Source organism: Macaca mulatta, chromosome 6 (genome assembly GCF_049350105.2).
Source record: "Macaca mulatta isolate MMU2019108-1 chromosome 6, T2T-MMU8v2.0, whole genome shotgun sequence".
NCBI lineage: Eukaryota > Metazoa > Chordata > Mammalia > Primates > Cercopithecidae > Macaca > Macaca mulatta.
In genome coordinates, this window is record NC_133411.1 from 45599498 (window position 1) to 45743676 (window position 144179).

The 144179-nt window shown below is 35.7% G+C and overlaps 1 protein-coding gene across 1 annotated transcript; it reads right to left on the reverse strand.

Annotated features, from left to right (window-relative positions):
* Nucleotides 1-16430: 16430 nt before the first annotated feature.
* Nucleotides 16431-101315, reverse strand: FGF10 (fibroblast growth factor 10). The gene is given in 4 exon segments (NM_001193950.2): nt 16431-18077; nt 22902-23005; nt 99968-100665; nt 100757-101315. Coding segments are annotated over 3 exon segments (627 nt in total). The 5' UTR covers nt 100293-100665; nt 100757-101315; the 3' UTR covers nt 16431-17879.
* Nucleotides 101316-144179: the final 42864 nt, after the last annotated feature.

Here is a 144179-nt window from a genome sequence, read left to right on the forward strand (position 1 = left end):
GACCATCAATGCAACTAACAAATGACCAAACCAAGATTTGAATGTAGGTATGTCTGATCCCAGTGTTTATATTCTCTCTACCACAGTGAGATTGTTTATTGAAATAAATTATGAAAAAATGTATTATATTATTTAACTTGGAGGTGAGGGCAATAATTAAAAGAGGTTAGAACTAATAATGATTTTCATTATTGTAGTTTATACTCTTATATTACTGGAAGGAATGGAGGACAGCCCTTTTGCTCAAACTCAGCCACAAAGTTTGGTTTGGTTTATAAAATATTTTCTACATGTGTTTATTTTTGATTTTCCTGAATGTTTGAAAACTATCATGTGCGTAGATACACCATCATGTATATTTATTCTTGAATCTGAAATTCCATCTAGGTGGCAACAAATCTGTTGCGTATTTTATGCTCAATTAAAAAGAAATCTTACGAGATTTTTATGTATTATGGAAAGATCACCATCTGTCCCCTATTTAATTAGGTCCATCCTGATTATGTTACATGTGTTCTGGCTCCCTGTAAGAAAATTTTCTACATATACATGAAGGAGAAATTTGCTAAAAATGAATTGTCAGCAAGAAACAGGAGAGATTTAAACAAAGAAACTCCAAGAAAACCTTAACAAAGAGAAATATCTCAAACATGAATCCTTAGATTCAGTAAAATAATAACCCTTCCCTTTCACCTCTCATGACTTCTATACCAAAATGCAAATGCAACTTGAAACCAATCATTTTAGAAGCCTCAGGAGTTAACTTTTCTTTCCTGTTACTTTTCATTTTGGAACACCTTTATGCCTTTGGAACACTTTTAGCCAGGAGGGGAAATGCCAAAATATGATAAGGAAGTCTTGTTCTTGGGTAATTTAGACTAGATTGGAGGAAGAAAAATGTTGCTATAAATTTTATGTTTAAAAAATAACTCTGCCTGTGAAATTTCCAGTGGGTTTAACAGATGCAAGAATTTCAGATAATAATAAAAAAACAGATTATCATGCAAAAGTAGGGAATTGTTAGAGGTTTCAAGGGGATAAAGGATAATGTATTGAGCTCTGGGTTCTGAGACTTGGGTTTTCTCCTTTGCTTTGCCATTAATTCTCTGATGTTTTCAAACATTTACTCTGAATTTTCCTACCTTAAAAATATGTAGCAATAAAATCTCACCATGCCCAGTCACTAGAAATATGTAAGCATTGTAAGGATGTGAAAATTCCCTTTTTCATTCATTTAGTAATTTGTTTGCCAACTACACTTCAGGAATCTAAGTTCTGGAGATGTAACAATACATAAAAAGTATCTGCTCTTATCGATCTTAAATTCATTCACTTATTCATTTGTTTGCCAACTACACTCCAGGAGTCAAAGCTCTGGAGATATAACAATAAATAAAAAGTATCTGCTCTTATGGATCTTAAATTCCAGGAGTAAATAAACAAATAAATATGTAGTATGTTAGAATTTATTAAGTAACATGCAGAGAAATGAATCCATGTAAGAAATATGTTAGAAATATTTTTATAGAATGTTTAGGAAAAGTTTTTCTGAAACGTGTCACTGAAGCAGGTACCTGATGAGTGAATGAACCATACAGATATCCTGGGGAAGAGTTCCCTAAATTAGGATCAGCATGTATGAAAGTTCTGAGGTGCCCCGCACATGTGGATTTTGAGAGCAATCAGTGTACTGGAAAGAAGCGAGCATGGTAAAGTGAATGGGAGAAGACCTATTCAGAGTATTAGCAAGAAACAAACACAATTCCTAAGTCTAGAGTACTTGTTTATCTGTGAAATAAATGGTAAACAGCAAATTCACTAAAAAGTTGCTATTCTATCACAACACAGGAGCATAGCTGAAAGGGCTTTGATACTTTAGAGTTGCAGAATTTACGCCACACCAAATTGGTCAAGGCAATTGTTAGGAATATAATTAAAAAGGAGGAAACATGACCAGGCAACTGGCAAAACCTTCCCCTAATTACACTATGCATTTTGAATAATTCAATCATAATTCCAAAATGGCGCTTCTTATTCCTTTTCTCTTTCTTTTTCAAGCCTTGTATTGCCTCCCCTTCCTTTCCATTCTCTTTTCTTGCCTTTCCTTCCTACCCCTCCTCTTGCTTTTCTTTGTGTCCCCTTGCTTCCCTTATCAAAAGGTAGCATACTCTATGATTTCATTTATATAACATTCTTGACATGACAAAATTATAGAAATGGAGAACAGATTAGTGGTTGCAGGTGTTAAGGAGAGGGAGGGAGTGAGCAAGAAACAAGTGCTATAAAAGGGCAAAGTGAAAGATTCTATAGCAATGAAAATGTTCCCATACCTTTATTAATTTTAATACCCTTTTCCTGATGTCATACTGTAGTTTTTCAAGATGTTACCACTGGGGAGAATTAGATAAATTCTTTATTATTTCTCTTGTGAATCTACAAATATCTTAGAATAATAGTTTAATTTTAAATAGAGCATCATGATACTAGAAGACATTTTGAGGCAACTGAACTCCCTCACTCACAACATAACTTCCCCTATCATCTTCTGCTAATGCTGCCTTGGCACCAAATATTTTCTGATATGTTTATCCCTAGTGTAGTAAAAGATCATTACCAATAATTTAAATTCATCTACTCTCCTAAGCAAGCAAGCTGTGAACTGTGATGGATGAGCTTTATATGTTGAGGCTTATGAGTATACCCAGTTGAGAGCAGAAAAAACACTTGGATGAACAAAAATGGTTTTAAAGGAACATGATAAGCTGATACAAAGCTCATATAGGATAGAAAAGGGTCAGGAAACATTTGAAACATTTTGATGCAGAAGAAGAAATTAAGTTGACTGTCCTCCTCCTTGTCACTTTCTATCAAGACAATGGTGGTGCATGAGTTTTTCCTCTTCACCAAATCTTCTCCAATACTTGATGTTATTAGAATTTCTATTTTTTTTCTAAATTGATGAGTATGAAATGGTCTCTTATGTTGTTTTATTTTCTAGGAATTTGTAGGACTTCTTGGTATATTCTGAATACTAATCTTTCTCAATAAAATATGCTGCCAATATCATTTCCCATTCTAAAATATATATGAGTTCCTATACTAAATGGTTTTATCTTTCTTAGAAAATGTTTTGCTAAAACTTAACTGCAACTATTAAAACCTTTAGTCACTCAAAACTGTGTGCCCGGCAGTAGACGTAGACAAAAGTTTTAATAGAAGAGGTTAAAATTTCAAAAAGTAGACATATACATATATGAATCTGGTTTATAAATGGCTATATAGCCTAGCTCTCTGGTGATACTTCCCATTTATGCCAATGTCCCCATTCAATTTCAAAAACTTTTCAGTTTGGATGACAGAATATATATGGTCATTCTATTTTTTTTTTTTTTTTTTTTTTTAGATGGAGTCTTGCTCTGTCACCAGGCTGGAGTGCAGTGGTGCGATCTCAGATCACTGCAACCTCCGCCTCCAGGAATGAAGTGATTCCCCTGCCTTAACCTGCCAAGTAGCTGGGGCTACAGGTGTGTGCCACCATGCCAAACTAATTTTTTGTATTTTACTAGGGACGGGCTTTTACCATGTTGGCCAGGATGATCTCGATCTCCTGACCTTGTGATCCATCCTTTTGGCTTCCCAAAGTCCTGGGATTATAGGTATAAGCCACTGCGCCCAGCCATATGGTCATTCTATGTATGACAGGAGTAGACATTAAAATAAATAGGGGTACCATTCGCTATCCTTATCAAAAAGAAAAAAGTTTTATCCATAGCTTAACCTATAACAAAAATAAATTGGACATGAATTGAAAATATAAATGTGAAAATATATCTTCAAACTTTCAGAAAGAATTACGAGATAACATTTACAATTTTAAGATGGGGAAGAATATTTTTAATGATAGGAAAACACAAATCATGTTAAAATTTAACATTTAAATCTTCCCTTTTGGAGACACTTTGGAGAGCAACATGACAACCTGTGTACAAACTCAAAGATACTCAAACCCTTGAGTCCACCTTTTGTTACACACTGAAGAGATTTTTTGCCCTTGTATACAAAGGGACTTGTACAAGACAATTTACTGCATCAATGTTTATAAATATTTAGAAATGACCTATGTATCAGTTTGAAGAAAGACAAATACATTATGGTATCTCATAAAATGGAATGCATTGCATCAGTTAAAACAAAAGAACCAAAAGAAAAATTTTTACAAAATCGTAGGGAGACAGATCTTGACCTTTTCTCTCAAAATTGACTGGGTCACCTGTTTGCTGTGTTCTGCATACAGAGAGTGCTGAAGACAACTGTACATTTCATCCAAGACTATTTCTGTAAAAGTGGGGGAAAAAGGGACAGTAGGTATTTTTTATAGCTTAAGATGTCTTAGCAAACAGAATTTTTTTTAAAGCTTGTCTATGGAATATTGTGTGTTAGCCGCCAAGTGGTGTCTTAGATGTAATAAGAAGTGTGATCTTACAAAAAAGTTCAATGATACATTTTAGAACTTAAAACACTCCAAAATTGCTATCCTATCCTATATTAAACTCATAAATATCTCATGTTAGTTCATATGAAACTTTGGAGCTCCCAGAAAAAAATACACATGGAAGATAAGTTAAATATATATTATTTTCACTTTTCTTGGTTCAATCTGTTATTTACACTATATGATTACCTCTAACACTTGTTTTAATCTAAGATTATTTTTACTTTAAAAGATTTTTAAATTTCTATCTATATTTCTGATTTTTGACTGTTGAAATGTTTTCTCTAATCCATTAAACTAATATTTGCCCCTTGCCTCATGGAGGTTTGGTTATCTCCATTGGGCTTGAAGAGTATTTCTGTTTTCCATCTTTGGTTTCACTACTGACCATCACTTTCATGGTGTTAAAACTGCATATCAAGAAGCAATAGAGATGTAAGTCCTTAAAAAGTAATCTGCTCTCTGAGATTGGCAATTTGGCATTGACGATGAGGAACCCCACCACGAACTAAGACTCTGATCTGTGTCATAAATAATATTAAAGCTGCGGGGTGGTGGTGGTGGAGTTCAGTTTTAATTTTGCTTCTTCATCTTTAAGCTGAAAATCCCTCATATTTCATTTCTAAAAAACCTCGTCAGATGTCTCACAGATGACAAAGTAGATAATGTGAATGTTTGGGGCAGGAACGATGACAAGGAAGTTTTAGTAGAATAATCAAAAACCTATTTTTCTCTACTTGGTGTTTTGATTAGAAGTTGGGTTGTGTTGTTGATAATATGAATTGCCCTATTTGGGAACTATTAAAATATACTTTAAAAATATATTTCATAAAATACCCATACTTTGCATTTTATTCTGTGTTTCTTCAGAGACATCCAGCGTGTGCTCATCAGAACATAAACTGGCAAATACCAACATGCTTAATGACAATGTGGCACGCCATTTGACTTGTGAGAAGTGTTGTATTTCATTTCTTTGACTGACTTTGGCGGTTTGGTAATTGTTAGGGAAACATCTGCTTACTGTCACATACTTTAGCATCCGATCTCATTGCATGACATTTTGTTCTGTGATATTTGGTTCCCACTTGGGACTAGGAATTGGAAACCTAAAATTAAGTTCCATTTCCAACATAATAATAGGGAATTATCCTGAATAATGAAGTTCGAGTTTCCCGGTAATGAAATTTCAACACAGCACTTTGGAAACATCGGGGGAAAAAATAGCAAATCGTTATCAGTAATTTTCTTTACAAAAATACAAATACATAATTAGGCCTCAAACTGTTTCAAAAGGCTGCTCTGGAAATTTTCTTAGTTTCAAAAATATTACTGTTTGGTTTTTGCACTCAAGACAAATTCTGATGAACTCTCTTACAATGAAGTCATACACCTACATACCTTTCATTTTCCCTTTCAATAACTTTTTATTTTGTGTAAAAAAAATTTAGAAATGTTCCTCTTGGAATTTCTCAGTATATTTCTTTAACCTTTAAGTTTTCTGCACCATAACTTGTATATTCATAGGTTCTCTTCACTGGTTCTCCAATAAAATAAAGTAGGAAATAACTTAGATAATTACCATTTTGCCTCTGCCTGAACTTGGCACATAGCTCAGTACTCATGAGACTGTAATTTATATTCTGGAACCAGATTGGTAAATGCACTCTTACCATTCAATACTGTTGCATCTCTCCAAACTAGTCCTAAAACTTGCTGCTTTCCTCATCTATTTGCTCCTAGAAAGTGTTGTGTGATTTCAGGTTTCTCAGGAGACTTATTAAACTCACATGCTATTAAGCTAAAACTGAACTCATTCAGAGAAAGTGATAAGCTATTTGTTACAGTTTTCTCAAATAACTCCTTTCCTAAAACAAAATGCATATATAGAATATCTTAGAACTAATTCTAGAGGATGTCGATTTTGTGGAGATTTTCATGTAGGAAGTTTATTGGGGAGTGCTCTTGGGAGCATCTGAGAGGGAGTGAAGAAATAGGATTGAGAAAAGGAAAGAGCTGATATGAGACCAAGACACAACAAATGTCTCAGCTCATTTCTCAGGGGATGACCCTATAGAATAATCCGCAGTTGTGCAAGGGGGCACGATTTATGAGTCTTCACTGAATGTCACTGCCCTGCTGGGGCCACACAACTTGCATTTAGCCATTGGGGAATAATGCCTTGTGTCTAGGATCTGGGCAGTGCTCCACGCGTGTACCACCCAGGATTCTAAAATCTGAATTGTTTTCTTAGAAATAGAGATGATAGGCATGTTTGTCCTCATTTCCCAATTTATTTATGCAATGATTAAGAATTTAACAGAACAGGTGGTTATACAGGACAGAATATTCAAGATAGATTTGTCCATTTTCTTGTGCCCCCTAATCCCTGTGGATTAGAGAATTGTCACTTTCACTTTCTATAAAAGTGATAGTTTGTATTGGTTGGGGTAAAAAACTAAATTTTTGTTAACCCATTGTTTTACTAATACATGTAACTTTTCTAGAAGCCCTCATGCTAGTAGGGCTGACCCTTCCTTTCAAAAGAACATCATGAAATATCAGTTTCTTTTGGTCTTTAAACCAGTCATCTAACAGACATTTCACCTCCTTACCACCTCCTGTGGTAAGAAAGCCCTGTCCCTGCTTTGGTTCTTTTCACATTATCTTCGCCTCTTGTATTCTGATGTTTAGAAAGCCCACCTTCCCAAGAGGAAAAATTGTGGTTCAGGAACAAACTACTGCCTCATGAGCTGGCCCCATGCCCAGGAATCCACAGTGCTGAGAGAGGCATAACTTTAATATAAAATGATGATCTAGTCAATAGTCAGAAAAAGATTTTCTGGAAAAGAAAGAAATACTACACAAATCAAACTTGAAATCTGTGTAATGAAATAATCCCTTGAGCACATGTGGAGAGTTTGAGGGTGACCCAGTCATTACTTTAGCACATAAGGAAACTTTTAATAAATGTTCACAATTGACCAGAAAGGCAGGAAACCAACACGTGCTGAGCACTTAATTCTGGCCAGCAGTTATAGAAAACAGTTAACAAATATGATAACATTCAATCCTAATGACTGTCCCAAGTGTTAGGAATTATTGTCCAAGATTTTTGTTCATTCTTTTTTACCTTAAATGAGGTAACTTTTCTAAGTTTACTTCTAGAACTTGGCAGAGTTGGGATTAGAAGTTACGTTTCTCTGATTCAAAAGTACATGCTGTTCCTCCCAAAAAGTATCCACAATGTGAGATGTGTCATTAATGTGAAACACCTTCATTATCATTAGAATTGCATTCCTGAAAAATTGAACATTGAGCTATAAAGAATATCATTCTGATTTGTTTTATTTTTTGGAAAGTAATATATACACATATAATGGAAAGAAGAGTGATTTTAGTCAGGATACCAGCTTCATTATCTAGCAGTAAGCTCTGGGAAGTAAAATGAACTTCAATTTTCCCATTTATAAGATTAAGATATTAAAGTAGAAGGATAGGCCAGGCTCAGTGGCTCACGCCTGTAATCCCAGCACTTTGCGAGGCCAAGGCAGATAGATCACAAGGTCAGGAGTTCGAGACCAGCCTGGCCAACATGGTGAAACCGTGTCTTTACTGAAAATATAAAAATTAGACATGCATGGTGGCATATGCCAGTAATCCCAGCTACTCGGGAGTCTGAGGCAGGAGAATTGCTTGAACCTAGGAGGAGGAGGCTGCGGTGAGCCGAGTTGTGCCACTGCACTCCAGCCTTGGAGACAGAGCAAGACTCAGCCTCCAAAATAAAATAAAATAAAATAAAATAAAGTAGAAGGATAGAGATAAACATTTCAACTAATTTGCTGCATTTGATATAGCACCCAAATTTTAAACAAGTTTTCTGGTAATAGGGCTGTGTTGTGTCTTAAAGTCCATTTATGGTATTTTGAATGCTGAGTGCTCCTATAATCACCTAGCACTGGGTTATCCCACCATAATTGTATTTCCTTTGCAGAGGTCTATTTTGTTGAAGGTCTGTTAGCTCCTTGCTTGTTTAACTAACAGCACAATGGAGACAGAATTTCACATGGTGAAGACAGGAGGATAAGATACAAAGCACTGTCAACATTTTAGATATGATTGGCTTCACCAGCAAATTACCATCGAAGGATGGATTTTCCCCCAAATACCCACTAGACAATACATCTTCCCATGTGAACTTAAAATTAGATAAACTCACGGTTAGTCTAAATATGTAATGAACAGAGATCACAACCAAAATGGAAAAGATTATTAAATACTTAGCAATAAACCTAATGAGAAATGTGCAGACCATATAACAAGGCTTGAGGAAAAGAAAAATTAAGTACGTGGTTGGAGAAAACTCAATATTATAAAAATGTTTATTTACCCCCAATTAACGACATTTTTGGCTGTCACAACTGGTAGAGCATTACTGGCATCTGGTTAGTAGAGGCCAGGGATGCTGCTAAGTATCCCTGCTACAAGGTACAGGGCAGTCCAGTGTAAAACATCAATAGCACAGAGGTTGTGAAATATTTGCCTTCAACTGTCTTTAACAGAGAAAATCATTAATATAGATGCTCTTATGAGTCAAGTATAATTTGAAAACAAAGGTTCTTGACCCAGTAGTTGAAATTTTTAGTCAAGATCTTAAATTTGCTTTTACTTTCCTCTAACATTAAAGGACAGCTTGGGATTTTTGTGTTTATCAAAGAGGAATGACAGATTAGAAAGTCTGTGAAACATCAGGTGGTGATTAAAGAATTATGGTGCTTAAACCTGGGTAGATGTTAATGGTTCAAAAACATTTTAAAGAAATAAGATAATTAGGAGAGAAGGTTTGGCAAATGGGACTGTATTTACAAAAGATCCTTGTAACTTTTGGCTACATAACACAAAAATTCCTTTATTTTATTCATTGCTTGTTCCAGATGGATTCACTAAATTGTTCAGAGAAGGGAATCCTTATTATTTACCTATCTTATAGTTGCACACAGTAGGAACATAGGAAGGAACCAATTTAGTAATGCATTTGGACTCAAAAGTTAATTCTGCAATTCTATTAGGAAAAGGAAGACTAAAAAAGACAGAAGCTAGGGCTGTAAATGGTTGTGGGACCATGTACCTATCCCTGGGTATAAACTTCCATGGATAGGATGCAAAGTCACTGGGATCAAACACATGCATTGGCAGGGCATAAGAGTTGCTTAAGAGAGCATCTGATTTCTAAGATGAAGACTAGTAATATAAATAGTCTTCCAATGTTCTAATCTGAAGTGAGAAATATTATTTGAATATATAAATTTTGAAATGTTGGCCAATTCAATTACTTTATAGTTATGTCTCCTTGATCGTGTAATTTCAAACATTTTTGTGTAAAAAATCATTAAGAGAGGTGTTACTCCATAAAAACTGTTATAAATTATCAGAAGCTAGTAGAGGCTGCCATGAATAGAATTATATTGTATGTAATGGTCTGATTACATTTTTTATTATTTCTCTAGTAAACAGAGAAAGTCAAGAAAAAGGATGAGTTTGTGTCCTTTGTAGGGACATGGATGCAGCTGGAAACCATCATTCTTAGCAAACTATCACAAGAACAGAAAACCAAACACCGCATGTTCTCACTCATAGGTGGGAACTGAACAATGAGATCACTTGGACTCGGGAAGGGGAACATCACACACCGGGGCCTATCATGGGGAGGGGGGAGGGGGGAGGGATTGCATTGAGAGTTATACCTGATGTAAATGACGAGTTGATGGGTGCTGACGAGTTGATGGGTGCAGCACAGCAACATGGCACAAGTATACATATGTAACAAACCTGCACGTTATGCACATGTACCCTAGAACTTTAAGTATAATAATAATAAAAAATAAATTTTTAAAAAAATCACAACCCTCAATAGCATGTCTATTCCACACTAAATTTTCTGGCCTACACCAAACTCACCTAATTTGCATATTGAGATATAGATCAAATGTAGTTATTCGAACCTATTATGTGTAGGGCCATTCAGACAACCATACAAAGACTTTAAGGGAAAAGTGTACCATAGTCACACGGCATCCCCATGACTATGGGAATATCAAAAAAAAAAAAATCAATGGGTTGATTAAGCAAAGATTTACTGAGCAAAACTGTACATGCATGCCTTAGGAGCTTGTTAAGGATTTTTTTGTTAATATGAAGGTTGGAGCAAACAATTCTTGTATTGACTTATGATTCCAGGTGTGTAAGACCACTTCCCAACTATAAGTTCTGTGGTCTTAAGTTACATGCCCTATATTAGTTTCCCAGGATTTCCATAACAAAGTATCACAGACTGGATGAATTGAACAACAGAAATGTATTATCTCACAGTTTTGAGGGCTAGAAGTCTGAAATCAAGGTGTTGGCAGAACTGGTTCTTCCTGAGGGAGAATCCGTGCCCCACCTCTCTCCCAATTTCTGGTGGTTTACTGGCAAGCTTTGGTGTTCCTGGGCTTGAAGACTCACCACCCCTAATCTCTGCCTTCATGTTCACCTGGTGTTCTTGCTACAGACTGAATGTTTGTCTCCCCAAAATTTCTATGTTGAAACCGAATCCCCAATGCAATGGTAGTAAGAGGTGGAGGGGGCCTTTGGGAGGTGATTAGGTGATGAGACGAGAGCCCTCTTAAATTAGATTAGTGCCTTTATAAAGGAGATCCTGGAAGCCTCCTCTTCCCTTCTGTCATGTGAGGATACAGTGAGAAGGGAATCATCTATGAACCAGGAAGCGGGTTCTTACCAGAATTCAGTCAAGCTGGCACCCTGGTCTCAGACTTCCAGAATTGTAAGAAATAAATTTCTATTGTTTATAAAAGCCACTCTATAATAATATTGTTATAGCAGCTTGAATGGACTAAGACAGCTCTACCTGTGTGCAAGCAAGTGTCTAAATTTCCCCTTTTCATAAAGACATCAGTCAAATTAGAGGTCCACCCAATTCTAGCCTGACCTCATATTAACTAATTGCATCTACATTGACCCTGTTTCTAAATAAAGCCTCATTGGAAGGTACTGGGAATTAGGACTTCAACCCATAGTAGCCCGTATGTTTAGTTTCTTCCAATACTAAGTTTAATTAATTTAAATGATTAGGGATAATTTTATTATGAGAGAATACTTATATGTGTGGAAAGAAAGAGAAATGTTTTAAAATGGGGAGAATGTAACAATAATTCCAGGTTCTCAATACTAATTGCCTCCAACAATCTCTACAAACATTACTATGGAGTCTTTACTCACTTGAAGCAGCTGAAGTAGATGATTGGTCTAAATAAAGTCTATAATTTTCTTGTGAGTCTAATAAGGGAATACGTATCACATAGCTATTTAATATAACCCGGCATTGAAAATGAGGAGAAAGAGAAAGATAAGCTAATTGTTGCAGTTGAAATATACTGATTTGACCATTTCTTAGGAGACCTTGGAGGATGAAATGCAGAACTTTATAAGATGAGGAGAAATGATTGCTGACACTGACTTGAAAATCGCATTTAGTTTCATGTTTTGCTACATGAGAATAAACACAAATTGTAAAATGCAGTATCTGATTTGCCAGGAAAGCAAATAAGGTATTGTTTGTATCTTTACTTACATTCATACCATATTTCAGTGTTTCTCTCTTGTTTTCCTCAGTGGGAAAACCCCCTAAAACGTATATTTTTCTTGTAACATTTTATAGGTATTGACTTAAACACCATTGATATCTAAACATATTATGTCACTGAAAAAAATGACTATCAAGACATTTAGTGTTTATATACCTGATGTTAAAATCTTTTTAATGCTGAGTTGATTCGATTAGTGACCCCAACCCTAATACTTCTTGTAACCATAAAAAGCAGTCTTTTAAAAATTGTAATACCTCATGAAACACTGGTTTTAATTTACTTCTCCTTGAAAGACCTCGCTGGGAATATTTGCATTGTCAGCAGCTTAAATTGACCACAGAGATAATAACTAATTTAGAAAACTGTAAGATGATTTAGGCATTTAAGATGTGTATAAGGTAATTAAAACCAAACGTTAGGAGAGCTAAGGCCTCACTGTAGTTGGTTATTCTATAGCTGGGGTCACTGCCTAAGTTCTATGAAGGCATATGTTCAATTTATGGTTGTAATGAGGAACATGGGGTATTTTGATTCTTCATTTGCTGTGCTCATCTCTAGAGGATGCAATTGCCTGTATTAAACAATGAACATGGACTCTTTTGTGGCGGATAATAAAAATGTGTAAGATAATACATGCCACATGCATGTATGTTTGGCATATGGCTTTTCTCTGTGTATGAAATTGTTGTCCTTTGTTGCTATCATGGAACAGGCTCATGGAAATGTTCATTATTAGCCACTTAGGAACAAGACCAATTCCTTTGACCTCATTAGTTTGATCATGATTATTCCATTTTAACTAATACATGGTATTTATGAAGGTGTTTTCCACAGATTATTCACTTGCAAGGGCATTTTGTGTTGTATTTTTTACTATTCTGCAAAAATAAAGATAAATAGATAAAGTTTAGGTAATAAAGTTTTCTTTTGTCACATGTTGAATGTAGTTGAATGTAGTAAAAGAAAAATCAGGTTTTTTCTTTTTTCTTTTTTTATTTTACACTTAAAAATGAATGACATCAGGGTTTCAGAATTTTTCTATATTTTGATATATTTGAAAATACTAGCACATACTCTTGGGATAAACTGAAAGAAACATTTATAACATCATGTTGTGATACAGGTTGAAGTAGAAGGACCAGCTTTTTATTCAGTGAAAACTTGCATTCATGCCAATATAAAGTCTGCAAAACCACAGTGAGCCTAGCTATATCCAGGACCTTACTCTTGGCTTAAAACAAAACAATGCAAATATAATCTTTCGATGGTAAAGAACATATGAAAGAGAAGGATCTTGAAACCTTTCTGATTTGGACAAACAGGTGAAGAATAACTGGAATTGGTGGGAAATATAGGAATAGAAAATGTGTTTACATCATAGTCTCATTTAATAAGATGTAGCAAACAACCATTTGGTGTTTGCACATGCAGCACTGCTGTCTCCTTGGTGTACTCTTCTTCACTAGTTGCAGTTGTGTGGGCTGCCAAAATCTTCACTTTGCCTCTCTGTGGTCATATCACTGAAGATTGGTCAATCGCAATGCCCAAATCTCTTATACTGATTGGTCTAGAGGTTGGTATGTGATCCAAACCTGGCCAATAAGGGTTACATCTAGGATGTTTACCTTTTTGGATCTTGCAGGAAGGGAGTTTGGGGTTTTTGGTTTTGTAGTAGGAGAGAAGTAGACTCTAAGCAATCTAGCCTAACCAAATAAAACCAATAAAAGGTAAGAGAAAATGAATGTCTGAGAGGAAGCAGATCTTCGTTGCTTCATTTCTAAGTACTATAGAACTCAGAGTTCCTTTTTCTCCTGAGCATCCTTCAAAGATATTCCTCTTCCTTTTTATTTTTTATTTTTTTCAGTTTAAGTTGGAAAAGTCCTACTTCATGAAATAAACAAGAACTCTTAATCAATATGGTATATGTTTGCATGTATATGTCCTACTTCTAATGTACTAGACATCTTCTCTTAAATATTTTAAGATATACACATACATATATATATATGTGTGTGTGTATATATATATATATGTAACTTTATTTAGACAAAATTTGAACCAGCTAACCCTTCACTAATATGAAAAAGGTAAATTTTACTTCACTGAATAATCATAAACCTTGAATTGGCAGCATCCAAATTATTAGAACTGTGCAGCATTAATGCTGATCTATGTAAACTGGGTTCATAAACTTGCTTGGGCCCTGGAAGCAACTTGCATTATTATGTATTTTTTCTCTCTAATTTTCAAATCAAATTCATTTGTCATTCATCCCCTTGAAATCAGATTCTGCAGCCACCTGGCTTTCCTCCAAAAGTCTTCCATTGTTTCACAAGCCATCCTCGTTTCCAATTCATTTTTCTTTATCCACTCTGTAAATTAGGTGGACCTGAATACTTAGGAAAGATTGAAAGCATTTGGTTGTTATTAAAGTAAGGATAGCTAACTCACACATGTGAAACATTAAAGAAACCTTACAAATGTTTGAGTAATTTATTTTTTTCTGTTGTTGTTTGGGGCTGTTGGGCATTTAACCACATCCTGCCATGCACATACTTGAGCTTCTCTCTTTATTACCAGGTAGAGTTTCTGACTAATAAAACAAACAAGGACAATATTTTAATTTTCTTTTCCCAACATTTTTATTGTTTTTATTTAAATGTAACATGCTATAACTGTTCGGCCTTTTGGGAGTTAGGAGGAGGGAGTGATTCTATACCTTTATGAGGAGTATTTTCAGAAGCAAAACTCAAATAGACACATATTTGTGGCTGATGCACTTTAACTTTGTGGGCCTAGGGCCATACTCCTACAGAGGCAGAGCTCTCAAAATCTCCAATTTTTTTTTTCAAACCTACAACATTCAGGGCTGAAACTGATTTTTTTTTTTTTTCAGTAGTTGCAAAAGGGACCAGAATTCTATTTCCATTTGAAGCAAATATGCCACTTTTAAATGCAAAAGAATGTCATTACTACTTACCAAACAATCTTCCTTCCTTCCTCCCTCCCTCCCTTCCTTCCTTCCTTCCTTCCTTCCTTCCTTCCTTCCTTCCTTCCTTCCTTCCTTCCTTCCTTCCTTCCTTCCTGTCTTTCTGTCTTTTCTCTCTTTCCTTTCTTTCTGGCTCTTGTTCACCCAGGCTGGAGTGCAGTGGCAAGATTATAGCTCACTGTAGCCTCAAACTCCTGGACCCAAGAGATCCTTCTGCTTCAGCCTCCTGAGTAATTGGGACCACAGGTACATGCCACCACGCATGGCTACATTTGTTTTGTTTTGTTTTGTTTTGTTTTGTTTTGTTTAAGAGAAGGATGTCTCCCTAGGTTTCTCAGGCCTGTCCAGAACTCTTGGACTCAAGCCATCCCATCTTCCCACCTCAGCCTCCCAAACTGCTGGGATTACAGGTGTAAGCTACTGCATCAGGCAGGATTTTTGTCTTACTGTGAGGGGAGTGTGGGAGAGACAGGGAGATGTTTTCTATTTTTGGTGTCTGCAAACTGTAATACATTTTGCTAGAAGCTGTTTTAGTGTCTTGAGTACTATAATGATTACTGTTTACACATAGCCTCTTTGGTAATCTAAATGGCTATGTGAAATAAGAATCCAGTTTGTGCCCTATTTGCTGTTACTGTGGTCATCCAATGTGTATTTGTCTCACCAAACATTTAATTTTGGTTGTGGGTGGTCTATGTTTATGTGTCAGGTGCAATTATTATTTTAAAATAAAGGAAAAAAAGATACCTAGTTTTGATAGGAACACATTACATTATAGCTCACAGACTGAATTACCAATTGAATTTTAACATCCATATTCCAACCACAACAATTAAACATTTTTATAATCTCGTTTGCCAAAAAACAAGTTGGAAGTAAAGTATGATGAAATGGAATTTAAGCTATAAGCCAAAAGACAGTGCCTCAAATGTGTTTCTTCTGAAATACAATTTTTTTGAAGAATATGACCTTTTATAGGATTATTTTATGCAAAAAAATTCTTCATAAAGCAATTTTAAAAAATAACAGATTAAATGGAAGTGCTGGTTAAGTACTGACACCTATAAGTTTATAAGAGAATCACAGAACACCAGCCTTTCAAGAGGTTAAACTTTAGTAAGACACATTTAGTGAGTCTTTTTTTTGTACCAAAATACTGTGTCCAAACAATAAAACACTTTTTCAAAACAAGAAATATGAAGCTAAAATTGCAGCATCAATATACTTTTATAGGTATTGATTAAAATTATTTAGAACAAATAGTATTTTTCTACATTTTTAAAATCACCACAGACACTGCAAATAAGGCTTATGTATTTATTTAGTGGAATACAATGTGATGATGATTGGTAAACTGTTATGTACTGTTTTCTATACCTGCTCTAACAAAATGAATTTTGATATGGTTACATTATGGAACCTTGTAAAGCTCTTTAAATTTACAGAAAACAAGTTTTATTTGGTTTTGTAAAGATGAGGTCATACAGCTTGAACAGGTTTTTGTATATGGTTACACATATACCAGTATACATTTGATTTGCTCAGTTTAAGTCCCTGGGAGAGTTGCACTTAATATCAAATGCTTTGATAGTTCCTTTGGGAAAGATGCATTATGTGGAATTTACAGAGGGTTTTTAGAGATGTGGACAGTCTCTTTACCTCCATGACATATGGCAAAAAATCACGAGTAAATAATGAGGCGAGGCTACTTAAATTTATTTAGCAATTAATTTTCCTTTTTTAGTATATTCTTGGAGGTAAATTGATGTATTGAAAGAGAGGAATTTGGCCTTCTGATCTATTTATTGAGAGAGGAAGCCTCGAGAGTAATGTATGGTTTCAAGTGATAGCAGACATCTCTCACTCAAGACATGGCACAGCATTGCCATATTTACTGTTGATGGTTATTACTGCAGAAATACAAATTAAGTCAACTGATAGCACATGGGCACTAATACTGCTTCCCTAATCCCAACTCCTATTTTTGAAGTGTTTGCCAAGTTTTAAAAACACTTTGTCGTGAACATGCATGTGGTGTGCTGAAGAAAAAGAAAAGATAAAGACAGCTGCTGAGGATACTCTTTAAAACCCCAAAAGATATTTAACATCCTATTAAATAAATAACTTAGAAAGCAATAGAAAGGGATGAAGGCAGAATGCACAAGCATACCATACTATTTGTATTGTTAGAACAGTTTCACACTAACATGTTTATATTTTTAAATTCTATTCAATTCTTCCATGAGACCACATCCAGAACTCCTTTGGTTGTGCATATGATATGACCCAAGTGCTTTCCAGTAAATGCTTGCGTGTATTACTGCTCATTGATTCATTAGGCTTGAATGAGCAATGAAGTCTTTGATATGAGTTCGTATTCCATAAATAACTTTCCCGAAGATCATTCATTCAACAGATTGTTCTATGTCCTTTAAGTTCTATCTCAGAAGTTTCAAAACAAAAACCTAACAACAACAACAACAAAAACCCGGCCACAATGTTTTTCACTTGGGAATAACTTCTATCCCATTTGATCTGCCTATATCTTGATTATAAGACATGATACAGAACTAATTAAAAAAACATCATATGTCAGCAGTGAATACAAAAACCTTCAAAGTCTGGCTTTCTTTTAAGCAAGCAGACATCTGCAACATGTCTTTGCCTTTCAAGCTACTGTCTTCATGAAGAATACCCACTATTCTTGGCAAAAGAGCCATGGTTCTGCTGCATCCACAAACATTGCCTTTCTCTATGAGTGTACCACCATTGGAAGAAAGTGAGCAGAGGTGTTTTTCCTTCGTGTTTTCTGTCCTCTCCTTGGAGCTCCTTTTCCATTCAATGCCACATACATTTGCCTCCCATTATGCTGCCAGTTAAAGGATGCATAGGTATTGTATCCATTTTCTTCTATCCTCTCCTTCAGCTTACAGTCATTGTTAAATTCTTTCTGCAAAGGAAAAACAACAGACTCTTTTATTCCTATGGTGATTGTACTTGATTTCATTTGATACAAATGATCCAGAGAACTCCAGTCCAAGGATTCTGTTTGTAGTTGCCATCTGTACCTAAGGTGTGTGCTTAATACATAATGTCAACAATAGAAAAGTAAATCTCAGAGCCACAAAACACATTCTGTTTGAAAGCACATGATACATTTTAATTGATCATCATAGTCATTTTTTGAAAGCCATTTTAAAAAGCTGATGCGCTTTGAATATTACATGGTTTAAGGGCCTAGAATAATTGTCAAGAAGTAGACATCCCACTAACAATATTTGTGATGAGTCAGTAATAAATAATAGTCTTATAAGGCTTCTTTTACAGTAATAACCAGGGGCCCAATGGGAAAAAATAGAACTAAAGGAAAGATATGGGCTTGTCAAGTTTGCAAACATTACCTACAAATCCACAATAAATACACACACATATTCATAAGAAAGCAGATCTTATAGCAAAACCACAATAGTTCTACATAACCAAAAAGGGGGATATCTTCCTTCCAAATATCAAATTTCTCAATTTAATGAAATTATTTGCAATATTCTATAGCTTGTAATTTTGACAGATTTTGCTCATGAACTCCAGGGATTGAAACCTAGGACATGGAATTCCTCATTTTGTGAACTACTGTGTTGAAGAAATTGTGAGCATGGTGAATAGCAATGCCTATATTGTATAAGCCTAAGGACTTTGATCCTGGGAAGTTCCATCCTATAGCCATAGAGCTTTGGTTTTGTTCAGGAGGCCAGCTGGATTTAAGGAGACATACCTGGACAAGGCTTTGCTCTCACTCACTCCACAAATCCAGGATCTTACTCTGGAGTTAAGAGGAGGTACCTCAATGATCTCAAGACTCTGGCTTTAGAAGTAAGCTCTTTTCTTATACTCAAACTAAAGTAGTTAAGAAGCTAAGGAATTGGAGCACTTGCCCTCTGGTTCTAACTTCTTCATCCAGAGCAAGGGCCCCGTAGGCATAGTTCAGTTGAGGACTCTACTTGGCAGTTTCTCTCACCTTGAGACATTTTGAAATTTCTACAAAATTCCAAATTCCTGAAAATGTATATGTTTATATACCTAGGTGTCTACAGGATATATCACAATTTTGAACATCATCAGAACCATAAGAAGCAGATATATTTTATGTTAATGTTACCAGCTCAAGTTACCTGTCCTGAAATATTTTAGTCTTAAGTACTTCTCTTCTATAAAGTAATATTTAAACATAACATTCAAATGATGATTTAACTGGCTGAAAGTAAGAAGGAAAGGTAAATTATTTAAGGTAAGGATTTGGATAAAACAAAAATAATTCTGTATTTCAAAGGAATATAAATCCTTAGTATAGATTTACTTTTATTCTCTTTATCTCAGTCTGTCTAAAACGACCTACTTTTCAAAGCAGAGTGAATTTTTAAAATATGGATAATTATGTTCATTTCAGTAAATGGGGTACATTTAGAGGCTAATGAAGGACAGAGATTATTTGAGGTGATTTCGTATTTCAGATGAAGCTATGTAGAGAAAAGTGGGAATGTATGCTTCATTAATTTTCCTCCCAAAAATTAATTTATAGAGTAATGTTTCTGAAATTGAAGTGCACATGTATCAGCCTTTTCTTTCAGATGTTTTAAATATTTGGGCCATAGATCAAAGGTACGAAAATCTCTGGAGAAGGGGCCTCGAATATATTGTTGACAGGATCTAAGAAAATCATAAGCAGTAATGTATAAAAAGAAAATTCAGGCTATGGCAAGGTCTCAAAAGCAGGGTTCGGGGAGTTTCTTAAAAAGAAGTTTGGATTTTTTCCAGCTACCTGAAAAATTTCTTTGGTCTTTAAATCATGCTCTATGAAGGCCTATTCTATTTAATTCCGTTTTATAATTTATTTACTGAATCCCATCTGTCAGGAGAAAACTCACAATACAATAGATACATTGCTTTGATAACGAATAATGAAAATATAAGAAAGGTATATAGTTTCCAAAAAGAAATAGAGGAAGATCATTCAAGAGAATAGATATAAAACTGGTTTAATCAGTCAATCTGAATCTTTGCCCAAATTCGATTTTTAGGAGGGCTTATGGAATCGATGGATACTGTATGAAACAAAAAAATGAAGGTAGAAATTACAAGAGTAGTCACCTAATATACAGAATTATATTAGATATGCATTCATAAATTTTGATGTTAGTCCTATTCCATTCTGAGCAGAACATTCAACTTGAATAAATTTTTTGTTTAATTTTAACAAGCCATAATTTTTCATTATTCCTAGTAGAAATGTAAAGTCACAGAAAAAAGAATTAATATTCTTCATTGTCTAATATGGTTAGACAATGAGTTTCTTTCTGAGACAGGCTGGAAGTGTAAATCATGTTCTGTAATTGACTGAGCTTCCAGGAGAGGTTAGGTTTATGCAATGTATAACTGTGCTCTGTACAGTTCTAAGTGCTGAACAAATAGCGGGGGACAAGACTGACCTCGCTGTCTCCAAGGTCACAATCTACTGGGAGAAGACACTGAACAAAAAACACATTAATAAGAGAAATCTCAGCTAAGTGCCACTGAAGATAATAGAAAGCCACTGGACTGTACTTTAGGTAAAGAATTTGAATGAAATAATTCACAGAGCTTAGAGCTCAAGATGAAGCATAAGCACAATCCATGAGCTGTGTTGGGGCAGAAGAAAAAAGGAGAAATGTGAAGAAGATTATTAAATATTTTTATGTCAGAGTTTATTTGAAAGTTATCCATTTCTCCCTGATGTCATGTTTTTAAATAAGTATATTTTATCAATTAAAATTATTTAAAATATTTTATATTCATTAAAATTATTTACATTTTCTTCCTTAGTCTAAATTAGTGTTAGCTGACTTTAAGACGTTGGGTCTAGACTAACTAATGAAAACATTAAACATGCCTCAAAAGTGATTATGATGTGAACCCCTAAATGGAACCACTTTTTATAATCGTCTGGTATTCCTCTGAGTTCATTAGGGGAGCCACGGTAATGGAGAAATTTTACTAAAATTCCTCTGACCCCCACACAAAAAAACCATTTACCCTAGTCCCAGGGACCAACTCAAAGCATGCCTGACTCCCCAGTTAAAAGTCTGATATTTGTAAAACGCAAGGTTACCCTACGTCCAAACCAGCAGTTCTCAAATTGTGGTTACTGCAACAGCAGCATCAGGAACACCTGGGACCATGTGAGGAATGGAAATTCTTGAACTGCACCACAGACTTATTGAATCAGAAAATATGGCTGTGAGTACCATTATTCTGTCTTTTAATAAGCCCTTCCAGTGATTCTGATGCATACTCAAGTTTGAGAGCCGCTGGTTCTAAACGGTCACTATCATCAGCCTTATGCTAATCAATAAAGTAAGTTTATCTACAAATTTAAAGTGAAATTCCTTTTTGATTACATAAAAGTGTAAAAATGACACAGGATCTGTTTTGAAAAATATAAAATTATTTAAGAGATTTGTGTCACAGATTTTATTTCTGGCCATATGTAACATTACATGTTCTCCAAAAAATTCAGTTAAAGTTTTTCCAAGTTTACAGCTGCCTTCGATACACTCCCCTGCAGTAGAATCCAGAGGGAAAAAAAAATGAAATTCAGTTAGCATCCCCTTGATGTACCTATGGGAGGGACACAATAAGATGGATCCACATGCACAAACTAATATACCCCTGTCATCATTCGAATGACAGCTAAGAGATTGAAACTTAGTTCCCAACTTTATCATAGGGCTGCTTTACTATACTTGATCCTTTCATACATGTAACAACCAATGATGCTGTAATTATTTCATATTTGTTAACATTTTCCCCTAAATATATTATAAATTATTTGAAGTCAAGGCCCATTTCTATACTTCTTTCTTATGCATCTTTTTATATGTCAAACAGTATCTGGCATATGGTAGATGTTGATATGATTGATTGATGCATTTTTTTTCTAAGGACCTGAACAGGACAAATTGTCTCACTGCTGGTAATTTAATTATTGTTACAATTGCAATTATAAAACAACTATTTGGTATTTTAAGTGAGATCTTAAATTTCTAAAAAATTGGTTTAAATGAGTTTGATCCAAGATTGCAGAAGTGGTATTCCAAATATTCAACACCTGGTATGGAATACAGCCATGGATGTGCCCAAAGGACTGCAGGGATATCTGCTCCACAAGGACCCTATTGCAAAGAATATTTCCCATATACATATATATGATTTTGAGGCATAATTTGAATTAATGGTTATTGTCTAGATAAATAAAATTCTAGAGTTGACTGAACAACAAGCAAAATGGTGTCTCTTGATGCATTTCCCCATTTCAGATTTTAACAAAATGCAAAACATCTGAGCCCTTGTTTTGTCTTCAGCCATAACACACACATAATACATGGGTTTCTACTCAGTTCAAGATCTTTATTCTTAGTGTTTTTTCTCCAAGTTGTCTGCAGTTCCCGTGCCAATCTGACCAGATGCTTCCGTGAGAGCCTGACTTGGTTAGCAGTTTAGAACATTCACAGACACATGCCAGCAGCAGCCTGTGTGGTGGACTAATGGGTGAACAACAGAGGAGATTAGAGAATTGGAAGAGCTGTTTGGCCAGCCCTTGAAACAGTGGTGACCGACCCACTGTGGCTCTATTTACTAGCAATAGAAGGATAACAAAGCTATTCAGTGTCTGGAGGAAACATTCCAAAACTGTGGTAATGATTTACTGAAGTGGATTTGAAAACAAAAGCAGAATACTTACTGAGCCATAGAGTTTCCCCTTCTTGTTCATGGCTAAGTAATAGTTGCTGTTAATGGCTTTGACGGCAACAACTCCGATTTCTACTGATGTTATCTCCAGGATGCCTAAAACATACAATTTGTAAAAGCTAAATAAATAATCCTAAAGCTATTTGGAAGAAAAGTAAAATCAAAAGAAACTATTGAGATTTTTTTTTTTTTTTTTTTTGGTGGTTCTAAAAACAAAAGGCTCAAAACATTGGTAAACAAACAAGCAAATCTTGTTCAATGTGTCTTAAAACCCAGCAAGTATTTCCAGCAAATATATGGAAGAAAGTAATAAGGCTTTAAAAGAATTCCCCTTCATTTTACTCTGAGCATACATAGAAAAATATTGTTTTAATTAAAATGTTTCCTTTGCTAACTCTGCATTTTCAACCCTATAAATATTGAAACAACTCCACTCAGTTTAGATTTCAAAATAAGTTATCAAAGCACATATCTGTACTATGGTATTAAATTAAATCTATAGCACATGTCAATAATATGTCAGATTACCTCAATATGTAAAAACAGTGGTAAACTATTTCTTCTTTGTAGGATCTAGATAAACTAAATCTCTTGGCTACATTTAACTGATAGATTCATTTTTGGCAAATGTGTTGACATTCTGAGATACAGAGAGACTAATCCCAACATTTACACTGTCTCTGAAATAGCAGAATCACTGCTCTGTGTTGGGGGAAAATCCATAAACATGGACTTTTAAAGTTTTTTTTTCTAGGAAAAATGGAAAATTGAGGGAAGTAGTAAGAGGTAGACAACAGCTCCTTTTCCCCTTATACACAAGTTTCTATTGCTGCATCTAAAGATAATTTTCTCGGAAAAGTTCGTAGATCACAATAGGGAAGGCAGTTTATCGTCTACCCGAAGTGCCCACCCATTTTAGTTTAAGAAGACTTAAGGAACTAAAACTACATATTTCAAAATTCTCAGCAGTTTGTTCAGGGTAGAGAAGTAGCATTGTGATTAGCATGTGGCTCCTGGAGCCAAAATACCTGGGTTCAACTCCTGGCTTTACATTTATTAGTGAATTACCACAGTAGAAGTCACTGAAGTGTCCCATGACTCAATTTTATTTGCAAAATGGGCAACATAATAGTACCTCCCTCATAATTTTGTTGTGAATATTAAATGAGATAGTACCTATAAAATGATTAGAATTTTCCTTAGTATCTTCTTAATTATCATTAGAGGGGAGTTTTTCTCCAACAGTTCCAGATTTTGGAAATTCTTCAATGGGCTTTGTAAATCCTGAGCAATACATACAAATTCCCATTGGCTTAATACATAAAATCTGAAAGTTGAGCATATTATCATTTGTCATGTATCATGAGAAACACCATCCCCAATGTTGTCTACAGATTATATGTTTTCACTCTACCCATAGAGATAGAGTGGCTTAACTTGTTCTCGAGAGATGAATACCTTCTGTCCTATTCCTTCACGGGTTAGCCTTATGGAGGCTAATAGAAATGCTTGAGTTTCCCCTGTTGCAAAGTTGACATAACCAGAGACTTTGCCAAAACTACATGTCAGAGACCCTTTTGTCCATGTATCTGTAGGAAGTCTCTGACCTAACACAGCACTCCTTTTCATCAAAAGAGGTATATCTCACTCTATTTGCAAGCCAAAACCAAGGAAAGATTGTGAAGGATAAAGGAGACATTATCTGTGGTTTTTTTACATCCATTTCCCTTATGCTGATAGTTGCCCTAAGGTATACACACACGTACAAATACACACACACACACATTTATTTGCATATTCTGAAAAATATTTTAATTCACACAATAACCCTCTAAGGATACTATTGTTGGTCTCGATTACAAATAAAAAAAAAAAAAAGGAAGATACTTAGATTATTTAACTCACACACACAGGTGGTAAGGTGCTAACGGTCAGGAATAATGGATGTTAACACTTAAGCCTCTGACTTTTAGATGCTATTGCTCGCCATCTCTGACTATGTTGCCTCTCCATCATCTCTTCCTCCTCTTTCCCATTCCTACAAGGGAATCCTGTTGTAAACCATCTGACAAAATGACTCATCAAGATAATTTTCTTTAATGACTTAATGTGCTGTTCCTCCCAAGGATGATGGCATGCCACAGAGGATAATGTCTGAATCTTAGAGAACAAAATCTAATATACTTTATTTATGTCATAAGCAGAAAATACAAAGCAGAGCAGGAGGTAGAATTCGGGGGCAAAAGATTAGGCAGTTCCTTACATTGTCTGGCTAAAAGACAAGAAAGTACTGTCAGTAAACTGCAAGATATTACCTTATGTATACTTTTGAAACTGAAAATTAATAGAACAAAGAGGAATGAAGGATGATTTTAATCAAAAAATAAACCAATATTTGAAGGTGCGTGCAACATTGTGGGATTAAACTATACTAACAGACTGAGCTATAGTAATAGTATAATATATATCTGAATTTTTGACCAATTATTTCTGAGGATGCACTGCATGTGGTATTGTAGATTATATTTAGCTTAGATACGCCTTGGTTTCTTTCTGCTTTACCTGATTAGGAGCGCAATATTCAAAGACTCAATCAACCTTTTTTTTTCCCACTCTGCCACTAGTTTAGGCAAGCTTAAAAAGGTTTAGCTATTATTTTTATATTATTATTTAGTTATTGTCTCAAAATAGAAGGAGGGAAGACATAGGTGATTTAAAATCCTTTCGAATTTTGAAAATAATTTTTGGACACAGCATATGGTCAGGTAAGTTATAATTTGATCATCTTGTGGGTATTGGACAATGACTGCACCTCTTATAAACATCTGTGAATGTAAAAGGGGAGCTCTGAAGGACTGAAGCCTAGAGAACTTCTTTACTTTTCATAAGGAATCACTCCTGTTTTTTCTGTTATTTGGTAAGGATGATCAAGTTTGCCTATCAAATTATTTTTGGAAAAGGGCTCTAGAATTTTGTTTGAGGATTGTTGGATCAGTAGCTTATAGTTCTATATGTGTATATTTTGAAGCAAAACTAAACACCAGTTAAAAGAGCCTCCAGGAGGAAAGTGAGTTGAGGGCATACTGGATCTCCCTGTGTTTCTTACAAGTTTATGACTACAATTATCTTAACATTAAAAGTTAAAAAAAAAGTTTTTTTTACTCAAAGAAACACCTGAAAATTATATTATTAATGAAAGGTCACATGAATTATATTTCCCATTCATGTAAATCAGATATTTTATAAATTTATAGGCATATTCTTGTAGTGAAATTCTATTATCTATATTAAGTTGTAACTATATTAGTTTTTATATCCCTTAAAACATGAATAGCCCAGGTAGCATTGTGAATCTATTTAAGGGTCTTTGGACAATTTAGTTCAGTCACTTAGGAAGACCTAGGAGGAGAAGGGTACGCTTTTAGAAAATGAAAATATAAAGTCAAATACGTAATGGTTTTTCTATTGAAAAGTCTATGTACTATTGGGAATAAAAGACAAATACACAGATAACTACAATAAAACATGTTACACGGCAGTAAGTGATGACTTAAGATGATGACAAGGGGACTATGGGGAAAAGATAAAGGCAGGTCATACTGGCTGGGGTTCCACGATCAAATTACTGTTGGAAATGAGACCTGAACTGAGTCATGAAGGTTGAGTAAGAAGTGTCCAGGGGAAGGGTGGGAAGGCAAGAGCAAAATCATTAAGGTGAAACAGTATGGTGTTTTCAAATATCATAAGATGTTTGATTTACCAACTGGAGTACAAGGAACAAGGCAGGAAGTTGGGAAAAGTGAAGTTGGGAGATAATGAGACTCAGTTTAGTAAACATCTTGTGCAGATTCTAAGAATTTTGACAACTAGGAAGGATTTTGTCTACAAACATAAAATTGTTTAAATAATACATTAGAAATAAAGTAATATTTAGCAAATTTCTTCAATAAATAGTAGCAATCTATAAAGTTTATTTTAGATTATATTTAAAATCTTAAAAAAGTAAAGTTTTATAGTCAACATTACAAAAGCGATTATGACAAAAATCAGTTCATATTACTTTGCAAATGTTCCCTCATGATACATCATCACCTTAGTAATGGAGAAAATTTTGTGATAATCTCTGAGTGGAAATAACTTCGAAGTCACAATTTTCGTGTACATGCATTTTTTCTTTTAATGCTCATGTATATAATTGTTTGGGCTGGTAGTGTTTTGATGAGTGACTAAATAGTTAATCTGAGAAGGTGGCCATTCACAAGCATCTTTCCCAGCTGCTGCTTCTCATTCTTCACCAGAAGAGGAGCATCTGACCTATTGCCCCCGTAGCAATCATACTGGACAAAAAGCTACTTCTGTTTTGGTGCTATTAGAATAAAAAAGCTATTGGTCTGGAGGGTAACTTTCTCATTAAATATTTTTCCATAAACACAAAAGGAAAAAGTATATGGCAAATAAAACTTGTATTAAATAGAACAGATATAGACAAGGAAAACTAATGTGAAAAATAAATGCAAAATCCTTCTATCCACTCCTAGATAAATAGAACACAAATATATAATGGGATTCTATAGACCGAGTCAATTAATTTGGCTAATGTGTATGGAGCACCAATGTGCAGGGTAGGTGTTAGCTCTCATTCTGAAGGTTACAAAGGCAAACAAGATTTGGTTTTTGCCTCAAGGAGTTTTAAAGCTCAGTAAGATAAAGACACAAATAAGTAATGACAATATAAAACATGAGAAAGAAAATATATTAAGTGTGGTATGAGAGATAAAATATCTTATACATTACTTTAAATAGTGAAGTCATCCTGAAGAAGACAGCTGGTGTTTGAGGTGACTTTTCAAGAGTAGGGTTTTAATAGGGGAGTTTTGGGAAGTTGAGAAGGAACATTCCAGGGAGAGAAAGTGCATGCATAAAAACAGACTTGAAGAGAGAAAGAGCTCAAGTGCTTGAGCCACATTTCTCCCCACCTCCCCCAACAGCACTTTGAGGTGGCCACTAGCTAAAACTAAGGGTTCTGCTTCATTGAGTGGTAGTAGTGCTTTTCTGAGTGAGGAATGTACTTTCCAAAAAAAAATTATTGTGAAATGTGGAAAGTCTCATTAATTCAGAATCAGTCACATCTATTTTTTTCTAAACATTTTAACTCAAAATTGATTATAATGCTATATAGTCTCATAGTTTTAATCAAGGTGCTGAAACATATCATGGTTAGCACAATGTAAGACACAAATCCTAACCTCTCTAAATGAAATCTCTCTCTCTCTCAAGAGTTGTTGTCAGTGTCCTAAGCTCATCTATTATATCCTAGCATAGAAGGACCTAGGGAACTCCTTGGGGTTGTTATCACATTTTCACTAATACCTCTGAGATTATGTGGCCATACCATAGTGTGAGTCTAAATGGCTCTAACTGTGGTATTACCTCTCTTTAAAAATAAAACAAAGTTAAATTAAGTGAAACCTCAAAACATTATGGGAACTGTAAAGTCCCACGGACCAATACTGGAACTGGGCCACACAGAGGGAGGTGAGCCATAGGCGAGTGAGAGCAAGGTTTCAACTGTATTTAGCCATTCTCCATCACTAGCATTACTGCCTGAGAACTGCTTCTTATCAGATCAGTGGTGGCATTAGATTCTCATTGGAGTGCAAACTCTACTATGAACCATGCAACAAGGGATCTAGGTTGCATGCTCCTTATGAGAATCTAACTAATACCTGATTATCTGGGGTGGAACAGTTTCATCCACAAACCATCCCCCCATTCCCCTTCGTGGAAAAAATTGTCTTCCACGAAACCAACCTCTGTTGCCAAAAAGGTTGCGGACTGCTGGCCTATAGCTCATAGGGTTGCAAAGAGTCTCAGAGAGTGGGTGCTAAATATATATTTACAGTCTGCTCAATCAGAATAGTGGCAAGTTAACCAATCTTCTATACCAATGGTTCTCAAATATGAACCTGCATCAGAATCATCTGGAAGAACTGCTTAAAGACAGATTGCTGGGATTTTTGACTTAGTAATTCCAGATTGGAGTCAGAGAATTAGAATTTCTAGCATATTTCCAAACAATGCTAATTCTGCTTGTCCAATGGCTACACACTATTCTATATGCTATGATTCAGAGACAGAGCACAGCTTTGATGCAAAAAAAGCATTGACAGAACATGTGCATAGAAGCAGAACCACAAACAAGAATAGACACAAGTAATAGCAGGAGCTTAACAACAAGAAAAATGTTAAACAATGTGGAAAATGAGTAACCTCATTTTTGAACAGGTATGGGATTTTTAACATCTACATAACTATGGTATTGTGAATTTGGGATTTGTGTACAGATATACTGCATTGTAGTTGATAGTCATCAGAATCTTTATTTTCTTCTCCATTTTAAAAGTGTGGAAATGTTGGTGGAAACTTAAGTACCTTCAACTACTCATAAGAATTTTATAGGATTTTTCAAGGGGCTAATTCTGTTAACACAAGAATTAAAGGACTGTGTGGCCCCCTTAAAGATATGCACATGGTCAAGAAATTGTCTCAAAGCAATAGGGCTTCACTTTATCCCTCACCCTACACCCAGATTTGAAAGCATATATAATAATACTTGCTCTAGAATGATCTCATTGCCATTAAAAGGAGGGTACCAGACTGGGCTAATGAGTAATCTAGGTCTAGTACACCTTGTACCATTATATACTCTGGCTGCCTTTTTAGTATAATGTATTGGAGTTATTTAGTTTCTCTATCTTCCACAGTTCTGTCAATACACTTGACATGCATTTATAATTACAGATAAAATGAGGTCTGAATTTGCAGAAAATCCTTCCCATCTCTGGATAAGATGATATATCTTTCCCAGCATGCTAAATACCAAAATGACACTTTACATTCTCACCTGATAATTCAAGTCATAGGATAAACACAGTGCCTAGCTTAGCCTTATTGATGAGTACAGTGGCAGATCCTAAAACACTTGTCAATTTAAGACTATATTTAACCAGTATTGTCATTGAACCATTGCCATTGATCTAACATTAAAAGTTTCAGAAACTTACAACGCAATATAGGGACAATATTCTCAAGTGGTAAATTAATTGTTAAAGTGCGTTAAAGATCAATTTCTTACTGCATTTTTATTACAAATGAAATATGACACCAGATCTTTCCCACTGATCATAAGTAAACAAATATTCACAGATGGCCATCTAATAGGTTTCTTCACAACACTGCTAGATCAATAGATTTGGTAAACTTGATATTTTTTTTCTAATTTTTTCCTCACTGGTAGAGATTTTTTAAAATGTATTTAACATTATGGAAATATTTCAGGAAATAATTACTTATCAATGTTTAATAATGTCATGTGTTGAAACATTATCTTCTCTGTTCTTAGGATGCATTCACAGTAAGACATAAATGACATGTGTCTAAGACAGAAATGGATTTGTAATTCTTGGGAACTGTTCATAATAAGTGCTGATACAAATTTAACTCACAAAGTGTGAAATGATTCTATCGCTAGTTTTGGATGAAATAAACATCTAGAAAAGCTTGTGTGCCCCTGGAGATAGAAACTCTACCCTTATTCCCAACTACCAGCAAACAAACAAAACAACAACAACAACTACTGGAAACACTTACATGTTTCAGTCATTTGCTGTGACCCAAGATAACTGACATTTGATCCCATTTTGCAATGAGATAAATTGCAGGAAATGGTACAAAACAGAAAAATGAAAGGAAGCTTGAATGATTACCTTAGAAGAGCCCAGCACAACTCATTTGAATGGTAACAAAGCCATGAGCAAGGCAGAGAGTAATTCTTCCTAATAGGTAAACATTTTGTATCAGAAAATATATTTCTATATGAAGTTTTATGTAGCAATTTGTTGATTTTGCCTTCCCCTCATTTCCTTTAGTAGATAAATCAACCCTTCAAAAATTCTGAAAAGTTAGAAATCCTGGCTTTTTGCCAGGGTATCATGGCCACATCCCACTTTTGTCTCTATTCTTGTCTCCTGCATTTCACATTTTAAGGAAAATCCCAAGGGAATCTTTGTGTGGCTTGTGTCTTCTCACTGAACATTGGAAGTACAGAAAGCCTGCTAGTCTGTATAGAAAGAGTTTCATATACTGACCATGCAAAAATAAGGGACAATCACTGCAATGTTATCACTTCTGGGAAAATAGATCCAGAATGTAAAATGATATTAGAAACATGTTATGCATCAGTAGAAGCCAATTTACTACCCAGATTAGATTTGTTATGATACAGAAGCTTTGGCAAGCATGTCAACTGTCACATTTTTCCCCAAAGTACTACGTTATTATACATTATTTTGAGATATCTTCTATGTTCAATCAAAACCTCTGATCAATCTGAGTTGAAATTACCAAATTTAAAAAGTACTTATTATTTTAGTGAAAAAAGTTCAGATCATTTGAGGCTTGGTCTTAGCAAATTGTAGAGTCAGAGAAGAGCTCGAAGAATTCTAGAGATTGTCTGTTTCATATCCAATGCTCTTTCATAATAGATGACTTTGGGAAATCCGGAGAGATTGAGGGACTTATCTGTAAAGGTTACTTAGAGCCTTAAGTAAATACTTAGTCTACCACACAATGAGGCTCCTGCTAACATTTACAAACAATTGGCAGCCAGGCAAAGATTTTATATCTTGTTTCTTACACAGAAACAATTCATTCTACTGGGGCTTGTCCACTGCATTTTATTTATAAACAGAGAAAAAAATTTAAGCTAACATAAAGGGTTAGAGGAATTACTGCATGGCATATTTTATTAAATGATCAACATGTTAATATAGACATTTACCCTAAAGACATTGCTATAAACTGTCTACTACATTTACTCAGGTTTTTATGAATTTCTTTAATATAACTAATTATAATATAGAGTATCTTTTCTCCTCAATTTAAGGAAAATAATAAAATGGGTTAGTAGATATTGATATTGGGTTTCCTGTAAGAAAAAGTCTTACTTGATGCATTAAAGTGTTCACAAATTAGCTAATCATGAACAGCCCTAAGTAGTTTAAAATACTTAATATGGAATAAGTTTGAGGGGTTCAAGCTGTAGGCTCACTTTGAACATGTGTATTGTAAATCTGACAAGCTTCCAACATGGTATGGATACATAATTGGCCTCTTAACTCCTTCAAAGATTGTTTCCATGATTACTTAGATAGTGGGTAATCATAATACTTTTAAGAAATATATATTCCACTGTGTGGTATGTGAATTTTGATTTGTGCAGAAAGACAATTTGTCTATTTATGTATACTTGACAAATGACAACACTGATTCATTTGCTATAACTATATATTTCTGTAACTGAGGGGTCCCCAACCACTGCACCATGGACTAGTACTGGTCCATGGCCTGGTAAGAACCAGGCCGCACAGCAGGAAGTGGCTGGTGGTGAGTGAGTGAAGCTCCATCTGTATTTACAGTCACTCCCCAGCTACTGCCCATCACTTGTTACTGCCTGAGCTCTGCCTCCTGTCAGATCAGCAGCAGCATTAGATTCTCATAGGAGCTCGAACCCTATTGTGAACTGCATATGTGAGGGATCTGGGTTGCACACTTCTTATGAGAATCTAATGCCTGATGATGTGAGGTGAAGCTGAGGTGGCTATGCTAGCACTGAGGAGCAGTTGCAAATATAGATGAACATTAGCAGAGAGATTTGACTGCACAGAGACCATAATGAATCAATTGTTTGCAGACTCATATCAAAACCCTATCTGTGAGTGACAAGTGACAATTAAGCTGCATATGGTGGCAGGCTTTATAGTGGCAAGTGAGTTGATGTACTCCGATTGTACAATTGCATCTGGTATCAGGCTTTAAGTCAGAATCTAGCACTTAATTTAGCCCATGCATGGTCCATCCATTATTGTATTTACCACTTCCATCCACGCTTTTTTCTTGCACTGTGCTCTTGTTTCAGTCACAGTTTTGGTAAGCCCACAAGCTAAACCAACCAAAATGAGTAAAAAACAAACATCACTGGAGAGCTTCTTTGAAGGAGGGAAAGACCCAGTGATGAAACAGCAGAAGACTCTAAGACAACCTACCAAAATATCAGCATTTAAAAGAAAATAACAAGAGTCCTACTTAAATTATGGATTGATTGCAACAGGTGATTCACATTCACTCTGAAAGCCTGCTTTGTATAATATGTGATGACTGGCTATCCAACAAAGCCATAAAACCTTCAAAACTGCTTCACCACATGCACCACCACAAGCACTCTGCATCAAAAGTCAAGTTCAAGTCTTTGGAGGTTATTTATCTATTTATTTATTTATTTATTTATTTATTTATTTATTTATTTGAGGTAAGGTCTCACTCTGCTACCCAGGCTGAAGTGCAGTAGTACAGTCTTGGCTCACTGCAACCTCTGCCTCCTGGACTCAAGTGATACTTCCATCTCAGTGTCCTTAGTAGCTGGAACCACAGGCATGTGCCACCATGCCTGAGTTTTGTATTTTTTGTATATATGGGGTTTCGCCATGTTGCTCAGGCTGGTCTCAAACTCCTGGGCTCAAGCAGTCCACCTACCTAGGCCTCCCAAAGTGCCAGTCCCCTTTGAAGTTTTTCAAAAGAAAAAAAGAAAAAGATGAACATGAAGAACAGAAGCAAACATTGAAGGACACCACTTCATCAAATGTATCTAAACTGAGAGCATCATTCTTACTGGCTAACAACATTGCTACAGCTAAGAGGTCCTTTACTACTGGTGAAGAGTTCATCCTTCCTGCTGCTAAGGATATTTGTCATGAACTTATAGAAGAGGCAGAAATTCAAAAGGTGGCACATGTTTCTCTTTCAGCTAGCACCATAAGTAGACCAATTGATGAAATAGTAGGGGATATCAGGGCACAATTTTTAGACAGGATTAATGAGTTACCATGGTATGTAGTCTAGGTTGATGGCATCTATCAATGTTGACAAGGCAACAATGCTTGTTTTAGTGCAATATATTTTTCAGGACAATGTGCATGAGGATTTGTTATGTGCACTTTTGTTGCCAATCAACACCACAGCTGCATAAATGTTCAAGTCTTCAAATGAATATATATCGTTAAAACTGAATCGGTCATTTTGTGTCAGTATATGCATAGTAGCTGCCATGATTAAAATGGCTTTCTGATTTCACTTCTGAATTTCGGTCTATGCACTGTGTCATCTACAGAGAAATGCTGGCTAGCCGAGAAATGTCACTTAAACTTAACATTTTGCAGGCTGTGATTAAAATTATCAGCCACATTAAAGTACATGCCCTCAACTCATGTCTGTTTGCACAGTTCTGTGAGGAGATAGACAGAGAGCACATACATCTTCTTCTTTTTTTTTTTTTTTTTTTTTTTTTTTTTTTTGAGACAGAGTCTCTCTCTGTTGCCCAGGCTGGAGTGCAGTGGCACGATCTCAGTTCACCACAACCTCTGCCTCCTGGGTTCCAGCGATTCTCCTCAGCCTCCTGAGTAACTGGGATTACAGGTACCTACCACCACTCCCGACTAATCTTTGTAGTTTTAGTAGAAACAGGGTTTCTCCATGTTGGCCAGGCTGGTCTTGAACTCCTGACTTCAAGCGATCTGCCCGCCTTAGCCTCCCAAAGTGCTGGAATTATAGAGCCACTGCGCCCAGCTACATCTTCCCTTATACACAGAAGTGAGATGGCTTTTTAAAGGTAGATCACTGGCCAGAGTTTTTTAGTTATGAGAACTACTCCAGAGATTTCCTTCAGAACAATAATTACCACTGGCAGCACATTTCAGTGACACAGAATCGGTCCCAAAACTTGCCTATTTGTGTGACATATTCAACCTAGTCAGCAAACTCAATCTGTCACTTCAGGGGAGAATGAGAACTGTGTTCAAGTCAGCAAAAGGGTCTGCATTCAAAGTCAAACTAGAATTATGGGGGTGACGAGTGAACATTGAGATTTCTGATAGGTTTTAAACATTAACTGTGATTTATAAGGAGACTGAGCCAGGGCCTTCTTTTTCCCAGCTGGTGCATGATAACTTACCTCAGCTTTCAAAAGAGTTTGAGTATTACTCAAAAGACCTCCAAACTGGGAAGAAATGGATTCACGACCTATTTATGAATAATCCAGGTGAATGGACTTTGTCCATGCTAGAAGAGGATCAACTGCTTGAGATCACAAATGACAGTGGACTTTAAAATACATTTGAGACAACTTCAAAGCTCCATATGTTCTGGATTAAAGTCAAGGCAGAATATCCTGTGACTGCCACAAAAGCACCAAAGAGCCTGCTTCAATTTCCAACATTCTATCTTCATTCTATCTTTGTGAATCTGGGTTTTCTGCAGTGACAGCAACCAAAATGAGATTATGGGGTAGATGGGACCATCTAGATGCAGGAAAACACGCTCAGGGCTCCCACTGATTCTACGTTATGGTGAGTTGTATAATTATGTTATTATATATTACAATGTAATAATAATAATAGAAATAAAATACGCAATAAATGTAATGTGACTGAATCCTCCTGACGCCATCTCCTTCAGTGGTCCATGGAAACAATGTCTTCCACAAAATCAGTCCCTGGTGCCAAAAATGTTGGGGACCGCTGCTGTATTTTATAATATTGACAATAAAGATTTTTGGCTTCTGCTGTAAAGGAGATGTTTAATCAAGATATTCTAGAAGGTCCTGGCTTTCTGGACTATAGATTTCCCCCTTTGGGCTGAATACCAAGATTGAAGTGCTTTTTTATCCCCAAAGTCCATGGAAATGTCCTATTTTTGCCACAACACACACACTTGGCAAAGAAAACAGAACCATAGGTTGGAAATACAAGAAGACAGCATCACACATCATTTCTGACCACCAGTAAAGCATGCAGCCAGTATTTTGCAGAGCATGCTAGAGAAAGTACTTTCATAGAAATTAATCTAAAGGGTTTTCTTGGTGCTTAAAAATTGAATTTTAAGAAAGTAATAAAACAAATATTAGAACTTAGCATAAAAATCTGACATTCTAGTACAGATAATATGGGAAAAGCAACATTGGGCTAGAGATGATCTAAGAACAGGTACTCTTACCTTAACCACATGTGGGAGGGATCATTACTCTTTCTTTAGTGAGATGCAACTAAGGATTGATATTAGAATCCAACATATATGCATTATTGTTTTTTGTAATTAAATGTGGGAAATGGATTGTCAGGTAAGATGGTTTTATAAAGGTCATGAAACACTTTTATTAAATCTTGAATTAACAAACTATCTATAAAGAAATTCCTAGAGAGGATGAGTACAATCTGACACATTATGATCTGTTTCCTCATGAGAGAAAAGGTCAGCAATTGTCCCATTATTCCATTTGACTTTTTAAAAATGCTTACATTGTTTTAAAGTAGTATATTCTTGAGAAAGTGCTCATGACCTTTAAGAAAAAGCATGATCTATCTGATCCAATTTGAAAATGAAAACTGATGGATAAGGGAAACATTTTATGTGGGAATTGGTGCTACATAATCAACAGAAAAAATTAAGAGTTTTTAAAATGCAAAGAGAATAGTAAGTGGAGAAAAATAATGTATATCCCTATCTATCTACCTGTCTATCTACACACAAACAAATGTTATTTCATACCCCTTTTGGTGTCTTAGTAAACGATTCTAAATGGAATATGTTGACATTTCATTACTTAAGAATAGACGATAGATTAAAACTACTATGCACTTGAGTTCTCATGCACATAAAATATTGCTGGGATCTGGGAGATAAAGGAGAAGGCAAAAACTAAAAGTTAAAAGAGAAGAAACACTGAAAAAAAGAAAATTATTGAACTGACTTGACTTTGCATATATTACATTATTAAATACATTATTAAAATATATATCCAAGTCATGCTAACTGTAAATGTCTAATTTTCCTCATCAAATTTTATCTGAAACTGTTAAAACTTTTAAAACTTAGATGAAGAATATTCAGAGAAACATTATCTTAAGCTTCTTTTTAATGTACCTGGGTTCAGCTACATAAAACCCCACAATATCATATCTTGAAGAAATATTTCTATTTACATTTATTCGTCAAAATCTGAAGGCATTCCTTTTGGAAGAAAGACTCTCTTAACATTATTTATTGCATACAATGAATTGCAAGAAGGACTTTAAATTGATTTTCTCAAATCTGACTAGCATATAAAGTATTGTCAGACAATTATTAAATTCGACTGAAATAAAATAATTTATAATAATGCATGATGATTAAAATGTCAGTACATAAATATGAGACAGGGAAAAACAAAAGCTGGAAAAGACTGGATAAATTTGAAAACAACTTTGCAACTTGCCACCAAAATGGCAAAACATAACTCTAGGTAAAGTGATTGACTTTTTACCAAGTCAGATTAATAAATTAATGTAAACATCTATAAAGAACAAGCAACATCCAACAGTTTCATACTATTCAATTTCTTTTGCAAAGGTTTCCTCTTTTTATGCTAATTCTTAAAGATCAGGAAAAAACCTGTATGTAACATAACTTAATTTCAATGTAGATTATTCTTTGGTAAAATTCAAAGTAAACCCTGTTTATTTGTTTTTATAAGGATTTTATAAATGATATCCAAATAGACATCAAATTTAGTGTCATAATTTAATTTCAGAAAATATATATTTTAACAAATATACAAACATCATACAGCATATATTTCACAGTCACTATTAATCAATAGGTATGTATATGAATAGATACACATCTATCTTATACGAAAACAGGTACAAAAAGCATTTAAAAATAAAAATAAAACTTAATCAAAACAGAAATAAATAAAAATAGACATGCCCTTAAAAAGCTTGAAAAACCTAATTAAACTCTGGCAAACCATGGAAACAGAACTCAGGAATAGAACTCTATTAAGCAATTTTTCCTTATGTATAGATTACAGTTACTGTGTAGCTGAGCCTATTTCTTAATGCACTGATACAAGAACTAGGTATCATTTCATTTAGAGGAGAAATATTTAGTGTGCAGATTTCAAGATCTTTCAAAATTCTTATCTCTGATCATGTAGTAGAATTGAGAAGTATGATGAAGAGGATGGCAAATTTGGCTTGAAGTTAAAAGAGATCCAACTTGCCCATAGTTTATTATGTATTTATTTTTGAGACAGGGTCTCACTCTGCACCCATGCTGCAGTGCAGTGCCATGATCATGGCTCACTACAGTTTCAACCTCCCAGGCTCAAGCGATCCTCCCAATTCTGCCTCCCAAGTAGCTGGGACTACAGGCACAAACCACCACGCCCAGCTAATTTTTTAAAAATATTGTTTGTAGAGACAGAGGTCTCACTATGTTGCCTAAGCTGTTCTCAATCTCCTGGGATCAAGCAGTCCTCCCATCTCAGCCTCCCAAAGTGTTGAGACCGCCCTTAGTTTATTGAAAGCATACTTCTTCTTTCTTCATATGGGCCTCATCTGCCTCTCTTACCTGATGCTGTACTACCGGCACCGGGCTCTCATTTCATATGTATATATATAAACAAATTAATAAATTTATCTGAAGAAACTCATGTGAAAAGTAGTTGCTTCAATTTGGCAAACTCATTTTTTCCTAGAAAAAGGAAAGAAGAAAGAAGTGCTGGGTGTTCTTTCTGTTCACCATGGTTCAGTTCTCAAGTTGAAAGGGGACGCTACAGGAAAAGGGAAGCTGCTCCTCTGTTGGCAGGTATTCCCTACTTAATTGTGTCTCAACCATGCCCAGGGTACTCAGTGGGGTAAAATCAGAAGCCCTTCCAGGGTAGGCAGCACTATAGAGCAGCACTCCCCACCCCACTGCCCCAATTTTTCTTCAGTCTTCAGCCTGAGGCTGAATCCTCACATTATTTTATGTATGGATATTTGACTCAAAATAATAAACGTGTACCCCGAGGGACTGATTGCCAAATGTAACCCTGTGAAAAATCACACTGACAATATGTGATGTTTACTGCATATAAAAGCCATCTATGAAACATAAAAAGGATATCCTGTGACTCGTATGCTATAGGAAGAGAACTAATAAAAGAGTCCCAAACCTAAACCAGAATTATTCTGCTCAGCCTTTTTCTTCTAAATTCACTTCCTTCAACCACAACAAAAGCCAAGAACCACTTTGGTACTCTTTTCTTACCCAAGTTTGCAGTCATAAGAGCCTTTTAAAAAAGGTTTTTAAAAAGAGTCCCTTAACCGCAAAGTACAATATCTCAGTCCACACCCTGGATATTCTTTGTCTCAGAAACTTGGTCAAGGATGTTAAGGTAATAAGGTCCGCTGCAAACATCCAAACATAAACAACTGCTTGTTGACTCTAAAACCCTGATGAGTGTTTTCATCTTGAGTGTTTAACAGCTTTCTGACATGGTAGGAGATCCTATCTTTCTTCCTCTAGACAACAAACAGCTTTCTCATCCCTCTTTGCCTTCTCGGTCATTCAACACTTTAACTACAGGGAGGAGGACAAATGCTTTTCTGTATGTGGAGACTTAAAGACTACTAGGAAGCACACAACCATTTCACACCCTTCTTCTGTCATCATCACCAGCTCCTCTTTTTATTGTTTCTCCAACTTGCCTGTTGACAAAGACAGCTGCTAACAATTCCATCTGTGGTACTGGGATAAGCAATCTAATTGCATAGGCTTGTGGCCAGGGGTCTTGTCCAGCTAAGCTTTATTTCCAAAAGGAGAACTACAGAGACATTTCCTTAGATGTCTTCCCACTCACAAACTTCAAGGGATATTCATACTATACTGTTAAATGGCTGCACTTGAAAATTGTTTTCATGGTTTTTTTTTGTTTTGCTTTGTTTTGTTTTGTTTTTTCTGCTTTCACCTTTATGTAACCCCTCCAAAACTACTGGCATAGATGTTGAGTGAGGAGTGTACGGCTCATTAGAATCCATAGGTTTCTTTTTTTAGTTGCCCTTGCTGGCTAACTGTTATATACAAGGTAATCACATTGGAAAGTCAGAGATATTTTTGACTTTGAAACTGAAGCAAAATTGTGACACAAAAATTCTTTAGGTAGCAGACTTGCTGCCAAATTTATTACAGGCAGAAAAACATATAACCAGTTATTTTCTTTACAAGATACGTACTTTCTCAGATTATGTACATTTCCCTTAACCCTTATAATTATCTTATCTATGAGATCTTAACCCATACTGACAATCTCATGTATATGCATAAAATACTTTTAAAAAGTCTAATGGTCAGGCATGGTGGCTCACTCTTGTAATCCCAGCACTTTGGGAAGCCAATGCAGGAGGACTGCTTGAGCCTAGGAATTTGAGACCAGCCTGGGCACCATAGTAAGACCTCGTCACTACAAAACACACACAGAAAAATTAGCTGGGCGTGGTGGTGCATGCCTGTGGTTCCAGATGCTCAAGAGGCTGAGGTAGGAAAATCATGTGAGCCAAGGAGGTAGAGGCTGCAATGAACTGTGATTGCACCACTGCACTCCAGTCTGGATGTCTTTTGCAGCAACATGGATGGAACAGGAAGCTGTTATTTTTAGTGAAACAAGTGAGACACAAAAAGACAAATATGTATTCTCACTCATAAGTGGGGATAATACAAAATTATCTGGGCATGGCAGTGCACACCTGTAGTTGCAGCTATTCAGGAGGCTGAGTTGGGAGGATGTTTAAGCCCGGGAGTTTGAAGCTGCAGGGAGCCATGATTGTGCCATTACACTCTAGCCTGGGTGACAGAGTGGGACTCTGTCTCTAAATAAATAAATAGCCTAAGAAGAGGAAAACCTTATAAGAAAAAATATTTCAAGTGGATTCCAACCCAGAATAACTAGTTGACGTATTTGAAGAATTAATAATATAGATTGTGCTCTTACTGTTAGTAAATAGGTGTATTTCATTGATTTCTTTTGGTTTTACCAAGTACAGTCTTTTGTTTTGTTTTGTTTGAGACAGAGTCTCACTCTGTTGCCCAGGCTGGCCTGGCTGGAGTTCACTGGTGCAATCTTAGCTCACTACAACCTCTGCCTCCCGAGTTCAAGCGGTTCTCCTGCCGCAGCCTCCTGAGTAGCTGGGATTACAGGTGTGTGCCACTACGCCTGGCTAATTTTTGTATTTTTAGTAGAGACAGGATTTCACCATGTTTGTCAGACTGGTATCGAACTCCTGACCTCTTGATCCTCCTGCATTGGCCTCCAAAAATGCTGGGATTACAGGCGTAAGCCACCACACCCGGCCTAGTCTTTTCTATATTTATAGAAGTAGATCTCTCTCATTGGTTGGTATAGATTGGTCATAGTTTCTTAACTTGGCATCACTATCTGCTACTTCATCAACACCTCCAACCTAAACTAGAACTCATATTCACATGAAAATTTAAATGAAAAAAAAATCACAAAAATGAGCATGTACCCAATATAAGAAACATTTGCTTTGAAATTGATGGATCAGACTTTTTAAGTAGTTTTGGCAAAATTGCCATCTAGTCTCCAACACAAAACAGCTGTTTTAGGTGGCAAAATCTTGTCAAGCTAAAGCACCCAACCCTTAAGCATGGGTAATTGGCAAGGCCTTGTTCCAGTTCATCTTTGGTCTCTACTGAATCTGGGCAAACAACTGTGAATTTGCGCTAAATTCTTCTTCCTATAATAGGCAGCCTGGCTTCCCATGGAGACATAGAGTTTTCAGAGCTTCAGTGTCCTCAGGGTATCTGCCAGTACAAAGCTGGTCTAGGATAAGCCACATTAATAGCAGTTTCCTCTTTTCATTCTTAAGCTGTCTTTTTATATTTATGAGCTCATTCTTGTGAGTTAAATATTTTGGATGTATTTCTGCAACTTCAATACTTACCCAATACTTACTCAAAAACTGTAATTTGTCTAGTCCTTTAGTAGTTTGTCAACATTTTCAAAAGTATTGCATTTTCAAAAGAAAGTTAAAGGAGCACTATCAACAAGGTGCAGGGAGACAGTGGCAGTCGAGGCTTCTCTTTCTCAACATATGGCTTATGTTACAACTGAGCAAGCCCCCAGCTTTTATCTCTGGGAGCTGTGAAGTTGACTACTCATAAGGTCTCAGTGTCTAATTAATCCTTACTTAAAATTCACCTGAGTATAACAGGGATAGGAAGTTGGTTTCGGTTAGCATTTCCACCTTTCACCCTACCAAACATCTGGGAAATATTCAGTTTAAGATCAGATCCAAGCCTTTTGGCATTACTACCTTAAAACATTAAGATATCACCAGCAATTTGCCTCTGTTTCAGAAAATTAAAAGCGTATTTCAGATATAAACATGAGTGTGCCACTAATATTACTGGCAATAATTGAGAGCTATTCTTTTATTATAATGAGGGGAAAACAGAGGATGTTCTCAGATGAAATAGGTAGAGTAAGTCCAAATGGTAACATTACTCTCCTAAAATAACTGTGTGTGTAATGAATGCTGAAGATAAAGCATACTAAATGCTACTGTTTTGTTTCATGACTATGTACTATTTGATAGGATAGAGAGCATATATAGCCTATATAAGCAATATAAAACCTCATCTGTCTCTTAGAAAAATATCAAAATTACAATTTAAACTGTTCAAAATATAAACTAAGAATTATCAACTTGATTGATCGGACGTCATTTTTTGTGAGATTATTGACTGTTCGCTTAAAATAAAAAACATGGATGTTTTCTTTAGACTTTGTCTCACAAACAGTATTTTGCATTCATATTCTTAATAATTAAGGTGAGATCATGGGGAAAAGACATTATAAATAGTGATTCCTGGTAAAATTATGACAGTTGGTTATGACTTCATTTATATACTAAAGTTAATGGTAAAGCGAGAGACAGGCAAATGAGAAGTGCTTTTCTGTGGTTTGAAGACATAGTTCTGAAAAATTTCTTTGGGAGCTAAATTTGTATTTCTGACAAGCCTCTTCCTTTTGTCAAGATACAAATTAAGCCAGACTAGAGAGTGCTTAAAATTTTTATGCACTTATTTTAGGAGCTCCTTTGTTTCTGGGGCCACTGCATCAAGATTTTGCTTATTATGTTTTTCACTTTGGAGCTTTGCTTAACAATTCAGGTGCTTTCTTAGAAACTGCTTGCAAATATCTATCAGTATCCAAATATGTCTGTAAACTTCATGTGATTTTAGGTTTTATTAAATAATTCCACTGATCATAAGAGAAAAAGGAAAACGAAACTGGAAATGTGACTGCCTTTACTTGGAGATTGCAAAATTTTTCTCAAGCAATTTTCATGTTTGATTCAATGTTTTCTAAAAAAGCATTGACATTTAAAACACCCTTTAAAAGGTCATTTTGTTTTTTTTTTGTTGTTTTTTTTAATTTATTTATTATTATTATACTTTAAGTTGTAGAGTACATGTGCATAACGTGCAGGTTTGTTACATATGTATACTTGTGCCATGTTGGTGTGCTGCACCCATCAACTCGTCATTTACATCAGGTATAACTCCCAATGCAATCCCTCCCCCGTACCCCCTCCCCATGATAGGCCCCTGTGTGTGATGTTCCCCTTCCTGAGTCCAAGTGATCTCATTGTTCAGTTCCCACCTATGAGTGAGAACATGCGGTGTTTGGTTTTCTGTTCTTGTGATAGTTTGCTAAGAATGATGGTTTCCAGCTGCATCCATGTCCCTACAAAGGACACAAACTCATCCTTTTTGATGGCTGCATAGTATTCCATGGTGTATATGTGCCACATTTTCTTAATCCAATCTGTCACTGATGGACATTTGGGTTGATTCCAAGTCTTTGCTATTGTGAATAGTGCCGCAATAAACATACGTGTGCATGTGTCTTTATAGCAGTATAATTTATAATCCTTTGGGTATATCCCCAGTAATGGGATGGCTGGGTCATATGGTACATCTAGTTCTAGATCCTTGAGGAATCGCCATACTGTTTTCCATAATGGTTGAACTAGTTTACAATCCCACCAACAGTGTAAAAGTGTTCCTATTTCTCCACATCCTCTCCAGCACCTGTTGTTTCCTGACTTTTTAATGATCGCCATTCTATTCAACATAAGTTCTGGCTAGGGCAATTAGGCAAGAGAAAGAAATCAAGGGTATTCAGTTAGGAAAAGAAGAAGTCAAATTGTCCCTGTTTGCAGATGACATGATTGTATATTTAGAAAACCCCATTGTCTCAGCCCAAAATCTCCTTAAGCTGATAAGCAACTTCAGCAAAGTCTCAGGATACAAAATTAATGTGCAAAAATCACAAGCATTCTTATACATCAGTAACAGACAAACAGAGAGCCAAATCAGGAATGAACTTCCATTCACAATTGCTTCAAAGAGAATAAAATACCTAGGAATCCAACTTACAAGGGATGTAAAGGACCTCTTCAAGGAGAACTACAAACCACTGCTCAGTGAAATAAAAGAGGACACAAACAAATGGAAGAACATACCATGCTCATGGATAGGAAGAATCAATATGGTGAAAATGGCCATACTGCCCAAGGTAATTTATAGATTCAATGCCATCCCCATCAAGCTACCAATGAGTTTCTTCACAGAATTGGAAAAAACTGCTTTAAAGTTCATATGGAACCAAAAAAGAGCCCGCATCTCCAAGACAATCCTAAGTCAAAAGAACAAAGCTAAAAGGTCATATGAGCAAGTTGAAGACATATGAGCAAGTTGTACTGAGGGTGTTGTATGTGCAATTAGGGTTCTTTTCTCTGTAAAGCCTTGCCAGTTCCTTAGATGAATGAGAATCCACCAGCTCAGTTTTCATCACCTTTTGTGTATCTGAGTCTGACACAATGTTGTTGATCCCATTTTGCATGCAAAAAACATGAGGGATTGAAAATTAAAAGCAGTTACCAGCCAGGCTGTTAACAACACATAACCAAAGATCATCGAGAACAGAAATCATGCTAGCATCATGCTAAAAAGAATGTCGAACAGTGCCATGAATATTGTGGTTACTCAATACTTAGTGACTGGTTGATATTTACATGTGGACACTTTTGGGCTTGAGATGGAGACATGCAAGCTGTGTTCTGATGGTAGTGCAACTGAATATAAATAACTTGAAGGGAAAAAATAACCTACCAATTCCTCCCTATCTCCCCACCTCTTCAGAAACATCTAATACTATTAAACTCAATAGATGTGTAAAGCAGAAGTATGAACCCCATTTTTCCACTTAAATAATACAAAAAGGTGTTTAGCATCATGTTAAAGTCTCTCTCTCTCTCGCAGTCTTTAGGTAGGGATTTTGTTGCTATTGACTTGGCAAGTTGGAAGCTGTATGAATTTGAAACAGCCAGTTAATGTCTAGGAGTTTCCTTCCTCATCTGTAAAATAAGTCAGTTGCCCCAGAGGTGATTATCAAAGACTTTTCCAGCTTTATAATTCTATGATCTATGAACAAGAGCCAAAATCACAATTTAGGATTTGGCACCTGATTTTATACTATGCTAGTGCCATAGAACTGCTTATTTCATTAATCTCACATGTTGAATTTCTCTATGTAACCTGGTTTGACTTTGTTGTTTTTTCCTTTAAAGGAACCAAGCACACTATCCATTTGGCAACTGAGAGTGGTTCTTAAAAGAGCTTTTAATTATACTTGGGAAATAAATGTAATGCCAGTGGCACATATGTCCTACTGCCCTCTAGTGGATAAAACCATATCTTCCCTAGAGTAGTTACAAGTTAGGTTGAAATAGCGCTTCTCAAACTATACACATCACCTGGGGTGACGCCTTAGCTTCTGTGTTACAAACTCCCAGGTGGTTTCAATGCTGCTGGTTCTAGGACCACACTTTGAGTAGCATGAGTTTAAGTGATTTGCCTTGGTACATAATTACTTTAAGTAAGGAAGGAAACATATTTGGCACATGATATGAAAGAAGTTTCTAGTTAGCAGAAGATGCAGAGGAAGAAAAAGAAACAGGAGGGGAAGGAGGAGGAGGAGAGAAAAAGGCAAGAGCGTGAGAAGGAGATGGGGAAGAATATGAGGAAGAAATTAAATCCACCAGATTGAAAGGGCTCATGTGGCAAAACTACATAGTTCTTGATCACTGGCAATCTCTAGAAAGTTTCTATATCTAGGCTTAATAGGACAGTATATGCATTAGGACTTACATTGTGTTCCTCTTATCTTTTATTATATGTTAGTAAATTTTAATTAAAAAGAAGTCCTGACCCCCCAAAAAAAATTACAACTTGTTGAACCAAAGTTAAGATTTTACAATTCTATAGTTATGTAAAAATACATATTCAAATCAGTCTAGACAGAAAATACTCACTACTTTTGTGTATTTTATTACAGAAGTAAGCTTTGTTGATGGAACACTGAGTATATATAGCCAGATGCACTTAACTCTTGCATAGTGAGATTTCTTCCCAGACAGTAGAATAGTCAAAGTTTAGCAACAAAAACCTGTATGTTCAAAGCACTGTTCTGAGTACTGAGAATATAGACCTAAGCAAGGAAGCCAACCCAGCAGTGGTATTTTGTCATGAGTTAATTCTACAGAGAGGAAGAAAAAAAATAAACGACTATGTTAAAGTATAACAAAATTTATAGAAGATTAATAATAGTCCCATTTATGGGGTATCACTATGTCCTTGACCTTATGCTAAGCAAACATCGGCCATTAGTGTGATGGCTCCATTATATTCTCCATTATATACATGAGAAAGCTGAAACTAAAAGAGCTTAGAGTCAAGGTCCAAACTCATGTATGATATCAAACCTTAACCACCAGATTGTGTTGCATTTTGTTTATTTTCAAAATGTTAACTCCAGCTAATCAACAGATGAACAGGAATCCTTCCCTTCTGTGTTCCATATTTTCAACAGTTGCCTCTTTAGTGCAATGGAAGGAGATGACATGAGGCTGCCAGTTTGAGTAATAAATAATGTGTGTTGGTGTCTCAGCATCTCTTCATTTTTAATCGATCTGTGAGGAGTGTGACTGTAGGAAAAGGCAGGGAGAGAGAAAGCAGAGCCTGCGACTTGTATCTCTGTTTTAAATTTAGTTCCCTACTCTACCCTTAAAGCGTAGCTTTCATCCTCTTCAGCAGATGAAATCTTCTGGCCCACACCCGCTTTCTTTTCAGAAACAAATGGTCACCTGGGGCAAAAGGTGATTCAACTAGGAGGGTCACCATTTCCTTATAATAATGGTAAATATTACTTCAAATTTACCTTCGCAGTTTTCTACTTCCAAGCAAGCCTCAGATACTTGTCTTGAAACTTTGTTATGCTCCATTTTTTTTATTTTGAATGAGGATATAGTGCCCTATCCTTATGTCCACAACTTTAGGCCTTGTATTCGTTTCTATTTTGCCATATTATCTCTGTACTCCAGAGTAAGAATTCATTTGAAAATACTCCTTCTTCTAGTCCTTTCATAGAATATTCTAAGTTTGTTTCTGGAATAGTCTCAGGGATTGTCTACAAAGAAATCTTGAAATCCAAAACCAACATAAAGGCTCTCCCAGGTCACTTAAAAAAAAGAAATGTCAGCCACCTTCCTATCCCAGATACATAGGGGAATATGGTTACTTCACACAGGAAAACAAAAAGAAAAATTATTATACTTTAAGTTCTAGGATACATGTGCACAACCTTAGAAACTTACCAGTGGAAATATCTTTAGAGGTCACATTAAAGAATGTCAGTAATTTGGATTGGACACAATGAATGTCCTAATGGTTGAATGAATTGCCTACCTTAACACAACTGGTAGTTAGGCCAGCTGAAATTTAAACTCATATTTTTTTCAATACCAGCCAAATGTGCTTTTCACTAGCTCTAGAAAAAATGATACTATTGCAGAATAGTTACCACCTGATATGGTAATGCCTGGTGAACATGATAGCTGGTGCCTGACATTGTTTAGTCAGCTGACAAATAAAGATACTTGCATAAACAAGCCCAGGAAAGGCTCAGTGGAAATTGATCATAAATGTTGGGAGGAAATCATGAGTAAGCATAAGATAAATCCCTGTATCACAGAAGAACTTTTCCCTTTCTTTGTCTCTCTTAATCATTCTCACTTGAACATTTTCCCCTACTAACGTTAGGATTTTAAAAAGATATAATATTGTATTTGATTCAATTTAATCTTTCCACATACTTCCAGACTCAAAATTTAACCTCATCATGAAAGAGTGATAAATAACAGCAAGATAGGAACGTATAAATCTGAATAATCTTTTTCTAATTATCAGTTATAAATGGAATTTGGTTTTTAAACTAGGCTTACAGGTAGGAATATGTGGATCATAACATAACAACAATGACTCATAACAATGATCACTCACCAAGAGGCATTCATGCATCTTTTCTTAATGGTGAGAAGAAATGACCTACTCTCCCTTCCCTTCCCTTAAGCATGCCCAAGTAGACTGGAGATCTCCAGATTTTCCTTTTTGTATCAAGTTAAACTCTAGTGGCTATATTTTCCATCCTATTTATAGCTAACGTTCTACTTAGTATGTATCTTAGTATATAACAAAAAACATACTTTCATGTTAAGGGTATTTTATCAAAATAAAATTCAAGCAAAAGTTCTCTTGGGAATTCTACTGGTAAGAATCATTTAGATTTTGTGTTCCCAATTCTATGTGACAAATGTAATTTTTGTCATATTAAATGTATTCATGGATTTACAATGTGAGCATTATTAAGAGAGGCCAATTACATTCTATTTATTTTGGTTAAATTATTTTTTAGCACATGGAAGCTAATTATGGAAAACAAATCCTTTGTACCAATTCATATAGCAGTTAAGCCATATGATTAGAGTTGCCTGCCTAGCTTTAATATACTGCTTTTCACTCTATTGACTATACAATTTGGGGAAGTCCAGATTGAAAATGAAAGATAATCTGTAAACAAATGTTATAGAATATGCTACTTTACCTAGGCATACCCATTTTAGTAACTCATGTAACCATTCATATTATTGAATATTTAAAAATCAGAATATAATTAATAAATATTAATAACAATAATAACTTCAGTGGAGGTCTAACAAATAGGACAATTCTATGGATTCAAATACTTGATAGACTAGAAAGTAAAAAGGAAGAAAACTGAAACGAGATAACATAAAATACGTACCATTTGAACTACAAATTTGTAGATGAATAAGATAGAATTGTTTTATCTTTATCATTGTATATTAATGAACCTGCATGTTTGCATCATATTTTAAAACCAAATTTTCATCAGCATTTCATTAATGTTTTTGGAGAACTGTGGTTTTTATAACTGCTCATTATTAATTTGTTTGTATGTGAGTTTGATTCTCTTTTGGGTTTTTTTTTAATTCATTTTATCTCTTTAATGAGAGTTCCTTAAAATATATAATTTTTGTCTGAAAATGATTTAAATCATCTAAGAAATACTGGCATTTTTCAAAATTTCTTTCATGGTATTTAAATCCATAATTTTGTGCCAGTTTATACATTTTATTCTCATCTTTTTGTGGTTTTTTTTCATAATATTGAGAGATAATCAGTTTCAAATACTTACTGTGATCAAAATTACTGATTGCCAGATTCTATGTTTGTCTGCTTTTTTTTGTTGTAATCATATCACTTCATTTCCCCACACCCTCCTCCTCAGGAGCTTATACATTTGGACTTTGGAAAGATGAAGTTCAAATCCTGGCTCCACCACTTATTATCTTTGTAACCTTGGACAAATTATTTAAGCTTACTAAGCCCAGTTTTTTCATCTGTAATATGAGATAATAATAGAATTTAGAACTGTGGTGAGAATTAAACGAGATGATGCCTTAAAAGTATGTAGAAGAATGATAAAAGGATATGGTAAAATGACAGTTATTATTATTAATCTCCTTGTTTTGCATATTTCAGAGCAATTTTTCATCTAAGTTATGTTCCATCTAAGGTGAAGTCTAGATAGAGGAAGTGACATGGAAGACAAAGAGCACTTACTAACCAATTTGGGAAGTGGCAAGGCAGAATGGTAAACCTGAAAATAACAAAAAGTGAGCCTCCAATTTTCTTAGATCCTATATCCGCCCACAGCTGACTCAAAGAAAGAGGCTATCTTAGTAAGATAGAGTACCGCTATTACTACCACTACTATTATAACAAATTTTAATCCCCAGAATAGGCTTTAACATCTAATGGTTTCACCTGTGAATATTATTAAATTTTCTAAAATAGGTAAGTTTATGTTGTATTAGTGATCCCAATTTATTTTGCAAAAAAAGTAGCATAACTCTGATACTGAAATATTAAGATAACACAAAAAGAAAGATACTATTGAATCCTAGATAAAACATTAATTAATTGAATTCCATAGTGTATTATAGAAGATCTCATTATGATATATATCCCAGGAATTCAAATGAAGTTCCCTCTTAGTAAACTACACCCACTGACACAACTAGTCTTTAACATTAACTCACAAGTCCAGGTCAATGCAATGTAACGTTAAACAAAAATTAGAAAGATAAGTATTAAAAAGAGGAAACCATACCATCATTACCTTTTGATGATAACTGCCTAGCCAAAACACAAAAATAATCTACTGAAAACATTTATTTCAGTTTGTTGAATTAAAAGTATTTTAAATCAATATGTTTCTATACACCAAGCACTATTAGAAAATAAAATGGTCAGAGATGCCAAAAACAGATTTGGATATTAAAAAGCATATTAGGGCTCAGCGTGGTGGCTCGCGCCTGTAATCCCAACACTTTGCGAGGCTAAGGCAGGTGGATCATGAGGTCAGGAGATCGAGACCATCCTGGCTAACACAGTGAAACCCCGTCTCTACGAAAAATACAAAAAATTAGCCAGGCGTGGTGGCACGCGCCTGTAGTCCTAGCTACATGGGAGGCTAAGGCAGGAGAATCTCTTGAACCCGGGAGGTGGAGGCTGCAGTGAGCCGAATTGTGCCACTCCACTCCAGACTGGGCAAAAGAGCGAGACTCCATGTCAGAAAAAAAAAAATATACGTATTAGATTTATTATGTGTAATAATGACAAAGTGAAAACAATCTAAATGTCCAAATAAATGTATGTGTTAAATAAATTATTATTCTAACGTAATTATTATGCTTCCACCAACAATCATACAATATGTTAGAAAAAGGTTAAAAATAGCATTAATGAGTTGAGGAATTGCTAATAAAATGTAAGCTTTAAATATGAAATTTTATGCTCACAATTCCACAAAAGCTACAATTTAACATATTATCTTAACACATATAGGTTTTACATATCAGAAAGAAGGAAGATAATCTAAAACAACAATGATTGCTTCTATGTGATGACATTATTGGTTATTTTTATTTTCTTTGTACTCTTCTGTATTTTCTACAACCAGTATTTAGTACTTGTTTTTCAGAGTAAAAAATTGTTTTTCAGAGTACAAAATTGTTTTTCAGAAAATATGACAATAATCAAATTTGAGGGATACCAAAAGAAATTATGAAGCTCTGTGTAGACCTCTTGGTTTCGAGTCCCTGCATGCAGTGACCGGAGGTCTTCTGCCATTTAGAGGAGATAAATGCCATATCTACATTGAAAGATGTGGCACAGATACCAGTCAGGTTGACAAAAGCATCTGTCTAGCATGTTTAGCTTCCTAAGGCTTTGATGTGTTTAAAAGATCAGCAAGGCTTTTCCATTGTCTTCCCTCATCACAACACAAGTTCAAAGAAACATTTATTATAAAAAGGCTAAATTCTAACAAATATGTGTCCCCAGATTTGAATTACAATTTAAAGTTTCTCTATAACTTTATCAGAATTTCCCAAACTGCTGAGTTAAAGTACTCTATTAATTTTCGTTGTTTGTGATTAATATGTTCTGCTTTAAGTATCAAAGTCAAAAGAATGAGACATGTTATTGTTATTGAGTGAGTAATGTAAGAAGATAACATAGAGAATTACTGTAGAAAAACAAACTATATCTAAATTGAGATTGTCTAACTAGCTACTTAATGAATTTAAGGCATGTTAAGAACGTCAGTTAGAATGTGGATAAATGGTCATGTAAAGTCAAATCAATGAATCTAATTTCCTGTTCATTTAAGACCAACTATATTTAATTTTAAACAGCTTCTTTCCTTTCACTATTTTTTCTGAAAGTGATCAAAGCACACAATGAATATGATTTAAAGAGGGTATTTTATGAAAATTTCCAAAATATCTAATCTGTCTTTAAATAGAGATTAAAATTCAAACACAAAGAACATTTTAAACTTTATTTAATTATTTTTATTTGAAGTCTTTACATTTGAGGTTCTAAATGTTGTACAGATATGACCAGAATAGTTAAATTATTTTAGAGTTCAGTAGTACCAGTAAGTATAAATTAACCCACCACTCAAAAAATGTTACACTTATTATAATTTAATTGGTTTTTAACTTTTGAATGTAGAAATTATGATAATTGTACTCACAGTATATTAAAGACATTTAGAGTTGAGGACAAGAGAAAAACCTCACAAATTTAAAAAACTTTAGCATAAGGCATTCTATTGGGGATATTAGCTCTCTTTATATAAGTAGGCTTTGTTCTGGTATAGCAAGACAATTTTCCTTGTGTATTTGCAAATTATCTAAAATGCAGTGATAACCTCCTATCAACACTCTATTTGTGAAACAGTAACCTATGAGGCCCATACTGAGAAATTTCCACTTCTTCTTTTTCCACTTTGCGATTCTTTGAATGATGTCTTCTTATCTTCAAGGTTTCCTCTGGCCATTTGACCCCTATCTTTAATGTCATGCTTTCTACTCTGTGCTGTTCAGCTCCTCACCTTCCAACTTTTGGTTAAATTCTTCCCTTCTTTCAGAGTCCGTATTATCTCAGACAAAGGACTGGCACTTCAGGCTATCTGCCCCCATTCTTTTCATGTTCCTATCAACATCCATCTCTTACATCTGAAGACTCAAGTCTTCATTCTTATACATTGCTTTAAATTAAGGTAGAGCTTTGCTCATTTCTCTTGACTTGAACTTTCTTTCTCCACTATTTAGTTAGTTAATAGGACAGAAAAAGGTAAGAAATCAAGATTTATGAGAGGCTAGGAGTGAAGAACTTTAGAAAGTAGCTTTGTCTTTGTCCCAGTGACCACTTGCCACTACTGCCAAAGTGGTCATGAAATTTTCCATTTCACACATATCTACCACTTTGGACAGTCAAGGAGAAATGGAGTTAAAGAAGAAAGGAGTCTATAAAAATGACAGGAGCAGATGAGACTGAAATAGTTGTGGAAGGAAAAAGCAGGAGTTGGCATCAACACAGAATTTGGAAGGTGAAATGAAAGTAGCCCAAAGAATAGGAATAACATTCCTTGGGCTTGCTTCTTTCCATGTCCCTTCAAGAATTGCCCAAAAGTTATAACTTTAGTGAAGGTTATAAGACTTTGAAATCTTCCCTTGTATCCATAAAGTGCCAATGTTTTAGCTTCTTGGTGTACTTTCCATTAGCTCTTTAAAAAACACACAGCACCAACCTAATAGCAAAATATTATGAGATATAATAAAAATTTGAAAGTTCAATGACATTATATGCAGCATGAAAAGAAGTGTTTAATAACAGGTCACAGATAAATGTTTCTTTGTCATGGTGGCTACAGGTATTGTCTTTTTTCAGTGTGATAATTTTAATTTTCATTATTATGACAATACTGACATAAATTATTGATAGTTCTTGGCTCTCACTTTAGGACAGCAGAGTGTTACTAAATACGAAATTCTGAAAGAAAATGCCTTTGGGAATTTAGACTCTAGTGGAATAACTCTCTTGTATATAGCTAACCTTTTTTTCTAGGAATTTAAAATCTACCACCTTTGGTAAACTCAGAACTGTCGAGAAGAAAAGAGAATTAGGAATGTATTTGTTGTCCTTTGCCCAAAAGAAAAAAGAAATGACAGTCAAAGAAAGAGTCAATCCAAGGTGAAAGGGGAGAGACAAAACAAAATAAAGAAAAACCACATCCATGTATAAACCTTAGAAATTAACATGAGAACCACCCCCAAGTTAACGATTGGTTTACATGATGACTTGAAATATACTTTCCATTTAATATGAGAAAAATATATTCTAATCAAGTCTTCCTTTGTTCTTATTTTTTAGCATTTCTAGAGTCTGTCCAATTTCTCGGTTCTAGAGTAAAAGTTTGCATACGAGTTCTAGGTGAAATAAATGGCAATAAATGCTTGTTAACCTAATAACTATTATAGTTTTTTTTACAATAGAAAACATTATACTTGCTTCTTTCCTACAGATATTATGCAGATTCATTGAATATGTCTTCTTGAAAATGTGGTATACATAAGGAATGCTGCATTGGATAAAAATTGGTAAAATTTCACTTGTAGGGAATTCTTAGGAGCAAGAATGTAAAAAAAATAAAACTACACCACTCAATTCTACTTCATTCGGTCCTGTATCTGGTTTACAGAATACAATGAAGAAGAAAAAATATAATATGGTTTATTATTTTATATATTCAGATAGATAATAGTCTGAGCTATTTCCATAATTCACTGCCTTATTATTTAAAAAAAAACATAAAACTGATGAGTGTTTTCAAGTAGGTAAGTTATTTTAGTCTATTCTTTGAAGCAGAGCAATGAAAGCTCTATAATGTCCACATAATAGACCAACTTACTGTAATGTAATAATCTTGGAGGAGATTTAACACCCATTATCTGAAGACCTAAAACTTCTAGGGAACTGTTATGGTTGCTCAGCACTGCTGTAGGACCTAAATGTAAGAACAGAAACATTTCTGAATAAGATCCAAAGTGACTGGGGAGAAATCATGGGACAGTGGGTTCATTATATAATTTAAAATCAGACAGAGTTGAACCAGATCTGCCTTATACTCTTTTGATTGATATTGAACAACGTTACTGCATAGAATTTATGTAAGTAATACATTATTTAAGGTATGGAAAGTATTCAACAAATAGTGGTTATTTTATTTCTAAATTTCAATGAATCCTGTATGCTTTGCAGAAATACCATTTAGTGATGATAGAAGTTAGAGACGGGAAAACAATATTGTCTTTTTTATAATATTCTTTCAAAAGAATGTATGCATATCTTAATAACCTCACTCTAGCAATAACATTTGTGAATTTAAAACTATCTGGAAGCAAGTAAATTTATATTCTCAGTCCATGCTACCACATATTCCTTAATTAGCTGTCTCCTTTAAAAAAATTATATTATTTTAGTCTTAAATTTGATCTTCATGAGTATCACAGACAAATCAATGACCACTTATGAAGTAGCCCATATGGATTATTAACTATAGGATACAAAGAAGTAGAAGTCACACTCCAGCATCTAGACCTTACTTTTACTTCAGTCATTGAAATTCAGTGCACATTGCGTTAGGCACATTCTGTCAAAGGACAAAACAATTTGTGAAAGTTAATAAATATTAGATATAGATGTCACAAATCCTTTTATAATATATAAGTTTCTGCATAAATTGTATCAAAAAAACTTCAATTGGAGTTCAAGGGAACAAGGATTTGGGATTAAGAAATTTATAGAAAGTTTTAGGGAAAAAAAAAAAAAAAACTAGCTAACCAGAATTCATTTTTCAAAGTGCTGTATTTACTGACTGCCACCTATAGGTTAAGCACTCTAGTAAACCACAGGCAGGAGGAAGCCAGAGTACCCTTACATAAAGGGAATGAAAATATTTAGGAAGTTCATTACCTTGACCACACTAAAGTTCATCTGCATTAAAAAAAAATAATAAGTTGCTTGCTTTGGGATATTTCAGTAATTTAAGTTGTAGAATGTTACTCTCTAAAGGAAATCCATGATATCTCCAAATTTGGGGATGTCAATCTTTCTGTTTTACATTAGTAAACAGAATCTAGAACAGTAAGCCAATTCTAGTGGAGTAAAGTGAGTCTCTAGCTTTTATTGCATTGTATACTAGTTCCAAAGCATTAATCCTCTTCCCCAAATGCATCACATAGTTTGGTAGGATCTAATTAGTTTTTAATAATTTCCTCATCATTCCATCAAAGTTCCGAACTTCAGGAAAGAAGCATCTCCAGAGATGGGGTGCAGATTCAAATAGAAGTGGGTGGGTGTGTGGTACCCTTACATGAGCAAATAAAAATAACTAGTCTAGAGTTTATAGTTCATGACAGGCATTTTGTTTACAAAAATAATTTTTCATTTAAAAACTCTAAATAATTTTTTTGAATTTAAATTTCCACTTTATATACAAGTTAGGTACAAGTACTCATTCCCCACTGAAATCTATGCTATGAATCCTAAAGTCTTATTAAATGACAAGAAAAAGAAGAATCATTGCAATCATGACTTATCTTGGATCCCTTAAGTCTAAAGATCCTTAAGTCTATTGCTAATATTATAGCTCAACCATAGGAAATATGACTGAAGATCATGCATTACCTGATTGTATTATCAAGTTTTATTCATGTTTAGCACAAACTCTCTGATATCTAATTTTACATTAAAATTCTACCTTCTAAAATGTGGGACACATAACATTCTAGATGTTTCATGCTATGAGATATATGAGATGATTCTGAGGTGACACATACAAGTAGTATGAAATAACATTAAGTCATAAAATGAAACACTTCCCTGTTTTTCAATCCTTCTGATTATGTCAAGTAAAATCTCAGTTTATTACTAATATGCCATTAACACCTCTGGAAAGCTTGCTTATCTCCCTTTCCAACAAATGAAATCTGAGCCTTCAGACTTAGATTCTTTTGCCAAAACATAGCATATAGCCAGAATTTAACCATGGTATCTTGTTTTTATTATATTTAATTCTTTGATCAACTTCTATTTATGGCAACAGATATTGGCTTTCCCTTTATTAGAGTGACATAATAATTTGTCTTTAAAAATAAATTAATTTTAGTATACAAAGCGAGTCAACTTAAAGGAAAAGAATTAAGGAAATAATAGGATAGGGCCTGACAGATACGGCAACATTTGTAGTAGTGGTATGTGAATGACTGGTGTTGAGAAAATACTTCTAATGATGGTTTAACAACCCAGGAAAGTAAAAGCTCTTGCTGAATGCAGACAGATCAAAGCACAACTCTGATTAAAGAACTAGAGGTGAACAAATGTGCATCCAGACATAGGGAACAACAGAAAAAGCCAGGTTGGATGGTCAGGGATCTGGTCAGAGTGCAAGCAAAGAGACGTCCATAGAGAACAGAGAGACAGCTGAGATTGAAAACACAGAAAAGCTGTCAGCTCTAAGGCTGAAGCAAACTGCTAGTCCAGCCCAGGTACTTTAATGCATCCCATTGCCACAGTCCAATTTTATGACTTCATGCTTAAATGGGGATAAATTCAGGCAGATGATAATACTGTGTCTGATTGAAGACAAACAGTTAGGAAAACAGCATTTTAAGCAATTGTATTTGTTACTAGGGTACTATGAAAACCATAAGATGTGTCATTTGAAAGTTGTTAAAAAGATTAAATGAATTTTTTTATTACAAAATTTCAAACAAACAGTAAAAATATCAGATTTGAGATGAGTTATAGTTGGGGCAAACGCTAACCTTTTTTTTTTTTTTCCTTTACCAAAATTAGGGTTTTACTGTTTTGTTTTCTGTGTGTGTGTGTGTGTGTGTGTGTGTGTGTGTGTGTGTGTTTTAAACTAACTCCCTGACCCACTTCTGCTTCCAGGGTCAAATAGTTTGCATTTCCAATACTTAGGATTGAGAAAGTACAAGTTTTCCTTCATGATGGCTTTCTGTGGAACGTAAGTTTCAACATTGTTCCAATTTTATGGTATGTACCGGGTCAGTAGCTTCTAGGGGTCAGTAAAAGAAAGGAAGTTTTGGAACTTTCAAAGGATTTCATCTGAAAAAATAACTTTTTGAATTTGGATAATAACACTTGTATATTCCTTGTAATTTCCCTGATTCAACAAACAGTATATACAATTAATTGTTTGCTCCCTTCTTTTCATATTGCATATGGACCACCAATCTGTGGCCTTGGGTGCCTAAAAAACTTCAGTTATTACAATTGAGAGTCACATTAGAGATTGTCTATAACTTAAATCAGCATATATTATGTATATACACTATTTTTAAATATATATGGGTATTTTTAGTGACAAGATAATAAAATTTGTTTTAAAGCATCCACACTAGCTTTTCATCATAATGTAGGTATAATGACTCGATGTGGGAGTCTGCAAAATATCTTGACCTTAAAAATAGTCTTCGAATTCCAAAACAAACAATATACTGCTGGAAAATAATGAATAGTAGAATGAGAAAATGGAAAGACTTGATTTGAAGATACCTTGAGGAAAAAAATCAGTAAAATAAAATCGAACAAGTAGAATTTAACCAAGAATATCATATTTCAGCTAGGTTTTATATTTTCTGTTTACAAGACTATTAATGCATTACAATTTTCCATTATTATTGAACTTCCATTCATATTAACCAAAGTGAATGACCATTACCATCATCAATATCTGACAATATACAGGATCATTCTCTGCAACATGCTTGGGGATCTCTTCGCAAAAACAACCTTATTTTGACCTCAAGCTTTCCTCAAAATTTCTCTCCTTTTTTTCCTTTGCCTCCCTTCTCTGAAATAGAAAGTGTTTCCTCATTGTTTCACTGTTCATTCCCTTTCTCGGCTCAAAAACAAACAAACAAAAATCGAACTTCTACTTGCCTTTCATCAGGCACCAACAATGCTGCTCAATTTCAACCGTCTTTTCTCATCTTACCCCTCCTTGCATGGCATTCAATATAGCTGACCTTCTATACTTGGAAAGTTTTCTTACCTATCTTCTGAGATATCATTCTCTTGATTTTCTCCCATTCCTTAGTACTTCTAAGTCATTTTTCTGTTTTCTTCTCTTCCTCTACTCAGTATGAAAATATTTGGTTGACATTGGACTCAGGTCTAAGTGTTGTATGCTGCCTCCACAGGCACTTATGTTTCATGACTTTAAATTCAATACATATGTTGATGATGCCCAAACATACATCTCCAGCCCTGACCTCTTCTCTAACCTCATAAACCTCTAATCACTTAACGGCTGCCCTTGAAATTCTAATAGTGATCTTATCTCCAAAATTAACTGATTTGTCCTGCTGAAGCTGTTCCTTGTCCCATAGCCTTCATTTCAGCAGGAAGCAATACCACTTACTCCTTTTTTCTTACCTATGTACTTCCACTCCCATTTACAGTCAAACATGAACACCTACTTGCTCTGCCTCCAAAATGTCTTGACTCTTTCACTTCTCTACAGCTCCACTGTCAGTGCTATCCAAAGCCATCATTTTTTCTCGTTTCTGTATTTCCTTCATTTTTCCCAGTCCCCAAAATAGTTAAAATGAATTTTAAAAACAAACATAAAAATTATATCACGTCTTTCACTTACATTAATCCATTCACTAGCTTCCCAAATTAACACATCAATTAATTTTGGAGATAAGATCAATATTTAGTTAGAGTAAATGTCAGATTTCCTAGCATGGCCTACATGGCCAGAATCTGCTTTCCAAATTTCTCCCACTACTCTCTCCTTCACACAACATTCTCCAGCCCACTTGGCCTTCTTTCTTTTTCACACATTGATTTCCTTTTTCAGAACTCATGCACTCTGCCTGAGCTTTATTTACTTGATTTTTGTATAGCTTACTCTATTTTGTCATTCAGGTCTCAGTGCAAATATCATCTCCTAAGTAAATAATCTGATATAAATCATCAGTTTCAAAGTAGCTCCATCTTGAACTTTTTGCAGTAATAGAAATGTTTGATAATTTATGCTATCCAGTATGTGAGTGTTGAGCATTTAAAATGTGACTAATAATATTGAGAAACAGAATAATTCTATTTAGTTTTCATTTACTGTGTCAACTAATTTAAATTAAAATAGTGATACTTGGCTAGTGACTACTGAATTGAATAATGCAGTTCTAGCACAGCATTTATTTTATTTCTTAAAAAATAAAATTTAAAATTATAAATTAAAAAAATGAATTGATATACTTTTGAAAAATTTATTTCTCTTCTCTACAGCATAATCACCATGAGGGTGGGGACGTCTTTGTCAGTTTGCTTTCGTATAATCAGTACCTAGAAGAAGGCCCAGCACATAGTAAATACTCAATAAACATTTGTAGAAAAAAATAGATAATTGCATGAATGGATGAATCTATCCCTCATGAAGTTAAGCATGAGTCATAATGTCTCCAGTTCAGACTAGTATAACTGCATCCTCCCTATGCTCCCTGGGACAACTCCTGCCTCACTCGACTCTCTCCTTCACGTCACTGTCAAAGTGATCAGTCTGAGTTACATATGGGATCAAGTCATGCTCTCCTGCCTAAAACACTTTGGTTTTTACGTTACCATTGTGAAGAAATGTGAACAACCCTTTATAATATGGTGACTTTTGCCTAGTCTGGCTCTGTCCACCTCATATTTTACTCGAGCAATACTGATGTACTTGCCATTTTTCACACCTTAGGGTAGTAGGAATAGAACTTCTTCTTTTTGTTTAGCAAACCCATATCCATCCTTCAAAAACTCTGAGGGCTGCTCTTTGTGATGCTTCGTCCCTGGCAAATCTTTCTTCTTCTGCTAAGAATCACTCTTTTTTTTCTTTTTTTGGACCCTTTTATACTTTGCCCAAATATTGATTGCCACATGAATAAATCATACATGACAGCATGGACTGTGACGTACTTTGTAATTTTAGCACAGAGCAAAAGGTCTAGCTATAGCACAAAATAAGTGCTCAATCAATAATTGCTAATTAAACTCATCTCATGCCCTTATAGTAGGGTTCCACTGTGCTGGTGGAGGGGACCCAATGACTCTGTCTCAAGGTTTTAGTTGTTCCTATAGAAAAACTATTTATTTTCTTTTCTACCATTTTTCTTATATAGAACAACTGTTTTTAGTGTCTAGATAATATGATTTTATTTATGTTGGGAACATGCTATATTTTTATTTAATTTAGAAGGTCAATATAGGAGTCTTCCACACAATCCTTCTGGAATACGCCTTTTCCTAAGACTGCCAGTTTGGTATAAAATGTAAATAGAATGTGTCTGGGGAAAAATGTTTGACAAATATGTGGATGGTTAACAGAAGCTCCTGAGGATTCTATCTGCCATCTCTCTATACCATGGATAAAGTAGTTAATAAGGCACAAGTAGACTTGCAACTTTTTTTTTAAAGAAATGTCTCATATGCTCTGAAGAATTGTGCCTATAAAGGTGGGTTAACAGTGAGTTATTAAAAATATAATTTGCTTTTTTGAAATCACTGGCAATAGTAGGATGAAATATTCCATAAGTATTAAACAAAGTTAACACTAATAAAACTTACTAATGGAGTAGTCTTGCCATACTTCCTTGCCAGAGTAACACAATTTACTAATGGAGTAGCCTTACCTAGTTCTGAAAACAGAACTAGGGACAGAAGAAAGGGCACTTAACACGGGACCTGGATTTTATAATCATTCTGACACTAATTGTGCGTATTTGTGTTCACCAGACCTTCTGAGTTGTAAAGAAAGTTCAGTGCAAGTTTCTATCACTCCCATCCCAGATAAGGTGGAACTTCCCAGCCTTCGCATTATCTCTAGAGGTTCTCAGGAGCAGGTTCCCAGACTTAGCAAACAAAAATACAGAATTCCCAATTAAATTTGAATTTAAGATATGTAATAAATGGCTTTTTATTTTAGATGTATGTGTATTACATGCAATATTTTGGACATATTTATAAAAAGAAAATCTGTTATTTGTCTGAAATCCATATTTAATTGGAAGCCATTTAATAGAAATCCATATTTAATTTTTATCTGGCAACTTTACATAGGGAGAATTCTGGGAAGTGGTGACGTATGCTTCCCCTCATCACCTCTGATTCTAAATTCTGGCTTACCCTAAATGCTTAATCTTGTGTGTCCACTAAAATTCTGATTTCATTTTCTGTGACTCTTCTTCCTTATGCTCTGCACTAGTTGCATCGTGAACCAGGGTTTCTCTTCTGTAATGTTTCCCTCCAAAACTCGTTGAAGAAATTTATGAACACAACAGACTTTGCTTAACATTTGCAGCTAAAGAGGGACCATAGATCTGTCCCATTTAAATAATTTAAGATTAAATTAAAGATGTGCTTATTTTCTAGGACACTTTGGTTACACTCCCTGCCCCTCTCCCACTTTCTACTTTGAGCAAATTTCTCTTAGGCACTTGTCTCTATAATCTTTAGCCTCATTCTGTTTTGTTTCACCTCCTATTTCTTTAGCCATCTCATCTGTCTTGTTGCTTACCCCGGAAGCCAGATCATTAGTAAGTTCATATGGAAAGCAATTTAGCTATCTTTTCTTTTTTTTTACCATCACTTTACAAATTAAGGTCTTTGTGGTCTTAATATTTTTAGCAATGGTAATTCTTTTTGATAATTAGAGATTATATTGAGATGTCCTATATCCATAACACATATCACATTCTCTAATTTATCCCATTTGATAGGATCTTTTTTTAACAGTTAAGTGGTTTTCCAAAGATTTAAAAATAGAAATATCTCTGACTATTTGAGAACTATAAGTGAAACTAAAGTTAAATGTTTGATCAAAAATACTGTTTAATTAAACAGAGAAACATGCTACTCTGTAAACGTTTCCTCTGAAAACCAGAAGTCAATGCTTTCCAAGTCAGCCCCATCATTGGATTCTTATCTGTAAGAAAGACAACTTCCAGGTTATCTGTGACTACTTTCTATACTAACATTTCTATTAATATTTTACTGCCATTATTAGTTTGAACTCTATGAATTTCCATTCTTGCAGGATAAATTTGGAGAGATGGAGTCAATAGTTTAAGATTCAGTGTAATAATTTGTGCCAAAAGATAAACAACAGTAATATTCCTTTTTTTAATTAAACACACACACGCACACACATGTAGAGTTAAATATTTACTGATTTATATCTTGATTTTTAAGTTTAAGGTCTGGGTTTTCCAAGTGTGAAATTCTCATACTACTAATACTACTAATACTACTACTAATAATTGTAATACTACTAATTTCAGTAGTAAAATAAACTAACAAATATTTATAGAATCAATCAGTTATGCCATTATCAGTTATTCCATCTCAGACTAAGTGGGGCCAAAAATTAATTAGAAGCATAATCCATGAAAAAGGAGCACATTTGGGGATGCACTGCATGGGTGACCATCATTCAGCACTGGGCACAACATCAGAACTGATAAAGATAATGCCATGCCACTTACCCGGTTAGCAGGGTGAGGATTTGAGGGACTTCCGATGCAATTCTTTGGCTGAACTCTTGTGCTCTGACAATAGATTTCAATGGTTTAGTCAAAGAGTGGCTTGTACACAATGTAAAAGCTACCACAGAGGGAACTCATGCCTGGCCCTTCATACCTCTAAAAGGGGACACCAATACAGAGGTAGCATGACCTTTACCAGGGCCAGGGTACAAGCCTCGCTCTTACATTTTACGAACAAAGTATCAACTGTGCATTTCGGGAACTCCACTTGACTCCAACTCAGCTGCTGACATAACTCTGATTGAGACAGCTGATTTTTGAGAGCAACAGTCTAAAGCTCAAAAACATCCATGAAAGTATCTTAAAACCCACCCCTGTGCAAGTTTAGATTGACAGGAGTACATGATTTGGACATTCTCCTGAGGAAATGTCTAAGTTCTACAATTACGGTTACCCAGGCTTCTTATGCTGAGAAAAAATTTTCCAGATACATTTGATTCTACCAAGAGAACCTTCCAATTCAGAAGATATCTGAGAAGCTCTCATTATGGTATTTGAAAGTGCCCCCAGGATTCCCTCTGTGACTCTTTTTCCTCATCAGTAAAATATTATTTGTACCTAACACAAGGATTTTTCTGAGATTTGAATGAGTTAATTATAATATGTCCTCAATAAATGCTAACAGAAGTTGTTTTTGACACTATTAAAAATAAAAACTTTCAGCCTTCCTCATATTATATCCTAGGCTTGTCACAAGAACTGTTGAGATACTTCCTTAGACAAAATGTTTTGTAATTTAAAAAAGATTTCTTTTTTTTTTTTTTTTTTTTTTTTTTTTTTTTTGAGACGGAGTCTCGCTCTGTCGCCCAGGCTGGAGTGCAGTGGCCGGATCTCAGCTCATTGCAAGCTCCGCCTCCCGGGTTCCCGCCATTCTCCTGCCTCAGCCTCCCGAGTAGCTGGGACTACAGGTGCCCACCACCTCGCCCAGCTAGTTTTTTTGTATTTTTTAGTAAAGACGGGGTTTCACTGTGTTAGCCAGGATGGTCTCGATCTCCTGACTTAGTGATCCGCCCATCTCGGCCTCCCAAAGTGAAAAAGATTATATGACACAATGCCATCTGTAGGTGCAATGAAAACAAATAGTCTCTTTGTTCTCATCTTTCTTACAGAGACACAATTTATTTCATAGTGATTTTATGATAATTATGAATAAGATTATGCAGGTAAATTTTCTAGAATGGTATCTTGTGAGCACTTTCTTCTTAGTTAATATTAGGTTCCCAATGCATAGCCCATAGTCCCTCCTCAATATCCACATAAGAATTCAATGCCAAGATATATTTGCTTATTGTCTAAATGATCTGTTTGTTGTTATTTTTGTTAGTTTTCCTGCCTTGCTTGCTGTGCTTTGTTTTTTGTTGAGAACTATATGGTTTGTTCTGCTTTTTCTTTTTTCTTTACATTTCAATAAGCTTAGAGCTAAACATTATGATTTATAGCAATCTCCAGTACAGTTTCCAATAAAACTATTGCAACTAAACCCTCATTATTTAGCTTTTATTCTCATTTTCCCACTTCATTAGTTTTGTTTTGAGTTTGTATTTTTAAATTGCATCAAACCCCTTGGTAATTATGTAGAAATAATAAATTTTAAAAAGTAAATCCTGAAGGTACATTTCAAATATTATGAGAGCTCAGGTACCTTCTAATTTAAAAGATTCTCTTAACAAAATTAGAAAGTATCTAGAAAATTTTTCCTCAGCAAGAATAGCTGGTGAGTAAGGAAAGTGGTAGAAGCTCTACCATCTCTCCCTATTTGCTTTAAGATTAAGTGAACTATCTACTAAGCCATCAATGGGAAGAGAAAACGCAATAATTTAACATGAAAAAAAGTTGGGGGACTCTTCTTTTCTCTGCTAGAATACAGCCAGACTTGAAAGAGTACTTCTGGTTTATCCAGCCAGCTAACATGCTTCCATTTCTGAAATCAAATAAATTTGCAAAAAGTGCACTTATTATGTCATAAGTAATTTGAGGATTTTTTTTCCTCTATTTTTGTCTTTCATATTGGTAGCAAGACAACCAAGTAATAATATAGAGTAAGAGAGTGAATAATAAGCTATAACTCTCTGGATTTCTTAGTTTAGGTGAATTAAAATATGTTAGATCTACCTTACCCTTTGAATATTAAAATATTCCCTTTTCTTAAGAGAATACAAACAGACTCCTTAACAAAGAATATACTAGATCCTTAAGTTGCATCTCTAGTAACACCTTTGTATGTTAAACTCTTAAATAGAAAGTAGAGTGTGGATGGCATATTGAACACTCATGTGTTCTTACTAAAATGCTTTTGTCTAGCATATATGTTGCCTTAACATTATAATTAACGGCATTTCTCACATGGACTAAGAGGAAGGTATATTTTTAATTAAAAGTGCTTATTAAATCATTAAAATAATACCATTGGTAGTATATTATAGTTAATACTCTGTTATATCTTCCCTGTCTCTACAACTATCTCATACTAAAGGATGGTTATGTGGGCTTTTTAGGTCAAATAATCAATTTACTCTTACATCTAATTGCATCTGAAAATCTTCAGAGCCACTAATTTTGTTCATTGTTACAGCAGAGCTGTAAACATTACCCAGCAGATATAAGTAAACTTTCTATCCTGCTCAGAAAATATCCAAATAGAACCAGTCCTCATATGAGTGTTAAAATCTCTAAAAGCAGTGGTAGGTGTGTTTGGCTGTAGCAGCAAGTCATGTGTTGAAATTTGCTCCATTAGGAAAGTTACAATGCAGCTGAAGTTTTAATACTAAATTTGTGATGGATAAAACCCAGAGCTACCGATTCAGCTACTGCCTATCCTGAGTCACACTATCTCCTCTCCAAGACACATGTAATATAATAACAATCCAACAATTAGTGCACAGTCCTGCCTGCTTCTTAAAACCTCACTCCCAGATGCAGCTTTGGTTGGATCTTGGTTGTATTAGCTTTCCTAATCCACTACCATTATAATACCAGTTCCCTTTTTCATTCATTAGGCTTTCTATCTAGCTAGGCAGTGTTGACATGAACACAGAGCTTTAAAAGGCAGTGACTTTATCCTCTTTGCACATACCTAGTCTCTAAATCATGTGTGCACATAGTGTATAGAACTATGGTCTAAAAGGCATAAAAAGAAAGTAAAATTTACAAGAACACTCATTTCACTTGTATTAAGAGTTGGTAAAAAGGGGTAGGAAGGAAGACAATTTGATTCACCAAGTATAACCATTGTCTCCTGGACTTTTCAAGAAATGTAAAATCTCATCTTACCAAATGACTCTGATGTATGTGGCTTCAAACTACTATTAAAAATGATCTTCTACAGGGGGTATGTAAAGTCAAATTGTATTCCCTTTGTACATAGGTTAAACATCTTTGTTGTAGAAATGATAAAAGAACAGATCAAACACAAAGAGAAAACAGATTATAAGGATCTAGTATGAAAAGTCACAAGTAGAACAGAGAGCTTATAGAGGACTCTGAGTATGCATATATAATATATATATTTAAATATCTATGCAATATATATATATATTTACAATCTATTTTAAATGGTACCATTTACTAAGAAAGTAGAGAACTAACAAACATCTCAGACTCATAGTGCAAAACAAAGGAAGACTAATTAATTATTAGTGTACAGAAGGTATAATAAAAACAGGGAGAATATAATGGTCCACATTTTTCTGCAATATTTAAACAAAATTAAAATGATAAAAGTAAAGTAAAATGCAGTGTGGAAGAGAGGACCTCTTTCATATGATTCCACAGGACTATGCTGAGAGCAGGGTGTATTTATATTTAAAGCATCATGATTCAGTTTCCTATTCTGCATCTTATAAATAAAATAAATTCAGGTAAATTATCCTAAGTGGTACTGTGGGACAAATATTCAAAGTACATTGCAGCTTTTCCCAAAAGACTTGATCCACTAATACTTTAACAAGAGAGTGCTGGTCATACAATTCTCAGTGTCAGGAAAAAGAAGGAGATGAAATTGTTACAATTTCCCTTAGGAAATAGATGATGGGAATCTAAACATTTAATTTCAGGTCCATTCCTAAACTTTCACCAACTCTATTCCAGCTCATAGTCCATAGGTCAGCCAACAGGGACAATAAAAAACATTCCTTGCCAACTGCATTTTAACAAATTCGAGAATCAAAATCAATTAAATAGATGACCATTAGCAATTCAGTTGAGATTTGCCAGCTTTTCCCACTGAAAGGGAGTGGTTACCCTGGGTAATATCTAAAGGCTCTTACACTCTGTTATCAACAAAAAGTTGGTTACGTTTCAGTTTATCAGAAAATCAACTCACTTTATCCCCATTGGGTAGTGAATTAAACCCAAATTCAACTTATCTAAGTCTAAAATAAGTAATTTTATTAGCTGATCTACCTAACACTTTATTACACAATGCATTCAATGTTGTAAACATGGTTTTTGGCAATCTCTTACTTTAGCTCAGGAACTTAGTTGGAAAACACTAGACAACATTTGGATAATGACAATTTCATCTTGTCTTCTTTAGAGAGTAATAATGTAAACAAAATGAGCTCTTTACTGGCAGCCAAATGCAATGGAGTTTGTGTCTGTTCCTTTTCTAATATGGGTGTCCCAGGGCTATTTTCTGACTGTTTCTCGAAGCAGAAAGACTCCATGCCTTTATTCAATATAAGAATATTGTACGGCATTATCAACTGTGTTTCTCAGTCAGACTCTTCTAGTGAAAAGTGTTACTTAAGAAGATCATTAATGTATCTGCTATTTTAAAAAGCAGTTCTAAAGTTCTAGTGCTTTAATGGAAGGAGTGTCCCTGAAAAGGTGTCTAGGATGGTTTTAGTTGTTAGGAAGGGCAAGGGAGCCTTATCAAACTGATGCAGTGTTACCCAACTGCCATTCTGAAGAAGCCAGAATGAGGTGAGAGAGAAAAGAATTATACACTTCAAACTAACCAGGTGACCTTACATCCCTTTCCCCCAGTATACTTGGCTTTCAAAAATCTAATGTTTCACTTCTTCCTGCTTCAATTGCCAAAACTGTTGGAAAAAAAGATTATTACAAAAAAAAAAGTATGTGTAGGTAAGAGATGCCATTTAGATCACCGACACTACCTGCGATTTTCTAAGATTTTTATGAAAAAAACAACAACATTCTAATGCAATTTGGAAATATGATGAGTTATTTTTGCTTAGCAGCAACAAAACCCTCAAGTTGGAGAAATTGAATGTTAGACCTGAAAGGGACCATACCAGTGATCTACTTCAACCTCTTTCTGTAAAACAGCGGAGGAATCTTAAATCCGAAAGATCATGTTATTACACAGAGTCACAGATTCCCAGTGTTGGGCTAAAAGCAAGAAGTTATCTTGTAGTTTTGCCAGGTTTTTTTCATATTAGTTTATAGATATAAAAGTTGATCTATACATAAATGACTAGTAATGAACTTTCTATCAGAGAAATGGATGGAATTGAGAATTCACAGTTGAAACTGTTTAACACTTACCAAGTGACAAATATCAAGTAATTTAGCCATCATGATAGCCTTGAGTGAGGCACTATTAGTATCCCTGTTTTACATTTTACTGAGAGGTAATAGGTACATGAGGTTCAATAACTTGTCCACGGTCACATACCTCTTAAGTGGTGAAGCCAGGATTCAAACTCAGCATCTGATCCAGTGTCCTTACTCTTAACCATTATACTATTTTGCCTCTCTTTGTGAGGCACTTAGGTAGTTTAGAGACAAAGATGCCAATTGGGAGCAAAATTCTCCTGCTTTTCAATATCTTGGTGAATATAGATTTCTCCTTATAGCTAAGTATAGCCAAGTAAGTGTATTTTCACTTAAAAGGCCATCAGGACCCTCAAACTTCCTAGTCTTTTCTGCTATGAAGGTTCTTAGGAAGACTTGTTGGAATAATGCATTCCCCTCTGTCTCCTCCAGAACTTACCAAACCCACCACATTATAAGATGATGCAGAGTTCATGCCAGGTAAAGTAGAACTGGTGTACCCAAGAGGCTGAGTGACTTCAAAGTCAGGAGTCTTGAGGGGGGCAAAGGCATTTCTGCATTAGCTTAGACTAGTGTTCTTCCACCTTTCTTTTGTTTAGAAACAGAAAGAATATTATACATAAGAACATTATGGTTAATTGACAATCAGGAAGATTCTACATGGCAGAAGTTCCAACAGATAAGATACGACATACATAAGGGAGAAGATCTTTAATGTATGTTCATTGGCTAATTTCTTCATAGCACTTCTGCAGGTTAGGATGGCTCCCAGTGCCACCATGTACTTTGAAATTCTGGGTAAACATTGGCATGCTTTCCCCCAGATTCAATGTGCTGCTGTCCTGGGGCACATAATCTTAAATTAAGAATTGTTCTTAGATTTAGGGAATTTGTATTCAAGATTTGAACCTCTTGACTCTTCATTATTTGGCTTAATAAGCACACATTTGATTAAGAATATATTAAATAAAACAGAAGGGCTACGTGAGTTAGAAGCTCTAAAAAACAAAGGACATTATAGAACACAGACAGCTAGCTGCTTTCTTGATCTGCTAATAAAGGTCTCCCTCCAGACTGTTTATGTAGTATGCACAGAGTGTCAACTGATGTGGATTGTACTGGAAACTTTCAGACATAATTAACCCCAGTAGCCTCGTAATGCAGTTTCACCAAAAATCCACAGCCCGGACTGTACCCCAGAAGAATCTAACAGCTAGCTCACCCCAGGATTGCAACATTTCATGAAGAATCTGTGATTAAAGCCAGACATATAGACAGTAAGAAACCATGTGGTGCATATTATCTCCACACATCAGTTTTAATGGTACATGCTCTACTCATGACAACATAAAAACTCAGTACATTGTATCTAAAATTGATATATCTACTTTAAAAGCCAAGAGAAAAATGGAAATTAGATAATTAATAGGATTACCCTCCTAAAATAAAAATCTCAGAATAACATTCTCCAGTAAAGACTCTGCTTTTATGGTACATTTGTTTTCTATGTGATGCAATACATACACGCTTATCCTTGGCATACACAAAGGCTCAAGCCTTTTAGCAGTTGATTATGCACAGTGTTATACCCCAGTGAGAGCCTCCTAATAAGACCTGAAGTCAGCAAAGTCAAGTTATCATCTTGTATTTCTTTTGCACCATCTTTGGAAAGTGCTTATATTTAGTTTATGTGCCAGTGAAGTTTTGAGGATTGCTACTAGGTATGCTATTAACTTGCATATTTTTGCATAAAAGACTTTGAAAGAAAAAGTTGTATTGGCACACATGGAATGGGATAGCATTGCAAAAATCACATGCATATTCAAAGATATGACATATGATATTCTGAATCCTATAGGGAAAGTAATTCTTAATTACTCTTCCTGACATTTGTCATTGCATAGCACCAAATCACAAAAACTTCCACATTACCTGGTAGAAGGAAAATGTGAATTAGATAAATCTTTTCTAGACCAATCCTGCAGATTGAATCTGAGGGAGGGTGTTGCACAGTGGACTTTTCAGTCTAACAGACTGGGCTAAAGTTTTAAATTATTAGTGGGGTAACTTCAGTTAATTGGCTTAATGTCTCAAAATCTTATGTTTCCTCATTATAAAATGGTGATAATGCCATTTTCTTCAGTGGCTTACTATAGGCACCTTACTGGACTGGAAAATCTCTTTTTGAAAAATTCATATAAATTTATGGGGTACAAGTGGAATTTTGTTATATGTGTAGTGGTCAAGTGAGGGCTTTCATGGTATCTGTCACTTGAATAATATACATCATACCCATTATGTAATTTCTCATCATCCACCACAGCTTTCACTCCCTAACCCTTCCAAGTCTCCACTCTCTATCATTCTACTTTCTACTGAACTAGAAAATCTAATTCCATCTTGAAACTATGTGATCCAGGGTTAGTCCTGTGATTGTTTAGAAAATGCCACCTTCCTGAACTGAATCACCTTGGAATACCTATATCCTTTTAAGAACCCTAAGAGTTGCCCTTCAAATCATCCCAATCCTCACAGCACTGAAAACAGAAACAAATTTGCATTCACCATTAAATGCTTCGGTTCTTGATGACAGATTATGACTTCATGGAATAGCTTTTGCCAAAATGCACTTGGAGAGTTTTGAAGTCCAAGTGTTACAATTCATCATGCCACTGTAAAATGACAACTTAATCACATCAGTAGCATCTTTAATTAAAATAGGTTTCGCTTAATTGTTTAAAATATACTCCATCAAGAAAAGTAGTTTTAAAGGGCAAGACATTTAATGTGTTAATGAGTTTTCCAGCTTATCCTGACATTTGATATCTTCTGATGACTTTTGATATGCCCATTTAGCTTTCCCTACTAATCTTTAACACTCCCTTCCCTAGGGCAATCATTCATTCAACCATAAGCATCTGGTCCTTGATCCCTGAACATAACAGCCACATTTGTAATTTAAGTCAAGGCCAACACTTAGAATTCCCTGCAGCCACTTCTCTAGACTACAGGCTTCCTTCAAAGAATACCTCTTGTCTACCTCATGGCCTCTCATGCCTACCTCTGTATTAACTTTATATGTCATTTCATTTGCATCAACAATTAGGAACTTTGGTAGGTACTTATCAGAATACTAGCTGTCTTGTTTTCTAAATTTAATTGCAAGACTTTTAAGCATGGGAGCTGAAATCTTAATGTCTCTTTATATGATGGCTGCAAGGATGTAATGAATATTTGCAAGGCATGATGACATTCATTAACACTACCATTAAAAAGCAAGTCACCGGCCGGGCGCGGTGGCTCAAGCCTGTAATCCCAGCACTTTGGGAGGCCGAGACGGGCGGATCACGAGGTCAGGAGATCGAGACCATCCTGGCTAACGCAATGAAACCCCGTCTCCACTAAAAATTCAAAAAAATTAGCCGGGCGTGGTGGCGGCGCCTGTAGTCCCAGCTACTCGGGAGGCTGAGGCAGGAGAATGGCGGGAACCCGGGAGGCGGAGCTTGCAGTGAGCCGAGATCGTGCCACTGCACTCCAGCCTGGGCGACAGAGGGAGACTCCGCCTCAAAAAAAAAAAAAAAAAAAAAAAAAAAAAAAAAAAAAAAAGCAAGTCACCTCTGGCAACACAATCACCAACTGAATAATTGTGAAAGAATATTAATGGCATTACTACTTTATTGAGCAAATATTCTGTCCTAATGATATTTCAAAATTTGGATCTTTTAAGGAGGCCTGCTGCTGCAAAAAGCTTAGGAAATTCTCTAATTTTCCTAACTTCAACTTCTAACTTTTCTGAATGAATGTCCTCCTTGCTATCTCATTGACCCAATACAGAATTCAAACCAAAGTTCCCAGAAATGTCTTTGTTAAAAGGTACTCTTTATACTTAAAAGGAATAGTAAAGTTGCCAAGGCAAAATAGTAAGTTGCCTTGCAGCAGCAACTCTGTGTCAAGATTATTCTTCAGTGCTGAAATCTTGACTGGAATGATGACAATCAGAGGGTTTCCTAGTTCAGCTAAAAGCAGCTTCTGCTGCCCCACAGAAGCTCCTTGGGTCTTCTTAGCTTATAGTTTATTGCTTTCTGAGTTCAAACATTTTTAAGCTGGAGAAATAACAGCTGAGATTTTTCAGGCACTCATGAGAGCTTTCTATTTTAATGCTGAGGCATTTGAAGGCCACTCAAGGGGTCCACCCTTCCTTCTTCTCCCCAGAGGCAATGTCATAGATTTGAGAGTCTGACAGTCCAGTCTCTAAGAACTACTGGGTGCCTGGGGATGACCCACAGTGTTAATTAGGAGAGGAAAGTTTGGTGCATCACCCTGAAACCTGAATGGGGAGTAAGAGTTCCACTCCAGATGATTGATCATCAAATAAGAATTTGGAAGGGGTCAGAGCATCTGGAATTATCTCTGTAGATAATAGCTCTGTTTAGGAGCTGAGCCAGGGAGGAGAGAGAAGTCTGTCTTGCATAGTCTGGCAAGATTTGGAAACATTGGGCTTCTACAGATTCTTTATGCCTTACAAACTCATTATTATATTTCACTTAATAAATCTGCATTTGCTATTTTCTGTACGTTTGCTTAAAAATTTTCCGATTTTGGTTTGTCTATTCAGCAGTTTTATAGCCTCTATTTCCTAAGCACCTACATACCATTCTCATTTCCTTGCATCTGCATTTGCAAAAGGTCTCTTTCTCAAATCTATGTGGACACAAAGTCACTTCCTACCACTCTCTCAACTGCTCCCTTTACCAGAAAGGTGATCTGTATTTGTTTTGCCCAAACTAATCTCATGTCTTTATGCCTCCTGCTTCCATTCCTGAAGATCCCTTGAGGAGACTATACTCTCTAAAAAGCCATGCGAAACCAGATAAAACACATAAAAGAGAGATGATATTTCATAATAATTGGAGTCAAGCAGACCTAGCTTGGCATCATGGTTCTGCTACTTACCATCTTTTTGAACTTGGACTAGTTACTCTTTAATTCTTCTGAAAAATGATAATGACATCATCTGCTCCATGATGTGTGCTCCTTTCCGTCCTCTAATCACAATGCCCCCAATGTCTTGGAGACAGTCTTTTATCCTTTGCTAAAGACATTCCTTCTTGAAACTTGAATTGACACCATTCCTCTCCTAGTGTTGTTGCTCCAAACACTCAGACCTAGGCAGGGTTAACTCTTCTCTCTTTTTTTATACCTCTGTTGCCCTGTTATTCTATCAGTCACTGTAATGACTGATAGATAGATAATTTTTGATAAAATTACCTAGGACATAGGGAGAACTCTATAACCCAGCAAATGGCACAAAGCACCTTATTATATTTCCTGATATTTGACAATGCTAGTGTTATTCACAGGCGCTGATCCTGTATTCCTTTTGTCCTCTTATCCCATATAGAGATATCATAGAGTATCAATGGATACTATATGTTAGAGAACAAATACTCCCCCAGCATGACAAATTGTTGTAATCTTATTTGCCCTTATAAATGCTCCTTTCCCTCCTCTAGTCACAATGTCCCTAATGTCTTGGAAATATCCTATATATCCTTTACCCTCTGCTAAAGAAATTCCCTCTTGGAGAAACTTGAATTGACACTATTCATCTCTGAGTGTTCCTGCCCCCAACACCCTAGGCAGGGTTATCTCTTCCCCTCTCTTTTTGTGCCTCCACTGCCCTGTTATTCCAGCACTTACTGTACTGTATGATTATGTGTGTATGCGTCTGTCTCTGGTTTTAGTAGGAGACAGCAATTATTATTCATGTTGTCCCCAAAATATTTCACGGGGGCTGGCATGTATTAAGTATTGAAAGTAGTTGTTGAATAATGAATGTACTTCTAAATAGTGTCCACTGTAAGTTTTCCAATATTCTACAACGATATCAATTTTCCTGGAGTTAATTTTTGTGAAAAACAGCAGATGAATATGATTACCTAAGTATTACCTATCATTAAAAAGTTTTCATTAGCTTCAGATCTCTAAATTTCCTTCATTGAATTCACTGTTAATACAGTTTTCAACTTGCAATATAAAACATAATTGCTCTTTAAGTGAAAACTTGTATTAAAGCCACTGGTAAATCTCAATTAAACACAATCATTTTTAATGACTAATTGTGAATGTCACCCGGAAACTTAGATAAATGGAAGGAATGAAATGGGAATTTTAACCTTCATAAGGAAATACAATTACACTTACAGTGAAGCAACAGGACTCAGCCATTAGGCATTCGTGAAACCAACAGTAATTTTAAAAATATAGATTGGAAAATGTAAAGGCATTTCAAAGCTTTATGCTCTAAATTTTCTGTTATTTGTACAAGCAAATTTCACCGAGTTTGAAACTTCCCATGAAATGTCTTATACACTCAAGAAGCACCAGAAAAGATATGTTTGTTGAAGAGCAAAAATACAGCATGAAAGATTCATCCACTTTAAATGTGACTTTCCAATAAGGTCATTGATAATATCTTTCTTCATTGAAAGAGCCTCTCTACAATATGGAAAAAGTAAATTTTAGCAACCTGGTATTTGTCCTATGTCATTAGGAAATCTATTTTTAACTTAGAGGGTGGGCAATCACTGACTACATATTCATGTGAAATCATTCATTATTTCATATACACTTTCAGTCTCCAGGTACATTTTCCTTCACAGTTTATATCTCTCTTATAACCTTATTTACACAAGTAAGATATCCTTGGATCACATGGTAATGAAGCAACAAGTTTGCACTTGGTAATAAACAAGACTTCCTTATATTTGAATTGCATTGTAGAATTCACTATATATTTCAGAAACTCACAACCTGAGGGAGCCCCATAAAGAAAGAAAGAAAACCTTAGGGCTGAAACCCTAACTATCCACCAAGACTGAGGTAGCTGAGACTTTCAAAACTCATCTGAGTTACATTTTCTTCTTTTGAAAATTAAATTTCTAAGAAAAAAAGAAATAGCATTTCTTACTGTGACTCTTTTTAAAGCAAAAGTGGAAAATTACTTTTTGATGGAGAACTAAAGCCCTTAGACATATTAAGAAAATGTATTGGATTATATCCTCTGTGAGGTGACAGGCATTGTCATAATAAAAAAAAATGATAACTCAGCAATCTTATGTATATTAATAGGAAGATGCACATCTTATATTTAGAGAATCTCATGATACTTAGTAGTAATTGAATGAAATTATTCTCCCAATATAGTCAGATTTTCTATTCCTCAGCTTACAACAGTTTTTAGTTGTTACAACTGGGAAGGAGGTGTTACTGGCATTCAGTAGGTGGAGACCAGGGATGCTGGTAAATGTACGAAACCCAGGGCAGACTCCTACCACAAAGAATTACCTGGTTCAAAATAGTGCTGTGGCTAACAAATCTTTATTTAAGATTAAAATGATAGTGCAGTGGAAAGATTACTAATTAGAACTCAAAGAAAGACAATTCTAGTTTAAGTGAAATATGATGAGGTTTCTCACAAACATAATGAAGATACTACTATATATGCTGCCTAATTGATAGTGCTATTGTGAAAACTAAATAACATTATACATGTAAAATCATCTTGCAAACCAAATAAAGTATCAAAATGAATTGAAACACAGTGTGAATCTTTTGAGTTTAAGGAAACCAAGGTAGAAATCTGACAATATTATCTGTGTAGGTGGTTTTTACATAGAATATGTAAAGATTTTAAGTAAGTATTTAAACCCAATTATTTCTCATGCTTACAGAGGAGAAACCAAGGCAAAATGAGCTAAAATGAGAGAATAAGAGATTTGAGTTAAAAAATATATAGATAAAAATAGGTATAGCTAAACACTAGAATTGGATATTAATGGATATTGTCAACTTTCCAATTAAAGTTATTACTGTAAAATGTCGGCATGGGCGGGAGTTGTCTAAAATAACAAAGAGTGTGATTTGTGGAGAGAGACTGAAGTGACCTAAATGACCTCTGAAAGTTCCGTCCGTACCTAAGACCTCCACTCAGACTTTATACCGCAAGATTAGCTGTCAACAGGCTTTGGCATGTTGTCTTGTAGGATTCCAGACTTTGCCACATTCAGGAGCTCACTCTTTAATCAGTCAGCTCATTTTGGTCTCCTCATGTCTCCTTCCTCGTGGTCAATTTCATTCTCAAATAATTTTCAAAGAAAAAAAAAAGAGAGAGAGGCAAAAAGCTTTCTTTTTGTATTGTTTCTTTCTTTATAAATCCTGATGCTGTAATGCTATTTGAAAATACACTTAGAAAGAAACTCAAAACCTTCTTCTTGCACCTCCCCTTTCTTGCTCCATAAAATTCCTATTCCACTCTGAGCCATGACTAACATGTACAGTATGCTTGCAATGAAAGTGGTTTTTTCCCCTACATGCCCTAACTCCAGATTTTCAATCTTATGACTCTAAGCTTTGATTAAGACTTAGGTTGAAAGTAAGACTCCATTGTCATCCCAGTCTCAGGTCCTTTGCCATTGAAGTCCTTGATTGGAAGATCTAAACTTACTGCATATTATACTTCATTTCAGCATGGAGAACCACAAATAGCTAATGCTACTAAAAGGGGAAAATGCACATGGTTAGAAGGGAGAGAACTAACTACAAATATAGTTAACCACAAATGTGATTGTGTATATCTGGGCAGTAAGAGTCAGAGAACATTTGGCTCTTCCTTCAAAGTGCAAAAATTAATGTAAATATGAGAAGTGTTAAAAAATAATATAGTTGGGGCACTATTGACCACAGTTGAACAATTTCTGGGTGCATAAAATTAAGATAAATTATTTCCTTCCCGTTTCTTCGTGTTATATGAATCACCTTTTGATTTGAACTTTTGAAATTGCTCTTCTGTTATTCTGATTATAATATTCCCAGATTTTAGTCAATCCAATGTTAAAAGTTCACTCTCTCACTCTATATCAATCTATATCAATTATTTCCTTTTTTTTTTTTTTTGTGCTATTTTACTTTTCCCTCCCTCCTCTCTAATGGAAACCAATTAGAATAATGAGGGCAAAAGGTTATATATACATCTGGTCCCTGCATTTAACATCCTGCTTTATCTTTTATGCTTTGTAGAGAACAATGGTGAAAGGTGGGCAAGGATACCCCTTTGTATATATTGTCGATGAATTTTTTTTTTAAAGGCATCCCGCATTTTCACAATTTTCACATATGTGACATCTGAAAGAGCTCAGACATGGCAACATTAAGGAAAGCATTGCTTCTTAGTTTCATGTTTAATTGTCAGAGCCAGGAAAGAAGGAGGTGAAGAAAGAAGGCAGGACTTGTATGGGCTCAAGCTTTGAGGGACTAAGCTGGAGCAGGCATGGCTTTCATTATATTTAAGTGAATTAGTCTGTTTCCTTTAAACAGGAGAGATTAACAAGCTACCAAGGGCCTGCTGTGGGATTCTGACACTTTTAGTGGCTTATGACATATGATTTGTGAATATCAATTTGCCTTCAAAAGCAAAAAGCAAATCTTCCATTAGTACAACGTACGGCAAAAGCTGATTCTAGGTTAGTGTGGTTGAAATTCGTTGGGAAAAGCGTTTGCTAAGATGGGGATTTTATTTGATAGTGTCTGGATAATTTTTAATTAATACTTTAGACTTAAAAATAGCTACATATAGATGTGGAAGTTTAATATGAATACTTTCTCTAATAAAGATAATATTTCAAGTTCTGAACTTGGGAACTATGGGAAGATTAAATAAAGAAGAAAATAAATATCAGCAACCCTCGGTTAACTTCTCTTAAAATTTTGCTTTCTTTGTAAAAGAGTATGTCTTCAGGCAGTTGGGCATCAAGACAAATATTTCTCAAACTGCAAGAAAATAAAATAAATAGTATTCCTCATATGTAAGATGGTTAAAAATCTTTGATATTAAACAAATGACATAAGAAATTTCAAACGGAAAGAAGTGATAGAAAATGAATTCATACTATAAAAGTATTTTTAAAATGTTTCCATTTATCATCCTTTGAAAAGTAACTACTGAAAAAATCCATTTCTTTTTCATCTGTTTCTTTTTTAGCCATCATGAATTTCAAAATGAAAGTGGTCAGGAGCCAGACTTTTTAACAGCAGGTAAACATTTGTAGATGGCAAGAAGAGATCTTTTTTTGTTCTTTATGTAGGCAAAGTTTGTCAAGAAAGCACAGAATACTCTATGGAAGTTTCCTCTAGCTATACAGTTTAATTTGCTGATGTAGCATAGTAACTAATTTGCCTCTGTCTAATTGAAGGATTTCAGATCAGACGAGTTGCATCTTATCGAAGGGCACAATACCTAGTGATTAAGTGCACAGGAACTGAAGCCATACTACCCGGTTCAAATCCTAGTCTCATCACTTATTAACTACTCAGTGAAGTTACTCGGCTTCTCAGTAGCTTCAAATTTTCCCGTCAGTACAGTAGGATAACCTAGTATCCACACCCTAGGATTGTTTTGAGCATTAAATGAGTGTACATATAAAGTACACAGACCTAAGCATTCAATATCATTAGTTATTAAATTATTTTCTCCTATTCTAAAAACAGAACAGAAACAATATCTAAAACCAGGAGCTAGATCAGTAATTAAGACCATTCACCCAGTTTGCATTAATCATTCAAAGAAAGTTTTGTATGCTGATTAAAAAATAAAAAAAAGTCTATCTGTTGTTTAAATGTAACGTGCTGATACACAAAGCAATAAAAAAAAAAAAACACAGTGGCACATAAATAACACATATATTGATTAAAACTGAATTGCCTCAAAACCTTGCCCAAGATTAACATAGGGAAACAAAGATTTTTATATAGTCAGTCTAACAGATTATAAAAATATTATTTTAATAACAACTTATTCCAATTTCTAGTTTTTTCTCTTCTAGTCCCCAGCCTGCTTCTTCACAAAATGTCAATATTACTAATTCAAAATTTTATTAATTCAATCAGAGTGCCAGGCCCTGAATAAGGACATGAGAGGGTAGGATGGTCTAGGGTGGAGGCAATATATTTCTATTCTACCTATAATCGTAGTCACTAATAGAGGAAAATATATAATAAGACAATTGATGGATGGCATTTTTCAATGAGTAAATTGGAAGTTTGCACTTCAGATTCTTTAATAGTAGAAATAATTTGATCCTTCTTTGGAGCACAAAACATTAGGGCAGAGATGTCTTCGGCTAAGTGCCTCCTACAACATAGCACAGAATATAACAAATAATTTCAAACCTCCACACCTCCATGAAGTATTTTGGGATTGTGAAAAATACGACCACACTACTTTAGGTTGTTCAGTAAAATAATCATCTCAGACTAGTAAGTTATGGCCGTTGTCAGTGGTTACATACTGCTAAATTCAGCTGAAACTATAGGTTAAGCTTATTAGATGACTTTGAAGCCTTGATAAGAAGAAAAAATATTTTTAAAAGATCTGGATGGAAGAAAGATGCTTCAGTGTGTTATGTGTTGTCAGTTTTTTTTGTTGCTTTGTTTTTTTTGAGACAGGGTCTCACTCTTGTCCAGGCTAGGGTTCAGTGGCACAAGCAGGGCTCACTGCAGCCTCATCCTAAGAGCAAGCGATCCTCCCGCCTCAGCCTCTCCAGTAGCTAGGACTACCAGCAAGCACTATCATGAGTGGCTAATTTTTTTATTTTTTGTAGTGATGAGGTCTCCTTATGTTGTCCAGGCTGGTATCAAATTCCTGGGCTGAAGTAATCCTCCTGCTTCGGTCTTCCAAAGTGTTGAGATTACAGGTATGAGCCACTGCTTCCAGCCCATGTTGTCAATTATTTATTAATATGTTCATATTCATATTTCCTATGACTTTACAGGAGATATTCCATGAATTATATGGAATATGAATCTGGTATTAAATATATTTTGTAGTTAAAAAGAAATGTCACTTACACAGACATGAGCCTATAATTTGCATACTCATGAAACACCCAAAGTGGACAGAGTCACAGCTTTGACTGTAGTCCCAGTTCCAGTCATCTGAGAAAAGGTCATCCACAGGAACTGAAACTCAAATAATCTCCACAGCTGAAGGAAAGAATTTCTCACAATAGAGGACTTTTTTCTTAATAAACCATAAGACATTAAAGAACTGTTTGAGTTCAAAAGATGGTTCCTGAGGAAACTATAGAATCTCGTCCATATGCCTTCTCCATGTTTCCAGTTTTGGAGGCTGGGCTGCAAATTCAAGTGATCGTTTTGAGGGCTAGGTTCCTGCCAACACTCTTGAGGTTAGACACACATATGCATAAATTCCTGTGGCTTAAAAAAGAAGGGAAGAGCTCTCGATCTCTAAAAGTTTGTTTACATGACTGTCATTTGGTGTAGCATCCCCAGCTCTTCCTCATAAATAGCAGTGGCGGAGCACTCTGACATGGTGAGAAAACAGCCAGCTTTTGATGAGTATCATATCTTCTCTTCCCTCCCTCCAGCTTTAGCACACATGCACTCAGACACTTATAAGAGTGAGCTGAAAACTGACCTAATCTCAGATTTATCAGAAAATCTCTTTCACCAAACAGGGAGCATTTAAACTTAAGCATACGTTTTAACTTACTTTAAAAATTACCTCCTTTTTATAGAATATACTGGCACTTTCTCCCTTTCCAGAATATGTCCAAAAGCAGAAAATGTGCAAACCTGGAATATGTGTATGAAATTCATTCTGCCAAATTTTTCAGATTATCTCAATCTCAAAAAACCTTTGGCCTTTCCTCCCATCACCTCTACACTTAATTTAGTGTTACTCTTAATTTTATTGTTTTTTAGAGATTATTAAAGTTCAGATTTCTTTGTGTGAACATATTTGCCCCTCCCCTCCATCGCCAACTTTGTGCAGTACATCTAGAATGAGACTTTTATAGTCTGCATTTTGAACAAGCACATTGGTTCATTCTGAGCATGTGGTCCATAGACCTAAGTTTGAGAAATATCTGTTATTGACTGTTATTACTATCTATTTCCAATCTGGCTTTCCTCTCCTGCTCCAAGCCTCTTTCTAAATGCTCATTAGAAGGAATCTTCTTATAAAGAGAAATAGGTAGGCTATGGATCTCAAATCAGAATGCACAACTCTGCCTTTGGGCATTCTATCTCCAAGAAAGTTGCAGAAACTTCCTGGGGATTGGAATGAATGAACATATTCATTTATTTGCCTAGTATCAGATAATATAAGTAAAATCCTTGAATGACACTGGGGTTGGTAGAATTGATCCTCATGTGCTCTCTGTGCTCAAGGTAATCCTGGGTCACATTTCTTATCTATTTCCCTTGCGCCGGAGGCCCATTCCTAATTGCACCACCTTTCCCAATATCACAACCATCACCTATCTTCTCAAATTACTATAGTCACAACACTCAGTAGACAATAAGTGTAGAGGAGAAAAAGAAGTAAGCTCCATAGCACTCTAAATTAGCAGCTGTTTCAGTCAGCCTCAGCTCCATAAAAGCCCCATTACCCTAAGACTTGACAAAACATTTTATCTGCTGTCTGCAACTTCAATACCTCTATTACTGTGAGAGAAACAAATTTTCTGTAAGAGGAAATGCCAGTTTTAGAATCTTGTTTTTTTTTTTTTTTTTTTTTTTTTCCAGGCCATAAAAGTTCAAGCGATATAAACAAAGATGTTAATAAATTTTAGGAGAGTTGTACTATGTATTATGGAAACATTTTGAGATGTGAGAGGCTTAAAGGTAGGGTGTTAAAGGAATTCTATACATAGTGAGAGAAGATGGATGATAAAAGATGTTAATTTCAAAGAGTAAATACACAGTAACGTCAACATAAATGTTGAAAAATCCTTCAGAAAGTACTAGTTACTGAAATTTAATTACATTTGCTATGGTTTCAATATTTGTCCCCTCCAAAATTCATTTGAAATTTAATCCCCAGTACGGCAGCATTAACCAAAAGGTGATTGGTTCATGAATGCTCTGCCCTCATGATTGGATTAATTCATAATGGATTAATTGATTAATGTATTATCATGGGAGTAGAACTGGTGGCTTTATAGGGAGAGAAGGAGGAACCTGAGCTATCACACTCAGCCCCTTTGATGTGTGATGTTCTCTGCTGCCACGGTGCCCTGCAGAAAGTCCCTAGTAGCAAGAATACCCTCAACAGATGTGGCCCCATGACTCTGGACTTCTCAGACTTCATAAGTGTATGAAACAAACTTTGTTTCTTATAAATTGCCTAGTTTCAGGTAGTCTGTTACAAGCAACAGAAAATGAACTAAGGCAACACTAATTACCCATTTTTAAAAATTGGTCTTCTCTCACCTTTAACTATAAAGGGGCTACTTTAAATAGGAAAGGTTCCCATTATTTTAGCGCCCATCTTCAGAAAAGGGGCTCTTGGGCCAGGTTAATGGAAACCCTTTAATCAAGTCAGATTGCCCAAAGGAAAAACAGGCCAGTTTTGTGGACAGGTTCTGTATCAAACAACCAAAGTCCTTTGCTTTTGTAGTGCCTCGCAGTCAAGGTATTATAAGAAAATAAACTATATTTTAAAATAATGTTTTACAAACATATAGTCAATTAAACTTGTTATCCCTTTAGATTCAACTAAAATTTGAGGTTCCATTATAAGCCTGATACTTTATTCTGGATACTTTTCATAGATTATTTCATTTAATCCTCATAGATGGAATCAGAAAGCAAAAGTTTAGAGACTTTTCTCACTCACACAATTCTTAAGAGGTTGGAACTTATATCTATTTGAGTCCATGCTTAGTACTATCTACCACAAGATACTGCTTTGTTTTTGTCAAATTATCCTTAATTTGGGCAGCACAAAGTTTTCATAGATTCCTATATTACTTTTCTAGGGCAGATATAACAAACTGCTACAAAGTTGATGGCTTAAAGCAACGGAAATTTATTCTCTCACAGTTCTGGAGGCCAGAACTCTAATATCTGTTTCCCTTGGCTGAAATTAAGGTGCTGGCAGGGCTGTATTCCATCTAGAAGCTCTCTGGGGGAGCATCCATTGCCTGCCTCTTTCAGCTTCTGGTACCACATTCCTTGGCCACATTCCTTGGCTCATGGACTTACTACTATGTTCAAAGCCAACAGTGTAGCATCTTCAAATCTCTGCTTCCATCCTCAAATCACCTTCTGCCTTCTGTGTGTATGTCTACTCTCCCTCTGCTTCTCTCTTATAAGGACATTTGTCATGGTATTTGGGGCCCACTTGAATAATCCAGGATAATCTCCTCATCGCAAAATTTTTAATCACATCTGCAAAACTTTACCATATAAGGTAATAGTTACAGGTTCCAGGGATTACAGCCTGATATTTTTGGGTGACCATTATTCAGCCTTCTATATCCTACCTAAATTAAAGTCCAAAATCTCATTTAAATAACAACAGTTCTAAAATCTCAAATTGTATAATGTAAATAATGGAATTCAGATATGGATAAGACTCTGGGTATGATCTATCCTGGGCAAAATTATTCTCCATTACTGAATCCATAAAACTAGAAAAAAAGTTATTGGTTCCTAAAATGCAGTGGTGGAACAAACATAGTATAACAGTTATAAACATTCCTATTCCAAAAGGAGAAAAATGTAAAGAAGAAAGAAGTCCTTGGTCCCAAGCAATTTCAAAATCCAGCAGGGTAAACTCCACTAGGTTTCCCGGCCTGGGAGTCACCCTCTGTGACTTGAGGGTCCTGCCTCAGGGCACATGGCTAGAGTCTCTGCTTCTATGCCTCTGCACTTCCTTTGTACCCAAGGCTCTGCACTCATGGTGATCCTTTTTCTTTAAAGGTATCATGTGTTTGCAGCTGAATAGTTTTATCAACTTGCCTGTAGAATTTTGGGAGTCTGACAGCCTTCCTTCAATTTGCTCTGTCTTTGTCTATTTTAGTTCAAGCTGGCAGTGTTTCTGCTGATACAACACTCTCAAAAACTCTGTGGTCCTCCTGTGTATGTCACAGGGATTCATGCCATGAGAGGGTTCTCTACAGATCTTTCCTAGATAACCTCATCTCTATTCCTGACTTCTGTTGAGGTGGCTGAGGGAATCTAACCATCACATGTTTCATTTCTTCAGCACTATCATAAGGTTATCTAGTCATACCCTTACCCTTCTCTTCAGAGCATGCTTTCCTAACAGTGAATCTCCTAACTTAGCATCTTTTGCAATCTAGGTAGGCTGAGAATTTCCCAAATCATCAAGTGCTATTTTGATTTTGCTTAACAGTTCTTTTTTCACTTTATCTCCTTCCTTTTGAATTTTACTATAAACAGGAAGAAAAATCAGGCTGATCCTTCAACACTTTGCTTGGAAATTTCCCTAGTTAAATATCCAAATTCATCACTTACATGTTCTGTTTTTCACACAATGTAGAACACAGTTCAGCTACATTTCTGTAGCTGAAAGGATTGCCTTTCTTCTAGTTTTCAATAACATACTCTTAATTTCCTTCTGAGCCCTCACCAAAAGCACTGTTAATATTAATATGTCTACCAACATTCTGTTTATGATGTTACACGTATTCTCTAAATGAGGTAGGCGTTCTCTACTGTGCCAAACACCTCCTCCTAAATCCTCACCTTAGCACCTTTTATCTTTATATTTCTAACAGAAGTCTAACAGAAGTCTGTCTAAGGAAATCCAGGCTTTTTTATCATGTGCTTCAAAATCCATCCAACTTATGTCCACTATCCACTTCCCAAGCCACTTTCACACTTTTAGATTTGGTTACAGCATGACCCTGATCTAAGTACCATATCTATATTGGTTTCTTATGGCTTCTGCAACAAATTACCACAAAGTTGGTGTCTTCGACTAATATCAATCTATTCTCTCAATGTTCTAGGGACTAGAAGTCCAATATCAGATTTTCTGGGCCTAGAGCAAGGTGTCAGCAGTGTCAAACTCCTCTATATGTTCTAGGGAGACAATCTGTTCCTTTCCTCTTCCAGTCTCCTTGGCTCATGACTCCTTTGTCCATCTTCAAAGACAACAACACTGTATCTTTAAATCTTTCTGTTTCCATTGTCAAAATGCCTTCTGCCTTTTGTGCTTCTACATATGTCTAATCTCCTTGTGTCTCTCTTATAAGGGCACTTGTGATAGCATTAAGGGCCTACCTGCACAATGACGATAATCTCCTCATCTCAAGATCCTTAATTTGATCACATTTGCAAAAACTTTACAACTACAGTAACATTCACAGTTTCCAGGGATTAGAACCTGATGTCTTTGGGTGGTCATTATTCAGCATAATACAGCTACATTTCCTAATATAGGTACACTCCAGGAATGTAGTCCTTAGTCTGTGAAATAAATATACTAAACTAAAATATTTTAATAATAATTTAGTTCAATACAGTCATATTCTTATTAAGCCTCTGAGGCCAAGATAAAGTAAATGACCTGCTTAAGATCCACAGTAAATATTTCGACACAGACAAGACCACTCTCTTTACTCCGACTCCTTGCAGCACTTTATTCTTCCTCTCCAAAATAATTCCTAAGAATTGCTCATTTTTTAATTGCCACCAAATTATCCAAGAATCCAAAAATACAACTCTGAAACTAGAAATAACTGTCTCATAGTCAGTAGGAATTTTAAAGGAGATAAAGTAACTTTTAATATCCACTGAATGTTATCAGTAGTAACCTTAGGAAAACTAGAGAAACATGAAAAATGATTCACTTCATGATTACACATTTTTTATTCAGAAATTTTAATGAATTCAATGAATTTTTTTATTCAGTCTCTTAAATAATGATGACCCTACTCACTTATTTTTCAAGTTCTCAGAATTGTAGAACTTAGAACTAAGTGAAATTTTAAGAGCTAATTTATTTCAACCATCATTTTAGGTAGGTAGCATATTAATCACCTCTCCAGACCAGGTGACTGAACTTTGAGAGTCTAAGTAAGTTGACCAAGGTCATGTGGTTAAAAGCAGTAATTTACTTAATAATGTGTAGAAAGAGGACTTATTATATGCCAAATACTATCTTAAGTGCTTGCATGTAAAAGTCAATGAGGTATGGTTCTTACTCTCAATAAGTTTTCTGTTTATGAGGAAACTAGATGGGTAAACAGTCAACTAATCAAGTGTGGTGTTGTATTATAATACTAGGTATAGGGCTTTTGGAAGCACAAGTTTTGAGAGGACAGCAGGAAGGTTTCCCAGAGATGACATCTAAGTGAAATTTGGAAAGAAGAAGAGCTGGGAAAGAGGGCCGGGGCATCATTCCAGGCTGAACTAAGAGTGTCTGCCAAGGCCAAACATGAAGGGACAGGGCACGTTCTAGAACTGAAATCAATGTAAAATAGCTATAATTGGCACTGTAGTAAGAAATGAGGTCAGGGAGTTGGTAGGGAGTAAATCATTAGGGTCTTATATGACATGTGAAGGAATGTAGAGATTACATGATATTATATGACATATGACATGTGATGTGATGGTATGTAGTAGTATCTAAGAGGGAACTAGCTTGTGTGGATTTGTGCCTTACATAGATCACACTGATTAAGACTAGGATGGTCTTGTGATAGTACACTGAGACTGAACAGGTATGAATAATGAAATGCCAGAACAAGAGACATATACTGGAACTGTCCCAGGCAAGCAAAGATAGAAGATCAACATCACTAAGACTGGCCTGGTTTTATCCTCAATTATGCTAACTCTATAATGTCAGTCTGGCACAATAACGTTTGGCCTAATTTTCTCACCTAAACATAGTATGGGCATAACAATGATGATCTTACCCATATTACAAAATTTTTCTGAAAATCAATTGATGAAAGCATTAATCTGGTGAATTTTTTATTATTCAATGATTTAGGGAACTTTTCACATAATGGAATAATTAGTGACAACATTAGTAGTCACGGCATAAAAGAGTAATGAGAACTAACACTGTTGAACTCTTACATGGTGTTAGGTCCTGTATTTAATACAACTTTACATTTATAGTCTCATTTATAAATTTATGACTCATTCTTCCAACAGTGGTGAGGTGGGTGATATTATTACCTAAACTTAAAAGATACAGAGACCAAGACCCAGGGAGTAACTTGGCCATGATCACACAGCTACGAAATTTTATAAATAACCCAGATTGTGGGTGTTATCTACACCAAGAAGTCTGACTCGAGAGCTCATAGTGTCAGTAGGGGGGTGTAGTTGTATATATGCTGTCTGTATGTTTCTCCTAGTTTGTTTTAAAAAAAAATACTTACATGTACTCTTTTTCCAGAAAAAGAAGTTTAGCATATTTTGTTTCTTTTTCTGATCATGTAAACCAAGTAAATCTAAGACAATTTACAATACAAATGTCAAAAAAAAAAATAAAAAGGCCCACAACTAGAGCAAGAAATACTGATGCTTCAGGTGTTCCTTTTGGGAATTAGATGGAAATTACAAAACCTATTCACATTGAAATATACATATTAAGAACTTTTGAAGTTCCAATTAGTTTAAATTTTAAAATAATGATCTTTTGGCAAATCAGAAATACAAAGAATAATGTCATTTTAGTGAAGAGCAGAAGAACTACTTCTTTTCCATGTCCCTCGTATAAAATTAGCTCTTTTTTTCTTTTAATTAAGCTACAATTTATTGCTACTTACTATATTTAGATTGTCAATTATAATGTAGATAATACTCCTTTGAAATATTCTTCCACTTTCTTTTTTTACTTCAAGAAGTAAAAATGAAAAAAAAAAAAAAGTAAAGGGCAAGTTTAAATAAAAATCATGTCAATGTAATATCTTGCCAGAAAGTTGAGATCCACAAATATGAGGATAAATTTACAAACTTCCCTTTCACATGATACCACCTTCTACTGTACTTTGCTTTGTCTGTCAGAAGATGCCCACCTGCATGCAAACTTTCTGTTTCCTGCCTGTGATTTCCTGAAAACTTCATGTTTGACTCCACACCCACACACTTCTGTGCCTTCTTTTAGAATATTCTTCCTTCTCTTGTTTTATCTCTGTCTAGCTAGAGTTCCTTATCCTCAGTGTGACCCCCTGATGTCATGCATCCCTCCCTCAGTTAGAGACTGCCGTTTACTTAAATTCTGCCCTGCTTCTTGGCATTGCGTACAAACTGCCTTGTATGCTCTTTCAACTCCCTGTGACAATCTCTTCTTTCTACTTCTAGACTGCAAATGCTTTAAGGGTATAAGCCAAAAAGGTCACAGTAATAGGATAAGAAACAAGAAACAACTACCAACTTTATGAAGAACTAAGTATCTGTAATAATGCTGGTTCGAAACTGTAAGTTGAAATACAAGATTTATTCTGAAATATTTAAAAATTAAGAATTACTTTTCTTTGTTGCCTTTTATTCTGTAATTATCAAATTTCCATGGTTACCTATTTTGCTATTCTTTTTTTTTCTTTCTTTTAACCATTTACAGCTTGTGCCCTTGAGAATATCCATCTTCTATTCTTTATTTTAAGCACCCTGCTCTCTCCTCAAGTTACCTTCAGTTTTCAAATACAGGTTGAGTATCCTTTATCTGAAATGCTTGGGACCAGAAGCATTTCAGATTTTGGATTTTTTCAGTTTTTGAAATATTTGCACATACATAATGCGATATCATGGGGATGGGACCCAATTCTAAACACAGAACTAATTTGTGATTTATATACACACAGCCTGGAAGTAATTTTTTAAAATATTTTAAATAATTGTGTGCATGAAACAAAGTCCATATACATTGAACCATCAAAAAGCAAAGGTGTTACTACTATCTTAGCCACTGATGTAGGTAATCTGTGGTTATTTGGCATCACCCTCATTCCTGACTCTGAATTTAAATGCTACTGATAAGCAATCATTTTCCTACACTTACTCATACATAAGTACTTAAGAGTAAACAACATGACATACCACTATTACAGTAAAAAAATAATGTGTTCGGGGTAATTAGGCAGCACAGTAGCATCACCAGAATACCTGTATCAGCTGTTAAGCAACAGCAGCTAAAGGGGGGATGGGAGGATCTTTTTTCCCCTTGGGGATGCTGAATAAACTGTGCTGCTGTGTTTGGACTGTGATCTGTTATATGAGGACAGGTTTGGAATTTTCTACTTGTGGCATCATGTCGGCATTCAAAAAGTTTTGGATTTTGGAGCATTTTGGATTTGAGATTTTTGGATTAGAAGTGCTAAATCTGTTTCTTCTACCAGTTTCTTAAAGAACCAGGCCTCTACTTTTCCCCAAAACTTCAGAACATTATGAATATTACAATTCCAAATCAAATTTCAGGTAGTTCTATTTTGAGACGGAGTCTCGTTCTGTCGCCCAGGCTGGAGTGCAGTGGCGCGATCTCGGCTCACTGCAAGCTCCGCCTCCTGAGTTCACCACATTCTCCTGCCTCAGCCTCCCTAGTAGCTGGGACTACAGGCGCCCGCCACCTCGCCCGGCTAGTTTTTTGTATTTTTAGTAGAGAAGGGGTTTCACCGTGTTAGCCAGGATGGTCTTGATCTCCTGACCTCATGATCCGCCCGCCTCGGCCTCCCAAAGTGCTGGAATTACAGGCGTGAGCCACTGCGCCTGGCCAATATTTCCCTTTTTAAACAAAAGCCAGGTATATTTCTCCTTCCCGCCTCTTTCCTCAATTCCAGCATTGTTGAACGCCACTTCATCGAATAATATAATTGTTGCTTTCCTGATGTTTTCACCCTGAAATAAGAGGAAGCATCATATTTACTTTTTCTTTATATAGTACCCTTTTGATTAAGGCTTATGATGTGCCAGGCACCATTAAGCTGTGTGTGTCAATTCAGATTTCAAACTTCTGCCCCATCCAGCCTCAGTGTGCCTTCTCTGTACTTCTTGAATGAGACACCAAACTCTCCCTTTGCAGTTCCCTTCTCACCTCTTCAAAAGGCTTCTCTAGCTGTGCTCTTTGGAGTAGCTCCCAGTTGTTTCCTAGTTTTCTATTAAACCACTGTACTTGTGTCGTTGATAGCACTCACCTCAATTTTTTATCATATCACCTCTTGGTTAACTTGTTCTTTGACATTTTCTGTGGAGAATGTAAGCTCTATGAGAGCAGAAAGACCAACTTTTTTCAACAATGCATTTTTCAGTGCCTCACGCACTATCTGACACAAAGCAAGCACTCAAATTTCAGTTGAATGAATCAATGAATGAATGTAAGATCTCATTTCATCTTTACCATGCAGTAAAAAGGTAGGTATTGTTAATATCCTTGTTTTACTGATGACAACTTGCCCAAAGTTACCAATTCTTATCTCGCAGTTTGCCTACAGGTGTGCGACTTCAAAGCCCGCTTTCACTCTGGGACTATACATTTTATCACTTTGAATCAAAGCGCATACTTTTAATCACTCTGTCATACCTCCTGTTCAGCAGGAATTGGGACTTCGCTTTCCTTACTTTGATAGCCTGGCTGCGGTGACTTCTGTGGGACTTCTCTTAGATCATAGGTTCTCATTTCAGTTAATTTAACATCCAGTTGAATGCCAGGGCTTGGGTTATATTTCCCTCACACCTTTCTTGTCATGTCAGCCCTTTTGCAGTGCTACTCATTAGCTTGATCTCTTTCCTGCGAGTTCAAAACCCTTGTCTTCATCACTCCAGCAAAGCATCTCCTCCTCCTTTCACAGTATGTGTCTAAACACTCTAGGGCCTCTTCTCTTTTTCTACTTTTCCTTCTGGCTTCTCAAAAGTTTCATTATGTGATCTTTACCGTCTTTCTTGTTTCCTGGATGTCAGCATATTTGAGCTCTAAAACACTATTTTTGTTCATCAGGTTTTTATACTATAATGTGATTAACATCACTAACACTTTCCTTTTATACTTGTGGAATCATATCCTTCTGCAGAGATATTCCCAAAAAGTGACCCCCCAATTCTGGTAATTACTGCCATGAATACCATTATAAATGTATCTTACTTTAGATCAATAGTATGTAAATCAGTGTCATATGTTACCATTTACCCCATGTTACAGAATATTAATTCTTCTTTTAATAATTCTGTCAGTAAATTAAAGTTACTTAAAATTTGAAAACAATTGTAAAAACAAGCTTGACTTTTATTATTATTATAACAGATAAATTTAACGTATTTATCTCAATCTGACTATTGAGTCAGATTCTGCATATGATAAACTTAAATCTAATTCATCAATCAGTGCCAAAAAATTCTTTCTTAGGAGAAGTATATGAAAACACTTACGAAATTACTTCAGATTCTAACTCCTGTTGGTATTTCAAAAATTCCTAGTAAAGGCATATGCATTTCTACATTTATTTCATCTGACATACGTATACATATTTTACATTGATTCCTGATTTAAAAACAGTTTTATTGAGAACCTAGGTTTTATTTTTAAAAGCCACATATATTTGACAGGGGTACACAGAGAAGCTTGATAATCTAAGTGCCATTCTGGAAGTTGGGAATATCAAAGACCTCCAAATCAGCATTCATTTTTTAAAAAATAAATGATAACTAAAGTAGAAAAATAGAAGTGTTCAGGCTGGGTGTGGTGGCTCACACTTGTAATCCCAGTGCTTTGGGTGGCCGAGGCTGGAGGATCACTTGAGCCCAGGAATTTGAGACAAGCCTGGGGAACACAGTGAGACCCTGTCTCTACAAAACGAACAAACAAACAAAAATCATCAAATTATCCAGGCAGGGTGGTGCATGCCTGCAGTTCCCACTGCTTGGGAGGATCACCTGAGCCCAGGAGGTTCAGGCTGCAGTAAGCTGTGATCATGAGTGAGACCCTGTCTTTAAAATCATCTTCACTTTCTTTCTTTTATAATAGTCCAGACAAAGACAAAAATGTGAGAAAAATGGCAAAGTAGCTAGTAAGTGTTACGTATGCAAATAATTTAAAAGAAAATGGGAAAAGCAGGGAGAGGTATTGGGAGCAAAAATTTAACTTGGAGGAAAAAATGCAGAATGATGATCTAGTAATGGGATAATCAGCACTCTGAAGGCGGCTCATCTGTGGTTTGTCCACTTCACTTACGGCAAAGCTTAAAAGAAATTAACCTGGAATGCTGGGATAAGGAGGAATTCACTGCAGAATTGAAATGAGAAGATGGTCCTGATGGAGTACATTGAATTTACACCATTGAAGATTTTCATGCAAAATAAAAACAACACTATCAGTTTTAGATGCTACGCCCTGAATGTCACCTTGGGTGCCAAGTAACACTCATGAATGACTTTCCCTGGCCTTAAAGGTATGTAGCCAGTTCTGAAACCAGAGAAAAGTTATTAAAAAAAAAAAAAAAACCCACAAAACCAAGGAGGTGAAAATAATGGAGTGAGGAAGGGATGGTAAACTATTAGGGATTTAAAATGCCTCAGAAGCAGGTTGTCACAGACTGACTCAAAACAAAGCTATTAGAAAGAAGTCAATGAGCCTTGAATTGTAAAGACTCTATGAATATGTCAAGTTGTCCTCAACATAGGAACAAAAAAGGTTCAGGATGAAATAACATGTCTGTTTATCAGTAAAGTATGTTAACACAAGGTCCTTGAAGAAAAGTAATAATAATAATTATTATAGAAAAACATTAAAAATACCTTTTTAAAAAAGTTCTAAATCTTGTGGCAATCCAACACTATTCAGAATTAGATGGAATTTAACCCACCCTATTCAGAATTAGGTTCTAGTTGTGGTGAAATTATTAGGTTTGTTTAGTTGACAATTCTTTGAAATTTGGGGTATATCAAGTTAATCAATACTTTGCCTTCTATTAGGGTTAGATGATTCATTAATAGCTCAATGACAGCATTCCTTGCAGAAAGCGTGCCAAAATTTTGAAAATCATTCATTAATAATGCACATACTGACAGAATGGGTATAGGTAAAGGTGGACTTGTTTAGGTTGAAGAATTATTAGGTGAACTATAAAATAAGGCAATGCTTTACTGCCAGCACTATGAATCTATCAGATAGTAATTGGATGCACGTGTTAGCAGCAGTAAAAAGTCACTGTCCAGTTGTCCACCTTACATGGGAATCTACTCTGAGTGTCTTCTTTGATTTATTGTGCCAATTAGAACACAGCGTTCAAAGAAAGAACACAACTGATCTGATTTAAAAGCAAGGGAGCCTTTAAAGCCATTATTTTGTGGGTGACCTGGCTCCCTTTTAGATATCTTGAAACTTTCTATTTGTGTAAAATCTATACAAATTAAGTACTGAGTTTTAAACTGATTCTGTACAATGTCAACATTTTGTATTCATTAATTCAGTATCAGGGTGTCACTGGTGGCTTTCCAAGATGCGGGTATATTTCCTTTCGCTAATTTTAAAGGTGCATTTCTAAGCTACTCTTTGTTATACTGACTGAATGGCACAGATAAAGGTAACATGCACTGAGAAGAAAGAGCGCTGATTACAAAATAATGTTTTAAATCTGGAAAACAAAGTAATAAACACCCTTGGTCAAATGTCAAATGTAAATTATCTTAGATCATTGCAATATACCATGAAAGATTTAAACACTTCTGCATAAATGACTTGAGACAAAATGAATTTGATTACATGTCTATATTGTGATAAAACTATATTAAAATTATATAAACATGAATTGTATATTCCATCTTTTCTATAAAATAAAATAGATTTGTTATTTCTGGAAGGAAAATTCTAATATTTTCCTTACTTATATTAAGCAAACATCAACTATTAAGGTTGACAGATGAGGGAACAGTAATACTAAAAATGTCATCTGAATTACTCTTGATTGCAAAGTTTGCAAAATTAATGTTAAGATAGATTAAAATCACTTTGAACTAATACACATATATTACTCTTCTTTCTGAAGCATAATAAAGAAATATCATTTGCACTACAATGTCGGATAAGCATATAGACATTAAGGCTTAGGAAAGATGTAGTTATTCACAGGCAGCTCATAAATGGGAGGAACATTAGTTCCATTTCAAATGAGCTGTCAAATTTTTTTCAACATTTTTTTGGCTTGTGGAAAGTTAGACATTTGGATAATAAATGGGGTTTGCTTCTGAACATTAAAGTAATTGTATAGAAATTTAAAGTGTTCATTCATGTTCTACTATAAGTTCTTTAAATTCTAAAGAAATGCAGCTTTTCACTCTAAACTGGATAGTATAAATGTAGAAGAAACTATGAAGACAGTGGAGTTTATTTGATCCTATAAGACACGCTTCTTCTACTTCTTTTTCTTTTGTTAAAATTCTGTGCCTAAACATCATTTTGAAAACACTTGCTTTTAAAGAGTCATTCACACCTTTAGGTAATAGGTTACTGAAATATCCAAGACCTAGAATTTGGTGTCTCTGAATTCTCATGCTCCAATATGGGCATGTAATTCCTGACAACTGTTTCCTTAGATTTCTCCTTGTAGGTGGTTATAAATCAGGTTTATGAAGAGGAAACTCTCTTGAATTGTGCATTTTTAATAGATTTATGATAAATCCATCAAATTGGAGGTTCCATATGGTAGAAATGCAGTAAAGGTAACAGGACAATGTCATGTAAACATTAAATACAGTGTCTTCCACCTTCATAAATCCTCAATGCTCATGATTAAATGCTGCCGGTTATAAATTATGCAACCAAATTCTAGAAACAACCACAACTGAAATAAGATACCAGTGGAAGTCATAAATTGTCTATAGTTTTTCTTCACAGAAAACTCTTGTGTCATTATTAGGGGATAATTTTTGAGTTCCTATTTTCCTCAACAATTATTTTTTCTCACTTCATTTAGCTTCCTACAATAAGCTCTAGTCCTGGTTAAAAAGTAATAATCCCAGACAATAATCTGTCATTTTATATGGTAAAGTACCTTTTGATTTGCAGGTTTATTTTAAAATTTTCTTAATATGTATAGCTTAAGTCTCTAAGATGTCGCCCTTTTTAGAATCATATATCAGAAGTTTCTACAACAGTCCAGCTTCTCACAGGTATTTACAATCAAATTATTTTATTACACAAGGCAACAATTAAACATTTGGCCCTCAGCTATAAACAATTACTATATAAAATGACATTCATGGATTTTTCTTAAATAGTCATGTATTCCTAATGACCTCTGTTAACATAAGTGAGATTGATGTATGTGAATTTTGTATGTATCCGTAAGCAATTATATTCCCAAATATCAAAAGAGAGAGTTTACCTAGCGAATACACTAGCCTTGTTTGATATCATGTGGCCACCTGCAATGACACGTTTAATGTATTTGTTTTTCTGCAATTGTCATTTTATTTCTGTTCCAATTTATTTCCAGAGAACGGTGTTCACAGCAAGAAGCAGGTAAGGATCTGGATAATTTGTTTTTTAGAGATCTCAGGTGTCCAATTCTAATAAATTGATATTAATGTTGGAAATAGCATAAAGGTACAATAAGAAAGGAGAGATACAACCAATAGGCTGGGGCTTGAATCCTGGTTCTGCCCATTTCTAGTTGAATGACCTTGGACAATTTACTTTTTTCAGTATTAGTTTTCAAATTTGAAAAATATTGATAGTTATAGGACTATTATGATTATTGAATGAAGTGTGTATTTAAAGAGAAAGCATATACAGCATACTCTTTACATATTGATTTCTCTATTGCCTTCCATACTTCTTTCCTAGAAAGGCCCAGGAGCCTTTTTTGTGACTTTTCCTTTCTGGAATATCTATTCTTAATTGTCTCAAGTTTAGGTATACATTTTCCTTTCACTAGATCCCTCTTTTCTACAAATGACAACCATGGGAGAAGCTCACAGCTGTTTTACTCACATCCAGAAATAAGTCAACTGGTCCAACTTGCAAGGATACCTAACAGCTGTATCCAGCCTTTCTAAGAGGTCAGAACTAAAGCCGAGTGGTAAGGTTTCAAGGGCAAAGCTCAAGATGTAAAGAATGATAAAACAAAAACCTCAATGAGCCTACACATATCTAGTGACAGATACACCACAGCTATTCTAAATTATTCAAGCTTTCTCAGACTTCTAGCAGGAGAAAAATAATTCATGTCTGCTCTCTTTATTCTACTCTCATATCATGGCAAAGAAGCAAACAAAAAGTATAGCACCCCCCCTCAAAAATTATAATAATCACCCATATAGAGAAGAACTTTGTTAGTATATGCGGTCTTTTTAGAACCATCTAATTTCTGGGAACTAGCTTTGAAAGTAGAAGTTAAAAATGATTTTGCAATACTTATGGATGATTGTCTTACTTTCCTTTTGCTAGCATTCTGCTGGCAAAAAGCCAGTAAAACAGTTTTTTAATTATCCAGGACATCAAAAACATATAACCTTTTAGATAAGCTGTTACTGCAATTTAGCAGCAATAATACTAGGGTCAAAAGTAACAAAGAAAATTAATCTTCAAATAAGCAAACCTCAAAAGAACAGATTTGTGTATTGAGAATAATTAATAACTTGTTTAGGCAAATATTACTGAAATGTGGTTTATGGAAAAGGAACTGACACTCTTCAGAGGTTAGAGATCCTAGTATTTAACAAGCTACCATTTAGTGGACAGCTGGTGGGCTACCCTGTAGGCATGGCAAAAATTTGTTCACATGTTATTATGCAACATTTAGACAATATCTTACTACCATGTAGTTCAGCTGAATCAGTCCAGTTGGAAATTGTAGCAGCATTTAGATTACCTGGCCACATGTGAAATTAAGGCTTTTTCAATCTCTAATTTTCACTTGCTATGTTTTGACACAGATGTTCTTAGAAAGCCTAAATTATTTATGATTTGACAATATTTAGTGGAGTGAACCCCTCCCCTTTCACTTTTAACCATTGATTAAGATTGCATTACCATATAAGATATTTAGTTTGTCATTATAACAAATAATATATGCTATCACACAGAAAATAAAATATTAGTATATTTTGGACAGTTAGGATGGAACTTTTCTACACCCCTTTTATACAATATATATTGTATACTTTTCTTCTTTGCAGGTAGTTCTTATTGTAAAGATGAAATTCAGTTTCTACTGTGGAAATCATTTTACTATGCAACTAATCACACGTGATTATGATTCTAGAAAATAGCAATTTAAGTTGTGTAAACTAAAACAGCAGATTTGTTCTTAAGTCATATTATAAAGACCTTTAAAGTATAGCACAAACATTTGTTAAAAAGAAAAAAGTTTGCTCAAAGATAACACTCTGAGACTTTATCATATTCTTTTGAGTTTCCTCCATGAAAAATAAGAAATCAGTCCATCGGAATTTCTTTTTTTTTAATTTCCAGCTCACTCTGTCTAGCCCAATGTTTGGATACCTTCTTCCCCATCCTCCTAACTGAATGACACCACAACTATTTTATTTTAGAAGAAAATAAAGTTTTTAAAATTTTAATCAAAAACCTTAAAGGTTATAAACATAGGATCTAATGAATTCAGGTAACAAATGACTTTTAAGCAAAAATAATTGTCATCATTATGACATTATTTCAGCTACTTTCTATGAATCAGGTAATGTAGTACTTAATTATCTCTAGTATGAAACATAAAATGAAACACTTTAAAAGCACTTCTACACGTATTTTTATTACTTATAAACATATTGTGAATTTTAGTAAATAGAACCAGTGGCTGAGGAGGAACAGAAGTTAATGTTGAGTGTGTGTGCATCCCCACAGAAGAAAACTAAATTCTTAATTATTGTAAATTTGTATTCAAAAATAAAATGCTAAATTCTGGTCAACTGTCATTCCCATTAGTACTTGGTACTTTCTAAACCAAGGAATCTTTAAATGCTTGACTCATGTATTTAAGTTAGCTGAAAATCTATGCTTAGAATTCCTGAAAAACGAACACAAAAATGTCTCCTTTAAAGGTGACTTGGAATTTACCACTGAGATAATGCCAAATGGTCACTAAAGATGTTTAAACACCATTGTTTACTGTTTTCAGTGTGCCATTACAAAGTCTTGGGTTCCTTTCACATAATAATCAACAGGGGATGAATAAGTCTCACCACTTGAAAATAACTGAGAAAGGAAGTCAACAGAGTAATTTGGCTTTGCTGGGTTGATTCAAGAAGAGACACAATATCCACCCCTCCTCTTCTAGTTCTCTCTCCCTCAACCAGCCCACACCCCTGCAAGAAAGAAGTAAGGGAAAGAGAGAAAGAAGGAAAGAGAGAGGGAAAAGGCAAGAACAAAATCTATGGATCCCAGGCATAATTTACACTGAGGAGAAAACGTCACACTGTAGGATAAACTATAGCCATGGAAACAGACTTATGACTTTTACTTTGAAAATAAAAGAATGACAATGAAATTTGTGTGAGGTCTGTGTGAATCCAGCCCCAGATGTTTACAATGCTGTAGTAGTATGGCTCTGCAATATGAGAGGTTTCAGAAGAAACAGTACAACAGGACACCACGAAGCAGTGCATACGCTATTGACAATGCAGACACGAGCATCATGTTACCAAGAGAGAAGGCAGGCAGAAGACAAATAGCAGCGGTGGTGCCTGAAAAGCTAACTTCATGGACTGCAATCACTCAAACTAACATAAGGGACGCAAAACAAAACAAAACAAAAATCAAAACCAGAAAAATGCTTTTCCCTCATATCTAGAGGTGCTGGGGTGAGGGGATGGGGGTGGGGAGAGAGTGGAATTGTTTTTTCTTTCTTAAATAAAGTTCCCACAAAGCCCCTATAATTGACAGCGGATGATTATTTTCAGCTTGAAGAGCCTGTCCCAAACTTAACAAGATTTCCAGGGAAAAGAAACAAAATGTGTTTACTTGAGCCATTTCCAGAAGGAAGGAAAGAGAGCTCTTTGGAGGAGGTGGGAAGGGCGGTGGAGAGAGAAGAGGGGCATCTTTGCTCTGCAACAACTCTCTTGAGCGCCCTGCGTGGTCCAGCGAGTGACAGGCTGGAGGGAAGGGGTGTACAGGGCGGCAAGGGGTGGGGGATGTGGAGGGAGCGCGCTTAAGGGAGGCGATGCGGCAGCACAATGTATACACGCGGCGGGGGGGCGGGTGGTGAATTAGTGTGAAAGTATTCCACTTAATCATTTTACAGGGGTTGGGGACGTAAATATTTAGCTGGCCACATCTGGAAGAGATTTTTTCCCCCCCGTGTGGGCTGGGGGTGGATAATTGGAAGGAGGGGAGCACGCATTTGTTACTTACTGTACGGGCAGTTCTCCTTCTTGGTCCCGCTGACCTTCCCGTTCTTTTCAATCTTGAGAAAGTACTTGGTGAAAGAGAATAGCTTTCTCCAGCGGACATCTCCTTGAAGGTGATTGTAGCTCCGCACATGCCTTCCCGCGCTGGAAGGAGAGGAGAAGGAGGAGGAAGAAGAATTGGTGGTCTCTGGTGACACCATGTCCTGGCCAAGAGCTTGGCAGGTGACAGGGACGCAAGATACCAAGAACAGCAACAAAAAGCAGCAGCAGCAGCAGCCTGGCAGGTGGGGAAAGGCTGAGGCACAATGTGTCAGTATCCATTTCCACATTGTACTGAAACTCTCGGCACTGGAAATTGTCTCATCAGAAGGAACATACTGGAAGGGTAAGACCTGGTGCAAGGCAAGGAGAGAGTTCGAGGTGGTGGCTGCTGGTTAGCTCCCTCTGGGCGCGGATCTGGCCAGAAGTGAATGCACCAACATCCATAACTCCTTGGAAAAGCCGGCTGCCTCCCCTCGCTCCTTTCTGGGATCCGCTGCCTGAGCCTCTGGAGCCTCCCGGTGAATGGTGGACGTGGGTGGCCGCAGAAGCAGGAGCTGGTGGTGGCGGTGGTGGTGTTGGTCACGGCGCTCTTCGCTCCCCCAGGAGTTACTTTGTTCTCTTCTTTGCTCCTTTCTTCACCATGTTAGATGCCAAAAAGGTCTGAAAAACAGATGACAGCACGGTGAACAAAACCCAAGGGAGGTGGGGTGGGGAATAGGGGGAGATATTTGCGCCCTTCTGCGGTTGGCACCTTCTGGCCTCTCTCTGCGGAGCCCCAGCCTGCGAGCCGCTTCTACAAGTGTATCCCTTTGGAGTTGTCAGAACTGCAGGCAGCTACCCAGTCGCCGTTGTTTTCTTCCCTCTCTTCCCTTCTGTTTTTAGTGGTGCCTGCCGATTTGAAGGCTGCCGAAAGCCACTTTTTGTTTTGGGGGACGGCGGCTGATGTTTTGTATGGCCCTATCCCCCACCCCCTTCCTTTGGAAAGTCCGCTTGTAAACAGGTTGAAACCTGGAGTCTAAATGTCAGTGATTCTAAGCCAGAGGTGGGCTCTGCCTCTGCTGGTCAAACCTCATTTGCAGGGGTGGAGAAGAGGGGGGAGGGGGTCAACCGGCGGTGGGACATCTGAAACCCTACGCTGCTGGGAACGCCAGGGAGAGGGAGGGTGAAAGGGGCAGAGAAGGGGGTGGGGGAGCAGGGGAGCGAGGAGAGAGCGCGATGCCTTTGCATCCAGCTTGGGGGCTGCCAGGTCCCTTCCTCGCAGCTGCTCTTGCGGCCGCAGCCGCCGCCGGCGCCTCTAGCTCTGGCAAATTCGTTGCTAAAGCGTCCTGCTCGCAGCGCGGGCCACGGCGCTGACGGTATCCTCCAGCTTTCCGAATTTTGCTGTCTTCCAGCCTGAACTAATCCCTTCTGGGGAGCCCCTTTCTCACTTGTTTTCCAGCGTAGGATATCCTCCCCCCCACCCCCATTTCTTTTGGCAGTGAAGTACTTGAGAGCCACCTGGAGCCTGATGCTTGGCTGACTTTTTCCCCCTTCTCACTCCGAGAAGAGGAGAGGGCTGGGAGAAAGCAGAAGATGCTGAGGATTTTAAACCCTCCAGAGCAGCAGATTATAAACTGATCGGAGCGAGCACAGAAAAGGAAGACATAATTAGCGTCCTTTCCTCCTCTGCTGCCAGCTTCCAAGGAGGTCTCCTCTTTAATGAATCACTGATTTCTCGCTTCCGTTGCTGAAGTAAAAAGTTCACACTTTGGCCCTTTCTGCCTTTTAAGCTCAGGGAGATTTATCGTCACCCTTAGAAGTTGCCTCTCTCTTGGCGCAAATGAAATCAGGGACCCAAATAACCGATTTCTAATTGCTAACATGAGCCCTTCACTGAATCACGCGTGCACTTCAAAGCAAACGCACTTTATGGCGATCGCAAAGATTTTACCATACAGTTTGGCTGAATACCCTGCTGTCTGTTTTCTTTTCTATGCAATTTCCTTTGCACTTAGTCAGAAAGTGGAGGTTTTTTATTTTTTTATTTTTTTAATTTTATCTATCTTCACATTTTATGTTTAAAGGGCTCTGTTTTACAATATCACTGCTCTAGGAGTCTTCCTCTCCTTTTCACACTCTTTAACGCCACTCCAACTCCCCCCTTGCTCGCAGAAACTAGCTCACAGCCCAGGTATTGACAGAACTAAGTCCAAGGCTAGGAAGCCTTTGCCAAGAGTTAAGAGGCACAAAAAAGGAAATACTGTGATAATCCATCCCAATCTGAATAAGAAACAACTCCTAGAGGACCACTTCTTTAAGAATGACTCTAAACTAGGGAACGTTTAACTAGAAGGAATGCCTAAACATGTACTGGAATGAAGTATCTATGTCACATAGTACAGTTAGACATTTGTATTTTGTTGAAGCCCATGAAATTGCCAACATTTTAAGGTTTTGTACCTACAAAAATGGTAATTTCATATGTTTCAAACTAAAGTTAGGCTGCCAGTGTAAGATAGAGAAACACTTCAAGGTGAACTGGGAGTTTAACAACAGCAACTGTAATTTGGAGGGAACTAATTAGAAGAGCCTGTGTTCACACAAGCCAGGATCCCTATAATGTGTGTTTGACCTCCATGTTGGTGGTGAACCAGAGAAATGCAAAGAAATAAAAAAATAGCTCTAGAGATGAGCATTAGGAATGATCGCTCAATTAAGTATTCAGTGACTTGAAAAATGAGTTTACATGAATGTTCTTATATTTTTCTGTGCATTCAAATCCTTTGAAATATAATCATTTAATACTAGAATCAGGATTTTACTTGCATTAGTTATAATTCATGCCGTGCTTATTTAGAAGAGTTCAACAATGTGGTGAACATTACAATAGGGTTCTTAAGTTTAATATAATTAGCTGTAATTTCTGTAGATATTAATTGGAAAGTTAAGCAAATAAAGAGCATCCATCAAACAAGTCTTTTTCTTTAGGATACTGAAAAATTAACCAACAGTGCTAATTTCAATGTTTTAGTTCACAGTTTTATACCTGAGAGGACAAACGCCTGAAATACAGTGTAGTGTTTCCCGTGGATTTGCATTTCAGGCCAATGGTCCAGAAGAATCCAAATGTTTGAATTTACAACTAATTAAAACTACATTTTTACAAAATTATGTTTGGTGAAACCAAACAATAAAGATTCTGCTGTGAAAAGTTACAAAACACAGGAAGTTATTATTTTGGGGTTTCTCTACAATAGGAACCAACACTATTGATGCCACCTTGGGGTTTAAAAATTTTTGTTAAACTCACCCTAGACATGTGCCCCTCCAATCCAAAGCGAGTCTCTTTCTCCCTCTCTCACACACACAATCTACCAACTTTATGTTCCAGTAGAAGAAGCTATTCAGACCTTTTAGCTAGGAGTTTCTCTTTTTTTCTGTCTAAAATGAGGGAAAAGATGTCTTTAAACTTTCATATTAAAATCTGGTTGCAGCAGGTGCAGTGTTTGAAAGTTCTAGAGCCCCTTCGCCACTCTTCTGTACAGCGTGATGACAAGAGGGCATTTACAAAACAGCCCAAAGGAAAAGCTGACATAGCTTTTTAGATTATATCTCATTCTTCTTTTTCTTTTCTGTACAGCCTTTCTTTTACAGCACAGCTGAATCCCTAAATACCCCACTACTTTGCATTGTTAGGTCACCTCTTAGGTTAGCCCGAGAAAGCCTGAGAAAAGTTCCACAGGAAAGATGCACTATTTAACGGAATTCAATCTCTCCCAATAGATTTGAATCGCTAACATAAATGTATGAATGTAGATTATATCTCTGTAATGAGGCCTGAATCATTCTCAGTTACTTCAAAGGACTGAAATTCTACCTTCCTTTTTTAGCTGCAATAATCAGGTCTTAATGGGTTCCTTTATTAATTGTTTCTTTGCTAGGATTGAAAAGGACAGTACAAGCTTCAGATTAGAGTGGTACCTACTAATTCTCAAAGGCTGTTTTTCTCTTTTATCCAACCTCAGGAAGGCATACTTTATTTCTATGCCCTAAACATATCTACTACTATTAGGCTAGCTCTGTATTGACAGAAATAGATGCAGCCTTTTGTTACATGTGATGTCTTGAGAAATGATTGAGGCTTTTTAAAACGAGACCATGGCTGCAGCCATTGAAGAATCCTAAAACCTGGCTCTTCAACCTCAGAGAAGCAATCAGTGTACGTACTAGCAGAACCTTCAGTAGCTATTCTGTTTTAGCAGTTTACATTGTACATATGTATTGCCTGGATTCTTTATGTTGCTCAGCACTATCTGTGGTTCAGTTATAAGATGTGTGCCCTATTATGAATGATGTTATTGGCAGTGTCAGTACGCTGCTTCAAATAATGCTAAGTCAGGTCAAAAGTCAGCCAGGCTGTTCAAAAATTTAGACATATGGAGGCCTAATTTTTTCAGCCTGTGGTGCAGGCCTTGTGAGTATGTGTCGCAGCCCATTTTTCCCTCCTGGACACAGATCATGCCAGTTTTAAGGCATTGTTAGGACTTGTGCACTTCCCAGGCTGCAGCTAGAAATGATGCTCATAATCACTCACATTTGGATGAATGAAGGAGTGATACCTTATTGTTTTTAAATGAGGAGCTTCAAGTGAACAGAAAAGCGGTGTTATCCCACAGATAGTAGCATGCAGTGCTTCAGAACCAGTGGGAATCTTAGCTATAACTGAATCCAGCACATGCATTTTATAGATGAATAAATTGATTCCCAGGTCACTCCATGCTAGACCAGAATTTGGAACTCCTGTGATAGACCTTAGGCTACTACCCTAATTTTTGCAACATCTGTCCTGTTTATGTTCTTTTTCTTCCTTCCTGCTCCCCTTCTTACCATTGACCACTCATTATTCTAATATGTCTAAGATGGCAGAGTAGAAATGATAAAAAGGGTTAGGGGTTTAGTTATGGAAAATCAATTACATCTTCGCTGCAATAGATAAACCAGGGAAAAGTAATAAAGTAGTGTTGAATTATTAAATACCAGCTGGTTAGCCAAAATAAATATTGATATATGCTTGGCAAAGGGGGATATTTTATCAATGCTTCTGAGATGAACACAATCAAAAAGCAATGAATACCCCATATTTTCAGGAGATCCAATTGTTTAATAGAATCTGAATTTATAAGTTCGCCTCTAGAAAATTGATGAGACTTTCTAGAAAAGTAGATTTATAATTTGATCTGGGTTTCTGTGTTCTAATATTAATTTCCCATAAAGTATTGTGATATTTCAAAGCATAGGTTGCTTAAACAATTTTTTTTCAAAGTTTGAAACCAAGGTTAATTTTCTGTTCCCTCATTTTCAAACAGACTTAATGATCTGTTATTAGGAAGGAAATATGGCCAAGATGATAAAAATAATCTTTTGAAACAAAAAAAGAATTCTGTATAGATTGTTTAAAACATACAATAAATCACCACAAATTCCTGGAACTGAACTTTGCATCTTGGCAGTAAACACAACAAACATATTTTCACAAAGCTGCTGTTTGTCCCCTCCCAGCTGATGGTAAACAGAACCTTCCCTTGACAAAGTTGTGAAGTCTCTGAAGAGTTTTGTTTGTTTTCTGTGTTCCCAGCTGTCCTTTTGTGGATCTGTGCCTCTTTCTACTTCAGGCCCTCTATGCATCTTAGTCTTATTACCTATGGCAAAATTGTAAACATTCTGATATTAGTCATTTATGTTTGTGAATTAACTGGCAGATTATAATATTTTCTTTAAAGTTGTGATGTCATGCCAACAGACATTTAACTGGTTTTTATTCAATTAATGTTTATTGAGTGCTTACTATATGGTAGGTAAGCATTGTGAATGGTGCAAGGTTTTTTCCAATAAATACGGCAGAGAAACTTACCCCGTAAAGAACGTGCATACATGATTGAATACATGAATTTAGGTAGTTTATCATTAATGATGGGCAAAATATAGTTATCTTAGGACTCAGAAACCAGGTATTGGAAAGAGAGATATTGAAAAAGAAAGAAGAACCCCTGAAAATTGTTTTTGATTTTCCTTTTCTCTACAACAAGAGCTAAGGGAAAATGTGACTTCTATTTATGGCTTCATGAACGATTAAGACTTGATATTTTCCTGTTTTATGTCCCTGGCACCATCCTTTTTTCTAGGTTTTCCTTACTGTGTGGAGATTTTGGTTGCATCCTTTGTGTTGACCCAACCTGACTTCCTTTCCTTTACTCCTGCTCCCAGACTCCTAGAAGCATATTTCTTGCTTTCTAGCTTATTATTTTAATTACTTCCCAACAAAATTTCCCTAATCCTTTTGCTGTCCTCTGTGCCTCTTATTATGAAATATAATTTGACCTGATGTCTTTTCTATTTGAAAAATTTTGCCTCTGTTAAGCAAATTTTGACAAAAAGAAAGTAGTTTCTATGAATTAGTATTAGCAGAAAATGTAATGTGTTGGGGGCAGTGCAATATTTGCTATACTGGATTTCCTTCTATTGGCCCCCAGATCCATTCTTTCCCCTTCTCTGTTCAGCTCTGTGCTGACATTTGTGAATCACCAGTCCTTTTTAAATAGAAAACTTGGAGTTTGTTTTGTCAATGGGACAATGGAGTCCTTAGATCAGCACACAGAAGGTGAGAGAAATCTGGATATTTCCTCCTCTCCTCTTTTATGTTTCAGTGACACATTTCTGGCCGTGGCTGTATCCCTTCTTACTGGGTGACCCCTCCTCCAGGACTCTGGCTATCACTGACATCCCTAAAATAATATTTCTTCTCCATCTTCTTTAAGCTCAAGGACTGGCAGCAGTTCCTGTCTATTGCTTGCCTATCATCATTATCCCTTGTTTCTTTCACAGTGCCTACACCTTTGTAACTGGTTACTTTATTAAAGCCTCTTCACTTAAATCAGCTCGAAAGAATTCTGTCCTAGTCAGGACACTTACTTCAAACAGTAGTACATACCATCACAGTAAGTAACCAGTCCATAAAATGTGTTTTTTTTTTAATATCTAAGATAACAGGGAAGTGCAACTTACTACAAAGCAGGTTGTGAAGCATCTGATGCTTGCCTGATGATGTACAGGATTCCTTGAACCATACAAAAGGTAATGCTGCATGACATTTGCCCTCTAGAAATTTATAATCTAATATTGAATTTTGATTGATAATTGCAGAGTTTTTTATATAATTGCAGAGATTTTGAGGTCTAAAGTCAACGAGTAATTTATTTTGATTGCTGATTGTTCAATAAAATACATTTATATAAATGACTTCAGAAAAGGAATCCAACAAAGTAGAAATTATGTTCATAAATGACATACATTTATGGAAAACTGTAAAGTTCTAAATTAAAATCAGCTTTTTTCTTTTTAGTTTAAATATTTCCTAATATTAATCTTTACTAATCTTTAAAAACAATGTTTTTATAAGGAAACATGTTATACTGATGTTTGTTAATAGTCTGGTGTATAAAAGAATGAGGGAAATTAATATTTTTTCTAGCCCACTGAGAGGTATTGTTTGAACATTTTCTTTTCAACTAAAGACAGATCTTTAAAAACGAAGAAATATGCAGCCCTCAATTGTACAGCTAGGTGCTAAATCTAGGTAGAACACCAAAACCCCCCAAATGAAATACATATGCAGATAATTTTGTGTATTGCTCACTATCTAGACAGTTTCACAAATTTCATCAACAAATGACTTCTTATAGAAATCAATATAGGCTAGAGTCTACGAAGCCCAGATCAGGGCTTAGTCTTTCATCCTCTAATCTTATAACCCTGACAAATTATAGAATTTTGTACCTTTATAACTGGAAAATACTTTAACCCTTTTAGTTCTACTGCCCTTACTTTACAGGTGAAAAAAAAAAGAGATCTGGGAATGTGAAGTGAGCTGTCTAGAATGACAGGGCCGATAGTGACAAGCTGCTTCCTGTGCACTAAACTAGTGAATGGCAAGACTTCAACCTTACATACTTAACGATATAATGTACTTCCAAGAATAACAGTGGTCCCTTCTGAGGCTGTGGGGGCAAGAAGGGAGAGAGGGAACATTTCAGAATCTCTGGGGCATTTGGCACATGATGTTTGGAAAATTCTCATGGTGTACTGCAATGTTTGCCTTTGGAAGGTTCTGTCCTTGTGGTTGAAAACATTCTGGGCTATCCCTAAGTTAGGATAGCATTTTGATATATCTCTTGAATCTTAGCCAGGGGTGAAGGAGACTGCTTTCAGGTTAATGGTTCAACAGTAGGCCCTTTTCAAATTCATTTCTCTTTAAAAATCTATAATGTCTCCTTCTTTCCTATATGTTAACTCTAAATTCTGGCTTTCATGTTCTTATTGCAGTGATATGGTTCGGCTGTGTCCCCACTGAAATCTCATCTTGAATTCTCACATGTGGGAGGGACCCAGTGGGAGGTAATTGAATCATGGGGGCAAGTCTTTCCTGTGCTGTTCTCATGATGGTGAATAAGTCTCACAAGATCTGATAGTCTTAAAAAGAGGAATTTCCCTGCACAGACTCTCTTTCTTTGCCTGCCGCCATCCATGTGAGATGTGACTTGCTCCTCCTTGCCCTCTGCCATGAGTGTGAGGCCCTCCCCAGCCATGTGAAACTGTAAGTCCTATTGAACCTCTTTCTTCTGTAAATTGCCCAGTCTAGGTTATGTCTTTATCAGCAGCATGAAGACAGACTGATATCTTCAGTTATTAGCAGAAGTTTGGCTATTTTAATTTGATACTTTAATTCTATTGGCAGACGGAGAAAGAACTCAGAAATATTTCTTTGGCCAACTTGTGAGAAAGAAACATTCTTTTGCTTTACACCACTGAAACCATGTTCATATGTAGGTGAATTAAGGTAGAGTCTTCCTACCTTATAGCACTAGATAGTAACGTTTATTTATTTAGCTGGTGTATTTTCAGGGTTTTGCCTATACTTGCTGTCTTATATTTTTGTTTCCTAAAAATAGGAACATACATATAAATATATAATTTTCTAAAATATATATGAGAAATATTTTAATCATTTATTTTCTACAATTTGAAACTTAGTTGTGGGAAATCACCCAACTCATTCCTGTCATTTTATAAACACACACACACACCCCTTCAAGGACCTCTTATTAGACATACAGTCTTGTTTTGAATTTGAAAAATAAAGCTTGTCAGATCATTAGGAATAGATTGAAAAAATAATAAAATGCTTAAAAACTTATGTATACAATTTTGGCACAGTTCAATATCTATAACAGATAAATGTTATTTATATTAATTATTGCTGGATTCTGTTTTACAGGTCAGCTTCTAGACTGACAGAAATAACGCTAGTAAAAGAATTGCATAGTAGAACAATAAAAGTAATCCATTGTAACTGGAAGGCAATTATGAGCATTTGATTTATCAAAGAAATTTAAGTGTTGTATGATTAGATGTGTAAGTTATTTGCCCTCCAGTCTGACAAGATGGGGAAAATGTAGAAAGGAAGATGGACTTTAGATACATAAGTCCACGTCCAGGCAAGTGAAGTAACTTGACCAAGTGGCAAAGCCAACATTTATTTCCATTTTCTGACGCAATCCTCTGCCTAGAAAAGCCCTGGGCACCCAGATTCAGTACTTTGAATCTCAGAAATGCCAGTTGGCAAAGTCTGGGAGACTCCATGTTGAGAAAGCCTAAGGAATAGGGACAGTGGTACTTCACATTATGTCTTTTTATATTTTTCTCTTTCAGGTGCCTGATTTTATTTTTTATTCTAGAAAATTCTTGGTTCTGAAGGTATACTTAAATGAAAGAAATTTCTCTGCTTCTCTGTTTCATTCCCAAATGTAGAGGTTTGTTCTGCAAAACCACCTGCTCTGTTTGGTTATTGATACTACAACAGTAGCAGTAAAAAGAGCCCTTGTCCTTGACTTGGGACTCTGCTCTGTGTCAAGTTAACCCTTCTTCTTTCCTTTGGGAGCAGAGACCTAACTTCTGGGCTACTTTTCCATCAAGATAAAAAAATAATGATTATTTTGCCTAGAAACTCAGGCTGGATAGTTCACATACACTCTACATAATTAGTGGAGTAAAAAACTTTTCAAGCTAGTTGAGAATGTTCCCTGAGAGCATCTGAACCTTACTTTAGTGAAGATTCTTAAAATGACGTCAAGGGGGCTATGAAGAAAAAAAAAATCCCTATTTACTCATTACTTAAGAGTTAGAATTTAGCTAACAAACTCTGTTGCCATTCTCACCTCTATTTTGGTATTTTGAGTGTGTCAGTTGAATTTTAGCTACTGCATTTTTAAAATAAGTAAAACTTTAAAGTAGTAAAATGAGTCTTAACCTAAAGTCAGGATCTCCTATTATCAAAGTCCAAAATGAAATTGTTTCTTAGGTTAAAAAAATTATAACCAAGCAAAGCCAGGGAAAAATGTGACTAGTTTATCTTTTGGTAAATAAGCAAGGGAAATGAAACACAGACAGCAAGGAAACCACATTTTTGGTAAAGTTAGAAACCTCAGCTTCAGAGTTTTCTTTTTTTAAAATAAACCAACTTTTAGATTTAGCAATACAAAGTATAATTCATTTTGGTACTTAGGAACGTTTTATTGATAAACGCTATCCTTTTAGGCCTACTGAAAATACACAGTTGTACCCACATGACAGCATATAAAGGTTTTATGAAGAAATTAATTGCTATATAAAGTTTGGGGAGCCAATTTCATTTTCATCATTTTTCTGTCTCAAAACTATTTGCTTCTGTCATTTGGAGGAAAGCTTGTCTCCTGGTTGAATTGTCTTTCTTACAAAATGAATTTTTCAAAGCTACCCAACTGAGGAAGGGTGAATGACCATTAGGAAAAATTAAACATTTATAGCTGATGTGATGTTGGTGGAAAGGAATGAGAAAGCTGTGTACCCCAATTTCCATTACAAAAGAGCAGACTGGAAACAGAACATTATGTTCAGAGAGGAGGAGGGGAAGGTGGAATGTTTTGTCACAGCGCTGCTCCGTACAAGGCACTAGTGAAGGGAGGAGTGCAGAGAGCCCTCCTGCGGCATGCAAATGGAAGGGGCTCTGATCCAGATCCCTGCTTTTGGTCAAAGCATCTCAAGACTAACAGCCAGGACCCAATCACTTCCCTCTGTGGTGGAGACAAGAGGATGAGGCACTGTCCTCAATTTCAGGAGTATGTGAGGTTCCTGTAAAGAAATTGTATGCTTACGAGCCTGACAGAAGGGAGGGGGTACCTTGAGCACATTTTCCAAAAGTGGTGCTATTTAAGATCCTGATATGCTTTGGCTGTGTCCCCACCCAAATCTTGAATTTTACCATAATTCCCACTGTCATGGGATGGAACTGGTGGGAGGTGATTGAATCATGAGGGCAGGTTTTTCCTATGCTGTTCTTGTAATAGTGAATTAGTCTTATGAGATCTGATGGTTTTATAAAAGGGAGTTTCCCTGCACATGCTCTCTCTTGCCTGCCACCATGCAAGGTGTGACTTTGCTCCTCCTTTGCCTTCTGCCATGATTGTGAGGCCTCTGCAGCCATGTGGAACTGTAAGTCCAATAAACCTCCTTCCTTTATAAATTACTCAGTCTCAGGTATGTCTTTATAAGCAGTGTGAGAACAGATTAATACAGACCCCATACCTAAATTAACCTCTTTTTTATAATGTTTTATTTCTAGCACTATTGTATAGATATTAAAGTTAGTACAAGTAACATGATTTTATTTGAGAATGAGTCTTCAACTAGTAGATTTTTAAATGATTTTTCATGATAAAATGACCTAAAATACATAAAGTATGGAAGTAATGTGTTTTGAATTGAACAATATCTTGAAAAAGGCAGTGTTTTCCTAAGTAGACGTGTGTGCTGTGTGCTGTTGAATATTATTCTAGATTTATTCTCCAACAAAGTGTATTTCCTGGAACTGTTTCCTATAGGAAAATATACAGTTTCTTAGCTTTCACTTAGTAGACTTTCACATTGCTGAAGAATGCCAGGTCTATTGAGGATGAAAGGGAGATATGGAATGATGACATGATGTGGAATGAGATATGGAATAATGCCTGATAACCTGTGCTTTAACAAATTATATTAATAGTCTCTTCTGTCCCATAGGGAGGAAAGAATAATTCAAAATACTTTTCAGGCTTACATAGTTTATTTATATTTTCAGATGAATGGGAAAAGAGGTAAAGGGTGCTGAACCAAAAAGTTAGGAAATCTACATTGTATTTCTGGTTCTGGCACTCATAATTTTGTGTCTTAGGGATAATATTTAGGCAAGGGGATAGAGACCTTTTGACTCTAAAATTTCCTAACCTATGAGACCCAGAATAATGATGTTTGTATTGTACTAGCACCACTTAATGGCAATAGTAAAAACAGGTGGTCATTAACATGGAAAACCCAATCTAGTTACTCGGTTATTTCATGGAATCATATAATTATGGAGCTGAAAGTCCTGTCTAAAATTAAGCTCTGTTTTCATTTTTTTTTATACAATTGCATATGAAACAACTATGGTCCATAGAGGAAAAATTACTTTTCCAATATTGTCTAGTTAATTAATGACAGAATCTTTAGAAGGCCCAACTTTCTAATATTCTTTTTACAATACCAATATTTTACAGCAAACGGCAAAATTTTGTTGTTTTTTTTGGAAAAAAGATAATGAGTAATATAGTGAGAAAATGCAAATGTTGATAAAAGGGAGCTCTGACTAAATGGATTTTTTAAGTCTTACACAAGTTTCTATAAAAAGGTGTTGCATAAATGTAGGTATTTTATGATGGGAAGGGATTGGAAGTCAAACCATGATGAGATGATACTACTCTGTTTGTTTACATGTTTAATATTTGACAGTCCTTAATTGCACTGATGTTTTAGGCAGTGGATGTTTTTAGCTAAAAGGAAGTAATTGCCAAGAAACTATCAAAAACTGCATTAATGAACAGAAAAATGATATAATTTCTAGGAATTTATCCCAAGAAAAAAGTCCTTGGCCTTCTCTTCATCCGAAAAAAATGACTGAATTTTTAATATGCACCACACTCTTGAACTAACTGGATCTAATTACTGCGTATTTTGGTCCTTTCCTCTTCTAGGAATACTTCTGTAAACAGAGAAGTTTATCATTAAATAATTGCTTTTATCATCAACTAATGACATACTTTTGTGATGGTTAATTTCATGTGTCAAATTGACTAGGCCATGAAGTGCCCAGATAATTTAGTCAAACATTATTCTGAGTGTCCCTTCGAGGGTGTTTGCGGATCAGATTAATATTTAAATCAGTAGACTGAGTAAAGCAGATTGCCCTCTAATGTGGGTGGGCTTCATTCAATCAGTTGAAGGCCTGAATAGAATAAAAAAGCTCACCCTCCTATAAATAAGAGGGAAGTACTCCTTCCTAACTGGATAAACTGGGACATCAACCTTTTTCTGGCCAGGCATGGTGGCTCATGCCTGTAATCCTAGTGCTTTGGGAGGCCGAGGCTGGTGGATCACTTGAGGTCAGGAGTTCGAGATCAGCCTCTCTACCCCATCTGTACTAAAAATACAAAAACTAGCCAGGTATGGTGGTGCCCACCTGTAATTCCAGCTTCTCAGGAGGCTGAGGCATGAGAATCGCTTGAACCCAGGAGGCAGAGGCTGCAGTGAGCAGAGATCACGGTCACTGTGCCCCAGCCTGGGTGACAAAGTGAGACTCTGAAAAAAAAAATTTCTTGCCTTCATACTCAAGCTGGAAAAGCAATTCTTTTTAGGTCTCAAGCCATGGCCATTCAGAATGAAACTTATACCATCAGCTCTATGATCTCTCAGGACTTCAAAATCTGATTGAAATGATACCATTGTTTCTCCTGGGTCTTCAGCTTTCTGACTATAGATCTTGGAACTTCTCAGCCTCCATAATCCTGTGAGCCAATATATAATGTATTATAAGATAATAAATAAATGTATAGCCATATATATAGATATATGAATAGGATATATATATATATATATATCTCCAATTCATGCTATTTCTCTGGAGAACTCTGACTAACACAACTTTATTTGCTTTCCCCCACCCCGAGAAAACTTACTGTAGACTTTTTACAAAATCTTAGCCTATTCTTTTTCCATGTTTTTGTCAATAATGATTATATGCTAATCTACACACCTTAGAATATTCTCCTTGTTCCTTTTAAACTATGCTTAGAGTGTCTATATCCTGAATTTTAACCAATACTGATCTCATTCATATTTAGGTGGCTTTGCAGTTAGACAGAAATAAAGCTGGTTTTCATTTTTTGAATTTCCCAATTCTATTTTTAAAAAATCGCCTAGTAATTAATTTTAACAGTATCAAATCGTACAATTTTGGGGCCCATGATTCTTGTGTTAGTCTATATGAAAATTGTCTTTTGGAATTTTGCAATGCAGAGCTTTATGTAGAAGATACTGCTGGCTGCCTATCCAAGAAGTACGACCAGCTTTTTCCTTTGTGACAGAGTCTCTAATTTATTTGTTGAACAAACTCTCCTCCTAAAGGCCATATAACTCACTACACCAAAAATAGTATACCATTGTTTTTGCTGGTAATTGGACTTAGGATGGACATGTGACATAGTTCTGTCATAGGGGAAGGCTTCTGGCAACCTTACTGGTAAATAAAAAGAGATGTCTCTTTTATTCTGCCAGGCATTGCCATACATAGATACAGTTCCTGGAAGTATGACAGCGTTTGTGACTATGAAGGGAGAAGTGGAACTGGGCATAGGTCAATGCAATTAGGTATCTGAAGAACAGGGTGAAAAAGATTTTTAAAACATAAAAAGAAACTCTGGGACCTATAGCACAATGGTGTCCCAAAAGAGAGAAGGGAGAGCATGTAGCACACACAAAAAAAGAGAGTAAATAGTGGCCTAAATTTCTCCAAGTAGGTGAAAGATACAAATTTATAGAGTTAGAGAAGTTCAGTGCCTCCCAACTTACATGATAACTGCCCCATATGTCTTAAAGAAATTGAATTTGTTAAAGAATATTTTATCACAAAAGAAAACAGGCCTAGATGGTGTCCCTGATGAATCCTAAGAAACACTGATGAAGAAATAAACTAATATTACACAAAATATTTCATTAAAAGAAGACAACTTGGGCTGAGGCAGGAGAATGGCGTGAAACCAGGAGGAAGAGCTGGCAGTGAGCCAAGATCGCGCCACTGCACTCCACACTGGGCTATAGACCGCGACTCCATGTCGGGGAAAAAAAAAAAAAAAAAAAAAAAAAAAAAAGAAACAAAACCAACAACAGCAACAAAAGCCTTGTTATGAGTCTAAGAGTAGGTTTAACAAAGACATTGTAAAAAAAAATTAAACACAATTAGCCCTCATAAATATAGACACAAAATAACAAATAAAATATTACCATATGGAATCAAGCAATGTAAAAGCATTTTAAATCTTGAAAAAGTAGAGTTTATTCCAAGCATGTCCATTTGTTTTTAACATTTAGAATAAATCTATATAAATCACCATATTATTAGAGTAAATAGGAAAAGCCAATTTCAAGAAATGTGGAGAAAATATTTGGGAAAATTCGGCCCCCATTTATAATAAAATGTATCAGTCAGTAAAAATATAAAGGGATTTTCTGAACCCTATAATGGACATATATAAAAATTTACAGGTAACATTATATAGTGGTAAAATATTTAATATTTCCCCCAGATATTGGGAATAATGCAAAGATGCACACAGTCACCACCATTTGTATTCAACATTGTATTGAAGATCCTATATATTGAAATAATAAGCTTTAATTTTCATTTTTCTTAATTGATCTGATAGATCATAGTTTGTTCAAAATAATAATAGTATTGTATTCAGCTACATCAATAATCATCTTAAACATCAAGGTCTAAATAAGCAAATTTAAAGAAATAGATTTTCAGAGTAGATAAAAAAATAAGACCCAACTATATGTTGTCTGAAGAAACTCACTTTATATATAAAGACACATAAATATTAATAGCAAAGGGATGGAGAAAGATATGTCATACTAAAATTATTTTTTAAAAAGCAGGAGTAGGCCGGGTGCGGTGGCTCACGCCGGTAATCCCAATACTTTGGGAGGCCGAGGTGGCTGAATCACCTGAGGCCAGGAGTTAGAGACCAGCCTGGCCAACATGGTGAAACCCCGTCTCTACTTAAAAAAATACAAAAATTAGCCGGACTGGTGGCACACACCTGTAATCCCAGCTACTTGGGAAGCTGAGGCAGGAGAATTGCTTGAACCCGGGAGGTGGAGGTTGCAGTGAGCTGAGATCGCTCCATTACACCCCAGCCTGGGAGAGAGAGAGAGACAGAGAGAGAGAGAAGAAAGAAAAAAACTGGAGCAGCTATTTTAACTTCAGACAGAGAAGACTTCAGAACAAGGAAACTTATCAGCGATAAAGACAGACGTTACGTAATGATAAAGATATCAGTTCTCCAAGGTGACATAACAATCCTTAATGTATATACACCTAACACCAGAACATCAAAATACTTGAGGCAAAAACTCATAGACTTTTAAGGAGAAATAGATTAATTCATAATTATTGTTGGGGACTTTCACACCCCTCTGTCAGAAATGGACAGATTTAGGAGACAGAAAATCATTAAGTACATAGTTGAACTCAACACCATCATCAGTCAATTGGATGTAACGCACATCTGTAGACTACCTCATCCAAATACAACAAAATACAAAAGCTTCTCAATCTCTCAGGGAGCATTCACCAATATTGACTGTATTCTGGGCCATAAATTACATGTCCACAAATCTAAAGTAAAAATTGTACAATGCCTGCTTTCAGAATACAGTGGAATTAAATGAGAAGTTAATAACAGAAAGATAGCTGGAAAATTCCAAAATACTTAGAGATTAAACAACAGACTTCTAAATAACACATAGGTCAAAAAAGAAATCTCAAGAGAATTCAAAAAATATTTTGAACTAAAAAAAAAAAATGAAAACAAAACTTATCAAAATTTGTAGAATGCTGTAAAACTAGTGCACAGAGAAACACTTATGACACTGAATTGCATATATTTAAAAAAGAAAGAGCTAAAATAAAGTTTCTAAGTGTCAACCTTAGAAAACCAGAGTTTTAAAAAGTGCAAATGAAATCCAAAGTAAGCAGAAAAAAAGAAATAATAAGAATTAGAGGGGGAGGGATTGCATTGGGAGTTATACCAGATGTAAATGATGAGTTGATGGGTGCTGACGAGTTGATGGGTGCAGCACGCCAACATGGCACAAGTATACATATGTAACAAACCTGCACGTTATCCACATGTACCCTAGAACTTAAAGTATAAAAAAAAAAAAAGAATTAGAGCATAACTCAATGAAATTGAAAGCTGGAAATTAATAGAGAAAAGTCAATGAAACCAATAGCTAGTTCTATTAAAAGATCAATAAAATTGATAAAACTCTGGCAGGCTAAGAAAAGAGAGAGAAAATATAAGTGATTAGTATAAGAATGAAAGAGAGAACATCACTATAGATCCCATGCATATCAAAAGGATAATAAAAATATTATGAAAAGTTTCTCCTCACAGATTTGACAACCTGGGTAAAATGGACCAATTTCTTGCAAGACACCACCTGACAATCCTCATGCAAGAAGAAACAGATGATTGAAATTAAGCCTATGTCTATTAAGGAAATTGAACAGATAATTAACAACCTTCCAAAATAGAGAGCTCAGATGGGTTCATTGATGAAGTCTACCACAACACTTAAGCAATAAATTATACCAATTCTCTACAATCTTTTACATAATATAGAAGCACAGGAAATTATTTTTAATTCATTATATGAGGTCAGCATTACCCAACCCAAACCAGATAAAGCCATTACAATGGCTGGACATGGTGACTCACGCTGGTAATCCCAACACTTTGGGAGGCCAAGGCGGGTGGATAACATGAAGTCAAGAGTTCGAGACCAGCCTGGTCAACATAGTGAAACCCCATCTCCGCTAACCTGGGAGGCAGAAGTTGCAGTAAGCTGAGATCATGCCACTGCAAGCCTGGGCAACAGAGCAAGACTCCATCTCAAAAAAAAAAAAAAAAAAAAAAAAAAGACAACTCAAAAAAGGAAAGTACAGACCCATATCACTCAGGAACATAGAAACAAAAATCTTCAAACAATTTTCAATTAAAAAAATTGAATCTAACAATGTATAAAAGAATTATACACAATAACCAAGTGGGATTCATCTCAGGTATTCAAGGCTGATTGACATGCTAAACCAATGCAATCCATCACATCAACAGGCTCAAGAATAAAAATCACAAGATCATATCAAATTCAACACCTGTTTATTAAAAAAAAAACTATCAGGAAATTAGAAATAGAAACTTTTTCAACTTGTTAAAGAACACACACACACATACAAAAGTCCACAGTAACATAATAATTATGAGAAACTTGAAGTTTTCCCACTAAGATTAGATACTACTGCTTTTAAACATCATATTGAAAGTCCTAACTAATGCAAAAAGACAAGAAAAGGAAATAAAATATATAAAACTGTCTTTGTAGATAACATGATCATTTATGTAGACAATATGAATGAAATAAACAAAAATACTCCTAAAACTAGTGAGCGATTATAGCAAGGTTGAAGGACACAAAGTTAATATACAAAAGTCAATCACTTTTTAATATACCAGCAATGAACAAGTAGAATTTGAAATTAAAACACAATTTTATTTACATTAGCACCACAAAAATGAAATACCTAGATGTAAATTTAACAAAATATGTATAAGATCTGTATGAGAAAAACTATACAACGCTAATGAAAAATAGCAGATAAGAAATAAATTGAGAGAGAGTTCATGTTCATAGATAGGAATACTCAATATTGTCAAGGAGGCAGTTATTTCTAACTTGATCTATATACTCAAGGCAATCCCAATAAAAATCTTAGGCAGTTAATTTGTGGATGTTCACAAACTGATTACCACGTTTATATGGAGAAGCAAAAGACCAAGAACAGCCAACAAATTATTAAAGGAGAACAATATCAGATGACTGATATTACCAAAATTCAATACTTACTATAAAGTTACAGTAATTAAGACAGTTTGGTGTTGGTGAAACAATAGACAAACATGTAAATGAAACAGAATAGCGAGTACAGAAACAAACCCATAAAAATATAGTCAACTGTACTTTGACAGAGGAGTAAAGGCAGTACAGTGGAGAAAAGATAGTCTTTCACTTGCTGGTGAGAATGGGAAATGATACAGTCACTTTGGAAGACAGTTTGGCAGTTGTTTATAAAACTAAACATACCATTAGCATTCAATCCAGCAATCATGCTCATTGGTATTTACCCAAATGAATTGCAAAGTTGTGCCTCTGCATGAAAGTTTATAGCAGCTTTATTCATCATTGCCAAAACTTGGAAGCAACCAAGATATACTTCAGTCGATGACTGGATAAATAAACTATGCTACAGTCAGATGAAGAAATATTATTCAGGGCTAAAAAGAGATGAGCTATCAAGCCATGAAAAAACATGGAGGAAATTTAAATGGATATTACTAATTAAGTGAAAACAATCTGAAAGAGCTACAGTTACTCTATTATTCCAACTATATGACATTTCAGAGAAGGCAAAACTGGAAACAGTAAAAAATTAGTGGTTGCTGAGAGTTCAAGAGAAGGAAATGATGAATAGGCAGAGGATAGAGGATTTTTAGGACAATGAAACTATCCTATACAATAGTACAATGCACCTGTAATCCTAGCACTTTGAGAGGTCAAGGCGGGCGGATCATGAGGTCAGGAGATCGAGACCATCCTGGCTAACATGGTGAAACCCTGTCTCTACCAAAAATACAAAAAGTTAGCCGGGCTGGGTGGCGCATGCCTGTAGTACAGTTATTCGGGAGGCTGAGTCAGGAGAATCGCTTGAAACCCGGGAGGTGGAGCTTGCAGTGAGCTGAGATTGCACCACTACACTCCAGCCTGGGCAACAGAGCAAGACTCTGTCTCCAAAAAAAAGAGAAAAAAAAAAAGTAACCACCATTGTACATGTCAATATACATTCATCCAAACCTATAGAATGTACAGTTCCAAGAGTGAGCCGCTATGTAAACTATGGACTTCAGTGATAAGGATGTGTCAATATACATTCTTGCATTGTAACAAATGTACTACTCTGGTATAGTGGCGGTGGTAGTTGTGTTGAGGGGCGGTGGACAGTGTGTGTGGGAACTCTCTGTACTTTCTGCTTAATTTTGCCATGAACCTAAAACTCTTCCAATAGATAAATTTTATTAATTAAAAATTCCCTGACACATACACAAAAATTAACTCAAAATGGACTATGACATAAATATAAAACCTCAAATCATCAAACTTTTCAAAAAAATGTAATTTTCATGATGTTCATGTAAGCAAAGGTTTCTTAAGTTTCAGAAATAATACCTATAACAATTGAGAAATTATACTTTATCAAAAATTAAAATATGCTTATCAAAATGCGCAGTTAAGAAAATGAAAAAAAAAAGAAAAAAAAAGAAAAAAAAATGAATAGGCAAGCCGCAGGTGGGAAGAAAATTGTATACATACCGCTGGCAAAGAGGAGGTACATGGGATATACAATGAAACCCTATAATTCAATAAGCAAAAGACAAATAACCCAATTAAAATGCGCAAAAAATTGTACAGACATTTTACAACACAAGATATATAAAAGGACAGTAAGCATGTAAAAAAGTGTTCAGCATTATCTGGCATCAGGAAAATGTGAATTAAACCTGATATGTGCAATTTATTTAGAAATGCATATAAAGTGAAGTGGCTGGATTGCTAAATGGGATGATGATGACATAGAGATATATGCAATAAAACAAGCACAGTAAAATGTATATGGTCAAATATAGGTGATGAGTATTAGGATGTTTATTACAAAATTTGTTCCACTAAGTCGTATGTTAAAGTTTTTCCATAAGGAGATCTTGGACAATATAAAGACAAGTGAATACAATAATCATTAAACAATAATAAAAATGATTTACAATTATGAAATATCTAAACTGATCTAGAATGTGGAAATTATGCATTTTATTTAAAAGCAATAAGTGCTGCACAATAATAACACAGAGAAGACTAGATGGATTGGGATATGGGAGGTGCCTGTAATTTTAAATAGGGTTGTTACAGAGTCTTCACTCTGAAAATTACGCCCAACTTCAGAATTCAAGGAGGTGAAGCAATTAAGTAAGCAGCAATTTGTTATGGTTAAGGGTGACAAGTGCAAAGACCCTGAAGTGGACCATATCTAGCACAGTTAAGAGAGAACACAGAGGTCGGTTAGCTGGAACAGAGTGAGCAAGGTGTAGAGTAACAGGAGATCAGGTCAAAGATCTGGTAAAGAGCTGCAGGTGGACCTGTGGGTTCATGTGTGTAAAGACTTTGGTTTTTACTCTGACAGAAGCACAGAACTATTGAGACTTTTTATGAAAATAGTGGCATCATTGGTCTTAGGGTGAAAAGAATTACTCTGATGGCTGAGAGTATATTGTAAAAGAACAAAGGCAGAAGCAAAGAGACCATTTTGACAACTAGAGCTGTAATCCAGGAAAATGAGATAGCTGGACTAAAGGTTATAACATTAAAAGTGGTGAAATGTGATTGTATCCTGGTTACATCTTAGAGTATAATCAACCTGATTTGCTGATATGTTGTATGTTCAGCATGAGAGAAAGAACAGTCGAGGACAGAACCAAGATTTTTTGCCTTGAGAAAGTGGAAATATTGAGTTTGTGTAAGATACAGAAGAAAAGGGGAGAAGTGCTGGAAGGAAACTGCCTTTGAGTCGGCAAGAGAGAATGAAATATGGTGTATAGATGAAGGGATTAGATTTAGGGGAATAAACAGTTAATTTTACCATAGGTGAGAGAACATGGTATATGATATAGATGATATACATATACATACACATATACAAATTTGTCAAGTGGCAAATTTGTCTCAGGTAGCTTGTGAGAGTCTTCCCTTTTGATTACTTCTTATGTTCTTAGTGAAATAAAAAAACTTGGTCATCAACTGAATTTTATTTTTACCTTTTACATTAAAAGAATGTACATACTCTTTGACCCAGATGTTCCACTTCTGGGAATCTATCCTTTGGAAACAAAACACTGGCATACAGGGACATAGGTACAAAATTTATTAGTGTTCAATGTTTATAGTGACATAGAAAAAGCCTCATATTTAATATTCATCATTCACAGAGAAATAATTTTATACATTTTGGGTCATCCTTATTATTAAAATTTTTTCTCCTATTTGAAAATCCAGTAAATGTATGTGTATTTACCTGGAAGGATGGCCATGTAATATTGTTAAGTGGGCAAGGGAAAGTAAAAAATATTGTGTGTAATGTTACTGTTTTAAATGAACAAAAATAAATCTTATGTACATTTCACATGTATGCATAAATATGGGTAAAGATGTTAAGAACAAACAACTAACAATTTAAAATTGGTTAGTTGAGGAAATAGAAATGGAGGATTCGTGCTTTAGATTTAGATTATTTTTCTTTATCTATACTTGCATTGCTTCAGTTATATTAGGAAACACATATTGCTTTTGAATAAATACTTATCGGAGAAAATCCATTTTTTAATAAAGGCATATTCAATTTTTTTGTAAAAAATTTACCTATATACCTGATAATTTTGTGTTGGGAGTATCATTCGATATCATTATGTTCATATTTAGATTTTGTTTAACCATTAACAGATACAGCTGAGTTTAACTCCCACTCTATAACTCATCTGTCAAATGCTTTCTGAATGTCTCAAAGATTTTACATCACATTTTAAAAGCTTTTTTATTTCAAATGTCAAATCATATTTATGCCATATTTTCATTAATAATACATTTTATCATAATGCAATTACCATTCCAGTATACCTTATATATTTTCTCATAATTTACCTTTCAATCTAATTATTATGTCTTATGGTAATGCATGAATTTACACTCTGTTCAGCCATTATAAAATTATGTTACTAGGTCAACTTACCATCATCCCAGATCACTTTTATTACATTTCCTATTTGTATTTTTATTATATCTCTTGGTTTATGGGTTTATTTTGCTTATGATTGAGAAGTAAACTGATTTCCAATTTTTGTTGTAGTTGACTTAAATATTCTCTTATAACCGTTTTAGTAAAATACTATTTTCCTATAAAAGAATATTTAATCAGATGATTATGTAGAATGTATTTTTAATGGAACAGTTTATATACTGCTATGGTCTGAATATTGGTGTCTCCCAAAATTCATATATTGGAGCTTAATACCCAGTGTGATAGTAGTAAGAAGGTGAGCCTTTAGGAAGTGATTAAGGCCTGAGAGCTTCATCCTCATGAATGGGTTAATACCCCAACTAAAAAGAGGTTTCAAAGGAACTCCCTGTGCCTCTGCTATGTAAGGACTCAGCAACAAGGCACCATCTATTAAGTAATGAGTGAGCCCTTACTAAACACCAGATTTATTGGCATCTTGATTTTGGACTTCGCGGCCTCCAGAAATGTGAGTAATACATTGCTGCTGTTTATAAGTTGCTCAGCCTAAAGTATTTCATTATAGCAGCCCAAAAGGAGTGAGACACATATGCAAATTAAAATCACTTCTAACACCACCACAGTTACCAATCTTCTGTCCAGCTTCCCTCTGATGCCTTTTACTATTTCATGTAGCTCTGACCCTAAGTTTACTGCATTTTTGCTTCCAGCAACCTGTACCTATGACTGCTCAAAAGAGGACCTCCACACAGGGTAACTCTTAACTAATGAAGGTCTAGTGCAATGCAAAAATATGAAGGCCAGCTCTCTTGCACTGGGGCAGAATAACTCTGACATACATTCTAGACTGCAGAGAACCCTGGTGGAATCGAGTTGCAGCTATCCTCTAGGGCAGGAGGCTTTGCCTGAAATTGCATTCTTGTTTGGGTTGTTCCCCTGCCTTTCCTGCTTGTCTCACTCCCTTACCCTGGGAGCTCTTTCTTCAGAAATCACTTGCACATGGATTCTTGGGTCTGAATTTGTTTCAGGGGCACCCAGTCTAAGTTACACTCAAACTATATGGCTACTAAATTTCTGTCTAATCAAACCTTCACCTTTAGGCCTCTGCTTTTTTTTTTTTTTTTTTTTTCTGGATTATAAGCAATTAAATTGTTTCAAGAGGAGATTACTGAATGAGTGCATCCTTTTAGGGTTCTAATATTTTATACACATCTTCTGTCAATAATGTCTTATTCTACACAAATTACTTTATTGGTCAAAATTGAAAACTCTATTTGAAAATCAAGTCAATAAAGAATATGTTTAGGAACAGCCAAGATCTATCAGCTTTTTTCAACTCAAGTTACATTTGTTACCACTTATTTCACATTCCTAAAAATATGTGGTAGAATTAATTTCTATCCTAGCTATTTTTTCGAAACCAGTTTTCTCACTGTCTGCCCTGTTCTACGGCTTATTAGATATATACTGGCTTTTTTTTACCTTATATCCTACCTAGAACAATGATTGCCCAAGTCATTTGATCCTGGTTATTGCCCAGTTCTGACCCATTGTTTCTTGGTGTTGACTTCCCTGGATTATTGGTTGTCTTGGCTTTGACTTTCAGTTTTCTTTGGTTTGACAGCATATTTGGACACATTTCTGCAAATTGGCCCTTGGCATCTCTTCTTGGAACAAAATTTTGTATTTGGACTCTGGCACCACGCACCACAGATGCAAGCAAGAAGCACTTCTACCTTCTGAGGCGGCCCCTCAAACTCAAGCCAGCTAGGCTAGGCCTGTCCAGCTTTCCGTCAGAAAGAAGGATTGGAGAGTTGCTGCTTACTTTCTCAAATGTCATTACTTAGCCAGTCTTCTGGAGACTGAGATTCATGAACATTGGACTCTTGCCTGTAATTACAATTCTGTAGTATATTAACCTTATTTTCAGTTGTATTTTTAGTTGCTTTATGACTTCATCTTGAAAATACCTATACTCTTTCTGCATTTATTCTAATCTTACTTCTGATCTTAATTTTAAAAGATCTTTATCAATGAAATCATATATAAAAACCTCCAATAACCATTTTTGAACTTTAAGATGTATTCTTAAATTTCTAGTGAAATAGGATTTAGAATCAACTTTGTGAAGATTACTAACAGAATAACAAATAGCTCCTACCATAAGGCAGTTTATAGTTAATGTAAAGAATATTACACTTGTTTATACATCAAAAAGCTATTTAAACCTCAGAGAGCTATCTTTAATGAATGAATGAATGAATGTTTGATGAATGAATTCCTGTCAGTCTTTACTGAAGTCTTATCTCTTATCTGGAATTCTTTCTTTAGCCCCTATGGCTTCATAAATTCCAACCAATATTCCGGCTTAATTCAGACTCCTTACAAGGATCTGAGAAGGGTTGGAGCTGTGGTATGGGTATGACTGGTAGATAGTTTTGAGCAACACTGTCACCAGAAAATCTCAATTTTCTCCCAGTGACTTTTTGTTGAGGGTTGAAGAGTTTCCTTGAAGGTAAAAAACAAAAAACAAAAAAAAACCTGTACTTATCCAAAATGTTACAGATGTAACTTATGGTTCAACAGAAGCCTTTGCAAGCCAGGATACAGAAAGAACCTTGAACTCTTGCAGAAGTTTGCAGATTCAGCAGCTTCTGAATCTGAGACTGATGTAGGAATGAAATGGTAATTCTGAGGATGGTGTGGTACCAAGTCCTGAAACCGATCCCAATATACCTACCCTAGAATCATGTGGAGATCCTGAGGACATGAAGGGCTCTGCGTGTGATCTGGAAAAGGTGTTCCACTATATTCTGAAATATGTATGGGCTGTGGCAGGCAGAGCCAATTATCCAGCAAAAATTCATGAATTGTTACTGAAAAGTGACTTCTCAGATAAGTATTACCTTTCTCAGCTCTCCTTGTCATTAGGCATTACCAGGGTGACTCAGCTCTATCCAGTGGAATATTGTAAGAAGTGATGTTACTATTCAAGATCTGGCTCATGAAAGTGCTCCTCTGTGATCTTTTCTTTTTTTTTCTGCTGCCTATAATAAAATCTTCTCCCAGGGAACTTTAGAAGCCTCATGCTGAAACAGCAGGAACTTCACCAATCTGGGTCTCTGTGTGACTGAAAGTGTAAGAGATGGCAGATCCATCTCCCTGTTCTCTCACCTCTTACTGTTACGTAATCAAGAAATACACTTCTATTGTTGTGAGCCTTATATGCTTTTGAGTCTACTTGTACTGTGAGTCTACTCTAGTTCAGATACTCAAGCTCTCCTGCTATGGAACCCTACCCATTTAGCTTAATATAGTGGTATGAAACATTGCAAAGAGTCTTGACACACTGTTTGAGCACTGACAACATTACTGTTGCAAATAAAAAGGTAGGAATATGGACCTTAATGAAATAAGAGGCCTGTCTGAGGCAAGGATTGATGGTGAAGATAGAGCTTGGAGTAGCAGAGGATGGTGGGAAATTACAGCTCAAACTGATATTGAAGCGCATATAAGATCCTTTCTGTTGTTGAAGGGGTCGGAAGTGTCAAGGCATTTGAGTTCCTGAATGAGAAAATGAGAAGTCGGAAATAGCAATATTCAAGTATTACTAATAACATGACCTTAAATGTATCAGATTGGTGAGGCATGTATGCATTGTATTATGCTATTCTACAATGGGGCACAATGACAAATGCTTAAATGGAAGATGAATAAGAACTGTGCTGATGACAACTGAAAGCATTTATTGAAAGACTGCTCAAACAGATCAGCACTTTGCCATATAACCTATCCTCTTAGCCAAATTTAGGCATCCAGATCACTCAATTATTTACATATGTATTAAAATGTCAAAATTGAAGTACTGGTTCAATCACTTGGGCATTCAGAAATATTCATTGGGCGTCTGTTATGTCTGTGGTATGGTACTAGGCAATGGTGATGAAATGGTGGATTAGAATGGACAAGATCTCTGTTTCTTCCTGGGGCTTATTTGCTGGTAGAGAATATACAACATAAAATGAATAAATAAGTTGATAAACCTTGAAATTGGTATTGTGAGGAAAATAAAAAGTGTTTTTTAATAGAGAATATTAAGAAACATGAAAATGAGAAGGAGCCAGACATGTGAGGAGTGTTCTAGACAATGAGCACAGTAAACACAAAAACACTGGCAGGAAAGAGAAAGTTCAAGGCACTTGGAAAAGACCGTGTGGCTGGAACATGGTATGTAAACAGTGAAGCTGCTAGATATAAGATTGCAGATGTTGATAGAGGCTAAATCAATCGCAACCTAATAGGTCATGGTGAGGACATTGAGTTTTTAACCTAAAGGTAATGGGAAAAAAGGAAGAGTTTTTGTTTTTTGTTTTGGGGTTTTATTTATTTATTTTTAGTAGCAACAAGGTTTCATTATGTTACCCAGGCTGGTCTCAAATTCCTGAGCTCAAGTGATCCTCTTGCCTCAGCCTCCCAATGTGCTGGGCTTACAGATGTGAGCACCACACCTGGCAAAAGGAAGGTTTTAAGCAGAGTGGCTAAATGAATTGAAAGAGAAGTAACCAGTTAGGAGGCTATTATCATAAACCAAGCAAGGAATAATAGTGACCTGGGAAGGCAATGGTAGAGATGCAGAGTAGTAAATGAATTTGAGGAATATTCTGGAGATAGACTCAACAGGATTTACTGTGCTGATTACTCTGAATTTCTTTCTTTGTTTCTTTTTTTAAAGATACAGGATTTCACTGTGTTGTCCAGGTTGAGGTGCAGTGGCTAATCACAGGCACAGTCATTGTGCACTATAGCCTAGAATTTCTAGGCTCAAGTGACATTCCTCCTCAGCATCTTGAGGGCTTTGTATTTCTTGCATTGCAAATGGGTGAATACAGGATTACTGGAGATTATTCAGGTTTAAGATTTAAAGTCAAGAGGTCTTCAGTATACATATTTTTGAAGTACCTTCATTATATCACAGCTATTAAGTAGGCACCAGAACACAATGATAGTATCATCAGCCTTGTGCTAGCCTTTCCAGAGAAGATTTAGCTTTTTGACAGTCTGCATTGTGTATCAGCTTCATTCATGTTTGCATTAACTCAAGAGAAAAGATAGATGGATGTCTCAGCTCTTAGTTTCTAGTCCTCTGTCGTGACTGCTAGTTCTCCAATTTTATTTCTATGTGACAACTATCACCATATTGAGTGGTTTAAAACAACCACCATCTTTTTATATTGCCCTAATTCTGTGGCTGAGGAATTTAGGTAGAACTCGAATCTGTTCCTTATGGTATCAAATGAGGGCATTCATAATATTCAATTAATAGGCTGGTTTGTAGAGTCTAAGATAACTTTATTCACTTGTTCATTACCTTGGCAAGAATGACTGGGATGGCTGGGCTCAGCTGGGACTGCCTACTTCAATGCCTTCAGGTAGCCAATCTAGCATGGCAATTTCAGAATAGTCACACTTCTTATACGGAGGTTAGCCTCCCCCAGAGTGATCATCTCAAGAAAACTTGGCAGAGCCTGCAAGACCTTTTGTAGCCTAGTCTTGGAAGTCATATAACATCACTTCTTCTGCCTTACTGGTTGAAACAGCACAAGGATTCTCAGAGTCAGAAAAAGGGACATATACTCTACCTCTAGATGCAAGGAGATACAAAGAAATCATAACCATTTTTAAGAACTGCCACACTATTATAAACATATTTCTTAGATGATTCTATGGTGCTGTAACAGAATATGTGAAACTGGCTAATTCCTAAAGAACACAGAGTTGCTTCTTACAGTTCTAGAGGCTGAGAGGTCCAAGGTTGAGGGACTACATCTGGCTAGGGCCTTTATGCTACATCATTCAATGGCAGAAGGTAGAAGAGCAAGTGATCATGGGCAAGAGAGAGTGCAAGAGATCAAATATGCAGTCTCAATCCCTTTTATATTAAACATTAATCTATTTATCTAGACACCTCCCATTGGGACCCATCTCCCAAAACTGTTGCATTGGGGATTAAGTTTCCAACACATGCTTTCTGGGACACCTTCAAATTATAGTACTTCCAAATCTTGTATGTTCTAGTAGAATCGTTATTTAAGTTATTTTTAGTTTCTGAGCTTCTTAGAAAAAGGCAAGTTCATCACTTTGAAGTGTACATTAACTCAATAAGTAGAAAGATGATGAAGCAAAGAATAAAATCAAGTAAGTTTTCTAGTGCTAAGGATCTTAACTAGGGAGGATTCTCTTGATAACGTCACGTCTTCTAAACGAAGAAAATTATAAACGAAGAAACATAGGCCTGAAAATAAGAAAACCTGTGGTTTTTATTCAGGCCTTTAGTTTGGCCGGTTAGAACACATCAGTATCCAAAAGGTTTAATTTGTAAGTAAGACAATGTAATTCTGTTTAATAAAAAGCAAGTTGTTCCATTTTTCATTTGTGGGGTGGTTTGCATAGCATGCTGGTTAATTTTATGTATTAACTTGGCATCCAAATATTTGGTCAATCATTAGTCTAAATGTTGCTGTGAAGATTTTTTCTAGATGAGATTAACATTTAAATCAGTAGACTTTGAGTAAAGCAGATTACTCTCCATAATGTGGTGAAATGAACCTCAACCACAATGAGCCGAAGACCTTAAGAGTAAAAAGGAGGAGGTCTCTTGGGGAAGAAGGAATTCTGCCTCCATACTGCCTTTAGGCTAAAGCTGAAACGTCAACTTTTCCTTGGGTTTCTAGCCTGCTGGCCTACCTTGCAGATTTTGCACTTGCCAGCCTTTACAATCATGTAAGCCAAATCATTAAAATAACTCCCTCCCCTCATCTACAAACACACGTGCACACACACATACACCATACCTCTCTTTCTACACACACACACACACACACACACACACATGCAGACACATGTATACATCCTCTTGGTTCTGTTTTTCTGCATAACTCTAATACACATAGTTACAGTTGTTCTGTATGTCTGACTGTATTAACCTCAACTAACTATCTAATGAATAAATGTATGATCAAAGACAGTGTAGGGAAACTTCCCACTGGCATTTGAAAAACAATCAGTGAATTGGCTTTATTGTAAATATGAAAGTCAGCAGCCTCTTTCTGTCCTATAGGGATTAATATCTAAGCAGAAAAATATAAATTTATGTAATTCAATAAAATCTGTTTGTTTTTCTTTTAGAACAATGGCTCTCAACTTTGGTATTAGTATCAGCTAGGGAACTTGTTAAAAGATTCCAATGCTTTGAGCCCCACCCCAGACCATTTGTCCCCCATTTTGGGAGGAAAATGGTGGGCATGTATAGTTGTGTTTCGTTTCCATTGCTGCCATGACTAATGTGCAGCTCATCTTGAGAACCACTGACCTAGGCTAAATGTTGCAACATGGCAGCTGTTGGGCTGAAGCTATCTCATTAATCCATCTTGCTGGGCTAGCTTTGTGTTTTTTTGTTTGTTTCTTTCTATGTTTGCTTTTTCAATAATTTGAATGTCAACACTCTGCGGTAGGTACCTACTTTGCCATTCCTGGCTGTTTTACAAAACAGCATTGCCTTCCATGTCTCTAGTGGCTTTCAAGGGCATGATTGTTGAATTTTAGACTGCAAAGTATTATCATCAAATACATATTATGACTTTAGGTAGAGGGACTGAGAATAAGGACATGAAAGTTGGGAAATGCATTTGGCAGATCATGAGGAGCACATTCAAATCCAGACAGGGTGGATTTCAGGAAAAATTGATTCTGATTCTGATCATTAAAAAAGGAAAGACTTCAAGAAGAATCTGAATGATGAATATAAATTTTGTGTCTTCAGGCGTTAGAAGAGCAGACAGATGATACCTTAATTGTTTAGGTGTCTCAAACTGTCTATCTAGTTGTTTTTTCTTGTTAATACTTAAGTATCTTATTAATTAATTTCTTAATTTTTTATTTGATGCTTCTAAGTTATCATAAGGATCTATAATCCAGCTTCCTTCCCCCAAAGTATCTCTGCGTTCACTGTTTTTAAAATTTGGGAGAAAGAACATTTTTAGCTTTAGAGTCACATTTTTTTTTTTTTTAATTTAAATGCTCTAGTTACAATGTCCAGAGAACTTTGGTAATTGTTGATTTGGGCAATGATGTCATTGACACTTTATAGCTGAAGTTCTTTTTTTTAAATAATAGCTAACTCCAGACTTTAAGTATTATTTTTGTTGGGGTAATAGAGCTATAAAAGAGGCAAAATCCATCTCTAATTTCAGTACACTAACGTTAACAGAAGAATTGCCAGAATAAGGATTTTAAAAATCAAACATTTTAGGAGTAGTCCAGACTGTATTGGACAATTGTCACAGATGTTTTCTAGGATGAAATTGGTACAAGCAATAAAATTTAGCTGGTAAGCGACCTATTTTTGAGTTTTTCCTTCCATCTCATAAGCAAGCTATTGTCATTCATTATTGTTTCCATGTAAGAATGCTTTCTAGGAGGTAGTATAGCATTCACAAGTAATTATCTTGGGTGAAATTAACTAAAGTATAAGAGACTGCAAGACAGATTAAAGTAACTTTTTAGTGTACATAAATCAGTGCAATAAAGGCTTAGGTTCTCTGATGATGAAGGTGTTGAAAACAGGATTGTGTCAACTATTAATTTATTCCCCATTCATTATGTAAGTTAAGTCTAATGCAATTGTACTGCAATAATGAACATGTCAATTGTGTTGTCTAAAAGAAAATACATTTTCCATAGGCATATGTGGTTACAAATCCTTCTTAATGTGTAATGGAACTCAGGGAGCATTGATAAAATGGCCTAATGAAAAAAGATGTAAAATCTTGGGTAGTTATGAATCTCACAGTTTCTTCATTTGATCACTTATTGCTATTTTGACAGTAAAATCTATCCAAAAACCTTCTGACACTCAAAATAACGAATTAGTGATAGCTTTTAGCTGAACATTGTTCACAGAAGTCTTAGGCATATAGAATTTACCTGAGTCACATCAATACTTGTAGTTAATAGCATTTACCCTTAGCACTGCCTTATTCTATTGCTTATGCTCCAATTTAATCCATGGGGAAAAGCCAAATAAAATACTCTTTGTTTGGAAAAACTTAAATAATCCTGGAATTCAGTGAGCTCAGGGCAGTCAAGCACAATCAATGGCAGTCAGAACTTTGGTTTGGGTTGCTAGTAGTATCAAATAAATATCATGGCTACAGTTCTGGATATCAGCCCCTTTCCTAGATCTAATGTTGGCAAAAATCCTATCTGCTGTATTTCATTACAAACTAAAAGCACATGGGAATTCTTGGAGGGTTCGCTTTATGTTGTTGTTCAATAATCCATATGGACAGAGTCTTAGAAATACTGAAGTGTTTTGCTTTCACTCTTCCTTAACTTAAGTTATTCGGTTTTGTAACTAGCGCCTCTTTTCCACGTTTGAGTATCTTATAAACACTGTCATCAGGTTGTGGAGCTTTGCTATTCTCTTGCCTCTGACAGCTATAATAACCTCTTCAAAACAAAAGAAATAAATAATTCATAACCTGGAAAATGGGACCTCTGAGTAACTGAGTTATTCATGTATATTTGAACAGATATTAGGAATTATTAGACCACATTCTATTTTAAGGTATCATTATGATATATAGAAATTAATGTACATTATATGACTCAGAGACCAAGTAACAGTCACTTAAACTTAGGAGTACAACCTTTCCATGAAAGGCTATTTCCCCCCAACTGAGAGTTTTATGAAAGTTTGGCTACAAAACTACTTGAGAATTTATCTGTTTAATCATGATGCATATTGATTAGCAAATTTTCTGAATTTTATTAATATTATAATATATAATTGAAGCATAATGATATGCTATCTTCTTTCTAGCATTGTTTAAAATGTATACAATATGTTTGGGATTAAGAAAATGTTTCTAAAGTGCACTTATATATTCTATTTTCCTTAAGGAGCAAGTTATTTTAAAAGTGTATGAATAAAAACTGATTATTAAAATTCAAATGAATACATCTTGTCATCGCATTGCAGATTATTACTAATAATTAACTCAAATAACTTCATTTACATAATGTGACTGTACTTTGGGTTTGCCCTTTTCAACATGAAGAATTCATAGGCAAAAAACAACAAAGGAAGAAAAAAAGCATTTGAATAGTGAAGGACTCTAATGTCACTCATATAGAGCATATTTTAAAGAGCACCCCAGGTGACTCTTTTTTAACATTACCATTCCACTGTTCCTCACTAGAGACCAAGACTTTCCAAGAAGGAGGTGTTCCCAATTACAAAATAATTTGCCAAGATCCAAAGATGTAAGACTAATATACACCTCTTTCTCATTTTTGGATATTGAATGTCTTCTTTATGATCTATGCAGGCACATTTTAAGAAGTATTTTCAGCCTGTAATAAAGCAATACTAATATTATATTACTAGCTTGATTAATTATTTCTCAGTTAGGATGCAATGGAAAGAATCTCACAGCTGAGTATCAGAATGTCTTATAAAGTTTATTTTAAAATATAATGCTTGGTTTCCACCCCTAACATTTCCGATCACTTTTCTGGATGTAAGGAGGGATATCTGTGTTTTTAAAACACTGAAGAGCCAAGGTTGACAGCCACTGGGTTAGATTATGTAGGATACGAATAAGTAAAGAGGTAAGAGATGCATTGAATTACACATTTTTGTAAAAAGCATAATTGTATTAGCACTGAAAAATATTTTTTACATGAATTATATATATATTTATTTTACATCCATATTCATTACAAGAGAAAATACTTTGTGAGACAGATTAAAGGCAAAATGAATTATGTAAAGTTTGCAAATTGAGGGTGGCTCACCATCCCTGGATTCCAGGAGGTAGCGAGGAGGGAAGGGAACAGGGGTTTTCTAGCATATTTGCAACATGATCTCATCAGAAAGTTGTGTTGCTGAAGCAAGAAAGCCCAGTGGAAATAGTCTCCCATCTTCAACCGTTATGCAAGATGACTCAGGAAGGTGAATTTGGCAGTGTGGAAGAAGGAAATTTTAACAACTTTATATAATAACCACAAATTAATGTTACTAAGCATAGTTTATGTTCATTATAATTATTAATATAATTCAGGTCTAAAAAAAATTGGAGAGAGAGTGTATATAAAGAAAGAACATTAACCAGCTTAGTGTACTAGATATCCCAGGCTATAACCTATTTAATCTGAATCTTAATCTGAGTCTATTCAAGCAATAGATGGTAGGGAGTTCTAATAAAACTGGTAAATAGACAACATAATAAAAAACATGTTATTCTGTGTTGAACAGATCTGTATTTTAAAAGCCAATTTGTAGGGTCATTCTCCATTATCCATTGAAGTAGTTTAATTAAAAACAGCTGAGACAATGACATCACAATAGGCTTATTAGAATAAAATGGAAATATTGAGGCATCCAAGAACACAGTTAAACAGAGTTCAACTATGACAATCAACGTTCAGGATTGAATTATAAAGAAACAGGGAGGGGGAAGAAAAATAAACAATCAAATAAACATGCAGGGGACACATCACTTTTCAAGGAAACATTTGAGGCTAGGCTCATCCAGAAGGGGTGACGCTTCTTTTAAAGCCTCAAAAAAGGACTTATCCAGCCCAAGGCCAGGTTTCTAACCAGAGGGGTGACTATTAGGACAAAAGATGTCCAGTCTGAAACTCTCACTGGAAAAGTTCCAACTATAAAAAATGGTGCCTCTTCTGCTGCTGCTGATAGATAAAATTTTCTATGCGCCAATCACTATTCCAAGCACTTTACCCAGATTAACTGACTTAATCTTCATAACAACACCATTGGATAGGTACATTATTACATTTCAGATAAAGAAATGGAGGCATTGGGATTTCATTCATTTACTCATTTAAACATAGTGATGAGAACAGAAAAACATACTAAGAAGTTAACTAAAAAAGATAGAAAAGATGCTGACACTCCTATTTATGCTTCTTTCATTTGTCCTAATATTTTCTTCAATCTATAATTGAGTACCTATTATTTACCAGAATCCATGTTAAACTCCAGACACACAAAAGATAGATGCTTCATATATGGTTCCTAGTACTCCTGAAGTTTATGGTATTATTAGGGAGACACGTCATCTCACAAATAATATCTCTTTCACTTTCTCTAATTGTTAAATTGAGAACTGAAGGATCAGTAAGAGGGCAGCTCAGGAAGATTGTTAAGTACCTACTTCTCTGTGTCAGTGAATAAAATAATTCCTGTTTGATGTTTCGGCACTGGGAATCGATGTGTTATTTTACTTTTAATGTCATAATTCTTTTGAGACTACACTGTAAAACTCAAAGTAGAAGGCCATGTTTGCCACCAGCAGCAGCAACTCATCCCTGATGACCTCCAAGTAGAGAATAACAAAGTTTTAGGGTTTGTCCCAAAACACACCCACATAAACACATGATGGAACAGGTCATAACATCCCTGAGTCTAGCAAGATTTTATAAACCAAATTGTGTTTTTAAAGAAAGTTTTATCCCTTTCGATTCTTTTTAAGTTTTGCTTTGTTTTTTAAACACATGCATTGTGATTTCCTTACATGTATCAAAATAGTCTTGGAAGAAATTTCTTTCTTTCCTTATTATATGTAAATATTGATGGCACTTTTGTCCTAAGATTTTTTCTTTTTTCTTTTCTAAGTATACGCTTGCCAGATAAAATATGGAATGCGCAGTTAAATTTGAACTTTAGGTAAGCAATGATTTTATTTTTACTATAAGAAGTTCCTTTTTATTTGATAGATCTGGTAAAATTAAAGTAGTTTTCATGAACTATCCTCCTCCCTGTTCTATCTACTACCACTTGTCAATTCGTTCAATTTTTAATTTATTTATTCAAGTAATATTTATCAAGTGTCAATTATATGTCAAATATTATTCTAAGCACATGACAGTGTATCAGCGAACAAAACATATACTTCGCTGTAATAGGCATATATTCTGATAAAGGAAAGACAAAGGAGAGAACTCCTAATCTCAAACATTTTGAGAAATTAGGGGACAAGAGAAAGCTCTAAAACATTCCTATCTTTCCCACAGTGAAACAAAATATCTTCTGACTATAAAACTTACTTGGAATATACAATATAGTTTAGTGCCCAGTTAAGATTTGTTTATTACTTTATCTGTAACAAACTGCAATGATCTAATGTTTTATCATTCAGCCCATTAATCTATCTTTTATTCTTCATATGATCAATGCCTTAAAAAGGGAATAATTTCTCCAGTGAACCAACTGGGTTTTGTTCAAAGGAAATTTCTCTTCCCTTTTTCACTCAGTTATTATTGTTAAAGATATTTAAAATTGGATGATGTCTATTGAGATATTTGAGCATAGATTCACCGATCTCTTGGTAGAAAAATGAAAGAGGGGATTGGATTTTAATTATCATGTTCATTTACTGAAACCTAGAATACATTTATTCCAGATGAAAACTTGAGACACGTGGAGCAAAATTAGCAAATATATTCTCAGCTTTACATAATCTATATCCATAAAACTTTACATTTCATTAGGCCGAGAGTGGTGGCTCACGCCTATAATCCCAGCACTTTGGGAGGCCGAGGTGGGTGGATTACCTGAGGTCAGGAGTTCAAGACTAACCTGGCCAATATGGAGAAACCCCATCTCTACTAAAAATACAAAAATTAGCCAGGCATTGTGGCGCATGCCTGCAATCCCAGCTACTCGGGAGGCTGAGGCAGGAGAATCACTTGAACCCGGGAGGCGGAGGTTGCAGTGAGCCAAGATCGTGCCATTGCACACCACCCTGGGCAACAAAAGTGAAACTGCATCTCAAAAAACTAAATAACTAAATAAAACATAATGCTCTGTGATCATGTATACATACAAATAAACCCATATCTGATAATAGGATGCAAAAAGTCACCAGAGAAGCCCTAGGGATTTCATATACAGGACTCAACGACTTTATTCTACATGGCTTGCCCTACTCACTTTTTCTCACATACTCTGCCTCACCTGTACATTTGCTTCATGTTGTTACTTGGAAATACACCCCAACTGGTTCTGGAAAGTACTTTCTTTTTGTTAACAAGAGGACTTCCTAGAAAAGAGCCCTAGAGTGGGAATCTGATAAACTGGGTTCTAGGCCAGGATCTGCCACTAATTGTTCTCTCTGTGTGTAAGGTCAAGTTATTTTGTATTTCTAGGCCTCAGTTCCTCATCTTTAAAATCAATAGGATAGAGTTCAAGTCACAGATGAACCAGCTAGCCTAGTCCTCCTAACATTCGATGATTCAAACTCATGTTTATCATCCCTAACAATGAGGTCTCTAAGTCCTGCTTAAAGTACCTTTAGAGATATTCCATTAGACTTACTCCGTATGAGAAAAGTTTTCCATTATTTGAGCCTAAATCTTCCTCCATGTGGTTTCCAATTTTGGTATAATTTTGTCCTCTTGAGTGTCTTAACTCAAAGTTATTCATTGCCTTATTTTTGAAGATAGCTGTCCTAATTCTTGTCCCTTCCACTCTTCTCCATCTCAGTTCCAGCCTACCAACTTGAGATAGTTTAACGTTCCTTATGAAATGATTTCAATGCTCTCTTGGTCACTTCTCCCTGGATTGGGCTGCTTATCACTGGTGCTTAAAGGGCAATACCTAGAATAATTAGTAATCACTAATAATTATAGTAGCAATAACAATAACTAACACCTAGCACTTGCTATGTGCTAACCACTGCTTTAAGTGTTTTACATATATAATTGTATGTAATCATTCCAGCTGCTTTATGCAGTAGTACTGTTATTATTCACATGGAAACTGTAAGTAAGAGAGGTTAAACAACTTGCTGAAGTGTTAATACATGACAGCGCAAGCATTTGAATCCAAGGTTGTCTGGACTGGAATATAGAGACTATGCTCTTAATGACTGAGCTATCCTGCATTTTCTAAAATGTATACTTTTGACATAGTTTGTGTACCACTCAGTTGGCTGGGACTTACATCCTCCTTTCTCTGGACACTATATTTTGATGAATGCAATCAAAGACTTAATTATGTTCCTTCCATGTATGCGTATGCTCTATGTGTGTAGACTCCAATTTTTGTATTTAAAATTTTGATTTTAAGTATCATATACTTTGCTGAACATAAAGATTATAATAATAAAAATAAGCCATTCCTTATCAAGTCAGCAAATACATATGTGAATGAGAAACCAAAATACATTGTTGTAAGTACAGTGACTGAATTTCAGTCACTTCAGAAGATTAATGGGAACATACAGAATGTAACTAATTTTATTTAAGATAATAATTAATTACTTTACCAACAAAGTTACATTTGGATATGTTCTTTAAAGATGAACAAGATCATTGGTTAAAGAAAAAAATATTGGCAAAATATTTTGTCTGTATTACTTATCTTTTAAAAACAATGTCTTAAATCTAATCAGGAATTAATTTGATGGACTTCTAGGGGAAAACAATTTACTTCAAGGCAAATGAAGAATCTATCAGACTTTGAGAGGTTGAAGCAGGAGGACCACCTGATCCCAGGAGTTTGAGACCAGCTTGGGCAACACGGTGAAAACTCATTTCCACAAAAAAAACAAAAAACAAACAAAAAAAAATTAGCTGTGCAGTGGTAGTGTGCACCCATAGTCCCAGCTACCCAGGAGGCAGAGATGGGAGAATTACCTGAGCCTGGGAGGTCAAGGCTGCAGTGAGCCATGATAGCACCACTATACTTCAGCCTGGGCGACAGAGTGAGAAAAAAAAAAAAGATGTATCAGATAATTTACTTTTAGAATACTACTACTAAGAGTAGACTAACATTTATATAGGGATTTCTATGTGCAAGGTACACTCTTTGAATTGGCCATCTTATTAAACTCATACTTAATCTTCCTGATATTATAGCAATTGCTATTAGAATTCCCATTTTACAGATGAGGAATTTGAGGTCAATGTAGAGATTATTTTTTTTGCCCAAGGTCACAGATTCCTCCAGAGCCAGGTTTCATATTAAGCCTATTTTACTCTAAAATCTGTGGTTGACATGATTATATCAAACTGCCTTTTCCCATGAGAGAATTTAACAGATTACAAGGAAGCTAAAAATTTCCAACACTATGATATTTGTTTTTCTTTTCGGGTCTGTGTTCTCTGATTCCTTTACGCTGCTGTTACTGTCACCTGTTAATATTTCTACCCCACTTCTCATGCACTAAACATCCCCTAGGAAAGTAATCCAAACACTCTCTTGCTGTCAATTGCTTTAATCATGAATTGCTTGCCACAAACTTTTCCATAACATACTAGCTCACCCTTAATCCTTCCAGCTTTGACCACTCCTATTTTCTGTCATGTCTTGATCTTTAAATCTGTCATTCAGTGCTGTTTACCTTTCAACTAAGATCCAGGTTCCCTCTCCAATTAGAAGGACTTCACCTTCTTAGGTGGATGCTCTTCTAATAATACCTAGCCCTGGACCCCAAGCTCATTCTCATTCTAAGAGCAAAAACAAGACCTTCTTTCAGAAGCTCAGTTATAGAACATTCTTTCTACCATTTCACTTAATTCTCTCTTCTTTTATCTTCATGGAGGTATTTTCTTTCATGATAGCAAAAGCAAAATTGAAGAGTTCCACTAAAGCTTATATCTTCATGACATGTGGGCTCCATCCACCTCTTCTTCCAAGTCTTTATTTAAACAAACTACATATTTGATTGTTATGATCGTGCATTTCCCATGACAAATCTTTTTTTTTTTTTGAGACGGAGTCTCACGCTGTTGCCCAGGCTGGAGTGCAGTGGCGCGATCTCGGCTCACTGCAAGCTCCGCCTCCCGGGTTCCCGCCATTCTCCTGCCTCAGCCTCCTGAGTAGCTGGGACTACAGGCACCCGCCACCGCGCCCGGCTAATTTTTTGTATTTTTAGTAGAGACGGGGTTTCACTGTGGTCTCGATCTCCTGACCTTGTGATCCGCCCGCCTCGGCCTCCCAAAGTGCTGGGATTACAGGCTTGAGCCACCGCGCCCGGCGACAAATCTTAGTGTTTTACTATGTTGAATTATACTCCAAATGTTGCTGATACGCTGAGTTTTGTGTACATAATGGTAATTTTGACCTTATTTTTAGTGATTTTTATTAAGAATTTTTTTAAAAATCTGTATCACTTACATAACTTGTTCTATTGTAATGGTTGATGCCCTTCATTATATCCAGTTTTACAGTTTTAACTGACAATGTTTCCCTCTTCCGAGATTCTGATTTTATAGTATAAATTTGGCAGGCTTCCAAATGATTCTGTGCAATACACTCCAGGTGTTCATCAGTCTAGCAGAATAATCCCTGGTTCAGCAACCAGATTCTGTTCTGTATTTATTTTAACTAGCTATTATTTTACTAATCTGCTATCTACAAAATCTCCTATCCTAAAATAGAAACGTAGATAAGACCACACTACCAGCAAATATTTTAGTTTCCTGCTTAGGGCTTCATAATTTCTTCATAATTCCTAGAAGAAATTCAGATTTCTTCTGTTTATATCATTTATCCCCATTCAACATGATTAGTAAGTGGTGATGAGCCAGATAATTCATTAATTTATTTGCTCATCTTCAAACTACATTTGTTGACTGACTACTTTGTTCCGGGTACAGTAATAGGCCAGTAAATTGATAAGTCCCAGACAACTCTCCATCAAGATTAAGCTATTCATTTCAGTAAGAGAGAACCACTACTGATTGTCCCTGTAAGCACTACAAATGGCTATCTCCACTCTATTTCGTTTTTGTAGCTCCCATAACTAAGTTCTTCACATTTCTTAACTCTAGAAGACTCTTCCATATTTTCAAAGAAATAGGGCATACTGCTTCCTTTCCAGAAACTATACAGCTCTTCCCGAAGATCCCTCCAATGGATCAAACTTTCTTCTTTCCATTTTTGTTTGTGTAATATTCTGCCATTTGTTGTGCTTGATTTCATTTGATTTCCCTCTGCCTTCTCAAAACCTCTTCCCTTTCAATTTCTTGCTTAGGTTGCTTTTCTGTGTTATGCAAGAACCCATTTTCTCTTTCAATGTGGCAAAGAACAAAAATCCATTAATTCTGGTCTTTCAATTTCTCTGAAGGGTTTATCACCTTGCAGCTCCCAAGATAATTTGTGATTACTTCTGCAAAGAAAAGTAACACAGTTTTTATACCAATTATTCCCCCTCTCCTGCAGGAAAGCTGTATGAGCAAGCTAGAAGGATAAGGAGCTCTTTTTAGGTTGTCCTACCTAATGCCTTCTCACCTCTAGACTCTCCATGTGAATTTGGTCATTTTTCAGCCCTAGTATGATAGTTTTTAGATTATCAAATACTAGAGTTAGATATCAGATGCAACTGGAAAGTAGAGTAAGGTACCTAACCTTTAAAAAAACAAAAACAAAAACAAAACACAATATTTTCCTCTTACTTTATTCTTCCTACTTTTCTAGTACCTGTTGCATAAACTTTTAGCCAACCATTAAAAATTCTTTTCAACTCTCAAGTGCTATTTTCTAGTGTATGGTGCCTGTTAAACCACTTAAACAACTATGTGATTGAAAATTACATATTCCCAACTGAGAACTGATACCTTAAAAGGAAATTTCACATAGTATAGTAGGTGCCATGGGACATGTCAAAATTATTAAATGTTTAAATACTGAGACACCAGTTTACTGCAATATTTTGTTTTAAAAGTAGAGAATAACCCCTATAAAATCTGAAATAAGATTAACGATGTGTGCAACTAAAATTTTTATATGCAAGTCTAGTGGAAATTTGATTCTTCTTTTTGTTTTGTGGCCTTTTTAACAGAAAAGCTATGAATCCCTTTAGCTTATGTGCTATGCACACAACTTATAGGTCCAGAGTGTCCATAGCACATCGGGTACTCCTTGGGCTGTTCAGAAAGGGCGTGCATGATATACAAACCAGTTTCCACAGGATATAGGTAATTCATGAAGCTTTATGTCCATGATCCCCTGAGACAGCTCATTTCTGTTTTTAAATGAAAGGAAGCGGAAATTACAAAACATCTACATTTGAATAAAATTAAGAATGTAACACAAACTGAGGCCAGCAAAGCCATTTTTTTTCATCAGTTGCAGTTTCAAAGAATAACTGGACTGAACTTAGAGTTCTCTGGACCTTTTGTGTCTTAATTTAAAACATTTTCTTTATTTCAAATGAAATAGATTTCCTATGACGTGAAAGGAATAGTTGGGGATGGAAAATTCTGAAGTGTAAGCACTATGGGTTTTACAAAATAGGAAGTGTTTTAAAATTGGCCTAATGGGGACCTACATGTTTGATTGCTACAATTGGAATTGTGTTTTATTTAATCAGAAAGGCAACCTAAAATGAAGGCAAATGTTTAATGGTTCAAAATATGTTTCGTGCTTTTAAAAAAGTAGTACCAAATTTTACCCTTAGTTATTAGTGTAGAAATAAGTCCAGGATCAAAGTGTCCCTCCTACCTCCTGTTCAAAGTATCTCCCCACTTGTCATAGTGTTTTAGTAATATTTGGTTAGAATTCTCTAGAGTAAATAATGTTTCTTCCCACATGAGAAGACTGAGTCCTGTGTAGGCTAATTGACTTGTCCATGATTACATAAAAAGGGTATTGCAGAAGACTGCACATGTGTGAGTGAGTGTGTGTGTGTGTGTGTCTGTCTGTCTCAACGTCAGCTAAATTCCCAAAGTTATGGGTAATAGCCATGAGGAACCTCCATATTTTAGAGTTTCAAGGAGATACCAAACATCATCACCAGGGCTTAAGAAGAGATGGCCAACCTGATTCTTCAACTCTCAATCCTTATAATGACTCCTAGGCTATATAAACAGAAAAGTAGAGCTTAACGAAGAGTGCATTTATATATTTCATGACCTTTAACTTAGAAATAAGTATACTAGCATTTCAACCTCTTTCCTTTCTAATGAAAGGAGAAGTGCCTGCTCCTCTGCTCAGATAAGAAAGGAATAAGGAATTCCTCAAAGAAACTGAAGGTTTACTCAGGAATTAAACACTAGCATCTCATTCCTCAGTCTGACATTTACTGAACCTAAGAAACTTCTTGGCCTACCTTCTGGTGCATCAGAGCAGATCATGATAAGGAAGCTCTTGGGAGAAATAGATTATCTCGAGTTAAAGAGCAGATAGAACATACATCCTAGTTTCTGTTTATTCTGGAAAATGTTAACTATGCAAATCAGTTTAAAGCAGCTCCCGATAACAAGATAAGAAGACATGGCATCAGAAGAACAGTATGCCTTCCTATTATCGAACATGAAAATCATACATGACTCTAGGGCCATGGACACTGTGATCAGATATTGGCGATAAGTAGATGTAGTATAATGTAGTCATATGGGAGCCATCTTAAAAAGACTCCACCCAGGAGCATGGCTTGCCAGTATGAATGTCTCTCAATTAAAAGTAGAGGGTATGAAGTATATTTCCAGGGGTAGAAGCTAAAGACAGATAGAGCCAGAGTGCAAGGGATCATGATGAAAGATTGTTTTATTTGTTAAAAATATTTATTTCCCTACCTATGGTAAAATTACACTTTCTGCCATATTGACTTCAGCCAATATGGCAGAAAGTATAATTCTGCCATATTGGCTGTGTGGCTTGCTTTGCCAATGGGATATAAGCAGAAGTGGCATATAACACTCTCAATTAAAATGTTCTTAAAGTTGTAACCATCTTGTGGCTTCTTCTGTAATGACAGCAGCAGGTCTCAGCAGCAGGTTTGAAAGGTTTCTTCTTTCAAACCCTAGAATAAAGAAGTAGGAGACTGGGAGGCCGAGGCGGGCAGACCACGAGGTCAGGTGATCGAGACCATCCTGGCTAACACAGTGAAACCCCGTCTCTACTAAAAATACAAAAAAATTAGCCAGGCGTGGTGGTGGGCCTGTAGTCCCAGCTACTCGGGAGGCTAAGGCAGGAGAATGGCATCAACCCGGGAGACGGTGCTTGCAGTGAGCCAAGATCGCACACTGGGTGACAGAG